Source organism: Juglans microcarpa x Juglans regia, chromosome 6S (genome assembly GCF_004785595.1).
Source record: "Juglans microcarpa x Juglans regia isolate MS1-56 chromosome 6S, Jm3101_v1.0, whole genome shotgun sequence".
Taxonomy (NCBI): Eukaryota; Viridiplantae; Streptophyta; class Magnoliopsida; order Fagales; family Juglandaceae; genus Juglans; species Juglans microcarpa x Juglans regia.
The window spans coordinates 17,279,614-17,403,249 of NC_054605.1; the positions used below are offsets into that span (position 1 = coordinate 17,279,614).

General features: G+C 35.2%; 15 protein-coding genes and 1 long non-coding RNA gene across 19 annotated transcripts; 8 read left to right on the forward strand and 8 right to left on the reverse strand.

The window, feature by feature from the left end:
- Nucleotides 1-4,778: 4,778 nt before the first annotated feature.
- On the reverse strand, nucleotides 4,779-7,783 carry LOC121237728 (GDSL esterase/lipase 7). The gene is made up of 5 exons (XM_041134587.1): nucleotides 7,385-7,783; nucleotides 6,903-7,030; nucleotides 6,194-6,433; nucleotides 5,353-5,608; nucleotides 4,779-5,257 (listed from the first exon to the last, which is right to left on the reverse strand). The coding sequence occupies exons 1-5, from the start codon at nucleotides 7,737-7,739 to the stop codon at nucleotides 5,013-5,015; spliced, it is 1,224 nt and encodes a 407-aa protein (XP_040990521.1). The 5' UTR covers nucleotides 7,740-7,783; the 3' UTR covers nucleotides 4,779-5,012.
- A 5,073-nt stretch (nucleotides 7,784-12,856) lies between these two features.
- On the forward strand, nucleotides 12,857-16,117 carry LOC121237331 (phosphatidylinositol 4-kinase gamma 2-like). 2 transcript variants are annotated; one of them, XM_041134029.1, is made up of 3 exons: nucleotides 12,857-14,235; nucleotides 14,338-14,909; nucleotides 15,506-16,117. In XM_041134029.1, the coding sequence occupies exons 1-3, from the start codon at nucleotides 13,533-13,535 to the stop codon at nucleotides 15,881-15,883; spliced, it is 1,653 nt and encodes a 550-aa protein (XP_040989963.1). In that variant the 5' UTR covers nucleotides 12,857-13,532; the 3' UTR covers nucleotides 15,884-16,117. The 2 variants fall into 2 exon arrangements, with proteins under 2 accessions (XP_040989963.1, XP_040989962.1); XM_041134028.1 differs by having other exon boundaries at nucleotides 12,861-14,909.
- Nucleotides 16,118-17,660: 1,543 nt separating this feature from the next.
- LOC121236823 lies at nucleotides 17,661-18,600 on the forward strand. The gene has a single exon (XM_041133292.1). The coding sequence runs from the start codon at nucleotides 17,863-17,865 to the stop codon at nucleotides 18,457-18,459; it is 597 nt and encodes a 198-aa protein (XP_040989226.1). The 5' UTR covers nucleotides 17,661-17,862; the 3' UTR covers nucleotides 18,460-18,600.
- Nucleotides 18,601-20,425: 1,825 nt separating this feature from the next.
- On the reverse strand, nucleotides 20,426-28,342 carry LOC121236822 (dynamin-related protein 5A). The gene is made up of 16 exons (XM_041133291.1): nucleotides 27,938-28,342; nucleotides 27,096-27,159; nucleotides 26,900-27,007; nucleotides 26,541-26,642; nucleotides 25,668-25,718; nucleotides 25,298-25,359; nucleotides 24,464-24,554; nucleotides 24,163-24,227; nucleotides 23,757-23,951; nucleotides 23,504-23,623; nucleotides 23,109-23,179; nucleotides 22,752-22,977; nucleotides 22,062-22,112; nucleotides 21,344-21,572; nucleotides 21,056-21,195; nucleotides 20,426-20,947 (listed from the first exon to the last, which is right to left on the reverse strand). Exons 1-16 carry the CDS (start codon nucleotides 28,064-28,066, stop codon nucleotides 20,819-20,821), a joined length of 1,833 nt encoding a protein of 610 aa, XP_040989225.1. The 5' UTR covers nucleotides 28,067-28,342; the 3' UTR covers nucleotides 20,426-20,818.
- Nucleotides 28,343-30,280: 1,938 nt separating this feature from the next.
- On the reverse strand, nucleotides 30,281-35,847 carry LOC121236824 (UDP-glucose 4-epimerase GEPI48). Its single transcript, XM_041133293.1, has 9 exons — nucleotides 35,293-35,847; nucleotides 34,080-34,129; nucleotides 33,487-33,622; nucleotides 32,719-32,820; nucleotides 32,291-32,518; nucleotides 31,982-32,060; nucleotides 31,453-31,535; nucleotides 30,802-30,893; nucleotides 30,281-30,601 (listed from the first exon to the last, which is right to left on the reverse strand). The coding sequence occupies exons 1-9, from the start codon at nucleotides 35,473-35,475 to the stop codon at nucleotides 30,511-30,513; spliced, it is 1,044 nt and encodes a 347-aa protein (XP_040989227.1). The 5' UTR covers nucleotides 35,476-35,847; the 3' UTR covers nucleotides 30,281-30,510.
- Nucleotides 35,848-43,632: 7,785 nt separating this feature from the next.
- LOC121236825 lies at nucleotides 43,633-47,840 on the reverse strand. 2 transcript variants are annotated; one of them, XM_041133296.1, is made up of 6 exons: nucleotides 47,645-47,840; nucleotides 46,975-47,103; nucleotides 46,697-46,786; nucleotides 46,459-46,598; nucleotides 44,596-44,644; nucleotides 43,633-44,087 (listed from the first exon to the last, which is right to left on the reverse strand). In XM_041133296.1, exons 2-6 carry the CDS (start codon nucleotides 47,101-47,103, stop codon nucleotides 43,905-43,907), a joined length of 591 nt encoding a protein of 196 aa, XP_040989230.1. In that variant the 5' UTR covers nucleotides 47,645-47,840; the 3' UTR covers nucleotides 43,633-43,904. The 2 variants fall into 2 exon arrangements, with proteins under 2 accessions (XP_040989230.1, XP_040989229.1); XM_041133295.1 differs by having other exon boundaries at nucleotides 46,975-47,159.
- A 1,330-nt stretch (nucleotides 47,841-49,170) lies between these two features.
- Nucleotides 49,171-57,827, reverse strand: LOC121236826. The gene is made up of 15 exons (XM_041133297.1): nucleotides 57,650-57,827; nucleotides 56,430-56,564; nucleotides 56,230-56,326; nucleotides 56,060-56,142; nucleotides 55,544-55,607; nucleotides 55,333-55,450; nucleotides 54,463-54,617; nucleotides 54,298-54,354; nucleotides 52,028-52,100; nucleotides 51,264-51,401; nucleotides 50,603-50,640; nucleotides 50,445-50,495; nucleotides 50,051-50,218; nucleotides 49,827-49,939; nucleotides 49,171-49,507 (listed from the first exon to the last, which is right to left on the reverse strand). The coding sequence occupies exons 2-15, from the start codon at nucleotides 56,552-56,554 to the stop codon at nucleotides 49,384-49,386; spliced, it is 1,404 nt and encodes a 467-aa protein (XP_040989231.1). The 5' UTR covers nucleotides 56,555-56,564; nucleotides 57,650-57,827; the 3' UTR covers nucleotides 49,171-49,383.
- Nucleotides 57,828-58,817: 990 nt separating this feature from the next.
- LOC121236666 (NAD(P)H-quinone oxidoreductase subunit S, chloroplastic) lies at nucleotides 58,818-59,267 on the forward strand. Its single transcript, XM_041133100.1, has one exon. The coding sequence runs from the start codon at nucleotides 58,818-58,820 to the stop codon at nucleotides 59,265-59,267; it is 450 nt and encodes a 149-aa protein (XP_040989034.1).
- Nucleotides 59,268-69,107: 9,840 nt separating this feature from the next.
- Nucleotides 69,108-69,584, forward strand: LOC121236667. The gene has a single exon (XM_041133102.1). The coding sequence runs from the start codon at nucleotides 69,108-69,110 to the stop codon at nucleotides 69,582-69,584; it is 477 nt and encodes a 158-aa protein (XP_040989036.1).
- A 2,726-nt stretch (nucleotides 69,585-72,310) lies between these two features.
- LOC121236827 lies at nucleotides 72,311-72,980 on the reverse strand. Its single transcript, XM_041133298.1, has one exon. It carries the CDS (start codon nucleotides 72,849-72,851, stop codon nucleotides 72,519-72,521), a length of 333 nt encoding a protein of 110 aa, XP_040989232.1. The 5' UTR covers nucleotides 72,852-72,980; the 3' UTR covers nucleotides 72,311-72,518.
- A 2,975-nt stretch (nucleotides 72,981-75,955) lies between these two features.
- On the reverse strand, nucleotides 75,956-79,858 carry LOC121236828 (putative E3 ubiquitin-protein ligase UBR7). The gene is given in 8 exon segments (XM_041133299.1): nucleotides 75,956-76,383; nucleotides 76,550-77,218; nucleotides 77,531-77,744; nucleotides 77,746-77,777; nucleotides 78,421-78,557; nucleotides 78,560-78,578; nucleotides 79,337-79,497; nucleotides 79,619-79,858. Coding segments are annotated over 7 exon segments (1,242 nt in total). The 5' UTR covers nucleotides 79,418-79,497; nucleotides 79,619-79,858; the 3' UTR covers nucleotides 75,956-76,293.
- A 10,103-nt stretch (nucleotides 79,859-89,961) lies between these two features.
- Nucleotides 89,962-99,125, forward strand: LOC121236829 (putative RING-H2 finger protein ATL21A). Of its 2 annotated transcripts, none has more exons than XM_041133300.1 (2): nucleotides 89,962-90,708; nucleotides 98,461-99,125. In XM_041133300.1, exons 1-2 carry the CDS (start codon nucleotides 90,006-90,008, stop codon nucleotides 98,928-98,930), a joined length of 1,173 nt encoding a protein of 390 aa, XP_040989234.1. In that variant the 5' UTR covers nucleotides 89,962-90,005; the 3' UTR covers nucleotides 98,931-99,125. The 2 variants fall into 2 exon arrangements, with proteins under 2 accessions (XP_040989234.1, XP_040989235.1); XM_041133301.1 differs by lacking the exon at nucleotides 89,962-90,708 and adding an exon at nucleotides 94,538-95,394 and having other exon boundaries at nucleotides 98,461-99,119.
- A 1,201-nt stretch (nucleotides 99,126-100,326) lies between these two features.
- On the forward strand, nucleotides 100,327-101,327 carry LOC121236830 (non-specific lipid-transfer protein-like). Its single transcript, XM_041133302.1, has 2 exons — nucleotides 100,327-100,728; nucleotides 101,111-101,327. Exons 1-2 carry the CDS (start codon nucleotides 100,376-100,378, stop codon nucleotides 101,115-101,117), a joined length of 360 nt encoding a protein of 119 aa, XP_040989236.1. The 5' UTR covers nucleotides 100,327-100,375; the 3' UTR covers nucleotides 101,118-101,327.
- Nucleotides 101,328-102,500: 1,173 nt separating this feature from the next.
- LOC121236834 (mitochondrial inner membrane protein OXA1-like) lies at nucleotides 102,501-109,606 on the forward strand. Its single transcript, XM_041133306.1, has 10 exons — nucleotides 102,501-102,610; nucleotides 103,156-103,641; nucleotides 105,333-105,423; nucleotides 105,799-105,846; nucleotides 106,431-106,489; nucleotides 106,906-106,981; nucleotides 107,081-107,212; nucleotides 108,120-108,227; nucleotides 108,744-108,798; nucleotides 109,010-109,606. Exons 2-10 carry the CDS (start codon nucleotides 103,166-103,168, stop codon nucleotides 109,267-109,269), a joined length of 1,305 nt encoding a protein of 434 aa, XP_040989240.1. The 5' UTR covers nucleotides 102,501-102,610; nucleotides 103,156-103,165; the 3' UTR covers nucleotides 109,270-109,606.
- A 3,216-nt stretch (nucleotides 109,607-112,822) lies between these two features.
- LOC121236832 (long chain acyl-CoA synthetase 4-like) lies at nucleotides 112,823-120,417 on the forward strand. The gene is given in 20 exon segments (XM_041133303.1): nucleotides 112,823-113,204; nucleotides 113,830-113,893; nucleotides 114,007-114,096; nucleotides 114,218-114,274; nucleotides 114,730-114,778; nucleotides 115,066-115,142; nucleotides 115,360-115,399; nucleotides 115,475-115,569; nucleotides 115,906-116,073; nucleotides 116,231-116,341; nucleotides 116,413-116,500; nucleotides 116,760-116,826; nucleotides 117,528-117,603; nucleotides 117,731-117,788; nucleotides 117,791-117,847; nucleotides 118,212-118,457; nucleotides 118,555-118,694; nucleotides 119,268-119,450; nucleotides 119,545-119,664; nucleotides 120,179-120,417. Coding segments are annotated over 20 exon segments (1,986 nt in total). The 5' UTR covers nucleotides 112,823-113,052; the 3' UTR covers nucleotides 120,227-120,417.
- Nucleotides 120,301-120,681, reverse strand: LOC121236835. The gene is made up of 2 exons (XR_005934818.1): nucleotides 120,585-120,681; nucleotides 120,301-120,443 (listed from the first exon to the last, which is right to left on the reverse strand). It is a non-coding gene; the product is annotated as an uncharacterized LOC121236835 (long non-coding RNA).
- Between the last annotated feature and the right edge of the window lie 2,955 nt (nucleotides 120,682-123,636).

A 123,636-nucleotide genomic window follows, 5' to 3' on the forward strand; every position in this document is an offset into this window, starting at 1 on the left:
AATAGAGTCATCCTCATCAATTAGTCTCTTCTTACTATACTGGATATCCAGGTTTGGAACAGTCGTACCTTGACCTCGAGCCCTCCTTTTCCATTTACCTCCCCCTTTCGGAGCAGATTGAGCATGTCCTCTGCCAGGCACCTTCCCTTGCAAAACACTAGATGAAGTTGGTGGTAGTAGAGTTGTTAAGTCCTCAGTTACTTACATTGCAAAGGAACTGGGCCATCCCCCCGTTTGAACCACCTCACTATGGTCTAGAACCAAGTCAGCTTCCTCTGTCTGTATTGGGCCCACAAACCCATCACGGCCCATCACCTTATCCTTATTGCTGCTAGTAACTGCATAAGCTAATGTATCTGCTTTTGAATCCTTGCTAATATCAACCACCGAGATTTGCTCAGAATAGTTACCACTCTCCCCAGATAATTGATTTACCTTATCCCTTCTTTCAAAACCCCTAACTAAACCACCCTTATCCCCTTGAAAATCTCTTGTTTTCATGGAATTGCCGCAACCACCTTCCACATCCACCTGCACCACCTCCAAACTCGTGCACTAACCACCATGTTCAGAGCTATCAATAGATCCTTCCATCGCACATCCTTCTTCTGACCATTCGCTTCCTTCCCCCCAAAACTAGATGCAGAGGATAATGGTGTTAATTTACGTCGAAATCCTCCCTCTGCACGGAGCCATGCACCATATTGCTTAATGTCATGTTCATTCTGATCAAAGCCAGAAACACCAGAGGAACACCCAGCATGATCAAGAACAATCCACCCACACCGGAAGCAAATTTTCAACAGTTTTTCATATTATAAAGAAACCCATAATTTACAACCCAGATAGTTGATGAACTTGCCACGAGCAACAGGTTTATGCAAAGGAATTTCAATTTTAACTCGTAAATATCTCCCCCATCCTATTCTATCATCCGCCACATCAACCTCTAACACCTTGCCAACAGTGGCCCCGACCTGCTCACCATACTCCCTTGTCATGCACCCCAGAGGAAGGTCATGAAACTGCACCCAAAAGACCTCACTCTCAAACTTAATCTGCCTAGGTAACAACATCCCATCATATGGACGAAGAGGAAATAACGCATTGTCAAATAGCCACAGACGTCCATTCAGAATATGTTGCTTATCAGCATGTGTAGTGAATGTCACCACATAAACATTTTTGTCAACCTCTTGAAAGACAGCCCTCTTACTAATCCTCCAGATCTTAGCCATTGAGTTCGCTATAAGATCCTTACCCACACTACGATCACTGTAAATTTTCCCAATCAAACTAAGATCACATTTTCTCTTTACGACAGCCTCCCCTCCATAAGGAACATCAAGAATCACTTCCTCCTCCAATAGGCGTAATTGCCCCCGTCGAACTTCAAGGTCTTCCATCACGTGAAGACTGGATCTGCAAAATCTAACGCTCTGCCTCACAGCAAAACTCAGAACACCACCTCTGGAATCGCCTAGGGCTATACTAGAGAGGAGAATAAAACTTTTAAAAAAAAAATCCTATTTTATAACATTATTATGCAATATATTTTACAATGTGTTTATGCATATCATTACTCTTTACAATATTAGAAACGTATTGAAGTTTGAACGTCGTAGAATATGTGGGCTGGTATTAGCTGGAGAAGAATCTACGTAGAAATAGGTTTGTGATTGATCAGTGTTAGTCTGTTGGAACTTTGATATTTTTTTTTCTTTTGAATAAAAAAACAAACCTCCATTCATAAAGAAGATAAAGAAAATAATCCAACACAGTACAATTACATGGAAACATCTATTATAACTCTAGAATGAATAAATTATGGGCAAGCATGCCACCATTGTAACGTATCTTCAATAAAGTAAGGCTCCGTTTGGTTCTCAAACTCAGCTGAGCTCAACTGAATTCAATTTAACTTTAAGCTGAATCTAACATCCAAACACCCAACTCTCAAATTATTAAACTCATCCAAACTCAAAACATTTTTACACGTGGGATCCACAATATTTTTCAACTTAAAACATCTTTATACGTGAGACTCATAACCTTTTTCAATTTTTCATAAAAAGTACTAAACTCATCTTAACATCCAAACACACTTTAAATTCAGTTTAAATGAGCCACACATAACTCTCTCCACTACTCAACTCACTACTATTCATAAAGAACTCAACTCAACTGAGTTCAGTTCAACATCCAAACGTAGCCTAAGTCGTGCAGGAAAATGGGCAGCTTAGTTCCCCTGACAACCAACATGACATACATCAAATGAGGCAAACCGAAAAAGAAGATTTTGCATTTCAGCTATCACAGACTCCTGATTAGAAAGATTAATGTCTTTAGAACGATTAGCTTCAACAATAGTTGAAGCATCCCTTTCCAACATCAGATTAGTCACACCCATATGCAAAATTAATTGTAAACCCCTTAAAGTTGCTAAAGTTTCAATATCATCTATTTCAAAAATACCATGTTCCTTACGACTTGAAGCCATCAAAACATTTCCATGATCATCACGTAGAATGACTCCAACACTAGTCGACTTAGAAGACCGAAACAACACACCATCAAAATTAAGTTTCACCATCCCTTGAGGGGGGCTTTCCAGGAGAGCAATTTTTCTTTACTTACCACCATTTGTTGATTCTTTACATTAAGATAACTCTCAACGAACGCAAGACAATTATCAATTACTTCTAAAAGAAAGCACTCAGAATCCTGGAACATCTTAAGGTTCCTATATTTCCATATACCCCCATGAAATGGTAAGGAAAATAGAACTAACTTTAGTCAAACTTCAACAAAAACCCTACTAGCTCTGAAAATCGCCCAACTTGCTTTAAATAAGATAAAAGCTCCAAATAGCCCAAATATCTTGTAAAATTGGACAGCCACAAAGAGAATGGAAACTATCTTCCACAAACAACTTAAAATGATCACAAACAGCTGATGGAATAATCCCTCTCCTCAACAAATTATGTCTTGTAGAAAGGCAATCTTTGCACGCCCTCCATCCAAAACTCTTAACTTTATTAGGCGACTTTAAGTTCAAAAAATTTCTCTATAATCCCTTATCTTCATCTGCATGAGAACTTTCAGCTACATTGGATGGAGAAAACAATTTCGAAGATGTATGATAACCTAACTTCATAGAGTAGTAACCATTTTTATTACCATTTAGGGCTATAATCAAGTCGAGCTAAGCCGATCTTTAGCTTGCCGAGCTCGGCTTGGCTCGACTCAAAATACTCGAGCTCGAGCCCAATCTCGAGATTTTTTTTATTCTTTATTTAAGCTCGACTCGATAAGCTAAACGCTTAACTCGAGCTCGTCACACAAATGAGTTCGAGTCAAGCCGAGCTCGAGCTCAAATTATTTTTTTTTATTTTTTGAATAATATTTAATAATTAATAAATTAAAAAAATAAAAAAATCTAATATTGAATTTATACAACTAACAAGTAGAACCTCTATTGAATTATAAAATTATAAAAATTTATAAATAATTAATATTTAACTAGTTGATATTTATCCAAAATAACAGTATATTATATACCTACATATATTATTAATACATACACTTAATATAATAGGATATATCTATTTCATATATGATTTTCACATACTAGTATATGAAATTATTAAATTTTATCGACTAATTATTATACAAATTATAAAATATACCTATGAAGTATATTAATTATATAGACAACTAGTTAGATTACATATTATATATTTAATTATAAAAGTGGTATGCTTATATTATTAGCTAATACATATATATATGTATGTATATACATAGGTGTATGTATATATTTATCAATATATGAATGAGTTTTAATCGAGTCAAGCTAATGAGTCGACTCGAGCATAAACGAGTGGGCCTTAATGAGCCTTAGCCGAGTCAAGTCGAGTTTTGTCGAGTATGTGTCATTTATAAATCGAGCGGGTATCTGCTTTCACGAATGAACTTTTTTTTTTTACAAGTCAAGTTCAATTTGAGTTTAACTGAGCGAGTATCGAGCGGGCGATCGAACAGACTGGTTTATTTATAGCCTTATATCGAACAGACGGGCTATCATCCACCTGTCTAGATAGCAAATGAAGGGAACAAATAGTAGCAGCCACATTTGGAGTCAAATCTGAAAAAACCAACTCCCTATTCCATAAAGATAGATCCTGCAGTAGTAAACAATCTACTGTTGAGAAAAAAATCGTTTATTGAATTAAGATTTCTTTACCCAAGAAAGTTTAAATACTCCATTGTTCAATGTGATCCATCACATCTATTTTATAATAAAAATAATTTTACAATATAATGAATCATATTAAACTATATTGTCAATATGTAAATTTTCTTATTTCTGTATAAATCAAGCATTCTCTTTAAGCTTTAAAATTCTCAAAAAAATACCAATAAAGGTTCATCATTTAATAAGATCATGTGGGAGGAAAACTCAATATAAATTTGGTAGACAAAAGCTAAAAGCGTTGCTTTTGTTTTGTGAAATCACACTTTAATCCCCTAATTATCGGATCGTTTATGATATGATTGCCTAATTATTAAAATTATCACTTAATTCCCTATTTTGAAACACAAGTCTCGATCGTTATGATCTGACCGGTAATATGGAAGAAGATAAATGCTTGCGTTCTGCTAAGTGATGACTATGAATCCATCTTAGATGAAAGCCTCGAAAAGCTGCAGTGGAAGAATATGATCACCTTGACATGCATCTTTCTTTCAATGGACCATTTTTATTCCTAGTTTCATGGGGAGATCAGACTTCGGAGATGGCATAACAATCAGTTTAATAAAAGAATGACATGTATGCATTATTATTTGCAAACTTATGCATGAAATCAATCTTACAATCCCAGTCATGTATCCTAGTGAGTTTTCTACCCTATTTGGGTCAGTCATAGATGCAGAGGCAAACCAAGCAAGAAATCATTTCAGGACCAAATGTTTGTCAAGATGTGGAGCTGTTTGCCATTCTTTGAAGCTTATGGATTGGATCCTTTTTCCTTAGAAACAACCATTTCCTCCAAGTTCATGGGATAGCACATATTTGTGTGCAGGCCATTCCAGATGTTGTCTGCAAGTATGGCATTCACTGCCTCAGTTGGGTGGAACTGGTCCCACCATATATGATTGGAAGCATCACTGCAAGCCATCTCTGATGATATGCACATGATCCAACCCCCATACTCACCTAACCCACAGCAAGCATCAGCAGTCACATTGAAACCTGAACCAAGAGTGCAATGCATTAGCATGAAATGGATAGCAGAGACAGATTTCTGGTAAGATAAGGAGATAAAAAAAACTCAGAAAATCCGTCACCATAGCGTCGATGATTCTTTATTATGTCCATGGAGCCTTCAAGCAAATCACAGAATATGATTTTGGAATCAGGAAGCTCTTCGCCGAGCTCCTCGATCATGTATCTCATGACAAAGTTGAACTCCCTAACCATGTCGTTTATCTCTTCAATGCACTCTCCATTCTCACTTCTGTACTCCCACAAGTAGTGAGGAGCACAACCAATAGGTGCCAGCCCCATGACCACCACTTTCCTGACATTCACGGTGTACAGGTTCTGTACCATAAACGTTAATATGTTAGGAAAGTTCTGAAGCCAGCAATACAAAGAAAATTAAACCCCAGTTGATCAGATAGATTCAAAGGTCAGAAACTGGTTCACAGATAGATTCAAAGCTCAGAAACTGGTTCAGGAGTGGTGAGGAAATTTTCATTCCTCTAATTTAACTTGAAAAAATTTGTGTGTACCATAATGGCTAAACATGTAAGTTGGAAAACAAAATGGATGCATGTTCTGGGACAGTTTATGGGCAAAGAAGGATATTTGCGTTGTTATAGAGTTTGCTACTATTTATGAGAATGGCTGTAACCATTGAGAGAAAGCACCAGTCACATCTGGCATTATAACCCCATAAAAACTAGTCAATTTGAAACTTGCTTGGGATCAATTATAATTGTTTATAAAGCTCAGTTTCATTTACTAAGTAATCAGCGTGGGACTTGACGCTGATGACTCTACCTTAATAACTTATCCACTCAATGTGAGTTATTCCTTTTCCCCAACGTGAGATGTCAAAAGCCATGTTGATGTCATGCAGTGGAAAATTACATGCTCGGAAAAATAATATATCAGAAAAACTACCTTGATTTGCAGCTTTATTGTAGATGCTATGAAGTGGTTGAAACTCCACGGCAGGAAGAGGTTTTGCACATTGGATACATTACGGAGATAGTAGTGTATGTAGTCATTAATTCCAATAGAAATGTAGAACACCGAATTCGAGATGAGATCATTTGCACCATGCTCGCCCATACTTAATACAAACTGCTGATAGGTGTCTGTAAACTGCTGAATTTGCTGGGTGAACGAGATGTGTAGACCCTGTTGAATAGAATTTACGATTATCAATGTCTTAAAGAATTAATACTTCAAGCATTCAAATTAATCTTTTCAGCAGGTCATCTGCAAAATCCAAGACGTGGACCTAAATCTTAGATGGAAAGGGACATTTGCTGTTTGGGTTTAGAGAAGCTACAGCAAGAATCTAGAATCTAGTTCTATTTTATTTTTCCCCATGACATGGAGAGCAACAAAAGGCTCTCCCATGCAATTTAATACATCAAAATACTTCATGAACACAAGAACCCAACGTCCCAGAATCATCAACAAGAAATGGGATGCAATTAGAGCTTTAGTTGGGTATATAAGGCTGTTCCTGAATGAATGCTTTTGCAGTTGGGAATTGGACTTTGTATGGAACAGTTTTAAGCCAATTGTTTTATTCACAACACGGTTTATATCTGTGCTGTAATTCAAGATTATCAGCAAACAGAAGTAGTGGAATGCATACCAATTCCGAACCACTTGAGAATATAACCCCAGCACCAGCAGATGCATAATTCACTCCATGGATCATATCTTCCACGCTTCCGGACTGCCCAAGATAACTTGGTACAAAGGGAAGTCCAAGACGCAAAGCTGATTAAAGAATTCGAAACAGAAAAAATCCAAATCAGAAAAATCCTGTACTCCACCCAATCTCATCAAACAAAATCGTTAAATCTTAGAATTTTAACCGTGAATGCCAAGAAAATTAAGAACAATAGGCAGAATTATAAACCGAAACCAAAATACCCGCAAGAACAAAATTCATTATCTTTTATTTCTTTATATCTTTCTCAGCAACCAAATAAAAAGACGCAGAAGGAGACATGAACAAATCAAGAAAACAGCAACATCTCGCAAGACTCGAACACAGCTTTTTACTCTCTCTTTTTTTCTCCATTTACTCGGCAACCAAAAAAAAAATTCTAAAAAAAGACCAATGACTACCAAGATAATCAACTGGGATTCTTCCATTACAGAACCGTCCAGTTGGGCGGTGCGTGTCGAAGTCTCGACCGTAAGGGAGCCGGTCAGCACGTGCAAGCGTGCTGAGGAAATTGTTGGTGCCGCAGTCGACGGAGGAGTCTCCAATGACAAATAATGCAGGGGCCAGAGGAGGGGCGCTTATTGAAGGGGTTAGAGGAATTGAAGTGGATGAAGTGGGTGAACTTGTGGAGCTGATGAAGTTGGCGGAGTTCGGCGAGAGGCCGAACAACTCATGATGGTGTTGGAAAGCTCTTGGTTGTGGGAAAATGGAGGATATGAGGATGGAGACGAGAGAAACAACGAGATTGAGGGCCATTGTTTCACATAAAAGAAAGAAAGAAAGAACGAAGGGGAGCTCTAATGGAGGTTTGGCGGGTAAAATAACGATCGGTGTTTCAAAGTGTCAAAAATACCCTTCTTAAGATCGCTTGGTCGGTTGAGCCTGCTTCAGGGCCTAATGGCCCAAGTCCAATTTAAACTTTAAAGTGGCCCACGATCCAACTTCTTCTATTATTATTATTATTATTATTATTATTTATTTAATGATAAAATATTATTTTTCAACTAAATTTTATCATTTTTAATCATACCAATCGATTTCATATAATTTAATAATAATTTATAAAAATAATTAACCAATAAAGATAAAGAGTAACAGTACTCATTTCAATGATAAAAGAGTAGTTTCATGAACATTTATTTAATAAAAAAATTAATTAATTTCTATTCAAATCTGATTGATGTAATAAACATATCAAAATTGAGCCTAATTCATACTAATTAAGTTGGATCATTTCTGATTGTGATATTTATAAAAGAATAATTATTCTCATAGATCATTATTCACTACCCTATACCTCAAGGCCCACACTCTATAAAAAAAGAAAAAATAAAAAGCTATCAGATATGAGAGTGTGAGAGTGAATAGTGATTGATGTAGAGTAAAATTCTTTATAAAATCTAGTAGGGTCTTTTTTGAAAAATAAAATACTTTCTAAAAACTAAAATATAATAAAATTCAAAGAAATCATTTTGAACAGCACAAGAGTGCTAATATCGTTCAACAAAAAAAGGGAATACCCCATTTCATAATTAATTTTTATTGATGGTTATTAGGATAGGTGCGGCTAACCGTCCATCATATTTAATTACAAAAAAGCACATACTTTGATGAGATTGAACCATGTTAATCCCACCTCCAATCAAACCACGACACGTTTGAACCATCTAGCCGACCATAACTGTTTTCCACCAACGGCCCTTAGAGTAGCTCAGTCGCGTCGTAGTCACCTACACGGTACAGTTTCCATGCAAATTTTATATATATATAGCTTTATTAGTTTCTAACATCTATTTATTATTCTTTTTTTTATTATTATTATTATTATTATTATTATTTTTAATAGTTAAAAAATAAAAAAAGTAACTATTAATAAAGTTCTATATTTTTTAAAATTTTTATTAATACTTAAAGATGTTAAAAATATACTTAAAAAAATAATAAATAAATAAAAATTTTAAATATATTATAAAATAGTAAATGAGTGATAAAAAAATAGTAAACCAATCATTATCCATGTTATAATGTGTGAAAAGTGGTTGTGGAATAGGTTGATGAATTAAATGCTGTGCATTTTTTTTTTAAAGGAATAGGGTTAATCAATAAAATATTAATTTTTTATGTGAATATCATATTTATTAATTTAAAAAAAAAATACACAGAATTTAAACATTCTATCACTGTATAAATATGATTTGTCCAAATGTTTTAAGTTTCGTTTGGTTAGACAGTTCAGATGAAATAAAATGTTTTGTTGAAAGTTAAATAAAATATTATTAGAATATTATTTTTTAATATTATTTTTATTTTAAGATTTAAAAAAATTAAATTATTTCTTATATTTTATATAAAATTTTAAAAAAATATAATAATAAGATGAAATGTATCGAAACCGAGCATATTTTGGGAGCAGCGTTCTTCTCTAATATTTTTTTACTTTCCAACATTTTAGCATGTTGTTATAGCGGCAAACTACACGTATTCAAGAATAGGATCATAAGGATTAAAGTAATGATCTCCTTTATTATAAAAGTTTTTAACTTTTATAGACTTAATTGGTCACGCTCAGTAAAGAGACACGTGTCATATCTTAGCAAAAATGATTTTATCTTTAGAGTTTGATAAACATTGTAGGGAAGGAATTATTATGAATGAAAGTTGTCCTGTTTTAAAAAAAATTAAAAAAAAAAGTAAAGAGACACGTGTCAAATGATACGTCACTAATTATGTATGATTAAATATGATAATATTTAAGATGAAAAATAGTATTGTTTTACGAGTAATACTAGATACAAGTTTCAAATAGATAAATTTTATACAAGTCTTTTATAAAATAATGGGTCTCATTAATAAATAATAATTTTTTTTTATATTTTTCTAAAGTAGAGTCATTTTTTTATAAAAATTTATATAAAATTTATTTATTTAAAATTTATACAAATCATTTCTCTTATTTTATAAGTAAACATTATAGTCCTCGACATGTATTATAGTCCTCATCGTACATATCGCTTGTCAATTGTCATATTTCGTAGCCTCGACTCTTCAAAATTTGATTACCCACCACCTTAATAGTCGGTGCACGAGGCTCACATATCGATATAGTTTGTGTGCTTCTTGTATACCTGCGACATTGTGATTGGTTTAACCCTTTTTTTTTAATCATCTCTTAGTACTTTATCCTTGAATAAAAATTAACATACACCTTTTGGTCTCTCGCCCAAAATTTACTTTCTTTATGCTCTTTACATTTACTTCTCCAACTTATAAAGAGTTAGAATGGTATAATCGGTGCTTTGATGATGAGATGAGATGAGATGAGATGAGATGAAATGAGATATTTTTAAACGGATTAAATAAAATATTATTTTTAATGTTAATATTATTTTAAAATTTAAAAAAATTAAATTTATTATTATATTTTATATAAAAATTTAAAAAATTTATAATAATGAGATAAAATGAGTTGAATTGAGATGATTTTTACATCCAAATGAGTTCTAAAAAGTCATTCTTATCCAACCCCACAAATCAATTTCAGTGCTTATATTTTGTCTACTATTTTACAATATAAGGGACAATCAACGAATTGATGGTGAGAGGTTGTTCCAACATATATGGTGAGTAATAATATGAAGAGAGATACTTCTGGAACTTGTCGAGTTTAATATATGAATATATATGAATTATGAGGCATAATTACATAAGGACCCATGGTCACGTGAATATATATATTTTTTTTCCCTTGATCACATGAAGAATCATGTTAGTGCTGTAATGACCCATAAAGCACTCCATCTTTTGTTGTACACTTTCTCATATTAACAAGTCAACACTATAACTTCTCCCCATAATGTAAACCACTAAAGGAAAACTCATAATAGAGCTTAGCTCCACACCTACTAACTCCTTTTTCATTAGGTGATGCATGATAACGTAAAGAGAAATGTTTTAGTTGTAAAAAGATTCTATAAAAATAAATTTATAAATTAATGTAGTTTGACATGATACGTTAAATTATAAAATTACTTTTATTATAAAATAAATCTGACGTATCATATGAATTCATATCAGTTTGTATATTTACTTTTGTGAGATATATTTGTGTTTGTAACACTTTTTTAATGCAAATGCATTTATCTATGTTATGGACTTCACATCTTTTGATTCCTTGTTGCTTTTTTCTCAAACCCAATCCCAGCGGCACTTTAGAAGTTAGAACCCACATTCAGTGCATGTACTCAGCTATTCCTTTGAGTAAAACCTTCTTTGTGTCCTCTTGTAATGAATAAATTAATAGTGCTAGTTGAGAACAAATATACAGGTAAACCAAGATTTGAAGACATCATTAAGCAAGTCGGTTTCAAACAATTTTACGATTCGAAAAGAAATATATAGTACAAGAAAATTACTTATTTGTGATTAGTTATTTTCAGTGAAAATGATTATTTCCTATCAAAATGAATCTATTTTTATCGTAAATAGTCATTATCGTTACAAATAATCAATCATAAATGCTTGTTTTTCTTGTAGTATATATATAATATATAATATATATAATTCACAAATCTCATTATATTTAATGGTATGGTCCATATTGAGTTTTACAAACAATATTTATTATCATAAAATCTATATATTATATTTATCTCTTTACGAATTATAGACAATATCAAGAAAAAAAAATTATAAAAAATATCAACAACGGCTTCTATTATTTTGAAAAGAGAAAGGTGTTTAAAGTAGTATCCTTATTCGAGGCAACATGAGAGCATGGGGCATGAACAGTCGAGCAAAAAGAGTGGTGATCAATGCTTTTGTAGATTTGCATTATGGATTTGGGGACCCTTTTCTGGTGCCCCCGGCGATGAAATTGGCCCTCGAACCCAACTCAAACCTTCTCTCCTTACAAGCATACAGACAAAACCGAAAGGGTTATGATTTTGAGCAGATGCTTTCTAATTTGAGCAATATGCCCACTCAATCTATTTTATAATATATATTTTAAAATGATGATATTTTTATAAAGTAATGTTATTTTTATAAAATATTTTATTAAACTATCATTTATTTTAAAATATGATTATATAATATGTTGTGAAAAATCATGTATGTTTATTATTTTTCTTTCTAATTTAAATTCAAACTATATATATATATATTACGTATATATGAACATTGTCAGCTGAATAATTTTTTAATATTTAAGTCCTCGTACACTTGTGTCGCACTTCGAAAACTAAAGTCTTATGTACTGTTTCGGACATGAACGTTGCCACAGGCCCACAACAAACAAACACAGGTTAAAAAAAAAAACAAACAGGTTCTTTTCAAGCAAAATTATGAACAGAATAAAGCTAAATTGCGTAAACGCTATACATTGAAAAAGAGTATGATTTATTGTTAAAAGATTAATTTTATTTTATATAGATCTTAAATATTATTTTTATCAAAAAAATGTGATATTTATACATTTTATAATTATAAATATCATTTATCTTATGTATAGACTTTTGAAAATGAACTAATACGAGAAATATTTTAACTACGAAAATATTTAATAAAAATAAATTTATAAAATAATATAAATTGATAAGATATATGAGATTGAAAAATTAATTTTATAATACAATAGATCTAACGTTTCAAAATCACATCAAATTATAAATTTTTATAAAATCTGTTTATAATTATAGGATTTCGCAAATAATATATATTATTAGCTGCATCATTAGATTTGGACAAATAAAGAGGGGCATTTTAGTAACTAAAAATATTGGAATAGCAGCTCCTTCCCTGAAGTTGTAAGTTACAACTTTCTCAGCACTTTCGTAGGAAACAAACCCCCGTTAAAGAAGCAATTAACGTCGTCAACGTGTCCCGGTAGTCGTTGGGTCAAAACGTCTATTAAAGTAAAGCAAACGGCTACAAAACCGCTCCCCTCTCTCTCTCTCTCTCCCCCGGAGACAAGTTTCTCGGACCAGATAACCTCTGCGAAAACCTCGCACCGATGACGCACCAATATCGAAGAATTTTAGAGAAACATTGTCAATTCATCGCCGATTAATCGGCTACCCGTTTTTCTTTTCCCATTTTAAGCACTCATTCTTCGTCCATTTCCCTTCGATTCTTTCCCTCCGGTAAGAATCCACCTTCTCACTCGAGAGATTTTGGTCCCCAAAAAGCGTCGACAAATCCCGTCATGTCCCAGAGTGAGACCCTGAATTGCAAAGCTGATGTTTTCCTCTCTTGGGGTTGGAAAATCTTTCATCTTTGAAGCCAGCCCCAGGAGCTCCAGGAATTTGGCTCCCATTCAGTTTTGGCTTCTGGGGTTTTCATCTCATACCAGTTTCCGTGTTCTCTTGTTATTTTTTGTTTTCCTTTTTTAAAAATTTTTAGAAAGCTGGGTTCTTTGATAGAAACGGCCTCGTTGGGTTTGTAAATATCGATGGATTTATGATAGGTTCGAAAACACTTTTGTAATTTCACTTTGTAAGGAAACAAGAAACAGGCCCCAAGTTTCTTGTCGGTTTTCAGGTTATCGGAACAATGTCTATTGCCGATATTGCTTTGAGTCCGATTCGCGAAGAGCTGGTGAATGCTGCCGGGCATTTTCAAAGCCGACCAGGACCTTGCTCTAGCGAATCAATCCTAATTTTCCTCACTGTCGCCGGCTCTGTGATTCCTATGCATGTGTTGGAGTCCGATTCGATAACGTCAGTGAAACTTAGAATTCAGAAATGTAAAGGGTTTGTAGTGAAGAAGCAGAAGCTAGTTTATGCAGGCAGGGAGTTGGCCCGGAACGACACTCGCATCAAGGACTATGGTGTCACCGGTGGGGATGTTCTGCATTTGGTTCTAAGGCTCTTTGATGTCCTACTCATCACTGTTAGGACCATTTGTGGGAAGGAGTTTGAGTTTCAAGTCGATAGGTATCGAAATGTCCGGTATCTCAAGCAACGTATTGGGAAGGAGAAGGGGAAAGGTTTCGTTAATCTCGAGGATCAAGAACTTTTCTTCAACGGGGAGAAGCTCGACGACCAGGTACTCATTGATGATATATGCAACGACAACGATGCAGTGATTCATTTGGTGGTTCAGAAATCTGCAAAAGTCAGGGCCAAGCATATCGAAAAGGATGTGGAAATTTCGGTTGTAGCAGCAACTGCAGGTGAGGAGAAGGAGAGCGATGACAGAGTTGGAGAAGATAAGCAGCCGGGGCATCTTCAAGTTGTAACGAGGGAGCCACCAGGTATTGATTTTTGGTTGGAACCGATCGTTGTTAATCCCAAAGCAGAATTGCCTTCATTTATTTGGGATATGATTAACTCTGCATTTGCTGGTCTGGAGAAAGGCAATCGACCAATGAGGTCCTCTGAAGGCACTGGAGGAGCTTATTTCATGCAGGATTCATTGGGTCAGGAGTATGTTTCCGTTTTTAAGCCCATTGATGAGGAGCCCATGGCAGTACACAATCCCAGGGGACTACCTGTATCATCAAATGGTGAGGGATTGAAGCGGGGAACAAAGGTAGGAGAAGGAGCATTGAGGGAAGTTGCAGCATATATATTGGATCATCCGAGGAGTGGACCTCGCTCGCTATCAGGTGAAGCGATGGGATTTGCTGGTGTACCCCCTACAACCATGGTTCGCTGCTTGCACAAAGGATTTAACCATCCGGAAGGGTATGAATGTACATCAAAGAATGTTAAGATTGGCTCGTTGCAGTTGTTCATGTCGAACGATGGAAGTTGCGAGGACATTGGTCCCGGGGCTTTCCTGGTGGATGAGGTACATAAGATCAGTGTGCTTGATATTAGAATGGCAAATACTGATAGGCATGCTGGGAACATATTGTTCCGCAAGGGGGAGGAGGGAAACAATGTGCTCATTCCAATTGATCACGGATACTGCCTGCCTGAGAATGTATGTATCTTCCCCCTTTTAGCCATTACTTTCTTATTACTTTTGAAGTTAATCTAGAATTAATAGGTTTCACCTGCAGGCTGCATGCCTTTTTCCTGTTGGTGAAATTCATGGGAATGACCATGAAGGTGGATTTCAGTGTCCGTTTCTTGTTGAAAATATATGTGCATGCTAGAGGTGGCAAAAGTAGGATTTAAGTTGAGTGCATGTATAACAACTGACTGACATAGTAACTAATTTTCGTTTCTGGGATCTTTTTGAACTTTGATTTTTCTGTTGAGTATGTTTTGACCCCATTTTACTCATACTTCCATGGGAAGCAAAAATCAAGAGCATGCACAAACTAGTATCTTTTTTCCTAAGCAGCTTTAGTTCACTTGGATTTGTTTGTAGAATGATTTTTAGGAGCTTTCTTAAATTTGAGATGCAGGTTATTAATACTGAAATAGAAAGATGTGGTACAACTGATGCATCTTCTTGTTATGTGGCAAGTGTTATTACTTGCCAGTGTGATTGACACAAACAAATAGTCATCTTGTTTCACCAAAATTGAAATTATTTAGGTTTTACTTATAAGCCCATTTGTCTCTTCGCAGTTTGAAGACTGCACGTTTGATTGGCTTTACTGGCCACAAGCTCGCAAGCCATACTCTTCTGACACCATTGAGTACATAAATTCACTAGATGCTGAGCAAGATATAGAACTACTGAAATTTCATGGATGGGATATTCCGCATCAGTGTGCCCGCACACTCTGTATATCCACCATGCTTCTGAAGAAAGGAGTGGAGAGAGGTCTCACTCCCTTTGCCATTGGAAGCATCATGTGCAGAGAAACTGTGACGAAGGAATCTGAGATAGAGGAGATTGTTCGTGAAGCAATGGATTCCTTGCTCCCTGGCATGAGCGAGGCTGCATTCTTTGAATCCGTCTCCCAGATTATGGATTCTCACCTCGACAAACTCGCAGACTAATTATCCTTTCATTTGTCAGTATATAGCTATATATGTATGTATTTATCTAATGACTGGTCCTTCTTTTGATGGACTGAATGTCATACAAAATGTGGATGGCCTATCCGTTCTGTGTAAGTCTGAAGCTTCTTTCTTTTTTTCTAACTGCTGTAAACTATTACCTGGGGTTGTATTGGGATGTTGAAAAAAAGTTCCCAGTTATGAATAAGATGTGTTCTGCATGATTGTCTGCAATGCTTTGCAGATTTGATGGGAGCTTAAAATACATTGTACAGACATGCCAACCTTTGATCTTGATTTCTACTACCAAGGGGCTGTTGTTTGGTCTTACAGAGCACTCAAGAGTCAAGTGGCCTAGGCTTATGGCTGTGGTTGTTAAATTAGGTAGCCAACCAATGTAGATGCTTTGCCCTGGAAAGTCACCTTAACTCCTCTCATCTCATCATTACAACTTTTCTAAATTTTCACATAAAATATAATAAACAATTCAACATTTTCAAATCTCAAAACAATAATAATATTAAAAAATAATATTCTAACAATATTTTATTCTACTATTCATAAATCATCTCAACTCATCTTTAAATCTAAATGGGGCCTTTAATGTCATTGAAAGAAAATGGATTCCGAGGACTGGAAGCAAATAAGATTATACAATTTGTAGCGTATATTGTGCTCAGGTTCCACTGCTTGGCGGACTGTCCTATGCACTGGATAGCTTGGAGAGGATTTGCATCTGTGCAGGCTGTGTCTGCATTTGATTTAGCAGAAGAATATCCTTGCCATATGTGTAGCCTGCATATAGTCCATTTTTTTAGCAGATTCTTTGTATTATGATAGGGTAAAGCTATAATTTTGAGTTCTTAACCAGTTTCATTTTGGCCTTGAATATGAAAGGAACTAATGTTGGTGATGCTCCTCAGGTACAGGTTGAAGAACAGCATTTTACATTAATCAATGATTCTCTCCTCAGGTACATTGTAGTGATGACAATGTCGTTTCCTCGGCATCATTGCAACTTAGCAAACTGAACTCTGACGAAGAGTTATTCACTCAAGTGATTTGTGGGCTTCGGTGCCATGCCAAGAGCTCCTGAGTCCGGACTTCCCTGCCATTTGTAATTGTTCACCAACATTCTACCACAAGCCATGCCCCTATTATTTCTTCGATTTCCAAGATAAATGCTTATTCTTCAATAAAGAGCAGGGCGACCCAGAAAGAAAATTGAAGTTGGGGAGCAAAGTTACGAAAATATTTATTTTGGGGGAGGCAAATGTTAATTTTTATAAATTTATTTCATAAAATACACCATTGGTTTTTGTTTATTTTTTATTTTTTATTTATATTTGTTAAAATTTTGAGTGCTATACAATATGGAACGGAGTATTTATAAGTTATCACAACATGTTATGACATTACAATTACTTATATAAACATTAATTTTGAATGACATGGCATCATGTGATAGGTTGAGAATACAACGCTCACCTACTCGTCTTCTGAATAATTAATTACTCACGATGATTCAGGATAAAAGGGGATTAAACTCATGATTCTAAAACCATCCATATCAGTGTCATGTCCTTAAGAATCATAATCTTTACCCACAATGTATCACTTTTTATCAAATTAAGATTTCTCTTATTCAGTAATCCAATTCTAGAGAAAGTCGGATCATATAAATTTTACAGTATTGTATGAAAACTTTTAAAACTGTATAAATTTCTCATAAATATTTAATATCGAGGCTGTGTGAATCTTTGATTCTAAGTTCTAACTGTCTGCCCCCCCAACCGTAGGCCTGAGTGTGTACATAAAAACCACTCTATAAGACAAAATTTGAAGAATCTTAATAAAATCTACGACTTTCTGGGCCTCTGCCTTATAAACAACCCCAACGCAGTGTTCAGACACACTTCCTTGGACCTTAGTCCTTCATCGACTCTCGCTCAGTTACGGATCCTAGTGCTTCGGGAGCTATGAGCAAGCCCCAGAGACCGCGCTCCGGCCGTACAAATCTTGCTTCGTGCATAGTCGCCACTATTTTCTTGATCTTTGTCGTCATCATCGTCCTCATCGTCTACTTCACTGTCTTCAAGCCCCACGACCCCAAGATCTCCGTTATCGCTGTCCAGCTCCCCTCCTTCACCCTCTCTAACTCCACCGTCAGCTTCACCTTCTCCCAGTACGTCGCCGTCCGAAACCCCAACCGGGCCGACTTCTCCCACTACGACAGCACTCTCCAGCTCCTCTACTCCGGCAGCCAGGTCGGGTTTATGTTCATCCCAGCCGGAAAGATCGAGGCCGGAAGGACCGAGTACATGACCGCCACCTTTGCCGTCCAGTCCTTCCCGTTGACGGCTCCGCAGACGGTTGGCGTCTTGGGGCCCTCGTTCCCCGGCAGCGGCGGTGGGGGAGGGATCCGGATCGGGCCCACCATGGAGATTGAGTCGCGGATGGAGATGGCGGGTCGGGTCCGAGTCCTGCATTTCTTCACGCACCACGTGGATACTAAGACTGACTGCAAAGTCGTCATTGCTGTGAGTGATGGATCCGTCTTGGGTTTCCACTGCTAACAGTACCTTCATCTTCTTCTTCTTCTTCTTTCTGTTGTAATTGTAGGATTTTTATTTTTTTGGTATTTGGGAAACCGGGTTGGTAGTATTTACGGGTCAAATTGTTTAGAAAAAAGTGTATAAAAAACTCATTTTCTGATGGAAAAACACTTGCAATTTGTGCTTTCAGCTAGTAGTAGTAGTAGGTCTTGATCTTTCAGTTTCTTTTATAAACGGTGTCAAAAATCAAAATTGAGCTATGGGGAACAGTTTTGGTGGGTAGTCTTCCAATTTGGGTGTAGTGAACAGTTTCAAAAGGCCAGTTCTAAATATCATAATTTGGTGCAGAAAGGAAGCTGCACCGAGAAGTGGGAAAGCTCTGTGCTTTCGCTTTTGCTTTTATTGGGATTAATTGGGCGGTAAGTAAAGTTAGATGCCATAATTACCAGTTTTATTAGGCTAAAGACTCGGAGACCCAGAATTTGATCTGAGTTTAGTGAGAGAGAGAGAGAGATCGCTAAAATTTCCTATGATTATAGTGAAGGTGGTGATAGTGAGGGAGGACGCCCACACAGGAGAGAGTAAAAAATACAAGGACCGGATCCCAAGTTTCCCTTGTCTTTGCCGTTTGGCCCCATCAAATTAAAAAAAAAAAAATGATAAAACTTTAACCTGGGCTCCAATTATTTATTGGCTGACTTAAGCGGGCGGCAGAGTGGCCCGCTATAGTTTAAATGTTTTTTTTTTTTTTTTTGAACATATTTAAATCTATAGTTTAAATGTGTGTTTTTTTTTTTTAACATATTTAAATATTTTTAAAAAATAAAAAAATACACTAATATATTAAAAATTACTTTTTAATCATTAAATAAAAAATAAAAACTAAAAAAAAATTAAATATACAAGTAGCGAAAATGAGTGGACAAACTAGAATTTTCCTAAACTTAATGCTGTGGTAAACGATGATATCACCACTCAGGTAAAGGAAAAGTTACTTTACTCACCAATTGTTATCGCTTTATTTGACCGTTCAGGAATTTTTTATTTTATTTTATTTTATTTTTATTTAATAATTAAAAAAATGATTTTAAGTATATTAGTATATTTTTTTATTTTTTAAAAAATATTAAAATATATTAAAAACTATAAATAAAAAAATTTAAAAAAAAAATATTTATAAAAATAATTAGCAGTCAAGTAGAGTGGTCTGGCGGCAGAGCCCGACTTTCAGGTAAAACCGTAAAACTGTAAAAGCCCCAATCATCGACCACGAAACTCACGCTGCGGTGCTGCCATCCTTGCCTTGCCTCCTCCCCCTCCCAATCTCACTTTCCTTGAACAAGGCCGCATTTTACGCGTCTTTTCTGACCATTGAATACAATGCAAGTCCATTCACGAAGAGTAGTGTCTTTTTGAATTTCGAACGTCCTGAACAATAATATTCAATAATAAATATTAATAATATTTTTAATTAAAAGAAATAAGATTTGAAGAACGCAATAGTAATAGAAATAATGATAAGGTTTCTATCATATTACTATCTATTTATTATTTTTTTTGTATTTAATTTTTTTTATTTTACTTAATTATTAAGAAAGTGAGTATTAGTAAAGTTATATATATTTTTAATTTTTTCTTAATGATTAAGGATGTTAAAAAAAATAAAAAAAAATTTGAAATGAACTTGAGTAATAAATGGATTACTATAGGGTAATCCATGGTAATAATCGTCTTAAAATTGTTGGAGAACGCGATGCAAGTCGCCCAAAGCCGTGCATGGACTATCTGCTGCTCTATTACTTCGGCGGTTGGCCTTCAGCAAGTGTGAGTCCTGCTGTCATCACACCCATTGCATATCAATTACTTAAGGGGCTCCCTTACATGTAGAGGGATCGAGATATTCCAAAATTCAAGCTCCAGCTCCTATATATGTCTATCTTCAGAACGCTAGTACAAAATTGGCTTCAAACCTCTAATTACGTTTAAATGTCGGAAAACTGCAAACTACCATTGATTTTCTCTAAAACGTTACAAGAATTTTGGAGGGAAAAAAAAAACATCTTGTGAACTAGGAGACCAGATCGACAATCAAAGATTTTCAAGAGGCTCAAAGATACTCTTAAGGATGTTTTACACAGACACATGAATTTCCAGATCGAATGCTAACACAAGCACTGAGTTAATGGAAACGGTATGGAACATATGATGCATTCCTATATAATGTTGAATTTATAGAGACAGTGAATAATTTCCCCTAGCAATCGACGACGACAATCAGCTCTTGCAAATTTCATAAACCCCCTTCTCCTCCTGTATGTACGACTAGCTCACATCTACTCATACTTCTCGTACAAAGAGAGTAGATGATGCTTGTACTGCTCTACTTGGACCATGCAACTGCATCGATTTCTGCCTGTGCAGCCCTGTACAACTCCAGCCTCTTTGCAAGAGCGGTACGTCGCTCCATGACGGCTGGGTCCTCATTTAACAACGATGACAACCGCTTGGGCTGCACATAGAATTTTAGAGTCGATAAGCATTCATCAATTGCACTCAATAAAAGATCAATTTCACCACGAAATTTGTGATAGAGACGCAAAGAGAGATCGATTCCCACCTCCATTTTACCCAAGTCAGTGAAAAAATGGTCAAGTAGGCTTCTTTTGGCCTCCCGTACTTGACAATAAACAATGGACTTCGGAATAGAGTTCCGCAAACTTGCACAGACCAGATTGACGTAAGACAAAACAGTTGTCCCTGTTTATACATGGTGCAAAGAGAATTCTCATAATCAGATTTTTTTAATGTTATTTACCACAATATCAGCCCGAGATTGTGAATGATGAATCATATAAATTGGCAAAGAGAAGAGGTAAGACGGCTAAATTTCATTAGCAAGACTCACCAATTCGCCTAAGATATGAATCATTGTATCTGTCAAAAATTGAATGCGTTGGGTTGCCACCCTTCTCAACATCTTGGGGAAGCTTCCGAAAGAAATCAACTGTCAAGTAACTACACTCCATATCAACTAGCTGAAGTGTTGCTTTTTTGCTTTCCTCCCTCATTCGGTCAAGTGATTCAATAGCTGCATTTCCAACCTCTACTCTGAGGCCTGGGTACTGCTTCAACTCCTGTGAGTCCAGCAAACTTACACTTACAAAACAGCTTCAAAACTTAAAAACCTAAAACCCAGAGAAGGGCACCTATTGTCTTTTTCACACAATCGGAAAGATATGAAGAAAACCTTTTTCTGACTTAAATTTTTTAAAAAGACCAATTGCAATTTTTTATGAGCTTGAAACCAAATGATGAAAAAATTAAAATATATTCTTGAGCTAGGTGTGGAAGCATGTATGTGAGGGTGGGTGTGCATGCATGCACATGAAGTCCTCAATTGCGGCCTGGGAAAAAGAAATTGTCAAACCTCAAATTCTAAATTGTACAATGTGCAAAAACTTAGATCAGCCGTTAACTGTTCCCATACATTTTTTTTCCAGTTAGCACTTCCGGTATTTCAAAAAAAATCATCTAGGTGGACTCATCACACAACTTTAAGAAATTAGAAACACAGAGGACAAATACGATGGAGGCAATAAAATATGGTGGGGTCAGGAACATACTAGAGTTTCACTGACAGCCTTGTGAATTAGATCTTTCAGCAAGGCATGAACCTGTAATCATGAAAAACAAAAATGACTCCTCATAACCATAACACAAGTAGCATGATTTAGCAAGGACTCGGAATTTAAATATAAAGGAATTCAAAAAGTCTATAGGTATAATACTTCAGGTAAAGTTCTGCATTATATACAAATCCACTGGGTTGGCTTTTCTTAACCCAAAAATGGGACCAAACGTCCTCTGTCACCATTCTGTTCCATCTAGATTTTATATTTCCATGCAACAGTAAATTGAACTATTGGGAGAAAATGATACACAATACACAAATGGGCAAGCCCATCTACCAAGGGTGAACGGTAACCTTTCTCTGATTGTTTTATGATAGGGTCGATACTGCGAGAAAACATTGAAAAACAGGCTTTGATAGGTGTGACAAAAACATCAAATTGGCATACATCCTAGACTGTGATTGATGGTGATACTAACAGAATCCTCAGACCATTTTTAAAGGGTCTGCATTCAGATGGATGGTTATAATAAGTGGACCAAAATGGTTTTATCTACGTGTGAATGCACAGAGGGGAAAAAAACAAACAGAAAGAAGATGCGATTATAAAAGGACATTAAACAAATGTCAAATGGAGTTTTTGGATGCTTAATGCATTCTTCTCCTAAATTTCAGTGCATACCGCATCAACAGCTGCTTCGGCAGGACCTCTGATGGTAACTATAGTAGATTCTATGAGGCGACGATATCCTTGTTCAGGAGCTATTAAATGAGGCTGGTACCCATCAGCTTCAGTTATAATCTTCCGTATATTTTCCATTGCAAGTTGTTTGTCAAACTGCAACCTTTTCAGAGCAGCAGGAAGCTGGTTATCAAAAACATTGTAAATTTTGTCACCACCAGGACGCCTGTTGACAACAATGAACAAAACAAATTAGATTTATTTTACAACGAGGATATTACACAGTGAAGCCACGCTGTGAAAAGTTTGGGGAGCTACTGTCCGTATCGAGGAATGTGATGAAAGTATAAAACTTACACGCCATCAAGATGTTCTTTGTATATTTGATCAAAAGCACGACAAATCTCCATAACCATGTACAACTTTCCCTGCATGTCATAAGCAATTACTAACTAGCAAACCTGCAGAATTAAGGATCTCCTACGAGTGAAGAGGTATAATGTCACTCCAAAAGAAAAACAACATACCATTCTCTGTTTCTCCCCCAACCCTTGTGAAAAGTACAAGAGAAAGGGATTTTTTCTTTTTTTTTTTTTGGGGGGGGGGGGGGGGGGGGGGGGGGGGGGGGGGGGGGGGGGGGGGGGGGGGGGGGGGGGGGGGGGGGGGGAGCCTTATTATTTATTTGATGTAAAAGTAGCTGCACATTTTTAAAAGACAAAAAAGCCAAACAAAGTAAAAAAGATCGAACTCACTCCAGCATCTGCAGCAATGGGCTTTCCAAGACGACTCAGCTCAGTTTCAAGTTCAGCAACTGTTTTGTTAATAAGGGACTGGATACCCGGAATTCTGGACTTGATTACAGTTTCTAAATGCTGAAATATTAACCATTTGATTATGTCATCAAATGCATTAGTAGGAAAAAAGCACGATAAATATATCAAAACTAAAGTTGCTACAATTTTTCCAAGAAAATAACTAAAAGGGAAAGAATATTGATTAGCCCACCTTTGAAAGCATCTTAGCTAGATGCTCAGAACCCATTCTATGAGCTAGGTGCTTGTATTCTGGGGTACTAGAGAAATATTCACGCTCTCTACGCCGAGCAGCAATCATGTCAACATTCTTGTTAATATCCGCTTGTGAGCGATTCACGACACCAACCCAAGGAAATTTCAGCCGATAAGATTTCCCTTCTAACATCTAAGCATCCAAAAGAAATGTGACTCAAGATACAAAAGCATTGACAGATATGATGCACATAAGCAGCACTTGGAATCCCATTCCACCAATCTTAACCAAGAAAACATTCCAGAAGATCATAACTTTATCGAACAAGCTCATCTTTTCCTTTTTAATGTAAGAATATGCCGAAACAGTACAAATCATTGTGTTATGGATCAAATCAACTTACATCCACCGCATCAGTACCCTTATCCATAAGATCAATCTTTGTCAACACTCCGAGTGTTCTCTCCCCTGCAAAATGAAAACAGTAAATAAGAACTAGAACCTCAAAAGACCCTCAGCTATTCATAATCGAGCAATCATGCTGTCAAGGTGGTCACCAATACAAAGTTCAAAGAACCATTTGTCATAGCATATGGTGATGATAACACTTGTAGCTTTGAAGGCACCCATCGGGGCATGTACGAGGTGTGGAAAACAAAAAGAAGAAAAGATGATACTGCCTAAAGAAACAATATTGAAGTTACCTGTAGGATCTACTTCCCGTGAAATTTTGATTGCATCAGATGTAGCAAGATCTTGATTGGCAGGTGAAATGGCTAGAATTATACAGTTGGGCTGCATAAAAAGCACAACAAACAAACAATAGAATAACATAGAAACTTTACTTTCACAAATCATAAAAAGGGACAGGAAAAAATTAAAAAAGAATGATTTTACTCTAAATGGTGATTAATCATTGTTCATGGAGATTTACCCAAGAATAGACAAGCAAAATACAGGAGCCAAATTGATCGACACAAGATTATTTAAATAAAGAACAAAGGGTCTACATAGAATGGGAAAGAAGTACGAAAGAAGAGAAGAGTCTCTGGTTTCCTAGAAATTGAGTATTCAAAAGAGTTGTATGCTGCACTTAGGAAGGATGAATCACTCCTGAACTAAACTCTTCGAGAAGTTAACATCTTCTGGTAAATGTGATGCTAGAAAAGTATTGGTAGGAGCGCTACACTTACATAACCGAGCTAAATAGATAAGGAAAATAAAGTACCATTTCAGTCTTAAATTTGTCTTTATTTTCCCCTATGATCAGAGATGAAGGCAAATGCAAAAGAGGAAAGAAATTTAAATCATCTGCAGCTACATATTCACAATTTTGAGGGCCTGGAAAAATCTTTTAGGCAGGTTGCTCGGACTCCACAAAGTTTGCTGGAGTCCCAAGATAATAATGAAACATAAACCTAAATATTGTTCAGAGATTAAAAAACATAAATGTAATCTAACAAATTACTTAGATTAATACTTTCAAAGATTGGTTATTTCCACAGACCAAAAAATCCAATAACTGTTACAAATATTACCTTCTCGATGTAGGAGCGAACCATATTCTCAATGTCATGCACAATACTCTCAGGTTGACCCTCTATAACACCCAGGAAAGTGTTAGATATAATACTCTAAAGTATGGACAAAACAAAATTAGGCTTGTTTGTTGCAAAGAAAGCCAAGAAAAATAAAGGAAAGTTAAAAGATTCCAACCAAAAGATGAGTCAGCCAAAGCATTCCACAAAACTCAGTTTTTCATAAGTACGAAACTAAATATGAGGCCTTGAGGGCTTCAAATTTACTCTCCTTTCATTTTCCTTGTGCGTCTCAGTAATAGAATGAAAAGTGACAGTGGAGAATGTTAGTAAATGACTCACACGAAAAATTAAGAGACATGTAACTTACCAACAGCTACTTTCGTAAGCCCAGGAAGGTCAATGAGTGTCAAGTTAACAACTGCCAAAAGAAACCAGATCATAAAAATCAAGAAATCAGAATAAATAAATAACTAAATAAAAAAGGGTATAAAACTTTCACTGTGGTGCCACTGAACATTCATTAATTAAATAAAGTTTGCTCCAGATCTTTCAATCCAACACCCCCACCCCCCCCCCCCCCCCCCCACCCCCCACCCCCCGAACCACAAAAAAAAAAGAAAGAAAAGAGGGGGTTCCAAATGCAATCTGAAGCAATGGGCATTATACTTAATGACTTGAAGATAACACAAGAATAAAACCTATGATAGACTTTGACTCAACAGAAGATATGAGTCCGCTAGGGGCAAAAGGTGTCATAAAACTCAATTTTTGCGACAAAGCAATTTTCAGTAGACATGAAATTGCATTTTGCCAAAAAACGTAAATGAAGATGATTTCTAAATAAAAACTTGCAACAATGACACTGAACAAAATAAAGATAATGGCGTCAATGGACATTTTAAGGAAACCAAAACTACAATCTTCACTCCAACATGAATTTTAAATTCAACTAACCTCATTCAGACTAGCAAGTACAATATTTTCTTAGATAACAGAGCAATATTCATTAAAAAGCCACTGGAGAGTTGTTGGCAGTTCGCACTTGGGCAAAGATGACTGACATATAACCACACACAGAAGAATGAAGATGAGCCCAAATTTTCCAATTGATGGCCCATATTTTGTATCTAGGTCTATATTAAAACCACATTAGAACAATTTTCATGAACACAAATAATACATTCATTCAGGCAGAGTCAAGCAAGAAACAACCAAAAGAAATTTGGGATCCCTATCTTACCATTAGGAGAATATATACTGAGATGAATTGGAACACTGGAGATTTGCTTGGAACGGCCAGTCTCTCGATCAGTCTCATCTTGAATCTCCTTCCGTACAGCAGCTGATCAATATGAATAATGAGAATGTGTAAAGTGAAACAATATTGTAATTAGATGCATTGCTCTCCCTTCCTCTCTCTCTCTTACTCCCCATTAGTGGTTTGTGCGCATGTGTTCTGTCTGCATATTATGATACAACATATTGTTGTGCACCAAGGACGGTGATTAATTTATCTTTTTTACAGTGGCATTCTCATCTATCAGAACCAATCCGTAAATTTAAAAACATGAATGATGTAACAGAAAATTATAAATGTACCAAAATCAGTGAATCTTTTCCTTGGAAGGTGGAGAAACTCTGCATATTCTCTGCTTCCTTCCTCACTCTTATGGAGCTGCAAGACAAGTGGGCGCCGAGTAACAATCCCTGCATATAATGTTCACCATTATTGTGCCAATATTCATGAAAATCAGAAAAACCAAGTCTATCCAAGAGCATTGATGCCATAATTTACCAGATCCACGTGGTAAAAAGTCCTTTCCAACAATGCTCTCCAACACGGACGACTTCCCTGAGCTCTGTGAGACAATAAAAGGCAGAATGAAACTATAACTTTTGCTCAGGCATCGAAATATCACGTTTAAAGTAAATGTGTTTGAAATCATTAAGATCTTTTCCTATTCATTCAAATAGCATCCTCCTAACTCATCATATTTCACGCAATACTTACAAGATGATTATCAAGTGCATAAGCTTACAGACTCAAATATAACTCATATGTTAATTTCTAAATGAGCTTAAATTACTCATTAACCATAGATTTTAAGTAATATCGAGCCGCAAACCTTACTTATGGCTCTACTGCAATATGTCAAAGGAAAGCACCAAGAATTGAGTGGTTACATAAATATTATCCTCAAATCGTTCACTATCGCCCAGACAACGACGAATACTGAAGACGGAGGACTAAAATAGATATTTAAAACTCAAAAGCCATACTGAATTGGGATCGTTATATGCCTATCATAGTTGTATTGTTCAAAACCCAACCAATAAAGGAAAATTTCTTTGTTTGATTTCCAGGTAGATATAATTAAATCTTGTTATATTAAACACGAAATTTAATTTATGCAGCTTGGTTAATAGAACAAAAGTTGCAGTAAGATCCCTGAGAAATTAAAGCACACGAACAGACTTGCGTGAACCGATATCGAATCCTTCAAAACCAATTGCCAGATAAGTACTTTTCACAAATACCTTACAGATTTGATAAACATCAGCTAAGTTCACCAGCCGAAGCTCTTTCTATAAGCAAATAAATAAAGAGGAGGAGAGAGAGGGAGATCGGGAGCTGACCTGACCACCGACAACGGCAATCGCGGGGAGGGAGTCCCATAGAGTGGGCAATGCACTGGCTTCGCCGTAGTCACCGAGAGCGGTGCAAGCTCTCTGAATTTTGTTGACCAAAGAGATCAAGTTCTCCATTCCTGATCGGACCCGAGCCTCTCACAGCGGCGTCAGATTCAGATCCACGGATCCGACGTCCAGAGAGAGAGCGGGGAGGGAGGGATCTGAGGAAATGATAAGCCGGCTCTCAGAGAGAGAGAGAGAGAGAGAGAGAGAGAGAGAGAGAGAGTTGAATGGATGTGTGCGTTTGAAGTTTAGTGAAGGAGGTTGGGCTATGAAGCGCGTATTTGAATGAGCAAGTTCAGAATTTTAGTAGTATAATAGAAGAAACGTTTGGAATTTAAAGAGACTCGGCCCCTAACTTCAAGAGAACCACTAAACCAGACGGTGACCGGGCACGAGTCAAGCCCAGCTGTTATACGCAGGGAAATACGGTCGTCTTTTGGGCGCCACACGGCCGTTGGATTTGCCACATGGACAGAACAAATTGCCGTTTGAGCAAGAGCTCACTTGGCTGCCATTACCGGATATCTACAATTATAATAGTACATGGAAATAATATTCCTTTCTTCTTCTTTTTTAATTGAAGTTATAGAGTTTATTTAACATATAATATATAAATTTTTTTACATTTTATAGTATCTGAAAAATCAAAAAATATTTTAGATTTTATAATACTAACTTTTCACAACATAATGATCAAAATGAAATTATAAAAAATAAAATAAAAATTGCAAGCCTATATTTGACACATCAACTCATCAACACATAAAAGAATTGTAGGAAGATAATATTAAGAGAAAATATATTTACAATCGTGAATTGTGTAACCGTTACGTAATCACTTTAAAAAAATGAATAAAATATGAAACTTACATGAAAAAATTAATTTTTTTAATAATAGATTCTACTCTTTTTTTAAAATGATTATGCGATATTTATACACTACACAATTATATATAAAATTATTCATATATTTATCATTTTACATGATGTACAAGTGAGCTTAATTTTTAGGTTGATAGATGTGCGCATTGAATGACTCCTATTAACATGTCTATATACTTTTCGCTCTTACCATTCATTTGGTGCCTCGCAAAAGTTGAACTACTATTTAAATGAATAAAAATGGCCCACCATCTTTCCAAGTGGGAGACGCGCAAACGGCACATTTGCCATTGCTTTGGCAATGTCAATGAAGTCCTCCAAGGAAGGCTCATAGTTAATGGATTCCAACGTTTGTCTCCACTTAAGATTTTCAAATCAGCATTTAAATGTTTTTTTTTTTTTCAAACTAGTACATCATTCATAAAATGCCTTAAGGAATCTCGTAACCAAGATTTACTATTGCAAAACTCATATTCTATTTTTCTCTATTTTCTCTTCAATCAATTCACTCTTTAGACTGTGTTTGAGTACTGAAGCGATCTCAAATAATCTGTGTTGATAAGTGAATAGTAATATTTTATAAGTCTCATTCAAATATATTTAAATGTATAAAATAAGTTGAAATATAACTAAGGTGTAAAAAGTACTCCCTGGTATGAAATCTCAGTCATTGAAGCCCAATGTGTCCAACGGTCATTACAATTCAAAATTTAAAAAATGTTCCAATCTTCTCCTAAAAACAAAGCATGAGTAATGACCCACCAGCTCCGGTTATCATAGTGGAACTTATTGTCCCATTAAAACATGAAACAGTTGTTGTTGCCGTTCTAGTCAACTATCTAAACGTCAAAAGACCCGGACCCACTCTCCAGTTTGGTCATGTTGTTGTTCCAGCATCCTGAACGAGGGGCCCCGCAGATTAAGGTGAATTTCAACTTATCTCAACTCATTACTATAATTTTTTTAAATTTTAACATAAAATATAATAAATAATTTAATTTTTTTCAAATTTTAAAATAATAATAATAATAAATAAATAATATTCTAATAATATTTTATTATCTCAACGCAACTCAACTCTGTTCAACATCTAAACACAACTTAAAACGTCAAAATGCCAATCACACACTTTGCGATGTGATATTTTCACGTAAGTTCAAGATTTATTTTAATTTTTTTTTTAAAGAGTGCGTAAACTAACACACTTCAAGACTATATAACTTATTTCCTTACTTCATAAAGTTTGTGCGAGACATACAAGTGTGATTACAATGTTATAAACTTGCACAAACCATTTAGATTACAATGTTATGGTTGCAAGCCAAGAGACTCCTTGACATGGAAAAAAAATGCTAGCTAGCCAGAACATCAGCACACCACCAATCCACAATCAAGCTGCTAACATTCAGCACAACGTTCAGGACCTAGAGTACTTCAATTATATTAGTTTAAGTGTGATTATAAACCAAGCAGAGTACTAGGTTAGTAACCTAGAATGATAATACACCACAATGATTATCAGCTTAAGAAACACCTATTCTCAGAAGGCGACATAAGCATGACACCACGGGCGACGAGTACATAACAGAATATCAATGATCGAAGACTTAAAAAGAAATATAAATGTTGTTGTTTTAGTTTGAGTCTGAAGATCCATAGCCATAAGGATTTTTGCTTGCCCAGTTCCATTGATCCCGGCACATCTCATCTATTCCATATTTTGCCCTGCAAGGACATCAAACGTAGAGGAAAAATACATTATGATACATTTTCTCACTTTTTATAACAATTTATTCCCAAAACACAAAATTTATATGTTCATAAGGTTAAATAATTGAAAGAGTGTCTAGATATCCAGAATCCTGTTAGCTAGAATTGACTGCATTATCTGTATATGAATGAATAGCTTGGAAATTAGCACTTACTTCCAATTCAATTCCTTTTCTGCTTTATCTGTTGATGCATAAACAATTTCAGCATCACCGGGGCGCCGCCCAGCCATTACTAGTGGAATTTTCTGGTAACAGTAAAACATTTAATACATCAAAGGACTAAACTGAAAACACATGTCAAGCAGAAGAAAAATAAAATGTAATCCTAGATTCTTCCAGCACATTTCAGAGAATTAACAAGGCCTACATCAAGGACCGTCCTCACAGCAAGGCCTTCTCCAATTTAAAACTTTCATAATCAAAACTTTAATGCTTAGATGGGCAAATTGCATTCATCCGGATGGGGGTTATGTTGGTATCATTCCACACTTTATATAGGAGTATTGGTATATGCAGGCAACACTCCCCCTCTCCAAATTCATAGGCCGTACATAAGGCCACACTCAGAATTAGTAAGGACGGGAATTCCACTATCAGTTGAAAACCATGAATCAGGCACCCAAATACCGTGGACACCTAACTCAATAACTCAGAAATCCCAAAGTAATAGGTGCCTCAGATGAGCTATTGATTTCGGCAAAATGAACCCCCAAGCAATTATTCTAAGGAAGAAAAAAAAAATCTGTAAAATGTATGTGAACAATTGGGGGACCGAATGCAATAGTAGAATTCCCTTTCGTTTACCTTTCCAGAAGCATTTTCAAATGCAGCAACCATCTCCAGAACTGATGTTCCCTTACCAGTTCCCAAGTTGTAAACCTCACAACCTGTGGAGACATATCACAGATCAGGTACATGTAAAACTTCAGAAGAAACTCTACTGAAGGAATGAACATAAGGTGAAGTTGAGTTCATGATTTATGATCTATTCATAAACAACTTGGCAGGTTATGACTTTTTTATACCTACTAAATATACCCCTACTACACTCAGATCGAGAGCAAGTTAACGCAGTTGGGGCGCGGGGGGGGGGGGGGGGGGGGGGGGGGGGGGGGGGGGGGGTGGGGTACAATACATTACAGAATTTCTAGACATCTGCATGCACTGCAGAAACAATTTCAAGACAAATTGGTATCTGACAATAGGAAAAATAACCGCAATAACCAAATGTTGTAATGCAACTAACAGTTTAACACAGAAAAAATATTTTGGAAAGAGTACCCAAGCACAAGATAAACATAGAAAAAAAAGATGTCAATTTCACAGCACATACCTATACTAGGTTCATCCAGCTTGCGCAGAGCAGCAATGTGCCCATCAGCTAAATCAACAACATGAATGTAGTCGCGGACCTGAAAAAAAGATGAGCACTTTCATGATGAATTTCCCATCAAGAGAACAGACAAGAAACTAAGAAGGAATATAATACATGCAGTTCTAATGGACCCGAATATTCTTCTACAACAATGCAGGATTAATACACAAAATACGTGACTTAAGGTTCATACAATACATCTAACAGATCACGAATGATAGATGCCAGGCAGTGATGAGAAAATTGACTCAAGTTAAAAGAGCATACCCCGGTACCGTCCTTAGTTGAATAGTCATTTCCAAAAACTGTCAGGGCTGGTCGCCTGCCAACAGCAACTTGCTGGACAAAGGGCATGAGGTTGTTAGGAATTCCGCGGGGATCCTCACCAATATCACCACTAGGATGTGAGCCCACTGGATTGAAGTATCTTAGTAAAATGATTTTCCATTTGGAGTCCGATTGATAGATGTCACGACAAATTTCTTCTATGAAGAGCTGAAAGATGACGTTAAACAAGGTCATTACTAAATTCTAAGTAAGAAGATACGAAGATGCTTGTCAATTGCATAAAAAGTGCATGGCCCAAGTGTTGGATAAAAGAGGGGTGAATAAAAAGAGCATGGCCCTTGGGTTGACTAGTTATCAGATGCATTTTTGGTTTGCTCTACTAAGCGCATAAAAAATGTAACACATACCTTGGTTCGCCCATATGGGTTTGCTGCAGAAAGAGGGAACTCTTCGGTACACGGGACCTCCTTTGGCCAACCATAGACAGTGGCTGAAGACGAGAACACAAGCTGAAATAATTCAAGAATATGGAATTGGTCAAGTAAAGTAAAGTGCACTGGTAATCATTTATAACATTACTTTTCGTGTAAGGAGCATTGTCATTAGGGGAATATGGGGGTAAACTTGAAAGAAAGATACCAATCACAAGAACAACATACAGCAAAATAGGAACAGCTCATAGATTTGGTCTCTGCTTAGAAGTAATGCTTCACGGTTTATTACTTTTCAACACATAGGCAGTGGATTCTGGACTCCAGTTGAATCGCACAACATAGCACTTGTTTCCAATCCCGTAGTAAAGGGTGTATTATTGTTCCACTGTTATCACAGTTAATTTTTTTCTCGTAATTATCATTTAATGATGGGCTTGAGGTTCTAATACCGGTGGAAAGAATATAAGCAGATCAGACACAGCATCTGTATCACTTCAACTGAGGTACAGGCAATAATAGAACATTGGCAGAACCAAAACAAAACTGAAGCCAACAATTTAAAGAAGAGAATCCTAACAATGAAAAGCATTCCCAGTGTTTAAAGGAGGGCACCCTAAAATAAAATGCTTTCTTTCCTGAGTACCAATATTCCTATCGAATAAGAACACGAGAACAGACAGTAGAAACCTTTGGGTTTCAGAAGACATATGACCCAATTTTATAGCAAGAAAGGCAGAATACCTTTTTGCATCCATGCGCAGCCATGACTTCCAACAAAGTAATTGTCCCGATTAAATTGTTGTTGAAATAGAGCAATGGTTTCTGCACGCTTTCACCAACAGCTTTTAGCCCAGCAAAGTGTATGACAGCATCAAATCTGCAATGAAAACAGGAAGAGAGCTCAGGGCCAGAATAATTTTAAAAGCATGAGAATCAAATTAAGAATATAATGGTACAAAATTCAATCTGCAGTTTTATTAAAATGGTTTTGAATGTACAAAGAATTGCTTTTCAGGTATGACGGTCTCTCTCGTGCCTTATCATCTGAGGTTATGTTTTTTATTTTTGGCAAAAATACTTATTCAACTATAAAGAGATTGATTGACCCTAAAGATGTTGGGAAATACTAGAATATTTTACAGCATTTGCAGAAAATGAATCGCGACAAGAGCACAAGAGATGACCATCAAAGTTCAAAGAAAAATCCACATAACAATCAGAGACCAACATGTGGAAAGGACCTATCTTCCTTAACTCCTATTGCAAAAAAAAAAAAAAAAAAGTTTAAATAAGTTGTAAAAATGGAAGTTCTATCATAGACATTAAGCACTTACTGTTTTGAAGCAAAAATTTGTTCGAGTGCTTCTTTGTCTCGGAGGTCCACCTGCGAGTGAAAACAGAAAATGAAAAGATAAATGCCAAGCCATGTGTGTTTACTCACATCAGATGTCTACCACAAAGTTCATATAATTATTATAATTTTTTACGTAAAATATAATAAATAAATAAATTTTTAAAATTATAAAATAAAAATTATATTATAATAATATTTTATTTAATTTTTAATAAAATATCTCACCTACATAACTAAACAAGATTTAGGTGATATATGACTCAATAGATAGTGATGGCACGTGTCCGAACTATTGTGTAAAGAGAGCACACATCAAACAAAATCCATTTTTTCCGCTTCCTCATTTGAAACTTCAAAATTTGAAGCCCAAGTCCCCAGACTTCTTTATAGGTCATTATGTCTTAGACAGATAGCCTTTAGACATTAGTTTTATTTTGTTTGGAACTGTGATGTTAAAAGCTTTTATGACTCTCTTGAAATTCATGATTAGGATATTTTGTCGGGTTTATCAATAAAATTGAAATATTATTTTCAGAAAAAAATTCTAATAATATGTGTTTTACTTTCTATTTTCGGCAAGTAAATAGAAGACTCGCGAACCCAAGGAAATACCCAATGACCCGACCCCTCCACCTCTTATTTATTAAGGAAGAGATGATATCTGGTCTAAAAACCATCAGCATAAGATCTAACACGATAACATATTTATCTACAAAAAAATTAATAAATAAAAAAATTTCAAAACAAAAGCCCACAAAAAGGTAAAAAGCAAAAGGAAAACATAATCAATGACTAAATCAGAACGGAACTTCACAGAAAACAAGGTGGAACTAAAAACAAATCAGAAACTCCATGGTTGTATTCTGAACAAAAAACTCAATAAAGCAATATACTTCATAGATGTACGTATATGGAATACGTATAAATATACACCAGTAACTACGTATAATGTATAAAAGACACACATCCGGTGCCTCAATCGTATGGTGTATAGATTTCTAGTACCAAAGCCTAAAAACTTTTAAAACGCATACTGCAATTAAACAGCAACCAAACCAATTCGATTCGACAAAAAAAAAAAAAAAATACAAACTTTGTATAGAGTTCACAAAATTTTCTTTTTTATAAATATATAATATATAAAAGAGAATGAAAACTCAGCAAATTGAAATAGGACGAGTTGAGCTCCGAACCTGGTGAAAGGAGAGATTGTCGCCGAAATCACCGGCGAGTCGTTTGACACGCTGGAGAGCGAAGGGGGAGGAGTTGTCGAGGTTGTCGACGACGACGGTGTTGAAGCCACCCAATAGGAGCTGGAGAACGGTGTGGCTGCCGATGTAACCGGCTCCACCGGTGACGAGGATGTTCTTGGACATGGTAATCGAAGCGTTAGGAAAAGCAACACAATAACGGCAATAATAACAAAGTTTGAAGCGACTTCTAGTTACAACTGGAACGAGAACGGGAAGAGAATGTGTACTTATAGGAATCGTAGCAGTTTTCGCCAGAGTCGTTCGTTTTTGGTAAACCGAACAAATTTAAGAAATTAAAATAATAAAGTAAGAATAAAATAGGAAACTAGATAAATGGGATGAATATTTCTTTTTTCTTTATTTTGTATATTTAAGGAACAGATTAGCCACGTGGTCCGATTCTGTCTTTTCCGGTGATATCGGCCATGGATTCGATTCTGCCAACTGTGTTAAGTGGAAGTGGACGAAAGTGTGGGTCGTTCCAGGTCGGGAACTGAATCCTTTCTGCAGATGTGCTTACCCCATTTTATAACGATGTAATTAGAGTGAAACGTTAGATATAGTTATAGAATTGCTGTTGTTTGGAAATGAAATTCATTTCAATTGATCGTTATAATTTTTTTAAATTTTAATAAAAAATATAATAAATAATTTAATTTTTTAAAATTTTAAAATAATAATAATATTAAAAAATAATATTTTAATAATATTTTATATTTCAACTCAATATCTAAACATAATTTAAGTGTTATATATTTTTTAAAAAAATATTAAGATATATATTTAAAAAATTAATTATTTTATATAAATTTATATTTATTTAATTTTAAAAAAATCATAATATTTACACATTTTATAATTATAAATATCATTTATTTATAACCAAATCCGTTCGTTTCTTTGTTTGGAGCAGGTCCATTCAGATTCGTTTTTTCGTGGATCTGGGCCTAATTTTAGGAAGAGGTTGTCAACTTGTCACGCGCTGCGGATGTCTTTTTGACTCGATTAGCGAATCAACGGGATATTCTCTTTTTTATTATTATTTTATATATATATATATATATTTTTAATTATAAATTAAGTTAATAAAAAAATACATTTTACATTCATAAATTAATAACTAATTTCCGAAGTTGTGACTTTTCTTTCGTTCATTGTACTCTTCAGTCTTTAAAATCTAACAGTTAATAATTAATTATGCTATGCAAGTTATTCTTTTTTTCTTTCCCTAAGTTACCTAATTGATCATCAAGAATAGTAGGAATTCAATTTTTTGATTAAAAAGGTACACACCTTGCATAAACTGAATAATTTATATTAGTTAACCCTTGAAATAAATGGAAATAATGATGTTAGTTTCTCTTAAAATTCTAAATTTAAACAAGTTTAAACCAATGTAAGTTTTTTATAATGAATGAAATTGGTAATTTAGTTATTATTAGATTAATACAGATAAAGTTTTCGCATTTTCACACTTCATACATTTTCTTTTTGAAAAATAGTAAAATCCGCTATTCATAATAAATCTTTTATACGTGAGTTTTAATTTTATCCATATTTTTAAAGAGATTATGCAGAACTTATACATAACATATAAATCTTCCTCTGTATCCTAATCCACTTGAGACATCGTCTATCCTAGTCGTCTAGTCATCGACGATCCTAATCCTTTTGTCCATGTTTGTCCTAATCCAAACTATCCAATGGATTATCTTTGCAAAAATTATATGAAAATAAATAAATGGATAAGAAACGTATCCTTTTCGATTGAAAGGGATGGATTTCAACTACTTCAGTCACCAATATAATAATACTTTGGTTTATTTATTTATTCTGAAAAAATAAAATGAAGGTTGGAATTTGGATTCCAAATGATATTTCCACAAAAGCATTATAAAAAGAGTACAGCGTATCTCTAGGTAAAATTCATTCTTTTATTTTTTTTAATTTATATTTTTTTAGAGTAATGATATACATACAACATATTACACAATAATATTATAAAATGATGTTATTTTTATAAGATGTCTTACAAAAATATCTCTCATTTTAAATATAATTGTGTAAAATATTGTGAAAAATGTTGTGTATAAATATTTTTCATTTTTTAACATTTCTAAACATTTTTAGAAAATATAAAAAAAAAAATCAATACACTAATAATCATTTATTTAATTAATCAGTAAATTTTTTTTTTAAAAATAAATATATAAACGATTAAAATGAGTGGACAAAACAAAGACAAATTGAATTATTCTTATAAAAAAGGCAACAAAAAGTTAAAAGTGTTTTTAATTTTTTTTGTTTTTGTCAAAGAATATATTCTTGATTTTAAAGATCGCAACAAAAATGTAAAAGAAAGATACAGGGACGAATCTTTTTATGGCAGTCCATGAATGCCGGTGCTATTGCTGTAAAAATGGGAATGTTGAATTCAATTCAGAGACAGTTCACTTCGCAATCCTTTGGGGCGGTTACATACGTGTCAAACATCCATGCAATACAACGCCGACCACCTCGACTTGAATTCAAATAAAGTCGTCTTGTCACGAGCAATCCCAAAGGTCGGTGCGTAGCTTGCGTGATACTCGTCGACTCTACGTGTTTCGGTTTGATTTGCTTATTTTTATCCTTAATAACAATAAATAAGTAGTGATAAAAATATATATATTATTTTGTAGTGTGTAAGTTCAGTGTATTTCTTTTTAAATAAATAAATAAATAAATATAAAATTTATATTAAAAATTATTTTTTTAAATAATAAGTCTTAATTTTTTTTAAATAAAATATGCGAGACTTGCATCTTCAACTAACATTACTTCAAAAAATAAGAAAGAAATTCAACTTTTTTCGGTTTGATTTGCTTACCCTGTTTTTATATATATTTATTTATTTATTCATGGAAACTTTGCATCCTCCGTTCAAAATCACTCGAGAAAAAATGGAAATAAAATATGCAATTTAAGTATATATTGATCATCCATCACGTAAAGTGCGCATTGCTTGAAACATACAGTGACATGTGAATTAAGCTGAATTAATGCTTGATCCTATTGATTTCGTTGAGATTCTCTATTTTTTATTGTCTAATAATAATGATATACACGCAACATATTATACAATATATTATATAATAATATTATAAAATGAGAGTATTTTTATAAAATGATATTATTTTTATAAGATGTTTTACAAAAATACTTCTCATTTAAAATATAATTGTGTAAAGTGTTAGTAAAAAATATTGTGTAAATTATTTTTCATTTCCTAGTGGCCTTCAAGGTTTCTTGTTTTCATTTTTCAGATTATTTTCTTCATTTTCTCCCATGTGATGTATCCAAAGATTAATGACTTGGAATAAAGAGATGGTTTATTGTTCACATAATAATGTAAACAATGATTTTTTTTTTTTAAAAAATCAGGACTGGTATACCCGGATTGAAACTCGAGTTTCAAACCTTGGCCGGAATCCGGATCGGATTGGTCTTGATCAGACCCGGACTGGAACCCTGGTGGATTTGAGTTTTTGAAACTCGAAAATCCAGGTTGTACCCGTATTGTTTTTTAATATTTAGTAAAAGCCTTTATTTTATTAAAAATATTTGTGTTCTAAAAGCTCAATTAGCAAAACACATAAAATTTCAAACCATAATTATTTTTTATTCAAGAGCCTTTTTTTTTTTTTAATTTTTTTTAAAGAAGTCAAGTTGGAACGCATAATGTGTTCTAAATACTAAATGCATAAATTCATCCATGCATGCATCAAAATACAATCCATTACGTATTACGTTATTTGGTATTTATACATTACATTACAATATACAAAATTACAATATATGAATTGCAAAATCAATAACATGTCCATCAATGATTTAATCTCCACACCAAATAACAACTTCAAGTAATTTGACTAAGAGATCCTGCAAGGCACACAGTTTTGAATAATGATTATATACAAGGATTAAGACAAATTCCACTTAATAAATTAAAGATTAAGATGAGAATGAATTCTTTTTTTTTTTCCAAATACACCCACACTAGCAAATCATTTGTAGAGTTTTTATTCAAATAGATATCCCTAAAAGCCACTTCTCTTAGCAAAATTAATAAACAAGAATATAAAATAGAGTAGTACTCAACTATCAAAAAGCTACACATTCTCTTTGTCCTCACTCGCTTAAAAATATGAATATCAAAATGCTTAATAAAGTAGTACTTGTGCTAGTACTTACTCAACTTTGTTTCATTGAAGCATGCAACAAAATCTAATTGATGCACATTCTCTTTGTTTCATTGAAGCATGCAATTTCAAACCTTTTTTTTCAAGTATTTTTATACAAACTATAGTTCAAATAGTTGGTGCAATACCATGATCCTGAAGAAATTGTTGTTGATCCCCAAAGTTGGCCTCAAAGTGGATATTTAACAAGAAAAATAAATGCATGAAGTTGAAACTTGTAATAGATATTCACATATAGAAACGTGATTAGAGGACTATTTGCTTCATCAAAGATAATGAATCAGCTTGATGGAAATATGAAGCTTTAAAAAATGTAAGTCAATGTAGATCATTCCACTTAAACAGAATTACTAGGTCAATGAACCAAAACATGCAAAGGGAATGGACCACAAGTGGATGGCTACAACTTCTAAAGTCTGAAACTAGATTGAACTTGACTTAACTCTCTAAAGTCTTTGTTTTTCCTAAAAATAATTTGGAACCCAAAGGCTCCAATTTTTTTTCCAAACTCCACCCAGAAACACAACTAATTTTTGAAAAAAAAAATCTAGAAAAATCAAAGATACAAAATTCTAAAAACCATTTATTCCAAATCATAACAAATCTTCATTTTATAATATATATATATATATATATATGTTTTTGGATATAACAGATCTAAAAAAATCTAAACAGATATAAACAAATCTTTCAAATAATAATAACCCATGACTCTAACATTTTGTAGCTAAACAGATACTCCTCAAACATTCAAACAGATCTAACTCATAAAAATACTACTAAAACATTCTCATAAGAAAAACCAAAAAAAAAAAAAAAAAAAAAAAGAGAACAAAACAGAGGGAAAGAAAGAAAATATACCCAAACGGAAATACGTTCTAATCTCTTGGATCCCAAGCTCAAGCATTTCCACCGTTCGGTATCGCAGATAGCAGAGAGAGAGATAGAGCAGATGAGACAGAGCAACACTTCCACCAAACGGAAATACATTCTAATCTCTAGGCCATTTTACTAGCAAAATAACAAAAAAAAAAAAAAAAACTAGATCTATCAAATTAATTGTATATACTTTATACCCATATTTAACAAAAAAAACCCAGATCTATCATAGAATGTCGTAGCTGCAACAGAAGAGGAAGGAAGCTAGCACATAATGTCGTAGCACAGATCTTACCTTAACAAAAGCTACACAAGCCGTAGCATTTCATCGTCATCATTCCCAAGTATCTGACGACGCGAGATAGAGAGGGTGAGAAGAGAGAGAGATCGAGGTGAGAATAAACATCAGCATATAGCATTTTCTTATCGTAATAAAACAGACCCAAATCAGAATAAAATGGACCCAGATTGCAGAGAACAAACCTTGGGTCACGAGGATGAGGTGAGTCGGCAACGACGATGATGGAGTCACAAAGATGACGAGGTTTCTTCGATCGGCACTGAGGGAGAAGGCTAGGGTTTCTTTGTCAGTACTAAGGGAGGTAGGCTATGGTTTTTTCGTCGGCATTGAGGGAGGGAGGCTAGCATTTCTTTGTCGACACAGAGAGAGGGAGGCTAGGTTTCTTTGGATTTAGTGTTTGTGTGTGTGTGAGAGAGAGAGAGAGAGACCGAGCAAGCAAGAGAGAGAGAAAGAGTACCAGAACAACGACCTAGAAGCAAAGGTCAACGGCGATAGAAATGCGACGACATCGAAGGAGATGCGGCGACAGGGTCACAATGGCGGCTAGGGACCTAGGGTTTTTGCTTCTGTTGCAGTGCAATGCGAGAAAGAGAGGAGTGAGTCGGGGAGGGCCAATCACACGTGGTTTTTTTTTTTTTTTTAAAAAGACTCGGGTATCGGGTTTAAACCCGATACCCGAGCCGTGTTGGTTCGGATTTTGCAATCCGGGTTCTGGATCCATTTTGATTCGAACCGGAACCCGAAATCTAGTTTTCCAGGTTTTGGACCGAGCCGGAAAAAAATCGGTCCCGAATGAACAGTGCTATTTAGGGGTGGGGGTTCAACCTTAGTTCTCTCATTTAGAGACCAGACCTTATACCATCTGAGCCAAAAAGACCTTGATCTGTAAACAGTGATTTAATTGTTTATGTCTTTATCCCACATACACAATCTGTGTACATATCACGACTTGTAATATAGTATATTGATTATCATATACTATCTATGATCTCAGGTCAAAGTTCAAATTACATACTAATTTACTTAAACGTTTAACTTTTAGAATTTGAAATTCATGGCAACCCACTATATCTACACTGCCCAGTGGTAGGCAATTTTATTTTTACTTCTTCATTCATCCACTTATAGTCAATGACTTAAACACCATATTCATACATAGTATCAAAATTTTTTAATGCAGTCTATAGGTTATCCCCACTTTGATTTGAACTCATGACATTCCTATAGTAATTACCAACAGTTAAAAACTCAACTATTGATCCATCCAAAAATATTAATATTGTTGGATATTAATTTAATTAATCAAGCCTTTATTAACCTTCAAGATCATAGCAGATTGCGGATATTGAGGATATTTGTTACCTGATTCCAGCCATGAGGCCATACTGTTCTATGATCACCACATAAAATGAGCATGACAGCTGCATGAGAACATAAAACCGACCAATGATTCCATATTTGCGGGAATTAAATTGAATTGAGATTAGCGTAAAAAACAAACATGCAAGGTTCTCAATGAAAATCGTGTCTCCTCTTGTACAAAGAAGAGTCATTTTGTAAAGATCGCTATATTTTGATTTTTCTTCAATTAATAATGTTGCCATTTCAAAGCAAGACATTTTAATTTTTAATGTTTTGCGCTACAGTAATACTTGTCTCTGTTCTTTTGGATTTGTCAGGACGTTCATCGTCTTGACCAGGAAGAAAGTGGCCTTCTCTTGATGGGGGGAGAACAAAAGAAAGTGTAGATCACCTTCAATGGTTATTCAGTGACAAACAAAGGGAAAGATAAGCAAAATCTTTCCCTTTGTTACATCTGGCACTGTAGAGAGCTGCTTGTTCTTCCCAACATTGTAAAGTTCCTTCACTTCACGTTTTGCATCAAAAGTAAGAGAAAGTCTGTGTTCTGTATGTCAAATTTTGAGATGAGCTTTAACTGTTGCTGTAAATTTATCAGGAGATGTTACAAATTTTAGTAAATTAATAAGTGTCAATAAAAGTTGTTTCATGAATATAGATAATATAAATACTCTTAGCCCCCAAGTTAAATCCAAGTGTCATCTCCTTCATTCCTCCTCTGCTCTCCCCTCATGCACGTGTGCTAGACTGGAAATTGAAAAAACAGTAGGAAAAGTTGAGGTTATGGAGGCGCGGGAATTGAACCCCGTGCCTCTCGCATGCGAAGCGAGCGCTCTACCATATGAGCTACACCCCCTATGTGATGGGTTGGCTCCTAGTTAAATAATGTTCTTTAAGTTTTGTTCGTTTGTATCATCTCACTCCATAAGCCAAGAAGTAAAAAATCTAAATATGGAAATCGTTAGTCATTTGGTTTATGGGACCCAAAGCAATGCCTTCAATTGTGCAATCAATCTAAAAATACAAGTAGATAAAGATCAAGGATGTAGGAAGAAATGTGCTGATTCCAAATTCCTTTCATAGTCTTTAAAAACAAACCCTCCAAGATTTGTTGAGGATATGGAATCATTGGCTTCACATCAACAGTTCTTTCTCACCAAATGGCGCCAAGGTGTAGAAATTCATTGAGGACCTACACGACGAGAAGTCGACCATAGCCTTTCTGATTCTTACGCCACTTCTTGTTTCAACAAACTCTCCTCGCAACCAAGTCTAGTTATAACTCCAATTAACACGGTTCCGACATTGATATAGCATCGTTAATCCTTTTTTTCTTTTTTTTTGGGCGGGCAAAAGTACATAGAAAAGAAAGAAAGCGAACAAGAACAAAGGCGAGAAAATGATCAGAAACAAGACGCAGAATATTTTCACGTTCTAGAAACAACAGGCTATGGCAAACCTTTCGATTTCAGTACTCGAAGGGCTAAAGGAAATAAACAATGAAATCAACGCGCAAGGATTAGCCTAAACAATCCATAATAAAGTGCCATACATTGCAAGTGAAATACAAGCGAAAGGAAATAAGGAATTACAAAAGCATCCATTGTCAACGAAAATGGCAGTAAAACAAACTTAAAAAGGAGAAAGGCCTTAGATTCGGCATTCGGCAACGGCTATTCCAACTTGTACCAATTAGGTTTGCAGTCAGACCCAGTCAACAAAACCACTACTACTCATGCCAAGACATACGTTCCAGATGGCACTAGTTCGAATTAGTTGCCCACTCTGCCTCTTGCCCATGGTGGTCTTCGTACGCCACCACCGCTGTGTTGTTCAGCATTGTTCCGCCGTGACAATATCCTCATCCTTTGCTCCTTCATGTTTGCAAACAGTGAGTCCAGAGTTTGAGACCTTTGCTTGGGCAGTGCATTTCCCTGCTGCGGCAGCAGCTGTGACTGCACACAACATATGAATCTCATCAACACGATTGATTTTGCATAGCTAGCAGTAAGACTACTAGCCACCTAGCACTCTGGTGAATGACTTACATCACCCCTCACAAAATCCAACATAGAATAGACAAGTAGAGCTACTCATTAGGCCATGTAACTTCATAAGGTCTCCAAAAAAAAAAAAAAAAACACTTCGTAAGGCCATGTAACTTCCAGAAGCCTTGCACTAGCATCCCTCTTGGTTGATAATGGTAGGTTATATTCTCTCTCTTGTTTGTTATCACGACCAACTTTCTCTCCAAATGTCATCTACTTTACAAAGAAAGTTTTTAGTAGACCATTGAAAAGAGAGAGATTACTTTTTCTTCTTTCTTTTCTTTTCTTCAGTGGTAGACCAAACATCATGCAATTTTTGATATTACAGCAACCAACGCTTGCTGATCCTACTAAACAATGTCATAAATCACTTTCAATGTGGGACTTCATCCCACACATCAACGTAAAAGAATACCTTTGCATAAGAGCCTCCATTTGCAGCTCTCCTCGGAGGAACACCATCCCTGCACCAGAAATAGAAACAATGATTGGAGAGCTTAAAACAGGACATACCATCAAGAGCTGAGTCCAACAAGGGAGATAGGTAGAGTTCAGAATGCCTGTGCCAATAGGGACTAATAATTAACCACCACCACCATTGCATTTGCGCTCACTTGGTTGAGAGTCAAGTGACTTACCATGTGGATTCTATCTATATCCCTACTAACAGAATGTCGAGACAAACCATTTCAGGAAAAAGTAGTCACTTCAAGAAAGTGAAGATCAGCACATTGCTGTATGAATTCTTTTATACCACATCCCTCTTTCCAATTACAATGCACGATCTAGAATTGAGACCTCACACTCTGGTCACGCGGAAACAAAAGAGAGACAATTACAAGACAGCAGATTTGGAAAAACCCACGGGCTCATTTTGCTTTCAGTTCAATACAGAGGCTTCGCCAAGGAAACTTTGAGTTGTATTGGAAACTTGGTGTCTGCACCACTCATGGAACTGATGAAAACTTTTGCAGAATGATGAGTATCCAATTTCACACCTAGTAAAACTAGGTTAAAACCAAACTACATTGCCAATACAGCTGCCAGCAGCTAAAGAAACTTCAAAATAAATAACAGGAGCAAAATTCTATGCTCTTTGGCATTCAGCTACCGCAGTCTCTCAGATCTCAAGCAAAGAATGTACCCGACAAAACCCGAAACAGATGAATCTGTTTTAGTTGACCAAGAACCATCCATTTCAGTTCCATCCCATGGTATACATTCAATGATAATCCGATCGTCCAGGTAGCTGGCAAGAAAGAACAAGAAAATCATAGATGACCTGCCAGTCAGATGGATTAGAAAAGGCAGACAAGTTCCGAAATGCAGAAATCTCCTGAATTAAGAGACCCTACAACTCACGGGTGTTGATCACACAGCATTATTTTCCCAATTCACATAAATTATCAGAATGTATGAACGCCAACAATGCTTCAGGGATGGAGGATCAGAGCAAATTGTACGGACCAGCACTACCTATCACGTCTCAAGAATGAACAATCTGACATATCAAGGGAAAAACACTGCATCTCACCAAGGAGCATATGGAAGAATAACCATACATATGATGATATAACTGCAACCTTCAGATAGACTGATGGAAACATAGCGACTGCTGCATTTACTAAGTGACTAGAAAACATTCAGTTTACACCGCCAGACAAGTAATTTTTTCTTATCCAGCAATGAGCCACTTAAATGCACAATTTTAGCTTGTCCAGTGTGCATATGATAGCTATCTTTGCATAACACAGTTGCATGAACTTCCACCTCACACTTGATTTCACAATTTCATTAAACCATCTCCTTTCAGTCATATCCCTGTTCATCACTTGTAGTCCACTACTTCAACAGCCAATCCCACCAACAAAACTCCAATTTCCAAAGTAGCATGGCCACCACAAACTTGACATGCACTGCTCAACCTACGATGCACTTTGGACACCACATAGACAAAGGCATGATGCAGGCCTGCTATTCAGGATTTAATGACGGAAACATTCGACACATGGAAATATTCCCAAATAGGTCAATTCCCATAGAAAGCATATCATATACAGACTTCCACAACATCATGCAGTTTGATGAACATTAACAGAAGCACAAGGCAGAAGTGATCAACATTATAGAAGAACCCAGATTTACCTGCAATAATTCCACAATTATATAATAACATTAGATGGTCAATTGTGGTTACCAGCATCAGAATTGAGGTTCAAGCCTTGTTACCCAAAACAATTAAAATTAATAATAGCTAGATAACTGTGGGATGAAATACCTTGATTTGTTCCAATTAGCCACTTTGTAGCTTCTGAAAGCTCTATTCCGAAGTGGAGCAGCTGGAGCCTTTCGTGCAACGTCAGTTGCCAAAGGAAAATGGTTCTGCTGGAAATTTGATCTTCTCTGAGCTAAGACACCCTGTTTACCATGTTTGAATTAGAAAAAGAAAGATGAGATCCCAGGTAACATAGATAAGCAAAAGTAAATACTTCAATTCAGCAGCAACTGTTGCATACCTGTCTAAGTGAGGATCTTGTGTCCATTAAACGTTTCGCCTTCATGAATTTATCTTGAGCAAGATTATTTGAAGATTTCTGACTCTTGTTCTGCATGGAAGTAGCATTCATATATTACAGGCACAAACCAAGATATATAGTAGCTTTCTTCTTCTTCTTCTTCTTTTTATTTTTTTATTTTTATTTTTTATTTTTTATTTTACAACTAAAGACATATAGCTTCAATGACTATGATATCGAGTGTAGAAGAAAAAATCTCGCCAAAACATGCGTCTTACCAGAACCCTCTGCTGCTTCTTAGGCTTAGTTTTGGTGTTTTTGGACATCTTGATAATGTCTTCTAATGCCATGTCCATTTTCTTCTCTGTAAGAGCAATTGCCTCAGTTGTAAGAGGTTTAGCCGCCATCTGACAGAGTATGCAAGTCAGTCGTGAAAGATGCGATAATCAATTAAATTAAGTAGCTGTCATTGAGCAATAACAACAATTTATAATCAACCCTAATCGTGGTAAAATAAACCAAACCAAAATCTCAAACATAAGAAAGCAGAGAAACAAAACACTCTCTTTCAAAGTTTTATTCAAAAACACTAAATTTTCTTAAAAGATACTTTTAACCATAAAGTACGTGGAAATTTCATTATATCGTTTTAATCAGCAACAGGAATCTAGATATTTTAACCAATTTCCTATTCTTATTTTCCCGAATATCTAAAACCAAGCAATATACTCGAATCTCATATTCTTTGCCCTCTTTTGAACTCTAGAGCACCTAAAACTCCACTAGAACCAAACGCACTCAGTTCGGATACGCCGAATTGAATATTCTATACGAAAGTAAGTCAAAAGGAGCATCGAGATTAAATGTTTACCGCAACGATTCCAGCAAACAAAAAATTGACACATACAAATATGATTAAAAAAATAGAAACATAAAAAACCAACTCACTGATTCAGAGAGAAAAAAGGCGACGAAAACCGTAATCAACGAAGGAGACGCAGAGCGAATTCTAGGGCTTGGGTTTCGACAGTATGCTTATCGAGAACGCGGATAACAATTTCGGAACTTCGCGAACACACAAAGGCACTAGACGGGGAGCTGCTGATTACGATACGTATGTAAAATAATCTTTTATATCTAGGTTTCGAATCTGCCCGTTGGGAGTTAACGCGTTAGCCCCACGCGAGTTTTTTAGAATGGAATGTGGTAATTGCGATAAATTTTTCTAATAGATTTTTATTATATATATATTTTTGTAATAGTTTGATTTTTTTTTCCACACATAATATAATTCTTTATACGAATTTTTTACAATCATATTAAAAAATAGAAATATTTATATAAAATGATATTACCTTTTATAAATTATTTTACTCGAATATTTTTATTTAAAATAGAGTTGTGTAAAGGATTATAAAAAATATTGTGTTTATCATTTTTCAAATAATAAATACTTATGATTTCGGTTGCACATGCTTTCAAATTTACGTTTTTAACTTAAAATAAAGAGAGAAGATTTGTTCAAACCCCATACAAGCTCTTATAAAAAAATAGACCTCATCTAAAAAAAATTGTAAAAAAAATTATTATTTATTAGTGAGACCCACATTTTTACAAAAGACTCGTATGAAACTTATCAATTTAAAACTTGTACCTAGTATTACTCTAAAATAAATGATCATAAAAAATAACCAGATAAATACTGTTAATGGTGATAGCTCAATGGTCTTTAGATCACTCCTATGTAATTTGGCATGCACTAGACATGGGTTCTAATTCTTAAGGATTAATTAAATTTCACTAATGGAGTTTGAGTTTAGGTTATGAACCAAACTCAACAACTTTCGAGGATCTAAACTCCTCCCGTCTGAATCCCAACATGTAGAGTGATACCATGGTTATGCTCAGGTATGGAGGCCATCTTTGATTGCCCCCTCCTAATGCTTATTAAGCCTTTTTTCTACAAAACTTCTCTGAACCATGTGAGTATCTCTCAAGTTCATTCCAAATTAATGACTAGCTTGAGAGGGCACCTTGTATCTCGTATTTTGCTTATTCTCCAGCTTGATGTTCAAAAACTTGTACATCAATATAATAATAACTCAGGGAGTTCTGCCCAGCTACTCGATTTGGAATAAATGAACATAAACAAGATTTTTTTTTTTTTTCCCTCAAATCAAGCTTGAACTTCTCGTAACTAAGCTCTTAATATAGTCATAATTGGTACTTCATCTTATATATTAAAAAAAAATTATTCTCATCAGCCACTATTCACCACCTCACAACCCACACCCTATAAAAAACACCCTCATATGCTATAAAAAAATCCCCCCACCCTATGAAAAAGTTGTAGGTGTGGAGTGTGAGAGTGAATAATGACTGATGCATAATAAATCTCCGATGCCATATCTTCGCAATGCACGAGGGAAAATGATGACAAAAATATTGCATCAATGCTACTTGCAACTTGCATATGAATGCATTAATATGACTACATTATTTAGTAATTTGGGTCCAACGAAAACAACATTATTGCTAAAATTTTAGATCTGCCAATTATTTTCGAAGCAAATCAATGATATCACTCACCTCAACAAAAAGCATTTTTATTCTAACAATTATGATTTAACCCCCACTCTTCATGTGGATCCTAACTCACTTGAAGAAAAGAAAGGCAAAATTCAGCATCAGTTGTCTTCATAGATCCACTTCTCTGCATTGCTAGTGTAACTAACCAACTCCTCTGACTTGAACCACAAATTGATTTCATCCTTGGCAGTCTCTGGACCATCACTCCCATGGATGATGTTTCTATATGGCAAACAACAACAGTCAGATGTTTTAATTTTATGTTCTTTCAACTTTTGATTTTGTCTTTTTTTTTTTTGGAGCAACAAATCATGACGACAAAGTAATGAACAGTGTATGCATGTGGAAAGCAAAACCAGAACTGTCACCAGGCCCACGATACATAGGTTTTGCTAAGTCAGATAATGAACCTTGTAACTTAAATCGAAATTACCTTAAAGAGACAAAAAAGATTGCAAAAGGCAAAGTAAACAATCAAGATCTGGAAGACTAAATATTGTATTTGAAGGAACCAAAAACTGTGTATCATTAAGATAAATACCTCCCAAGAACCACAGCTAGATCACCTCTGATGGTTCCAGGTTCCGACTTCTGTGGATCTGTAGCTCCAATCAGCTTTCGACCGTACTTTATCACTCCCTCTCCTTCCCACACCTGTATGGGGAATCAAAAGTTTGACTTCAGCAAGCTCAAATGTCATCGTAAGTAATTAGAGGAGTTATGGCTCTTCTTCTTTTTGATAAGTAGAGTTTTGGTTATTCTAACCATTGCAATAACAGGGCCAGAGCTAAGGAAGTCGCATAGGCCATTGAAGAAAGGTCTTTCCTTCAGATCGTGATAATGCTTCTGTGCAAAATCCTTTGAAGGAATCACTATTTTAATGGCCACGAGCTTAAACCCTTTCCTTTCAAAACGGGATATTATTTCTGAAATCTGGAAGACGTGATAAGTTTCAGATGAGATAAATATCCAGCTCCTAACTTAAAGACACACGCTCAACCCCCCTTCTCCCGGGTGGACTTGGGAGTTGGGGCAAGCACAAATAGAGTAAAAATATGGAAACTGTCATCAACAATTTCCCTTGCAAAAGGCAAAGTTCCCTTTATGTAGTCTGAACGGATCACTAAAAAATGGTGCAAGAAATCCAATGGTATCTCACCAGCCCTCTTTGAACTCCATCAGGCTTGATAGCAATGAAAGTGCGCTCTAGCTGAATAGAGAAGAATAGTAACAAAATTTGTCATTGAGCACCAGAAAAGGCAAAGGAGAATAGAGTTGGTATAACAGTGAAATAGACAAGTAATAAAATAAGAATACCTCAGCAGCATGAGCCTCCTTCTCCTGAAGCATGTAAGCTATTATAACAAAAACAAAAGGATAAGTTATAATCTTAGAAATTGGAAAACGGGAGGGAAAAAATACTCTCAACATCTTGTGACTAAAAGAATAGGTGACTTGTTATCACAAGAGATTTTCCCCTTAAATTTTCAGAGATTGACCAAATCTGCATCAGGTAGCTAATATAACAACGATATTACTGCTAACAAACTGTAGCAGTAAGATGGCACTCATGAGCACGAAGCTCAACGTATCTGACAGTGAAAAATTTTTGCTGGCATAATAGATGTGATCCAAAACCCTTGATATTTCTCTCAGGATTTTATAGAGATTATGAAGGTTGATCAGAGAAGGTACTAAATGCAGACCCTCTGCTCGTAGGTACATCTAAATCGTCATTTCCGTGTGCTTCCAAAAAATATAAGTATGAATCATCCACAAACAAAACTACCCAGATCCAATTAGAAAAGAATATGATTATTGTACCTTCAAACTAATATATACGCACTTAACACACACGTGTCATGTACACAATAACAATCTTAATATCTTATGAAGTCAAAAGGGATTATAAGCAATCGAAGTTGCACAAACTAGCTTCGAAAATTAGAAAAATATGGGCTTTTTCCTCTGTCCGGACCTGCCGCAGGAATAGCAAGGGCTCCTTGAATCCATCCTCTGGATGTATTCTCATAACCGGCCCTCCAGTAATTTGAAGCTACAAACGGTACCGTTTCTCTCAATGACACTGTAGCAGCGGCAGCTACGGTTCGCCCTTCTGCGAATACCACAACTCAGAATCGTCAAGAGTGCAATCTCGCGCACACAAACGAGCAAAATTATACTAATAGCATCTCAAAGAGGTGAAGTCAACGTGCTTCAAGGAATTCAAAAAATCCAAAGACAGGAAAAAAACAAAATTATAATCACTGGGCTTGTGCTGGTTTTTCCTTCTTCATTTTTGGCTAAGAGACAACTTATTTCAAGGAAATCAGCTTCAGGATTTTAAGTTTTATCCACCAACTAGGTCTATTTTTCTTGAATATACTTGGGCTATGCCTACTTCAATATTAATGAAATATCTTCTTACAAAAAAAAGAAAAAGAAAAAAAGTTTTATCCACCAAAGAAAGTGGTTCAGCACATTCAGGAAAAATTTACCTTCAACGACTTTCTTAGAAAACATTTTTGGCGGACATACTTTCCGTCCAAACAAACAGATTACCGATTCGCAGATCGGCAAGTTCGTTCCAAAATTGTTGGGAAAACCAAACAACTCAATAAAATACTTGGCGACAAAACTAAACGAAAGGAAAGAAGAAGAAGAAGAAGAGAAAGAAAGGAAAGGGTTTCGTACGAAGGGAATATCCATTGCAAATGCGAAATGAAAGCTAATAAATTTTACCAGAGAAGAGACGAGAGCCTTTGGAGGCAGCAGAGAGGAGCGACCTGGAGGCTCTGGAAGCCGAACGGAAGATCTGAGAGGACATTGTTCGAATGATTGGAAGCGTTGGGAGCTGTGCGACGAGTTGAGTGCAAAGTGCGATCACTGCAATGCTTAAAAAGCACGGACGAATGACTCAGAGAGAGAGAGAGAGAGAGAGAGAGAGCAGAAAACAGAGACAGACGCCGACGGAGCTTGGGTTTCCTTTTTAGTGGCCAGGTCCCCCCCCCCCCACCAAAAGTCCGAAATCGTGCTTGAAAGTTTTACTTGCCGACGTTGCCGTTCAGATTTTTATTTATTGTTTTCAACTTTAAAGTTTAATACCATGCATTTTAAATAATTTATATATATTTATAATTTAAATGAATAATCACAATATGTTGAAGCAGTAAATATAATTAAAAATAATAAAATTTAAAAGGAAAAACAACACTTTTCATGCATGCATCATGCTAGTATAATATCATTCCCCATTTCTTCTTTCAATTTTTTCATATTCCTTTAAATAATAGCAATAACTTAGAAACTCAGCTACTCTTGCTATTTACTACAAATGTGACTTCCTGGCAATTTGCATACATAAAGCACCTACTCCTTGTTTTTTAACTAATTGAGTAATATTTGAATCGCATATTTTATTTGAAAAAAATGAAATCAGTTAGTGTTTTTTTATATAAATTTTATATTTATTTCATTTTTAAAAAAAAATACATGAGACTTGTACAACTTACTTAAAACTGTTTAAATTATATTCCAACTAAAAACCTGTTTTTAGATTATCTTAAAAAAAAAAAAAAAAAAAAAAAACAAGAAGGAAAGAGTGCTGCAGAAGAAACAATAGAGAGATTGATTGTGCTTTCGACATGGTCATTTTTGCCATAAAAATGGTTGCAATATATTAACCGTGAATAATTTTATTTTGTTATCTCATTTTGTCTATTTATTTTGACTGTTTATGTATTTAATTTTTGTTTAATTTTTTTTACTTATTGATTAATGAAATGATTATTAGTGTAATGATATATATTTTTATTTTTAAAAATATTAAAAGATATTAAAAAATAAAAAAAGATGAATTTTGCTTAGGCGGCTGCTGGCATTACTCATTACCCATTCTGTTTGCAGAATCTCGTCAAATTATCTAAAAATAAATGAAGAAGATTTCAATCAACACCTTGGCGATGACCAATTGAGATTTACTACTTTTGAAAGCGCGGTACCTGAAACGAAAAAGCATTATGCCGAGAATCTGTGCAAGTTACGCAAGAAAATAGAAAGCTTGGACTAGTCGACTGGGTAAGAAACTTTTGCTCTCCAAAGTTGAATTGAGAAGCCAGCTCGGAAACATGAAAGACGGATACAGTTTCCTTTGCAGATATATCAAGAAACTTTTACCCAGGAAAAAGCTACAACGTGCCTGTTAAGCTTGAGATAAACTTTAATTCATAATTTTTATAACGATTCTCTTGTTGTTTCAGCTCTGCAAAGTCTCTCTCATTTGCCATTTGAAGTGTTATAATCCCAAAGATTTTACAGAAGTAAACTTACAAACGGATGTAATTTCATACTATACATATAAAAATAACTTTACAATCTAATGTATCACATCAAATCATATTAATTTGTGAATTTACTTTTATGAAATCTTTTTTATGATTATCCGCCATTTTACTCCCCAAGGAGAAGAAATATACACTTTGGTCACAAGCAAGAGGATTTGGAAGTTCTCTTTGTATGTAATACATACACTAATACAAAGATGCAGTTCCACTTTATTGCATAAGGCTTGTCATACTTCACAGCTCTCTCAACCCACAGAATCATTCACTCGTAATTGTTTGAGGCAAGGAAAGAGTTGGAACGTGAAGATTATACAAGAACTTTTCGGGAATAATTGTAACAATAAGCAAATACAGACAGTTTGTGCTATTCAAAATAAGTTTCCAATGCATGTTTAGTACACAAGACCTTTACAGTTGCAAGATCAAAAGTCCCGGTGAAAGGTTAATGCAGTTATGAATCTCTAGTACTACTGAAACAGAAGTGTCAGAACTTAGAAAAAATAAAATGTCTGTTATTGAAATGGAATGTATCTAATGTACAGAGTAGTAGTCAATAAATTTTGCGACATTGCATCCACATAATTCAAGGTATAAATTTAATTTCTATCTATGTACAACTTACTGGTTGAACTGAGTAATTGATGTTAAATCTGACTAGCCATTGGGAGCTGTTGTATCAGAACCCAATTTACAGTCAGTTTGTAGTACTGACAACCAAGATTCCACCTGAAAAAAGAGAGGGGAAATAAATTCAAATTTAAGGAAGAATGACTATAGGAAGACTTGACGTACCCGAACAGAAAATTACCATACTCATCAAATTACTTGACATACCTGAATCTTGGAAATACTTGAGCACTCATATCTCAGTTCTTGACGAGTTAGCATAAAAAAGGCATAACGTGTCTCCTCATCTTCTCGCGTAAAGCTTGGAAGGGGACCTACTTCAACAATGTCGGATAGAAGGGTGGAATCTTGAGGGCTCAGATCTGCATATGTGTTCCTAAGCTCATTAAGCAAGCAAATCATATGTTTTTCTGGATATCACACTGATTTAGTCTTGCATTTAATTCCGAGCTCATTGACATTTTTTTAACGAAATTTATTACTTTCTAAAAAAAATCAAATGCAGACTCCAAATTGATGTTCCAGGAAAGGCTATTCACTGCTTAGCTCAAAATCTATCAGATTATATCTTATCTGATAATCCTAACAATCTAATAAATGGAACTTCGTTTTACTTTCAAACTAAGACAAAGCAGTAAATTAAAGTAAAATTTATAGCAGTAGACAATACCATTAGTTATAGCCATCAAAATCAGTGGTGCAACTAGGAGCTTAAGAAATGAGTATTTATAGGCTTATTTGGGTGGGGCAACTTATGACAAATAGTTATAACAGCAACAACAACAACATTTTTCTGACCAAAGAAGGCTTTCAATGGTAATATGTTGTATTTACAGCATTGAGATTTTCCAATACTACAGTAAATTACTGGTTGTCTCACCCCTGGGACACATGTAAATTTTACAAAGTCAACGGACAAGAAGTATACTGTCTGGCAAAACAGGACACTAGAGAAACCTGGATGCTCATGGCAATACAATAAAGGATGACCAGTTTTCAAGAAAGCGAAAAGTCAGACTCTAAAAAAAATAAAACGGAAAGTCAAGAGAAAGAAATTACCACTAACAATTCAACTACCTGTAGACAATAAATAGAAGAATATACATGGTCCGTGAAGGACAACAAAGCGAGGAAGCCAATCATCAACGTCAGTATCATCTAAAGGGGGAGGTTCTCCTGGTAGAGCTGTCCACCTCTGTTAGATAAAAATAATAGAAAACTATTAGATTGTAAGATGCAACAAATAAACAGTATGAACAAATGCAAAGTAAGAGGAAATAATTATTACAGTTCGAATGAACAAATAACCAGACAGGCGAGCAGACAGCAAAATTTCATCAACATGTTCCAACCTGCATATGTTAGAAAAATTTTAGTGTGAATACAAAGAAAACAGAAACTAACCCAAAATAAATGCAATACTAATGTCTATTTCGCTATTAAAAGTCAACAGTGAGAAACGAAAATTAGTAAGGAAAAAATTCACCTGTTATAGAAGTTGTTACCCCTACATTAATGTTACTCAAAGTTCAAAATTAAAGAGCCAAGCATGTCAGATCAGAACTTTAACTTTAGGTTGTTTCAACTTACGAGTTACAGAGTACGGAACAATCAACTAGCAAACTAAATTACATTCTATGATATAATCAACTCATATAAATTTTATTTTCTTGGCAAGATTAGAACCTAAAGACCTACCCTACCCACTAGTTTACCTAAACTAGGTCAAGTGGCAACAAATATAATTATTTCTCAGCATAAAGGCAGAAGATAGTTCCAAACTCAAGTATCAAGTCTTCCTTACTGAGCTTTCAAGTGACTTTCCCTCTCCTCTAAATCAGCGAGTTCTGATCTAAGTGATTCTACTTCAGCAGCAGATAGCTCAACCTGAAATCAGAAAATTTGCAGTGGTCAGGTAACATGGATAATTTCACCTATAGCAATTGTCAACTACTAAAGAGGTATTACATCAACCTTTTTCTGACTATCACTGCTAGAGCCCCATGGCAACCCTTGTACAGGAAACAAGTTCAACATGAATGCAGCACTCCTTCGAGTCCAGTTACGATACCTATATAATACCAGATAAGGAAGACTAAATGATACTACATTGAAAGTTCCAAACAATTTGTTTAGTTTCTAATAATATTTTCCCCAAAAAGAAAATGAAATACCTAAAAGAATTATCCGATGGTGGTTGTGAAACAGATGAACTTCTGTTTTGATGAGAACCCAAGCTGGTTGTTGAGGCATTAAAGTGATTCAGGATAACCTTTATCTTCCCAAGACTAACATCCATGAAACTTCAACTTAACATTTCAGAAGACAGAATCATTAACTTCAAATCAACATATGAAAATGACCACCACACCATTTGTTACGCTTTCTGAGAAAAGTACATATAATTATTTGGAGGTATGCTGTTCAAAAAGAATAAACTGATGTGAGATGAAACAATTTCAACCAGCACAAGGCATGATAACGATTCTACGCATGTGGTTGTCAGTTAAAAGTAAATGCGATTAAAATCTAATGGGGGATGACTCAGCAAACATTAAATTTAATCATAAATAGGAGTTAGACACTCTTGAGAGAGTGCTGTAGATGTGTCTAAACGAACACACATAGAACAAGAACATACAGGTCATCAATGAGCTACAAGAAGTTATTGTAGCTAATCCATGAAGTCAGATCATGAGAGATGGCAAATATAGCTAATTTTTACAAGTAAAATCTAGCTACTTAATTTATTCTTTCCACGAAATCATACCTCTGAACTTATAAAAAATGCTACACTCCAAAGTTCCATCAAATAGACAAAGGAGATTCTATAATCTCACCCTAATGCAGAAGTCCAGTTGTTCGCTTGATGCAGAGAAGTCCAGTTGTTCGCTTAGGTATTATAGACTTGGACAAATAACACTTCCGGGAGATAAAACTCAAATCAACTCTAGAAAGCCTCATCCTAACTCCTTTGTGCATAACTTACAATAACCCTTATCGAGAGTATACTATGAATCCATCTCCAGCTAAATATTTTTTTGCATAACTTATGATGACCACAACCCCTCCATGAACCTAATAGTTTATCTTCAAAAAGATCATCCAAGCCTTCAACACATTACACCAAAGGAACCCATAATTCCCCATGATCGCTAATTACAAACCAAAATATAAGTGTAAAGGACTTAATACGAGTAAAAATTAGAACCCATAAAAACTAGAATAATCAATCTCGTGATTCTTAACTTATATCTCAACATCAATGAAAAAAGCTAAAAAATACCTAAATAAGATCTATTCAAAGGCACAAGCTTACAAGGCCAGAGAAGATTGATCTAATGATAGCCGATGAAACTATAGTCGATGAAGAAATCGAAGAGCTTATACATACCACACATAAGCTGCAGAAAAAATGAAGATTTACTTCCAACGACAATAAAAAGATAATGACTTTAAAGGAGAAACTTGTAACAGTAGAAAAGTTAAGGGGCAAACGGAGGTGTTTCCCTTCACGACAAGCCTTTGATTTGACCCAGAAATAGGAAGCGTAGTTCTATACTTCTATCGTATCATCATCGTATGACTGTTCCGTAGTAGAGCACGGGTCCTTAAAACCAAAAAGACCCTTTTACCCCCATTATGTGGCAGCGGATGAATGGTTGGATGGCGAATATATGCATATGGAAATGGAATCGTGGATTTCGTAATGATTCTTATGAAGGATTTTAAATACAAAAGTATTTAATAAGTATTTTAATATTCTTTCCATCCATCTCATGTTTTAAAATTTGTATGAAATTTTTGTTTGGCTTGGTAGATATTATTTAAATATAAAAAATAATTCAATTTTTTAAAATTTTAAAAGAAAAATTATATTAAAAAATTATATTCTAATAATATTTTTTTAACTTTCAACTTTTATCTCATCTCATTTGTGTAACCAAACGAGTTAAGAAAATTTGTTTTATAAGTCTTAAGTATTGTTTGGATAATGGATTGAGATGAAAGTTGAAAGCTGAATAAAATATTGTTAGAATATTTTTTTTAATATTATTATTGTTTTGAGATTTAAAAAAGTTGAATTATTTATTATTTTTGTGTAGAAATTTAAAAAATTTATAATGATAATATTAGATAAGATGAAATATTTTTACTATCCAAGCGTGTCTATACATAAATTTAGTATAGCTCTTTTATTATTAAAAAAAAATAATAATTTTTTTAATAGGACCCACTTTTTATAAAAGGCCTACACAAAATCTCTACACTTAAAATCTGTAACTAGCGTTGCTCTTTTTATCTATAAATTAGTTACTATAAAGAGATGATATTGACGTAATTACGCATCAATATTTTGGATTAATATTGATTATCTTTGATCCCAGAAATAACATAACGTAAATTGTCTCTGAAATGTATAAAAAGAAAAGATGTATTCTATAATTTTCTTTTCTAACTATAGTATAGAATTAACTACCAATGCCCTATGTGGTCAGAATTGAAATAAGAGTCTTGTCTTTTTAACTTTCTTCTTTCTGGTAGGCTGCCACAGAACAACCATGGCTCCTTCCATCATTCCCCTGAGCATTCCATGCTCTCCTCTTAAATCCCATTTTCTAGGGGGAAACCGCTTCTCCCATCATCTTCACAAACCCCGTTTAACAATTCATAAACAGCCATCAACCCAACACCTAACAACATGCGCCAAATTTGATCTATTCCAAATCATGGGAGGCAGAGGACTCTGCAACGGAGAAAAGGGTCTTCAACAGGAGCTAAAGAGAGACATTGAAGAACAAGCATCCGCAGCCGCTGCTGCTGCAAAGCATGAAAAATCAGGTAATATTGATGCGATATCAACAATGGATCATAGTTTTCCAGAAAACGCTTTTGAAAAGGAGCTGATGGGGCTAACTGGGGGATTTCCTGGTGGTGAAAAAGGTCTGAAAACATTCATAGAAAGAAATCCACTCTCGATGCCTGGTATGATTTCCACTGAAGAACCCTAAGTCTGATATCGATCCTCGAACCCCTCTTTGAGAAAAAGGATTCACAATGATTCATCATTTTCATATCTGTTGCATGCATGCCAATTGTGCAGTTTTTACAGCTTAAGGCAGCGTAAGTTCGTCTGTAAAAACTTTGTTTCAACAATATTGAAATAAAACCAATTACTCAGAGAGAGTATCTCAAGCACAGCTTCTATACTCGTAACTATTTATGTATGCCCTGTCCTTGAAATTGTCAAGTTGGGATGTTTTTCCGTCAAAACCATCAGAGTACTGCAAGAATCTGTAGATCAAAATGAACTTCAGAATGTTAGAGGCACTGTATTCCTGGAATTCGAGTTATATTGATGTGTTGTGGCGGTGCATATTTATACACTTTACAAAGGAATCAAATCTGTTACAAAGGTATCAAAAATAATGAATAACAAAAAATATAAACTTATTCTAGAATATTCGAAAACTAGTGTAAATCAGAAGGGATTGGGCTAATTCATCCCTCGAGTCCAGTGGGATGTCAATAACAGTGAGATTCGTTCTAAAATTAACAAATTTGTCTGAAACCAATGGCTTAGTAAATGCATTAGCCAACTGATCCTTGGAGCTACAGAAGGAAACTTTTAGAGTGTTTATTGTAACTCTATCGCGTACAAAATGGTAAGTTGATGTCCATGTGTTTTGTTCTGGAATGGTAGACTGGATTTGCTTAGAGGTATATTGCCCCGATGTTGTCGCACCATAATATGGGTGGCTGAGATAGGAAGATGCCAAGTTCACATAGCATTGTTTGCAACCAAATCAGCTCAGCAGTTGTAGATGCAAAAGACTTGTACTCTGCTTCGATGTTGGACCTTGCAACTATCCTCCATTTCTTAGAATTCCATGAAATGAGATATTAACCGAGAAAAACACATAATCCACCAGTAGAATGTTTGTCATCTAGATAGCTTGCCCAATTAGCATTTGTGTAGGGTTGGAGGGTGAGATTCGAAGAAGATTTAAAGAACAGTCCATCATTAAGTGTGGATTTGAGGTACCGAATGATCCTTTTAACAGTGGACCAATAAGCAACTTAGGACAATGCATAAATTGACATATTCTGTTTACAGCAAAGATTATGTCAGGCCTAGTTAAGAACAGGTATTATAATCCACCTATAAAGCAAATTACAATCATCAAATTCAGGGGCATCAAACTGGGCAGCTTGAGAGAAGCTGCAGAGCAAGATTGAAATGTTTAGTATATCATGTCCAAGTTCCATGTACCACCACAAATGTGTAAAAACAAAAACACTACAATCCAAAAGAGAAAAAACCTAAAGATTAAATTATTAGTTTCCAACTAGTAAAATGGATAACGAGGCGATTCATCCACTGAAACAAATCAAGCTGATCATGTAATCACACAAGCATCTCCAAGAACGTCCTAGTTAAGCAAGCGTGTCTTCGTTTGATAACTAAACTTTTCTCAACTTATATTACAATTTTTTTTAAATTCTAACACAAAATATAATTAAAAATTCAACTCTTTCAAATTCAAAAATAATAATAATAATAATATTAAAAAATAATATTCTAATAATATTTTATTATTTAAACTCAACTCAACTCAATTCAATATTAAAAAACAGCCTTCGATGCTGCACGCAAAACGAATTTTTCTTTTGAGAAATGATGCATTTGTTATGAAATTTTTTTTTTTAAATGATAAATCTAAAACCTATATAAAATAAATAAATAAATTATTTTATTTAAAAGAAGTAATGAGACTTGCCTAAAACTATTACTAATCTTTTCTTTTTACCCAAAATGATAAACTTCGATGCCTCGTCACTTGAACAAAACAGTAGTTATTTTCTAGGTTGATCTCTAGCTTCCTAGACGTCATGCCAGCAACTAGATTATTAAGACGGGGTACTAATTAGGTAGCACAGTTCGTTGCATGAGAAGGTAGAGGATTAATAAATCAGTACTAAATGTTAAAAACTGCAGCCAAAAGAAGGAGGATGCTGAGGCGATCTTGATAAATCAGTAATTAACAACCACCTCTATCAAATCATGAACGTTTTATTTGTAGGATTTATTATTATTAAATTATAATTAACTAGACATTAAACTCTTCATTGGTCATGCTGGTATTGGTAGGTGTAATTATTAAGTGGTCTTAAAAATTAGACACACACATATATATATATATGGTCCTTGAATTCTATTTTATAATGTTATATTATCCGATGGTTATATATATGACATATGATGATAAAATGAGAATAATATCTCGTCGTCGTCGTCGAGACTAATTAATAATTAATGATATTTAGAGTAGATTAAGTTAGGTTCTCAACGTTTGTGAATATTTCGGATTCTATCTATGTCATAGGAAAATCAGGTTCTGTTAATTTTATCACTTAAATGATTCAAACAAGGTCTTCCGTAGTTCTCGGATCAGCAATAAATTTTCCATGCAAGGATATTCGAGGGTATTGGCTGGATTGCTCTAAATCCCTAACTCTGTAACTTAAATTCAATGATAAGTATTTTGATACATGAGAACATATTACTTTCAAAGTATGTTTGTAACTTAAATTCTATGATATGTTAACTTTCCTCCTTTTTCCATCTATTCACTTTGTCTATCAAGGTAATTATCTTTTCTAAGTTTATTTAATTTGTTTCCTTCAAGACTGAAAAAGAAAGATCAATCTACAATTTTTTCAGCAACTCTCTCGAGACACGTGTAGCAACAAGAAAACTCACAAATCGCAAATTGTTAGGAGGATAGTGCCGGTTTTGTAAAAATCACCGCACGTGGTCCTCACATGCCACCCTTTCCACCAGCTTTTCTCAACATACGCGCTAGATAACTGAAATTGCCACTATCAGATCTTTCAGTTCTAACTTTTGTGGTTGAAAAGAGATAGGCGTGTTGTCTTTATGCGCAGTCACATATTTTGAAGTCTACTAGAGTTAGTTCAAACTGTAATTCATCTTTTTTCGCATCTATCTTACTGCTTCTCTTATTGTTTAGTTAAAAAAAAAAAAGTTCATCTCTTGGACGTTTGTCTATAGAGGTTGAGTTATCTCTTTCTATGAAGGATGTGGTTGAGTCTTTGTTTAGGTAGAGTGTTGTCTCTTGGACATTTGTCTGTAGAGAATATCAACAGTAGTGAAGACCAGACCAGTCATAAAAAGAAATAATGTATTGGTGAAACTCCAATTAATGCACTAATTGGTTTATGAGGTAATAGTTGATTTAAAGATATTCCTGCATGTATTCGGTCATGGATATAAGTTTATCTGATGAATTAATGATGACAATTTTCCTTTAAATAAAAAAGTTTAAAATTGACGGTTTGGAAATCTTGGTATGGCAGGATGCGGAGGTATCTTGAGAAATAGACGGTGAATTGGTATTTGCCTTCTCTCTCCATTTGGGACAAACTCCAACCCAAAACAAATATGGCCTCTTATTTTGCTTGCATCTAGAGTTCTTGGGTGTAATTTTTGAAACTGATTCAGCAATCATTATTTAATGGTTTCTTAATTTCACTTCTCTACCTTGACAGTTTTATAACATTTGGGATAACATTTTTTCTTTTTGTTAAGTTTTATCTTTTTTAATTCATACAACATTCATACAGAGAGAGTAATTTTGTTTCTGATCATCTTGCAAAAGAATGGGCAGTAGGTCATGTTTTGACCACTTATTCTTTGGTTATGCAATTGTCATCATCAGCTTTGGGAGAGTATGGGATGGATGCTTTAAGATTACCTCAATTTAGGCACTGCCATTACATGATTATAGTTTTCGACTTTGTTCTTTTGAAGTGTAGATTTTGGTTGTAATTAGCACAATATAGATATAATATTTCTTAAAAGTTTGGTTTTGAATTTTTATAATCTCCAAATTTTTATGGTAAAAGAAAATCATTTTCCAAAAGTGAAGGATATAAATAAAATTAGACTACCGTCCATCTTTTTTGAAAAAAAAAAAACACGTTCAGTGAATTTCTACTTCTTCTTCTTCTTTTTTTATTTAAATAATTTCCTTCTTTCCTTGATATTTCCCGATTCTTGCCTTGCACAATTCATGTGATACTTTTCATGATTTCATCCCTGAATTTAGGTCCTCAGACATAGCATCTCATGAAGTACTAATTGCAAAATTGGCTCTATGTAGGGTCAGACAGAAACCAATACAACAACACGAGTTGGCTTAGTACTTTGTCTTCTCGAGACTAAAGGTCAATGTCTGCCCTTTCTGCTGAGTTTCGCGTTTGCCTCCTTAAGCCGAGGCTTCTTTGTCTGTGACTTCCCTTCGGTGGCCGGCAACAAGTCTGAAGTCTTTGCCTTTTGTTTTTTTTAGTTTGTGCTGTACTGTTGTCTTTCTCGTCTGTTAAATTAAATTACAACAAAAAGAAAGCCCCTACTCTGACTTGACTCGAACACACATGAAACATAATTTCTAGGCGACAGAAGCAGCTTAATTTTTTCGGGATGTTCAGGCGCCCTATAATACACGATGAGTTGAAGTCGTCAAAATGTATGAATTTCAGTATCGAGAATCTCGTGATCATGATGTTGACAGTCTTAGAACCAACTCAAATATATATATATATATATATATATATATGTATGTGTGTTGAATTTCAGGTCAAAACGCGCAATTAGATAATAGATTTATGAGATCATTGGTTAAATATTACCTAATTTAATCCTTTCATTTTCCGGGAGACCAAGTTAAGAAAATGATGGGAACAGTACCAAGTCATGAGGTCAAAGTCATCATGAGTAAACCATCGTCACTCGTGAGCAAATTAATGAGAAGGAAAACCGTGTTTACGTATACATGCATAATAAATTATCTCTCATTTGCATGTAATTAAAAAATATCAATACATAGTTATTTTATTATAAAATAGATCTAACATATTATATGAAATTGTATCAGTTTATAAATTTATTTTGTGTAATCTTTTTATGACTGTATTACTTTTATTCTATTAAATGATTGTCACGTAAAGATATATTTTATATAGCTTCCCAGCCATTCCTAATTTGTATCTTGTATTTTAATTCAATGGAAGTTTATTCATATAAAGTAAAATAATGTCTTTGCATGCCCTGAAACATTGGGGACCGGGGTTCATACTTGCCCTATCAAATCCAGATCATGTTTGGAAGTAGTTTTCATCTCATTCTATTTTATATTTTTTCATCACATTTTATCTTATTTTATTTTATTTCATTCTTAAATACCACTCAAATACATATATTTTTAAAACTAATAGTTATAATTTTTCTAAACTTTCAAACAAAAAATAAAAAATAATTTTCAACCATTTCAAATAATTCTAAAACAAAAATTATATTAAAAATTTATATTCTAACAATATTTATATTCAACTTTTTTCCATTCTTTTCCAAAATTTTCTCACTCCCAAACATACCTTATGTTAAAAGGTGTACATTTTTCTCTTGTCCAGTGGAACAAAACAAACCGCTAGGAAATGTTGCACACGATCATGCATGGGTTGACGTCTTCAAAATGTGGCAATATCAGTTTGGCAAATTTCCTAATGATATTGACAGCACTACGTACATTGACTTGATCAAGGTCTTAGACATAATCCAAGTAAAAGCGCGTAGTTGATTAAACGGTTGAGACGTATCAATTTATAATCGGCCTTAAGGCAGAATCCAGGTAAAAGCGCGTAGTTGACGAAGGTCTTTGACAGAGAATTCAGGATAATCTTATAATATTTCGCCACGTATCGCATCAATTTATATTAATCTGTAAATTTTTTTTTTTATATAAATTTTATGTGTAAATCAAATATATATATATATTTTTATATATTATAGTTGCAACGTATTATCACTACCCAATATTTTTATAATAAAATTTATAGAGAATTTTTAGCTTTTTCATAAAGAAAAATTATACTCATCATTCTCACATCACCCACCATACATAATTTTTTTATTTTTAATTTTTTTCCCTTACCAAATGTGTGGTGTATAGATTATAAGTAACAAAATTCAATTAATTTAGTAAGAAAAAAATTAAAAATAATAAATTAAGTATGGTGTGTGATATATGGGGATGATAGTAGAAAAATTCTTACATAAACTATTAGAATTTGTAGGAAGAAGACAACATAAAAAACTATCGGAGTTTAAGTTAGGACATGTTAGAGTGTATGTGGAGATTGGTTTTGGAGCTGAAAAATGTGTTTGCTTGATATGCGCTCGACATGCGCTCGAGCGAAGCTCAATCTGTAAGTTCGCTCGAGTCTTGCTCGACATTAAGTTCGAGCGAGACACAAACTCTAGTGTTTTCTTGAATCCCGCTCGACACCCGGGTTGATCCAAATATTGATTTGGTTGTTCGCTCAAGGCGCGCTCGACACGTCGCTCAAGCGAAGAATGCAGATTTTGCCAATTATGATTTTCAACATCGTTTACTATATATTTGTTATATTTGACTTGTATTGCATGACTTTCAGCGTATTTTGAGAGAGAACAATTGTCAAGTGAGTGTATATTGTGTGAGAGAGCAAAAAGTCCTAAAGAATGTGAGTTGAGATTGAGTAATTGTTATCTCCTCTGTTAATAAACTTTCTGCAACTCTATGAAAGTAGACAATTTACTGATCCACGTATATTATGCATCGTAAATTGGTATCAGAGCTAGGTTGGATCTGAATGAGAGCGATGACTGAAGATAAAGTAAAAGTATCCAGGATCAAGAAGTTCGACGGCACTAATTTTGGGTACTGGAAGATAAAGATCAAGAACTATTTTTATAGGAAGAGGCTCCATCTTCCACTATTGGGAAAGAAGCTGGAGAGCATGGATGATACTGAGTGGACCCTGTTAGATCAGCAGGTTCTGGGGATTGTTTGGCTAACCTTGTCCAGAACAGTGGCACACAATGTCAACAAAGAGAGAACTGCGATAGATCTCATGGTGACTTTGTCAGGTATATATGAAAAGTCGTTGGTGAGCAATAAAATACACTTGATGAAGAAATTATTCAATCTGAAGATATTGGAAGGTATGTCTGCAGCCTAACACTTGAATGAATTCGATACGATCACAAATCAACTGTTTTCTATATAAATTGAGTTTGATGATGAGATTAGAGTGTTGATTTTGTTGGAATCGTTGACAAATAGTTGAGAGGCCATGAGGATGGCTATGAGTAGTTTAGCCAGCAAGACGAAACTGAACTACGACGACATACGTGACATAGTCCTTGCTAAAGAGGTACGTAGCAGAGACTCGAGTGAGTTCTCGAGTTCAAGATCAGCTCTGAATGTTGACAATTGGGGCAAAGAACATGACTGGTTAAGCTCCAAGAGCAAGGGGAAGAGCAAGACGAGATCTGGGCAACAGATCACGTGCTGGAGTTGTGGCAAGCCGGGCCCCATCAAGAGAAATCGCAGGAATCAAGAAAGTGTTGAGGATGATGCTGTGAATGTAGTGGCAGAATAAATACATGATGCTTTACTTTTTACAGTACACAGTTTGATTAATGATTGGGTGTTGAATTCATGGGCTTCGTTTCATAGTACCTCACATCGAGAGATCATGTAGAATTATGTTGTTGGTGATTTTGAAAAGATATATGTGACTGATGAAGAGGCATTGGATGTAATGAGAGTTGGTGATGTGCACATCACACTGGGGCACGTGGACTTTACAGCAAGTCAAATACGTTCCAGATTTAAAGAAAAATTTGATCTCTGTGGGACAGCTTGATGACAACGGTTTTACAGTAGCGTTCTCTGAAGGGGCTTAGAAGATCACTAAGGGTACACTGGTCTTAGCGCATAGTAAAAGATCTAACTCTTTGTATTTAACATCAGTGTCTAATAATGTGTAGGGAAATATAAGAGTGTAAAAAGGCAGAATTGATCGCGCGAAACATGTGAGGAAGCCAAAGGGAGTCAGGTTTGTCGTTTCTCATGAAAGCCTGAGAAAGTTAGCCAAGGTTGTCAAGATCGATTAGAGACCGGATACTCCTAGTGCAGTGAAAGTTATGAGTCGCCCTGTCGATGTGCTGACTAAGGGCAATGTATGTGAAAAACTGAAATTGAGCTTGACTTTAGTGCATCTTTTGGCTTGAAGACGGGATCTGTAAGCTGTAGAGATGACAAGGTTTGGCTGGAAATAGTGACTGGCATGTGGAGACCCAGTCTCCAAGTGAGAGATTGTTGGGGTGTATGTGGAGACTTGTTTTGGAGCTGAAAAATGTGTTTGCTTAATGTGTGATCGACGTGCGCTTGAATGAAGCTCAACCTGTGAGTTCACTCGATGTGCGCTCGAACGAAGCTTAACCCGTGAGTTCTCTCGAGTCTCGCTCTACAGTGAGCTCGAGCTAGACACAAACCCTAGTGTTCGCTCGACACTTCATTCGAGCCAATAAGGAGTTGTTTGTTCGCTTGAGGTGCGCTTGAGCGAAGAATGCAGATTTTACCAATTAGGGTCTCCAATGCCATTTGTTATATATTTGTCATATTTGACTTGTGTTACACGACTTTTATATATTTTGAGAGAGAACAATTGTCAAGTGAGTGCATATTGTGTGAAAGAGCAAAAAGTCCTAAAAAATATGAGTTAAGATTGAGTTATTATAATCTCCTCTGTTAATAAAATTTTTATAGCTCTGTAGACGTAGGCTTTGTCAAACTATATATATTATGCGTCATATACTTGATCTTGCTATCTTTTACTTTATTTGCCATCGTTAATATTTATGTTTTATACAATATTTCACAACAAGCCACTCCTCTTGCTGGCCTGTCATTTGAGGTTGCACAAACCTCGTACTGAAAAATGCAAATTCGAATGAGTCTTCTACCTTTCCAAAAGGCTGAGTCTTAGGTCAGTCTTTTTGTTGTTTCAGGGACACCATACCTTGCACACGACCATCATTCTGATTCCACATTTATTCTTTTTTTAAAAAAGAATCAATTTTTTGGATAAAAAAAAAAAACTGAAATAATATACTCTTACGATGTCTTATATATACTATTATCTGTTGGAAAACAATTTGTATATTTTTAGTATGTGCAAATTTTATAGTCTCTTTGAAAAAGAGGTTGAATCTAAATATGAAAAATCATAATTTTCATAATTTTTTAAGATGAAATTTATTTATTTATTTATTTTTAAATAGATTACAAAAGATTTATTACGTTTAGATAGTGAGATGATTTTAAATAATTTATTAATAATAGTAAAAAAAATAATAAAAAAATGATAAAATACTGTATAGTAGTAAAAAATAGATATAACGTAATGATAAAATATTAAATAATAATAGAGTGATCTCAACCTTAGATTAGTTTGGTTTGGTAGATGAGATAAGAGTTTTTAAACTCTCATATAAAATATAATAAATAATTTAATTTTTTAAATCTCAAAATAAAAAATTATATTATAATAATATTTTATTTAATTTTTATCTATTTCATCTAATCTAATCTGCATAATTAAACTAGATCTAATAAAACTTTGACGATCAACCATTGATCAGTGCTGTAGTGATTTTGAACACTTTCTCTACGCCGTACACCCCACGCCCAGGGCTGGGGGCCACCATTCACCCCTCGCGAACAAACATCAGATTGTGACCTGACCAGATAACACAACATTTTTTTCCCGACCACTTGCAACAATTTCCCCATATAAATTCGCCATATCCATCTTCATTCTCCGTAGCACTGCCTCCTTTTACTAATTCCTCTTATCACAACCCTATACATACACCAACTCACATCCTCTCTCTCTCTCTCTCTCTCTCTGTCTCTCTCTTCTTGCCCTGATCTCTAAGCATGTGGAACTCCACTCTCACCTGCTTCGAAGAACTCTCACTTCAAGTGTTAAAACCATGGAAATCCAGCGTTAACGCAAAAACCATATACAGAGATGAGTTAGACAAGAAGGCGTCAAGAAAGAAGCCAGGGAAGAGTTGCAGAGATCGTAGTACTGTTGCAGATTCAAAAGTTCCATTGCTTCCAGGAGATCAAGATGGGAAGGATTCTGAAAGACGAGGAGGCCGCCATGGCAGCAGTAGTACTAGTACTCATGTTGACAAAAAAGGGGTGATTAGAGTAAAAGTCAGGATGACAAAGGAGGAAGCAGCTCGACTTTTATCCAGGTGCAGAGATGGAGGGTTACTTGAATTCAAAGACGTAGCGACTGAGCTTGTTCAAATACCAAAAAATCGTGTTCGTGTTGTGTCCCTTGACACCATCGGCCTTGATCCAGTGCTTAAGAGCATTCCGGAAGAAACTGATGATGAGAATTAAATACAAGTAGTATCTTATCAATACCCATTTTTGTGGTTTTAATGTATTCGCAATTCTTTTGGAAGAACTACATAGAAACTTTCTTTTTCCTTTTTCGTTTTCGTTTTCGTTTTTCTTTTTTTTTTTCTTTTTTTTTTTGGCACGAGTGAATACAGATCCCAAAAGCGTAGGAGGATGGAACAGTACGATATCCAGTCCCAATAGATATTGGGCATAAGCCTTACCCAAATTAACGTGTTTAAAGTGGAAAAAGATGAATAGTACTATTCGTGTGCTTAATTAATCCATTCCCTTTTCACCTTGTCCTCTCTCCGTTTTGATTGGGGGTTACTCTGCCATGGATTATATGAATTGAATTGAGTTGTAAATAATAATATTTTATAAATTTTATTAAGATGAGTTTAATTTTTTTAAATTGAGATGTATTTAATTTTTATATTAAAATGTATAAAATAAATTAAGATGTGTATAACTTTTTTATGAAAAATTAAAAAAAAATGTATGTTATTAATAATTGATTTAAGATCAGTTAAAGTTAAGTTGATGTTCTAAACACAATTAATTGGTGGAGCCTCTAAATAATGGTCATGTTTTCTTCCACTAAACACATACGGCCTTGATCCCCATTGTGATATGAAAGGCTTGTCAAGGATACAATCACGGCAGTATGAGGGACAAAAAGACAGTTGAAGCCGATTGTAGGAGGAATTTAACCACTCATGACCTCATGACCTTTTAATGATTATCAGCGTGATTGCATGTCTTACTGACCGATTGACGTCCCTGATCTCCTATTCCAGTCAAAACAGATTACAGATTTATGTTTTGGGTTTTTCCTTATATTTTTTGATAAATTGTTGCTCATTTATACTTGGGCCTAGCTGATGGGTTAACTTAACAGCATTCCCATCCGATTGCTTAAAAGCATCATTTTCTCTCAATTATAGGGTTTATATTTGGAGTTTTTTTCAAATACATGCTACATCCGATTTTTCATTTTAAGGAAAATGTTTAGGTTATAAACAGTGGCTCTCTGTATTTGGGAAGCTATTCATCTCATAAATCACTTTTTATATATATTTTATAGGGACTAGTTAAAGATGTAGAAATAAAATAGTAGAAATAATAATAAAGAAAGAATAAAAAAAAATTAATAGAATAGAGAAATGATAGAGAATTGGATGTAAAAGGTTTTTTAAAGATGAGTAAAATTTAGGAGAAAATTATATACACAATTGTTTTAAAAAAGAGTGTGACCTATTATTAAAAAAATTAATTTTTTCATGTAGATCTGTATTTATTTATTTTTTTCAAAAAAATTATGCAATGTATGCACATTCTACAACTGCAAATATCATTTTCTTAACAAACTATAGTACTTCAATGCCCCGCATATTGCGGGATTATTAATTTTACTGACAACTGATCATGTTGACTCTCGATAGGCTCCTAATTTTTTAAGTGTGCGGCACATGAAAACGATCTTTCTGTATGTTTTTCTTCTTCTTTTTTCCCCTATGTGAGCAAGAACCTACTCTTGTCCTTATTACGTGCTAAATCAGGTTGACAAATTGCATATCATACTAGAAGAAGAGTCGGAATTAATTAGAAAAATCATTACCACCCAAAAATCTCAAATTATATATGCCGTATAAAAGAGAAGTAACGATGAAAAAAAAAAGTTTAATATGCAAGATGTAGTCTTGGGATATACTAAAAAAACTTCAATATGCTAGAATAGTCAGTACGGCCATGCATCTCACCTCACATGCAATTTCAAGCTTCAATTTCATAATTAGTATATTAGACTAATATTAGATACAGTCTTAATATATACAAATCTCACGCAATTTCTTAGAAAATAAATAGAATCCATAATGAAAAAAACAGAATGCTTTATGTAAGTCTCAAGCGTGATCTTTTTTTTTTTTTTTCAAAAAGATTGTGCGGGATTTGCATACACTATATAAACTGTACAACTCATTTTTAATATATTAAACCCCACATTTCAAAAGTATTAGGGCAATTTTCTGCTTAGAATTAGTTAGCCATGGTTAGTATTGTCAGATTCATGGAGGGTGGCATGCGTTATTTTCAATAGATTCATGGAAATGCGCCATAATTTACGTATGTAGACTTTCAGTTTGGGTCAATTTTGCTTTCTAACAATTAATTGGTTGTAGCATCATGATCAGTTGGAGGAATTCATGTGGAACTCGATCCCAATGATAACGAGTAATATCCGAGATTAAGTATAGGAAGGTAGTGAATGAGATCTGAAATTACATGAAAATGAGAAATTATCACTATTATTATAAAAAAATTACTTGCTTGCTACCAGTTATTTTTTATAAAATAAGTTTATTCTCTTTGCAAATAACTCGTCATAAATGTTCGTTTTTCTTATAATACTTTTGCGATCGATGATATCTACTCATAATTAATCTTGACTATTACTTTTGAAGTAAAAGTCCAAATGTAGTTGGAGAAACGCATATACATGATTTACTGGTACTATCTATCAAGGTAGTTGGTTCTCATGAGAATGCAACTGATTCCATACCTGAAAGCACTGCACATTTGAATATTCCATAGAATGAGTATCAATATATTGTGTATATTGAAGGCATCAGATCAATTTCCTGATTATTAAAACAACTAAACATTTTATATGCACATTCATACTAATTTCCTACACGCATTTTTTGAGAGGAAGGAAGATCAAAGAGAATGGGGAACTAAATTCGAACATGAAGAAAAAGAGATCATCTCGGTTAAGGTACTCAAAACATCCATGTCAACCACTATATATATGTATGTCCTCTAGCTAAGAAGAAAATTTAATTACAAGTTTGGATCATAACCCACATCAAACTGAAGGAGGGAAAGAAGAAACAAAGGCTGAAATAATATATTTGAACAAAACGGCCTTGATCATGATCTGTCCATCTCAAGCAATTCAGGGCTCTCCATGATACTTTCCAAAGAAGGCTTCCATCCCTCAACTCTTGATCCTGATCTTCCTCTTTCAATCTCAATGAAAACATCTTCCATGGCCAGCTTCTTTCCTTCTTTATCATTCAGCTGTAGAATGAACCACTCCAGCTCTTCCTTTGTCAGCACAATCTTAACCCTTATGGCACCTTTCCCAAAATTACTTTCCTGCACAAACCCACTTGCTCTCTCTCTCTCATATTCCTCCTGCTGCTGCTGCTGCATTTCCTCTGCTTGTAGCCTCTGCGTGCATGTCTTCATGCAGTTTCCCATAATTTTGGATCTAATTCGTCCAGAATACCGTTCTGGGATCCTGAAAACCACTCTAGCTAACAGAAAAGCTTGTTTTTTTTTTGACGTTTCAACTAATGTATATAAGATGGGAGATACGAGATAGAGTAGGGGAAAGCAAACATATATATATTTATAGTGCTAAAATATTACTACCACCACTACTACGTACGTCTATTAATAACATATAGCAATAATAACTTGAAAATCATTAGCTTTGTTTCATTCATGTGTGACAAAACGCGTCCCCTATGTTTTAGTGATAGTGTCCATGTGTGCCACCCTAGCTAAGACAAATTAATTTAGGTCATGACATGACACCAAAATGTCTCCCATGCCTGCCCTCAAAGTCACAGCTACTACTACGTACGTTGATAACTTTAAACGACATCAAAAAAAGGATTTACTTGTAGACTTTAAGAGGAAAAAAAATCAAAAGGCAGACTAAAGTATGTATATCTGGCTGCATCCAAATATATCCTCATGAATGTCAAATTTTCCTTTAGACTAATTCCCTCTCATTTTGTTGGGTGACAGATAAAAGTTCAAAAGTAAGCAGAGGAAAATTAAGCAAAGCAAGCTTATACTTTACATATTCCCTAGAAAAAAAATCACTTTTCTACACTTTTTTCTTATACTTGTGTCTTTCTTCGGCCCCTCCATGATCTAGAGTTTGACGAGTTCGTCTTGACTGGTTCCCCTTTAGGAGGATCTTATTGCATATTATACTAGCTAGAATTACAACCAGCTAGACTAGAATCTAGCTAGAAATTATACTCAGGGAGCCAAATTTCATTGTAGTAGTTTTTTGAAGGGTCACAATTATTATAGAAAAAGAAAAAGTCTAGAAAAAACATCTTTCTTGACAAGGTCCCCCCTGCGCCCAAACTTCCTCATATCATGATTACCTCTATAGTCGAGTACCCCCAAACGGTAAACAGGCCCGATCTATTTTTCTTGATCATCTGACCTCTCGATGAATGATCAGACAGTACCTCTTGTGTTTTCAGAGTTTTTTTTTTTTTTTTTTTTGGCTAAGTAAACTTGATCAACTATATTTTGCCAGAAAACAATTTTACATGATGGAGGATCAGTTACTTCATCCCATTTAATTACATGGTTAGGGATCATTTTAACACCATGCAGCTAGCCATACAGATCTTCTTTCACTGCCCATTGTGGAACAGCATGAACTTGCGCGCCCATTCGCTTCTCTTGTGTCTTCAGTTAAGTTTATAACAGAACTTAACATAGCTAGTGCGCGCAAGACAGAGCATGGAATCGATGTTATTATGACGACAAATGATGATTCTGTGCACAAAAAGATTAAGAAGATAAAGCCGAAATTGTAAGGTTGTAAAAGTGACCAACAGACGAATATTGGTACAAAAACAAATATTGATCACAGTAATCAATAATATCATGTTGCTTTTAAATAATAATAAAAATAAAAATAAAACTATATCGCCCTCAAAGATCGGTGGAACTCGACAATCTTCCAAGTTTAGGTAGGAAAAAGACTAGTTTTTATTAAAATTTTCAACCTCGAAACTGGTGGAATGCATGGACACAGAAACTTTTCCATTTTCAATGGCAGCAACAACCTACTCTTGTCCTTACTTGTTAAAGGAAGTTTAAAAGGTAGTTGATTAGTCGACGGTTCCATTTCACATTGAGAGGGTTCTGGGTCCAAATTAGGAAATCGGAACCTTGGATTTAGCGAACCCTACAACATTATTTTATTTTTTATTTTGTATTTGTATTAAAATATTTTTATTGATGAGTAATGTTACATGCAGTCATGGAGTACATAGGCATCACGCAATCAATTTGAAAAAGAATAAGATTTACTATTAAAAAGAAATAATTTTTTTATATGTATCCCATATTTATTCATTTTTTTAAAATGATTACGCGACGTTTGTGCACTTTATGACTACAAATATCATTTCTCTTTACTAATTCCATCAAAGCCTTAACATTTTAAAGTTTAGCATTGTAGAAGTTTTTCAAATTTAATTAGAACATTCTTAATGGCTTCTTTATCCTATCCTTTAAAATACATTACCAAAATCTATTTTTTCTATTTTATATACTGACTTTTACAATACGTCATACATCAACTTATCTGTTTTTTCTTTATATCATTTAAATATTATACTTTTTAATTTTTTTTATTTATTTCAAATATTATATTCTCCACACAGCATATATTTCAAATATTTCTCTTTACATCATATATTTGCAATATTTGCAATATTTCTTTATGTACAATGTAATATTTTAGATTACTTAAAAAAAGAGTAAAACAATAAAATAAAAAAATACCTGCCTTTATTATTAACAATATCAAAATTTCTGCATGCATACAAGTTGAAAGGACTATAAACGGAGTGCTAGAGAGTATATGAGAGATAATAGAGTAGGGTCTATGCAAAAGTGATAAAATGGTTAAAATGAAAAAAAGATAAAAAGGAAAGACGATGTAATGAGAGAGAAATAATAAAAAATTGTTTAGAGGAATGAATAGTTACCCTTACATGTACTCATGTAGAAGATTTACTGTAACTGAATGTAAAATAGAAATAAAATAGATGATCTAATGGAAAAAAATTTTAATCATCTTTCTTTATATTTCAAAGAAAGTGTATTTTGCAAGAGCCATTAGGAGTGCTCTAGATGGATAATATTGGAGAAGATTTTCAGACTAATAATTTCCTCGGTATAAATTTAACTAATGTTTTCTTATTCAGTATTTGGTCTGGCCAATTTAAGCACATATATAGATTATATTCATCGAGTATATGCTTTACCAGGAGAAATCATTTCTTCAGTATAACATCGGCCAGCATGGTATGGAAAGACAAAGAAGGAAGAAATGTCCCATATTAATCATGTAGATCCCACAAGATTCCTCACTGGTCAGGAAGCACTATCAAGACCTGTAACGTCCCGTAAATGTAATTTCCAGGTAACCATGGGAATCTCAAATCAAACAGAAAGCACAAGTAATGACAAGAAAACCAAGAGCTAGGCTTTGCAATAAGCACAGTAAATTATATCTTCCATGTCGAATATGGGACGTGTTTATGTAAGTACGGTTTCCATAACATACTTCTGCCAGTGGCTAGGACCCAAGGATCAGACGTTCATGTGAATTGCAGCACATCACTGTACAAAAGGATCCACTCGTCTCTAGAACAGAGCATCTAGAGCAGTTCACAAGAAACTGCCCAATTACATTTTGAAGTTCATAAACAAATAATTTTACACGTCAGAGCAGTTAACGATGGTAGCAGTATTCTAACTTAGAACGGCCTAAAAGCCATGTCGTGCATGTATTCTGAACCTGGAAGGCTCTATGGTCAACTGGGAAGTTTAAGGTTCACGTGCATGCAACTGCAGTAAAACTCCAACAAAAAACTCACTCTATGCGGCGGCGCTTCTATGCAAGATTCTCAAACACCTGGTGGACATCAGCAGCTGTGATTGATTTTGATGAGTCAAATGACTCCTGAAAAGGAAAGAGAAGGAAAAGATAAATAAAAATGCAGATCATGTGAGCGCAGTACCTTAAAAAAATAAAACAGCCAGAAGGCCAACTTCCATGCCTTCCCTTTCCCCAGTCTGCTTTATAAAACAGTACATAGGCCATTAAGAAGTCACAATCAAGAGCATACCAGGAAACCACGAATCTCATCCTTCATATCAGCTATGCCACTTAGAATCTCCATTTTCTGTATATGACCAAGTTTATCAAATAAACTTAGCTCCGCGCCCTCCTGTTGCAGCAACTTCTCTTTCCTCTTCTGTGTTGCCATTTTCTCGTACTCTACAATTGAGTCCTCCTTGTCCAGCAGAAAAGCAATACACTTCTGTTTGTAAACAACCAGGCACTTTTCACATCTGCAAAGGACATCACGCCAGTTTTTTGAAAGAAAAAGTGGTCTACCGTCTAAATCAGGAGAAGCAGCCTCCAGGTTAACTCCAAGAACACAAGCGGGATGTGTACTGGCATCTTTTACACATTGATTTGAAACCACCTTCTTCTGAGAATCTTCTCCAAGAGACAAACCGTTCACATTAGATGCAGACTCAGAATTAGCGTTAGAATGATCTATTTTAGGATTATTATGAGCATCAACATCATTCCCTACTTTTCCAGATCCACAAGCTGCAGATGTATCTTCTATTACATTCTTATGCTTATCGGCATCAAGGGTAACATCACACTGTCTCCCTGCTGCCCATATGGACTGAGGATATAGTCCCAGAAACAAAAAACTGGTTGAGCAGGTCCTACATATAAAATCCTCATACAGAGGTTCACTTTCCTCATCTCCTGGAACCTGTAGTATGGCAGAAAGATAGGTGAAGAACCAAGCAATTGCGATTAGATGAAAATTACTTTTGAGGGATATTTTTTTGTTTTTTGGGTGTAACAGATGTTTGGATGGAGCTCAGAATTTATTTCACCAAAAAAGGTGAGAAGTTTTGAAAAATTTACGGTTGCCAATAAAGGCCAAGGCCTTGTATTATACTATTATTATAGCAATGTATAGTATCCTCACCATGCAAACATGGCGTGATGCATTAAACATAATAAGAACAAAGAAAAAGGGGGGAAACTTGAGAGCCATTGTGAAGGTACCGCTAACGACCTCATTAGAAGTCTCAAGACCAAAATGCTCCTCACGAAACCAGTCCTCACAAAAGCAGCACTGTATCATCTCTACTGGCTCTTCAACATCAGGATCAGGCCTACCACAAGTGCAATATGAGCCTCTGAAGTTATGATTATACATATTCTCAGCATTCTCTATATCCTTATTTGGAAAAAGCTTGCAGAAGAAATCCCCAAATTTTGAATTTCCACCTAAAGTTTCTCTTGGTCCACAGCTCCACAGTCTGGTTCAAGTAGAAAAATCAGTCATACTCAGTTAACATTAATATTAAAAATTCAGACAATAAGCATGATGGAGACATGAGTTCCTAGCACGACAGATATAATTTCCATGAACCATCTGACAACCTGATAGAATGCTGAATTTGGAATCCACCATAGCAACCATTCCAAACTAAGAACAACCATAGTTTCGATTAAAGTTAAAAAATGACCCCTTTTAATACAAAATCCCATGTATGCAAAAAAAAGAAATGGGGGTTCGAACATATGTCGGAAAACCACCATGCTTCTTAAAAAACAAGAAAGCAGTTACATTAGATCCCCTAAAGGACTGTGTAAGACTCTAGTTCGAATGAAATGCAAACTACAGCTCACATCATGGAGATAGAAACATCTACACTTTTAGAAAGAATAGAAAAGTAAAAAGAATTGATCCCTCTACACACATGCATTAAATCTATCATTTTGCTTGGCTATTAAATCATTATACTCCCATTCACAATAAAAATTGTTCACACAACTCAGTTCATTAAAAAAAAAAAAAAAAAAGTTCATGTAAGTAAGCAATCAGTACCAACTAGTTAGGAGTTTATCATTTACTCAAAAGTTAAGTCCTCCACGCTGAAAAGATTGTAGTCGGAATACCTCGTGACAATCATGGCAAGACAAGGAGCAAGCTGTGCAAACTCCGGCATTTCCCTCTGGGGTACAAGTCAGACATGAAAACACTGCCTGTCTCTTTATATAACCATTGGTATAAGTACATTCATTGCCTTCATCAGCCCCAAAACCAGGTCTGCTTCCTATGTGTCACAAATTAGAGACATACAAATAACCCATTAGCTTAAGCACAAAAAAATGTACAAGTACAAAACATTAATAATGTCAATAAAACGCCAACAATATTTTAGAATATAAGGGGAGGGTGACTGGAACAGAAGATGGACAATGGAAAAATAATTGCAACTTACAACAGAACTGAGACCCAGTGTGATTTAGTTATAGATTTATACATATTGAGCTAAAATGAGATAAACATATTAAGGAAAACAAACTGAAACTACTTCACATGGCCAAAGTGTGTGTGTGTGTGTGTGTGTGTGTGTGTGTCTATATATATATATATGTTTCAAACATTGTCTCTTATAATGCCAAGGCATCAATGCAATCTACATTTGAAACAAACAAGAAGATGAACCTGAAAAGGGTAGGAACGCTGACATCCCCATGAGGCATGGTCGGAAATTATAGATTCTACCCTATTGGTTTAAAAGGCCCTAGTGTAATGAATTTTGTCAACCTTCGATATTTGCGTGAATACAAAAAAAAAAAATTAAGGTTCTTATAGAAGATCTCAACCAATGCACAACAACTTGAATGGTATGTTTTCTTAGGTGAAATTGACCATCACAAACTTGATGCAAACCTAAAACAAAACAAAATATATGCAATTCAGAATCCTAAATTAATATCTTTTTGTCAGTTCTATAGCAACCAAACGAGTATATCAATACACTGGGTAAAAAAAAAACGCCAAATTATATATAAGAAAGAAGCAGACCAGCTCTTGTTCCTCCACTCCTTTAAGGTAATCTCGGATCGAAACAGTTTGCTCGGGTTCATCTTCAAACGCATCCGCCATTTTCCCACCAAACTATATAACCTTAGGCAGAATCCGCTACCCGTTGGTGAACAATTATTACGCTCCGTACCTGAGATTCACTGAGAACAAAAAGAACCAATACTGATGAAAGAAATTGTCGACAATGGGAAGTTTTGGGTGCTCTAGAAAAGGAAACCCTAGATTGGACGAAAAGGAAAGAGAAATTTCGAAGAAACGAACCTGACGCTGCGGCTAAGATATTTCTAGGGCAATCACAGGTGGATGGGATTGAAGAAGGGGAAAGCGTTTCAGGCAGAGAAAGAGGGGGGTCAAAGAAGCGTTAAGGTTTAATTGTGACAGGGACTCTTCACTATAGGGACATTTTCCCGCCATATCGAGACCCCTGCAGTTCTGGCCTGGGAGCTTGCCGATTCTAATGAGTTGCTGCGATTCACAAAATCGAATGCGTATAATCCGTTCCCTCCAAATGCGAACGGTTTTTTCTTTTTGAAAAAATAGAATAGATATGAAAATTATATGAAAAAAATTTAATTTTTTAATAATATATCTCTTTTTTTTTTAAGTGATTGTACGACACTTACTTACGTTACAACTATATATAATATTACTCTTTTTAAATATGCTGAAATTATCAAATAAATTTTCAATTTTCATAATTATTGACTTGATTTAGCATGTTCCTACTCGAAATTATGCGCATGATTGAGCTCACTAAGGCTTCGTTGGGAAACATAATTAATCTCAACTCATTTCAACTCATCATTACAATTTTTTTAAATTTCAGCACAAAATATAATAAACAATTCAACTTTTTCAAATCTCAAAACAATAATAATAATAAATAATATTCTAATAATATTTTATTAACTCAACTCACTTCAATATTCAAACGCACCCTAAGTTTTTTTTTTTTTTTTTGGGGGCAGCTCACATGTTGTTTATGTGAGAAATGCAATTCTTTATTTTTAATTATGTTATTTTTAATCATATTGTTTTGGACGTGTTTCACATGCGCAGCTGGATCTCCTCGAACAATCAAGGGTTAGCTTCATTTCTGCACAAGTTCAATTTAGAGATGGCTCAGGAGTGGTCTGGAGACCCTTCGATGCCTAAGTCAGTTTTTTCTAAGGAGTTTTTACCTTAGTATGTACCTGGCAGTCCGCTTTTATACAAGGTATAGGGAAGCAACTTGCACGCATCATCAAGGGCAATCCCATCACCTTCATACTCCAACCATCGAAAGCATTTAATGTGACGTAGCGTACCAGAAAAAAGTAATTAATGCGGCATTTACAGATACGTCGATGACCTTTCGGCCCGTGTCGGCGGCACCTGCATTTTCCCTTCTCAGGACATGGGTGATGGTTGCTTCTCCCACACGTCCTCCAATAACCGTAACTCTTGAGTGCCTAGGGCGTGCTTGGAGCATTTAATGCGACATAGAGTACCAGATAATGGTAATTAATGCGGCGTGGGTCTCTGACTGATATGTTGGCAATCTCTAGGTCTGTGTCGACGATGCTTGGCTTTGTCAACTCTTGTCGGAACTTCATCATATTTCCTCGATCCCTGTTTTCACCAATTCAAGAGTCTCTTGGAAGGGTTGAATGGATCTCTAGGCTGTGAGACGGGCTTCTTATTTCTTGTTAGATTTAGCGTACCGGGTTGAGGGGGTGGGTTATCCATTCCACATATAACTTAAAATGTCAAGTTTGGACTGTCTTATTATTAACCCACAATTTATTAAAATAAAATAATGCAAGAGATAGATCATAGGTTGTGCAAGTGTCATGCACTCTTTTTGAAAAAATGTGAGGTATACTATTAAAAAATTATTTTTTTGTGAATCTCATATTTATTCAATTTTTTCAAAAGAAGTACACAATGCTTATGTACTCTATGACTGTAAATATCATTTCTCTCTAAAATATATCACATTAATGTGAGTAATTAACAGCATTGCTGATCACATATGAGTTTGTCATGATTTTTAGTCTGTAAATGTTCTTCAAAGAATTATCTCCAAATTAACATAGGTTTTTTAGGCAAGCTTCTCCGACGTATATAGGCTAGCTACATGCTACGTTTGGATGTTAAGATGAGTTGAATTAAGTTATGAATATTAATATTTTGTGGGTCTCATTGAGATGATATTTAACTTTTTTAGATTGAAATGATTTTAATTTTTTAGATTAAAATATATGAAATAGGTTGGGACAAATTTAATTTTTTTATGAAAAGTTAGAAATGTAGTGAGTCTCCATCAATAATTAATTTGAAATGAGTTAAGTTTGATTCAACAATCAAACATAACCTAAATCACACTGCTAGGACTAGCTTGTTGCAACGGACCTAGAATAGAACCATAACCAAAGACTTCGTTTGGTGAGATCCAATGATGCCCTACCCAAGCCCAATGACAGCGTGCACCTTGCTTCACATCCATGACCAATCACTTTCTCACCATATATTTCCCTTGCTAGTTAAAATGCATAGACGAGTGGCTAAATAGCGAATGTGACCCAATGGCCAATCTCCATTTCACCATTTTTCCTTGCTGAAGACATTGTTTGTCACTCTATACGTATGGGAGAATTAATAATTGTAAGGCGAAACACATGATCAAGGGAGTTTTATATATTGAAACTCAAGTATCACAACACAAGTACTCAATTGTTGTTGACAATAAATGAAAGACAAGTTAGGCCAAGAACTTAAACATATTTATAATTAATTAAGAGTAGTGCTACATATACTTATAGTTTTATTACAAGACTTATTTGGTTAGCTTTCTTTTGAAATTCAAATTTTATGATTTTCAGTCTATCAATAACTGACATGAAGAGAAATAAGTTTTCTGTAAGTTTTTCTTAAGTATATTTAGTATTTTCCATTATTATTATTATTATTATTTGATAAACAATGCTTAACTATTTTATTCCTCAAAAAGATATTACATCATTGCATCATGCCAAATGACTGGGGAAACAAAATCTGAGAAAGAGTCCCACCAAATCACTAGATCATCTACATGCCATGAATGTCGTGCCAAACAATGGGCTACAGTATTGGCCATTCGGCCTCTATGGTGTATTGTAACTTTTGGAAATCTTAAAACCAATCTCCTTATCTCCTGAATCAAGCTCCCCGATATAGACATAGATTCTTGCTCTTTGTTTAGCTCTTGAACTACCAACATGAAATCACATTCAACTTGAAGATCATCAATACCCAAAGGAAGACAAATCTAAAGCCCCCTCAACACAGCCAATAGTTCAATCTCCATAGGATCATTGACCTCATGTTCTGGTTTGCTTGATGTGAAGATCACCTTGCCACCCTCATCTCGAAGAACCATACTTGCACCTGATCTACAATGATCATGGAAGATAGCACCATCTATGTTCAATTTCAATACACCCGAAGGTGGGGGCTTCTAGTTTGTGTCCTCTTTTCTGCTCGTCTACTGCAGACATAAACTCATTGTATCTTGTCAATGCATAGTCCAAGGCTTCTTTTGGATTTAAGCTCTTATTCTCATAAAGAAACTGATTTCTTCTATACCACATGCCCCAAGCACATAGGAATAGCTTCCCAAATTCACCTTGTTGATTCCTTCTGATCAAGTGAGCCATAATCTGCAGAAAATCAATCTAAACTTGAAACTCTTGCAAAAAACTAAGTTGTGCCTGCAGAACTTCTTTGAAACTTGAGCAGTATAGTAGAGCATGATTAATGTGCTCCTCTTCCACCTTACACCATCTGCATTTGGCATCACCCACCACCTTTTTTGCTTGAAATTTTTCAGAGTTGGTAGCCCATTCTTACACACCCTCCAAGAAAGATCTTTATTTTGTTAGAAACTTTCATCTCCCAAATCTTCCTCCACCATCTCCTTTGCTCCTCTCTATATGAAACCTCACCGAGCTGCCTTTCTTCACCCAAGGACATGAATAGTCTGTAAGCACTCATGATACTAAACTGTCCATTAGAGTCTTGGTCCCACACCATGTTGTCAGGTCAGCTATCAGCAGGTAACATTATGTTCAGAACCTCATAAGCTTCTCTTTGAGGTAAGATTATTCGTACCTTCTCCAAATTCCACCATCTTGTGTGTTCATCTATCAGGCTGCAACTATCCAGTTCAATTGGGTTTGAGCAATAGAATCTGAAATTGGGATTAACCTATGCTTTGGCAACCAATAGTCAGACCATATATTAATGGTTTTTCCATCTCTTACCCTCCATCTGCACCCTTGTAACAGCAAACTCTTTGCTTCCCAAATACCTCTCCACACATAAGAAGGAGCTGCTCCTAGCTTGAAATCTTTAAAATTCGAAGAGGGGAAATACTTAGCCTTGAAAAGCCTATGAAGCAGTGAGTCCTCCTCTTTAAGAATCCTCCATCCCTGCTTTGCTAAGAGTGCTAAGTTGAAAGTTTTCAAGTCTTTAAACCCCATACCACCATTTACCTTTGATTCACACATTTTCCTCCAGCTAACCCACCTAATTTTATTCTCCTCTCTCTTTTGTCTCCACCCAAAATTTGATAATCAGGCTTTCCAATTCAATGCATAGAGAGGAAGGAAGTTTAAAGCAACTCATTGTGTATATGGGAATAAACATGGCTACAGCCTTGATAAGTACCTCTTTCCTCCCTTGAGATAGAATCTTCTCCTTCCACTCTTGAAGTTTCTGCTATACCTTATTTTTAAGCTGAGAAAAAATTTGATATTTCCCTCTACCCACCATGGAAGGGAGCCCCAGATACTTGTCATAATTTTGGTATTATATCACTCCCCACAACTGCATGATCTTTGCTTGTTGATTAGGAATGACATTTTTGCTGAATACCATGGAAGTCTTTTCCTTATTCACCTTCTACCCAGAGGCCTTTTCATAGATATTTAGTAGATGCATTATATTCAAGTTAGTTTGTAAGGTAGCCTTGCAAAACAATACACTGTCATCTGCAAACATTAAATGATTAAAAGTAGGAGCATTCCTGGAGATCTGAATCCCCTCTAATGCCCCATTCATCTCAGCTTGCTTTAGTAGAGAAATAAGGCACTCAGTGCACAAAAAGAATAAGTAAGGGGAGATAGGATCTCCTTGCCTTACACCTATAGTAGGATAAATTGGACCTTGGGCTCCCCATTTACCAATATTGAGAAGGAAACAGATTGCACACAATGCATAACCAAACCAGCTCCAAATCTCATTTTCTGCATCACTATTTCGAGGAAACTCCACTCTATACGATCATAAGCTTTGCTCATATCAAGTTTGATGGACATGAAGCCCTTCTTTCCTTGCCTCTTCCTTCAAATAAAATGGACTATGTAACACCCCGTATTTTAGTGTATTTTTACTGAAGGAATTATTTTTATGTGATCAAAATTTATTCTCTTATTTTAAAATTGGTTGGATTTTTAGTGAGTTTATTTCTATGATTTTAATTTGGTGAAAATTATTTTTATGTGCTTTCTTAATATTTATTTATTGTTATGCATTTAAATTGCTTTTAATATTTAAATTAATTACCGTGGGATTTTAATTATTTCAATTTGACTTTACCATTACGTTTAAATTATTTTATTTAACTTGTGGTTTTAAAATCTTTTCCGTTGGATCATTTTTGTGACCCAAGTTATGAGGATTGGACCTCATTTCTTTTTCCCTCTTTTTCTTTCCTCTCCTTTTCTTTTCCTCCCTTTTTTCTTTTTCTCCTTATTTTCTTTCGGTTTTCTCCTCTCCCGCGCGATCTCTCTCTCTCCTCTCCTCCGCCCGTTTCCAACGTCCCCTCCCAGCGCCGCCGTCCGTCGACGGTGGTCGACACCGCCCGGTCCCTTGCGTTCCCTTGCCGCCGGCCGTCCTACCCCACCAATATCACCTCCGTTCGTGCCGCCGTTAACCCCCACGAAGCCCACGAAACCCACGAAGCCGCGGCACACTTTCCGCCGTTGCGCCGCCGTCGCACCGCCATTGGCCACCATCTTCCTACCAATTCATCCCCGACCTCTTGGCAACCCATTGGACCCAACCCCAGCTCCGATCCGTCACCGGTGAAGCCCCACCAAGTCCATTTCCGATTTATGCATTTTTGGCCTAAAACCACCCCTTGCGCCGCCACTCACGGCAAACCACCACCACCATTGGCTTCACCGACCTCCCTAGGCCCTACCCTATCAATCTTGGGTCTTCGTTTGTCCTCGTTGAAAAGTTGGTATTTGTGACCCACGGCCACAGTGTATTTTACACTGTGGTGTTGCTCAAACGTCGCATTTTTCAACTTCGTGATCCTCAGAAAATTATTATATTGCACTGTAAGTATTTCTCCAAAGAACTTTCATAATTTAAATGTATTTTTGCACTAACCCATTTCACTGTATTTTTGGCATGCCGGACTGAGTCCGAGGAGTTCGGGGGTCGGATGGATTTGTGATTGGAGTTGTTTGGTTGGATTTGATTGGATTGGTAATTGTTAGTTTGGATATTGTGTTGGTACATGTGCATTTCATCATTTCATGCATGATCATGTTTGTAAAAGAAAACTGGGTTTTCGTGTATTGCATTCATGTTCATGTGCTTTGAAAAGCTATGATTTTATGTGATAATATTTTTGGTGCGTGTGTATCACGACCCCAAGCCAAGATGGGGCATTAACTCGGTGGAGCTCCTCTGGTTACTCGGGAGCGGAATATACTGAGTAACGTCCCCTGGATTGTCGCCGAGCGACAATGGGATCGGACGAGATGGTCTCGTGCCGACTCTGTGGTCCTTCTGCTGGCGGGGACTAGAGGATGTCTGGCCACGTACGCGCTGGGCGCGGAACTGGGCATCGCTCATTGCGTAGTGTGGGTGCTTGGCCATGTACGCGCTGGGCGCGGAACTGAGCACCGCTACGAAGCCAGGACGTGCGGATGGTCCATAGGGGAGGCCATGGTGCATATGGAAATAATGCATGGTGCATTTGGAATTAATGCACTATTTTCTGGGAAAATAGTGCGAGTTGAATTTTGGGTAAATCATTTTCTGGGAAAATGTTTTACGGATATTTTGGGCCAAAATGGGATTTTGGTGTGTGTTGAAAAATTATCATTTTCGGGAAAAATGATGTTTGTGGAAAATGCATATTTTTCATGTGCATGCATGTTAGTTGCATTTAATGCATTTTATATTACGTTGTTGTTTTGGGTTATACTTACCTGCGATACCATTTTGTGGTAACGCAGATTTTGATGCTGATGAGGAGGAGGAGGGCGAGCCTGAGGAGACGACTCCGCCTGAGGAGTGATTTGGGATCACTCGTTTGTTTATTTCAAAACTATTGTAAATTATTCTATGGATTACTGTATAACTGTTATTTAAATCTTTACTGATGTTTGATTATAAATAAATTCTGGTACTTAGTTGACTATCCGCTGCGTTATTTTATTTGTACACTGTTGCATGTACACACACTGGCACTTCGTTGGGATGTGTGACCGTGTTGTCACCATCCTGACGTCTCGATCCCTGTGTATTTATATAAGGGGGATTGGGGGCGCCACAGACTAGTTCAAAAGCTATTAGGACATTACCCGAGATTAACGTCCCTGGTACAAAAGCACACTGTGAAGATGAAATCAAGTTGGGTAAAATACCCTTCAGTCTGTTTGCAATCACCTTTGACACCAACTTGTACATGACATTACAATGGCTAATAAGCCTAAAGTCAAACACTAGTTCGGCCTTATTCTTTTTGGGAATAAATGTGACAAAAGTATGGTTCAACATGGAAGAGAAATTACCAGAATTGAGGGCATGTAAAACAACATGAGTAACATCTCTACCCATAATATGCCAAAATTTTTTATAAAATAAAAGGGTCATACCATCAGGGCCAATGGTCTTTGTAGGGTTCATTTCCTTAAGAGCAACTTCCACTTCTGCTGCAACAAATGGCATGTCAAGCTTCTGTCTCATATCATCAGTAGATTCTCCAAGAAATCACCACTACCCCTCTTAGTAGATGTTATAAAAAGGTCTTGAAAAATAATTAAGAATCACTGCATCTCTTGCTTCATCCACTCGCCAAGTCCCATTAGAGTCCCTAACACCCTTAATTATAATTTTTTCTTTTCTCTCTGAAGCCTTGTGATGGAAAAATCTGGTGTTTTATCCCCTTCAGTTAACCACACCACTCTCGACCTTTGTCTCCACATAATTTCACCCATTTCCAACCACTTATGCACCTCTAATCTAGCATCCTTGATAGCCTCACGATTAAGACCCCTAGGATTTGCAGCTTGTACCATTTGGAGTTTCTTCTTTGCCTTTTTTAGATTTTTCTGCATATGCCCAAAATTGTTTTTGTTCCACCTCTCTAGCTTTTCACCACACATACTAATATGTTTCATCACCACCTCCATTATTCTTTCTCCAGCACTGTCCACCCAAGCAATCTTAATAACCTCTTGACAACTATTATCCTCCATTCACATTACCTCAAAAAGACATGGTCTCCTCCCTCTCCTCTGGACCCTATCAGATTGCAACTATATTTTCCATTAATTAATGACTCATTTGTAGTATGACTCATTCCATTTTTGGATGTTAGTCCCCTTACTTACAAAGTATTGATAGTCAATGTGAATGACAATTAATTAATGAGTTATATAAGGTATTAGGATTTCCTACAAATTTGTAATTCATAAATTTTTTATAATTCAAAGAGATAGACGCAATATGCAGACTTGACTGCATTAAATGCTAAGGTTTACATTGTTTACTGATAGCATTTATTACAACAGGATCTGTCCACCGCTCTCCAAATTGTAAAAAGTGTTTAGATAAAAAAAAAAAAATATATAGGTATAATAATAATAATAATAATAGGTACTTAATTTGGTATGGCATTCTTCGATCCTTCACCTGCAATTGTGGCAGAATTCCATGTTGGGATCTTTACCCAAGTGCTTCCAACATCCAAGTTTTGATTGCCCAGTCTTTCCCTAGAATATGCAGAAAGATCAGAAAATATACAACAATGGTTTTCTTCCCATTGCTTATGACTATTGTTAGAGATTTCCAACGGAATAAATTATAGTGTATGCTCTATCTTTCATTGGTTCGATCGAATATATATTTTAAACTTAATTAATAAAACAACTATTATTGACTTTTACAATATTTCAAATGACAAGACAATTTAATCGAATTATTCAGATAAATTTTCTCAAGCTAACTTTGGAGGAAACCTTTGTTTGTTTTTTAATCCAACTAAAATATATAATGACACGCCATTTAAGTTGACCAGGCAAACACGACTCATTGCAATAATGGGTCTGAATTGTTCTTTAATTTGTCCATTTCAGAGAATTAGTCGATGTTTGTATGTTAAATGGAGTAGGAAAGAATCATTCAAACACCACTACAAAAATATATATATATATATTTGAGACAGATTATTTGTGACGAAAATAATTATTTGAGATAAAAATAAACTCATTTTAACAGAAAATAATCATTTTTACAAAAAATAAATGGCAACAAATAAACAGTTTTCCTTTAGTAACATACGACGTGTTTTTTTTTTTTAATAAGTAATATTTATTTTCCTCCTTATTTTTTTTTCCCACCCATTTAAGCACCATGCCACCATATCATACTTCAATTTGCAATTTTTGAGGGACATTCGAGCACTTTGAATGCGTAAGCAAGTTGATTTAGTAACAATTATTAATTCAAGAGCTGGTATCCGTTTAATCACAAGGAGACTTCGGACAAAATACGACGGAAACTTCTGGCAGTTAAGATTTAAATTTAATTTCTTTATTTTGATATTACGTGAAATCATCAATTATTTTAAAAGTTAAATAAATGGAAAGTGGCCGTAGATTTAATTACTTGTCTATACATGTCACGCCGTTTACATGAAAAACAACTTTATTCTTCATCTTTAATTTTATTATTTTTAGTAACATCAATCACTATAATTAACATGATATATTTTAAATAATATAAATTAATCACAATAATTGAAATTAAAATAATATATTTTTTTTTTACTCGAATTGACTTCTTTGCGAGGATTGAATTACTGATTAACATCACTGATCTCGTCGTTTAGTATTTTCCGGTTTCATAAGCGTTGAAGAAATCTCTATATTTTTCTAAAAAGGAAAAATTAGGAAGGGTCCATAAAATTTAAACAAAAAACTAAACTAATTATTTTATTTTATTAAAGGGCACAGACTATTAATTACGCTACCAATATTATATTTTAAGTTTTTCTATTCATCATTTCTATACATCATATTTTTTTCTTCTTTTTTAAATTAATTAATTTAGATAAGAGAAAAAAAATTATATATAATGTATAATATAAAGATTGAAGATCATAAATAGAATTTTTCTTGTACCCTCGAGCACACGTCGGAGGGCACATCTTCGCCTATCTCGATCGTTATTTTTTTTGAAATTTCAGCTCTAGAGAGATTATATTTATATAGCCCCTCTGACTTTGGACACTCTCCATCCCATTAATATTTAATTCCCATGTAGCTTTGTTGCCTAGCCCCCCGCCCAAAAGCAGAGTATTTCGCACCTCTCACTCGCACCAATGGCTGCCTTCCAAGTCTTCTTCTCCATCTTCTTCTTCTGCTTCTTCTTCCTTCCTCAAATAGCATCAAGTGCCACCATCTGCAAACCTTCATCTTGTGATGGCATCCAAAACCCGCCGGTGAAGTTTCCTTTCCGACTGATAGGCTCTCAAGACGAAGCCTGTGGCTATGATCCGGGGTTCGATCTGTCATGCAACAACCAAAACCAAACAATTCTCACCCTCCCTTCCTCTGGCGACTTCGTCGTCGTAAACATCGCATACTCGGAGCAGTGGGTGTACATCGGCGACCCGGAACAGTGCATTTTCAAACGGTTCTTGCACAACTTTAGTCTCTCGGGCTCTCCTTTCCTGTTGGGCCAATATCCTCCTTATGATCTTCACCAGAACTCCACCTTCTACAACTGCTCGTCCAACGTAACGAATATGCACTTTGGATATTGGCCCATCGATTGCCTTGGCAGCGATGACTCTAAAGTTTTTCTCACGCGTACTGGTTACGATGATGATTCGCCGCCACCGGCTTCGTGTCGGGCGATAGGGACCGCTTTGGTTCCCATGTTGCGCACGGATAATTCAGTGTTGATCAGGTGGGGGGAACCCAATTGTCAAGGATGTGAAGAGAGCGGCGGAGATTGTGCGCGCCAGAATGCTACGAGTCTCGAAGTCGGATGCTTTAATGTCCCGAGCAGCAGCCAAACTGGTACGTTTATAATTGCTTCGTCAAAAATTGTTTTTGCCATGGAAATGAGTAAATACGCTTTGAAAAAATATTTTTCATTAACCTTTTTTAACCATTATTCATCCACAATCTCTCCGTCTTATATCAAATAATAAATAAATTTCGTATAAATCTTTTATAAAAATATGTGTCTCACTCAAAAAATAAAAGTTTTATTTACATTTATTTATGATGAGATTCATTTTTTTACAATGAAATTATGCAGACCTTGTCTATTAATACTTATATAAATTATTTATCAATAATTAATATATATATAATAATAATTTTTTAAAATGTCACATCTACATTAATTTGGTAAAAAAATATGGAGAGGCTTGATCGACATATATCAACATTAACTTGGTGAAGTCAAAATAACAGTAGGAAAGGGGAATCCGAGATCAGGTCAGGACCTCAGGTGGCTAGCTAGCTGTGTTTCATTCTACTGCAGGCCATTTGGGTGTGGATGGCAGATCGCTTTCTTCCACGTCGACCATGTAACAAGTCACAGTTAACAACACGACCACACATGTTGACGGAATTAAATCATGGTTATAGTTGATTAAGTGGACGATGATCGCTTTCTTTGATTAAGAATTGTGAACGAGTCTAAACACTTCACTTACGACTTGAACACACGAGAATTGAGATGGAGATATGGGCGGAGAGATCATCTTTTTTTTTTTTTTTGAAATAAAACCTCAATATTTCATTGATAGAAGTTCAGAATTACAATTTCTATCTCTAACCAAATCATTTACAATAAATTATGGCATCTCTTCTATCAAAATTGATTTTTCTTTAAAAGTAAAAAGTAATTGCCAATCAGGCATTATATGAAAAAAAAAAATTAATATCTTCAACTATAGAACCCACCACAGACAGCTCCTCAACTTCCCTTTAGACTGCCATGATCATAGACTTTGCATCACCTTCAAAGATAGCATTATGAATGTTAAGTTCACTACACAGTTCTAGAACCATCCTCAAAGCATAACTCTCTGCCACCATAGGGTGTTCAACATGGTTCTTTTGATCACATACAGCAACTAGAGCTTCATCTTCCTCATCCCTGATAATGATTCTCACTCCTATTCTTCTACCCTTTACATCCAATGAAGCATCTCAATTTATCTTCACTAAGCCTGGGATTGGTTTTTCCCATTTCAACAAACCCCTTCCACCACCTTGGCCCATGTTTCACTTGCCTTCTGCATTAGAGCTTTGGGACAAACTACATTCATTTCAAACACAAACAAGTTTATTTTCATCCACTGTCTTCTGTATAACGCTGCCACAAGTTCTAGTTGTTCCTTACTTTGCTTGTTCATCAGCTTCTCCCACAACAACATGAAGTCGGCTTCCTTTCTATTCCATTTTTGAACCCCACATCTTGTTTATGCTCATATATCATTAGTTGCTAGACACTCCCAAAGAACATACATAATGATTTCATATTCTACAGAACAGATTGGGTAGGATTTTTTTGTCACTGTCTTTCTTCTAAACAAATTCTCCTTAGTTGGTAGTAAGTTGTTTCCAGTCTTCCATAGGAACATTTTTGCTACACTAGGCACTGTAAGATCTCAAATATTACTCCACCTTTCATCCATAAACTCCTCCCTTGAAATTTCACCATTGATTCTTTTTAATCTATCTAACTGCAGGAAGTATGCACTGCCAACAGAGAAATCACCTTTTTTGGAAGTTCCTTCCATTCCCCATTCTGCCTGTCAATCAGTTCTTTAACTTTTGTCTTAACCTGCAAAATAGAAATTAGTGACTGTATAGAAAAGATGAGGGAGTAGGTAATCACTTCTCACCCCATATTTTTATCTTGCTGCCATCACCCATTCTCCACCTTATACCATCCTTCACCAATTCCCTAGCATGCCATACGCTCCTCCAAATCAATGAGGGTTGATAACTCAGTTTTGCATCTAAGAAACTTGATTGTCGATAGTATTTCTCTTTAAAAACTACAGCAACTAAAGATATAGGATTTCTAATCAACCTCCATCATTGCTTAGTTAAGAGAGCCATGTTGAAAGATTCCAGAATCCTCCATTTCTTTTCTGCTCCCCCATCTTTTCTCATTTCCTCCAACAGATACTACTTTCTCCCTGTTGTTTACCCCACCAGAATCTTGATAAAAGCATATTAATCTCAAGGCAAAGCTTTTTAGGAAGTTTAAATATTGAAATAGTATAGGTTGGAGTGGCTTGGATAACTGATTTAATCAATATTAAAATTATTTTCCCAACTTGAAATTTTCTACCAAATTTTCTCCTTTAAAATTCTGAAAGTATTGGATTTTGATCTTACCACAAGGGTAGGGAGGCCCAGGTACTTCTCATAACTACCACAGGCTATAGAGTTACCAGCTTCCACTATCACCTTTCTATCTCCTTCTCTAGTGTTGCTGCTGAAGAACACTGATGCCTTCTCGTTATTCAGGAATTGCCCCGAGGCTTTCTCATACTTTTTTAACACCTCTTGAAGCCTATACCACTATTCTATCTTAGCACTTCTAAAGAGAATGCAGTCACCTACAAATAGCAAGTGATTAAAGCTATTACCCCTTCTAACCACTTGCACTCCCCTTGTTAGCTAGCTGTTGGTTTTCATAAAAGTTCAGAAGAGTACTCAAACATTTAGCACAAATAATGAAGAGATAAGGTGACAAACGGTCACCCTGTCTCAGGCCCATTTTAGGCCATAATTTATAACCATGAAGACCATTTATGAGTACTGAAAAGGATACAAACTTCACACATCCCATTATCAACTCCACCCATTTCTCATTGAAGCCTAGTCTCTTCATCACAGCCTCCATGAAGACGAGAGATAATCTAATTAGTTGATAGATTAAGGTTCCGTTTAGATGCTAAAATTATTTTATATCATGTAGTGAAATAGCTTGTGAATAATTAGTAAAATAGTATGAGAATATCTAATAATAATTGTGTTTTAAATAGAACCTAAATAGACCATATAGTTTGTGGGAGAGATCATCTGGGCACTTATCTCGTTGTTGCAATTCTTTAAGTAGGATATCCCTTTCTTCACAAACCATGACTATTTATGAGTCATTTGGATAGTGAGTTGAGATGAGTTGAGATAAAAGTTAAATAAAATATGATTAGAATATTTTTTAATATTCATTATTGTTTTAAGAGTTAAAAAAATTCAATTAATTATTATATTTTGTATGAAAATTTAAAAAATTTATAATAATGAGATGAGATTAAACACTTTTATTATTCAAACAGTTCGTCATCACAAATTGCCTAGTTCTACACAATTGCCGTGAGGATAAGAGCATGGTTCAATCAGTTTGTAAATAAACTATTTATTGTGGTTATAAAAATAATTAAGATATAATAGTAGATTTACTTATCTATATCCTTTAACACTGTTTACAAGAAGAATAACTTCATCTTTAATTTAATCATCTTTAATAACACCAATCACAATAGGTAATATGATATCTTTTAAATAATATAAGTTAATCACAATAATTGAAAATAAAAATAAATTTTTTTTTTTTTTTTACTCGAATTGACTTCTTGGCAAGGATTCACTCAACGTTGCTGATCTCATCGTTTGGTATTTTCCGCTTTCATACTCGTTGAAGGGTTAAAATAGCTATATTTCTCTAAGGAAAAATCGGGAAGAGTCCACAAAATTCAAACAAAAACAAATAAAATATTTTATATTTTCTAGTCTTGATTTATGCTAATTGATGTAATGGGCACAGACTATTAATTGCGCTACCAATATTATACCCTCGAGTCCACATTGGAGGCCACAAATTTGTCGATCTCGATCGTTATTGTAAGGATTTCAGCACTACTGAAAGTACAGCCCCGCTTGACTTTGGAGACTCTCCGTCCCATTAATTCCCATGTAGCTTTGTTGCCTATCCCCCCGCCCAAAAGCAGAGTATTTCGGACCTCTCACTCACACGAATGGCTGCCTTCCAAACCTTCTTCTCCATCTTCTTCTTCTGCTTCTTCTTCCTTCCTCAAATAGCATCAAGTGCCACCATCTGCAAACCTTCATCTTGCGATGGCATCCAAAACCCACCGGTGAAGTTTCCTTTCCGACTGAAAGGTTCTCAAGACGAAGCGTGTGGCTATGATCCGTGGTTCGATCTCTCATGCAACGACCAAGACCAAATAATTCTCACTCTCCCTTTCTCCGGCCACTTCGTCGTCGTAGACATCAAATACTCGGTGCAGTGGCTGTATATCGTCGACCCGGAACAGTGCATTTACAACCGGTTCTTGCACAACTTTAGTCTCTCGGGCTCTCCTTTCGAGTTCCATCATCCTCCTTATCTTCATCAGAACTCCACCTTCTACAACTGCTCGTCCAAAGTGAAGAAGACGCATGGATATCGGCCCATCGATTGTCTTGGCAGCGATGACTATAAAGTCTTGATGGCGCGTATTGGTCACGATGATGATTCGCCACCACCGGCGTCGTGCCGGGAGATAGGGACGGCTGTGGTTCCTATTTTGCAAATGGATGATTCGCTGTTGATCAGGTGGGGTGAGCCCAGTTGTCAAAGCTGTGAAGAGAGCGGCGGAGACTGTGCGCGCCTGAATGCTACGAGTCCCGAAGTCGGATGTTATAATGTCCAGAGCAACAGCCAAACTGGTACGTTTAATTGCTTCGTCAAAAAATGTTTTTGCCAGGTAAATGGCTAAATACCGTTTAAAAAAAGAAAAAATCTATTTGAAACCGGCCAGGAGAACTGCGGGGCACCACATCCCACGTGGCCGGTTGTTTTAGGAAGAAAAAAAATGTCATTTTAAAAGATGAAAAACTAGTATATGCACATCCTGCTTTCACTTTTTCACAATCCTTGCAACCATATATTCCTAGAGCCTTTCTCTTCACTGCAAACTTCCCAAAGAACTCAAAGAACTCGCAAAGTATTTACTATGTTGACTAACTTCCATTTTTTTAATCTGTTTCCTTAGACTAGCACCATATCGAGTGCCATACTTACCAGCAATACTGGCCTTCTTGGTTCTCTTGGTCATTTTGGGTAGGTGTTTTAGCCTGCTTTCATGAAGCAGATATCCCCATTAGGGAAGATGGTTGTAATTAAATCCATGCCATACTTGAAATTAACAGTCCATCACTAATATATTTTGATTAAACTGAACCTCCCCCAAGAAAAAAAATTCGGTGGCAGCCATCTTTGAAATGCTTTGCAGTTAGATGCTCTGAAAAAAATTTCCTGCTGATGGTACCTCGCTTTAGTCATGCAGTCAGATGGTGGTTAGGGTGTTTTTCAGTCACTCGAAATGCTCTGCAGCAATTGATTTGAGCATTTTTCAGTAACTCAAAATGCTCTAAAAAATGGGTTTGGGCGACAAGGAGGTGCTCCTTTCTTTCACTCTGCATAAATACGACGCTTGGAGGGGTACTTTGGGCATTTCCAAACCTCTTCTCTGTCCACATAAAACGCCATTTTGGGAACAACTTGCTCTTGGATTTTTTTTGCTTTCTCTTGACTTTCTTCTTCCTTGGCTACGCAGTTCCTCTCTCTTCCTTGGCTACATTTCACTCAGTCCACCGATGCTTTCTCTCGATTTTATTTTTTTAATTTTTGTTAAGTGCTGACGTGGTAGCTGGTTGCACTCGATTCTGTAGGGACGGTTGTATGTAGCAATATTGTTAAAAAAAATCTTATTTCTTAATGCTTAAAAATAACACAACAGGTCAAAAGGGGAGAAAAAATTATTATCGGCCTGATGTGACGATTCAGGCCTTAATCGATCTGGATTGTAGGCCTCGGCAGTGATCCGATGCAACTATATGGTATCCGTGCGTACATACATGATAGTGAACAGAAAATAAATGTAAAAAAAATAAAGAGGGAGAGACACTGGTTTGGCATAATGCCTACGTCCACAGGTTATTTAGGGTAGGGTTGAAAACCGACGTATTGTGTTCGGTTTCAATCCAACACTGATGCCACACTGACAATGGCTAAAGAGCTTCAAAACCGATCGAGCAGGGGGGAGAAAACCAACGTATTCAATGTCGGCGTGAGTCAGAGCGGTTCGTCAGTCTGACCTCGACATCGTTGTGAAGGAGGAGGCGAGCAGCAGTATGTGAAGTTGCAATTGCAAAGGGAAGAAGAAGACAAGGGAAAAAGAATAAAAATGAGAGTTTATTAAAATTAAGTCAAACGGCGCTGTTTCACGTAATTTTTTTTTTTATAGAACTTATAACTAAAACGATGTCGTTTCACTTACTTAAGTGAACCGATGTCGTTTTATATACGTATAATATATATATATATATATATATATAATCGGCTGGTTCCACGGTTTAGGTTTGGCTTAGACCGAAACCGAACCGGCCAGCATCAATTTACTTAATTTTATACCGTCAGTCGATCGGTTATCTGCCTATTTCGATCGATTCCCAACTACAACGACCGATCCGCGTCAGCGACAGTCGGTCCCATTGGTTTCTGTTGTGCCCTAATTTGGGAGGAAGAGAATCTACTATAATATGTTTGTTTTACATTCTCTCATAGTCTCTCATCATCAATATACAATAGAGATCAGAGATCTATCTTCTGGGAGAGGTGCTATCGCTGGAGTCCTTATCGTAAGGTTGAAGAAGCTGAAACCGTAGTCTAGCCAAAAAGTCATTTGGAAGAAGCCCCCTGAAGTGGTCTGATCTCTTTCCTTGCGTTCATTTGCACCTAAAACTATTTGAACGTTAGATATGGAGAGCATACCACATGCCCAAACATTTATCAATTGAGACAATTCCTAGGAAGTTATAAATACACTATTTATTGTGGTTATAAAAATAATTAAGATATAAATGAGTTGATACAGACATTCACATCAAGTTTAGTGTATTATTGACATATTTACAAATATTATTTTTTTCACGAGAAATTAGACCTGAATATTTTAGACGGTCGTAGACAAGGGCCGGCAGTGGGTGTCGATATTCTCTAAGGTCCAAGTAGACGAGCAATGCAGCAAGTGACATATAAAAATCGGCTGGAGGTTGACTACAAAATTTCCAACTTGAAACGTCAAACCTTCGGGCCCCCAGACATAAGTTTGACTGTTGGGCAGAGGAGATTATTGTAGTTTAGAATTCTCAGTGAAGCTGTAATAATGCCAGCTCTTAAACATATCCGCCATAAAACAATAACATTAACATGGGTTAAACAAAATTTTAATAATTTTTTTTTTTTACTGATGTCATTTTTTTGTGGAGCTTTGTTATTGGGGTCATCTCAAACTTACCGTTGAGATGATCCTCTTAATGTGGCACTACCATCAACCATGTCATTTGGTTTGTTAAAAAAATAAAAAATATATTTAAAATAAAAGGGCATTTGAAAATATAAAAAGAGAGACTGAAACACTAAGATCTCTCTACTACTTTTGTATTTGTGTTTTGTTTATTTTTTCATAAATCACGTGGCATCACACGGTAGTGCTACATCAAGAAAGTCATTTGAACTAAACAGTAAATTTCAGATGACTAAATAGTATTATTCTTTTTTGTGTTTTGATTGAAATAAAAGTTTAATCCCATTAGTCATTTAATTTTTTATAATAATAAAATACTATATTTTTTATTATTTGTTTATTTTTTATCCAATTTTTTCAATGGTTATATGGTGTAGATTTACGGATCATGTTTTGTAAATATAATGATTGTATCCTCTTATAGGTCTTCCAAGAAGTGCAAAGTACGGGATAGCCGTGGGTGTTGGTGTGCCCGGAATATTGTGTGTGATTGGGCTCATGGGTTACCTATGTGGGCTTGTGAGGGCACATAGTCGAAGTAGACGCCCCTCTAACACAGAAATCTCCAACTCAATTAATCCGCAACGAATCGTTTTTGCAACCGGACTTGATGGGCCCACAATAGAATCATATCCCAAGACTTTGCTCGGTGAGAGCCGGCGATTACCAAAGCCCAATGACAACACTTGCCCCATTTGCCTGTCGGAGTACCTGCCCAAGGAAGAACTAAGAACTATACCGGAGTGCAATCACTATTTCCATGTTAATTGCATAGATGCTTGGCTAAAAATGAACGCAACCTGCCCTCTTTGCCGGAAGTTGCCCGATCATGCGTCGGCTCTAATTACCCCTTCGTCATCGTCTTTGTCCTCGACGTCTTTATTAGAAGTATGAAACTGTTTATCATGTTGTCATTGTATATAATTTGTTTGAGTTAAGTTGAGGGATTGATTGCTTTGCTTCATGAGTTATAAAAAGGTGGTTGTTTATATTTGTTTGATGAATAAATATGTCGGTTTTTTATATGACAGAAGAAGTAGGAGACAGTACGGCATCGATCGTTTAAATAAATAGAATCATGGACTTTTGATTGTCTCCAATTTGGGTGTGTTGAAGTAGCTAGAATTCTTGTCTTATGAAAGTCTATACACAAGGCTAGCATTCATTACAACTTTATTAAGAATATAATATAAATAAGTATTTTGCGTATTGGACTTATTTATTGAAGTGGAGTATGTCCCATACCGCCTGAGAGAAAGTATTAAAAATATAATATAAATAATTAATTGCCATTTTTTATAATTTTTAGAGTCAATAGTGCATGGCTCACTTTTTCTCTGTTACATAAAGCTCCAACTCCATCATGTGATGAAAAGCTATAATATATTTTAATATATATAAAGACCCTTAAACATTCAAACATTTTTTTAATCTTTTTATTTTTTAGGGAAAATTTGGCCGATTTACTGGCCGAATACGAGAGAAGGACGGGGAAACACAAAGATGCATTGATAAGAGATCCAGAATGCAACCACTTATTCCATGCATGCTCACTGCATGGATTCAATTAGGCTCGCATGCATTGAACGCCATGCAGTGTCCTCTGTGTTTTATCATGGAGGTGTGATCAGTAAATTTTTTGTTGCCGAGATTTGAGAATTAATGTCAAGGGTTAAATATTATGTACATAGTATGTACATCCTCCTTCTTCAAGTTTCAGGTACTCTTATTGGGTTTTGTTTAAATGCCCTAAAATTTCATCAATTTGGCAACAATGATATAAAGTATGAAAAATTATATTTTCAAACCAGTGTGTAGATCAACGCACGCATAGTAAAGTATTTGATTATGAAAATAAATTTTAAATTTTATAAATAAAATCTTACTATTTAAGTGATGTGAACAATATACTCTGTACTAGTTTGATAATAAAATAAATAAGCAACAGGTAACAAATAATTGACTAATTGGGGTTTATTTTTTTTATTTTCCCTATCCTTTAAATAAAAAAGCCGATAGATTTTTCTTATTGTTTTTATTTATTTATTTTTTGAAGAAAGTAGGTGCACATGCATGAATTTTAATTTTGACGAAGCTCGTAATTAATAGGTATAAAGCATGCGTGATCCAGTGACTGTAACAAACCCATGTCGTGAAAATCATGATCTTTCGGCGACGGAAATCCTTACTCTATGGACAACAAAAAGATCGATGCATGCAAGCTAGAATATGTAAGCCTATATAAATCACTTATCCCTTCACAACATTCATCAAAATTACCAAAGCAACTTGGTTCAAAATATTCTCACCTATAACATTTTAAAAGTCCAGTCCAAACCATGAGTCATTATCAGCTAGCTTGCTTCCTAGCAGTTGTTCTCTTACTGGTTTCAGGGTCATCCATGGCTGCACCCTCATGCCAAAACATTCTACGTGAAATGCGCCCCTGCGTTCCTTACCTGAGGAGACATCATCATCAGCCATCCCATGCTTGCTGTAATGGTGTCAGGTACGTCGGCAGGTACTTCAACAGCAACCGATATCGGAGGGCTGCATGTGAGTGCTTCACGACCTCATCATCATTATCATTATTCGGGCGGGTCCAGACTTCGGCCATCACTTCTCTCCACGGGAGCTGTGATGTCTCCATAAGAATGCCGCACGCCTCTCGTGGCCGCCTTGAATGTTCCAGGTAATTCTTTCGATTCGTGTTCATACATGCATACATACATGATATACATATATATATATATATTAACAAGAAGTGTTCTATAATATCATAAAAATAAATTCGATAACATGAGTTCATATAATACGTACGATTTATTTTATAATAAATATAATTTTACAATCTAACATACTACATTAAGCTACGTTAGATTTGTAGACTAGCTAATTACTTTTATAAAATCTTTCTGTACTAAAAATATTTCTTAATATTAAATTTTATTTTTTATAAATCGGTGAGTGAAGATATTATTTGTTATAAAATCGGTTGTAATAAGTTAAATGCCAATATTTCTGTTTAAAGATCAGGAAAATAAGTTCATATTTTGACATCTGATCATATGCAGGTTTTGATGAGAGGAGAAGAGAAGTACGACCATTGAATAAACTGATCTGGCTCGAGTTCAGCAAGATGGGCCTTTATGTCTGTGTTCTTAAAATAAGATGAGAGTGTGAAATGTAAAAGCGACGCCGTTATGTTATGCTATATATGTTATGTACGAATCAAGGATTCGGTTGAATAGACTGCATGCAACTTGCTGTCCAGTACTCCTTGTTTTGCTGTCCCATATTTGCCAAATGCGACCCTTATCATCTAAAATCACCTTGTTCATTCGGCTTTGAGTAAGAGAAATAATATTTATAATTAAAGAGTTATAAGCGCCACGTCTTTTTTTAAATGGATAAATCTATAATTCATATGAAAGATAATTTTTTTAATAGTGAATCTTATTTTTTTAGAGGAAGTGTTTAAACTTACTTTTTGAGTAAAGTTAGATACAGTTTTAAGATTTGTAAGTCTCGTACATTACCTTTATAAATAAGTGAGATTCATCATTAAAAAATAATTTTTTTATATAGACATCATATTTACTCACTTTTTTCAAATGAAATGCGTGAATATTGCACATTCTAACGTTGCAAATATCATTTTTCTTTGATTTTATATACAAATGCGAGAGAGTTTTTCCTCCCAAAGTGAAGAATAAACCAAGAAAGAAATGTATTTTAAATTTTAATTACTATTTCCAAATTAAATGATTGAGACGTATTTAATTTGTAAGATCCACGTTACTGATATGCTATGATTTAATTTGTAAAATAAATTTTAATTTTATAAATAAAATTTTAACGCATCAATATTGTAAATGGTGTATCATATACACTAACTTATAAGTAAAATATAAGTTACTATTATATCCACGAATAAATTATATAAAAATAATTTCACAAATTAACATAACTTCATCTGATTCATTAGATATATTTTATAATAAAAATAACTTTATAACTTGACGAACCACATCAAGTCATGTCAGTTTGTAAAATTATTTTTGTATAATCACTTTGTAGTTAAAGTATTTCTCAAAATATAAATAAAAGTGTTATAGATATAAATAGATTTTATAAAATTGAATTCGTAAATTGAATTGGTTTTATGTGATCTATTAAATTTATTTTATAATAAAAATAATTTTATAATCAAATGTATCAAAATAAGTCAAATTAATTTATGAATTTATTTTTATATAATTATTTTATCTTAAGTATTTCTCAAACGTAGAACTACTCGACAGTAGAAGCTAGCGAATCGACTTGCTGGTCGAGTATTGGTTCGAGATGGTGCGGACGTGTCAGCTACGATTAGGCTTGAAGCGTAGACTGGCCCGTGCTGGAGCGGTCTGGAATGAAATGGGCCGATCTGGACTCGGCTTGACGGATCAGGGTAAATACGATCAGGTCCAAATTCCTCGTGGTAGCTCTTTTCCGAAACTCTTCTGGGGTTCTTGGACAGTGTCCCTAAAACTCTTTTAGCTTCCTCTTCTGCCGAAGGTGGTTTCGTAAAGGTGAGCTATCCTCCATATCTTCCAATCTGCAGTAGTCTCTGCTCCTGAATTGCAGATTCGAACTCAAAGATTCGGTATTTGATTCGTGTTTCAAAGCATTTATTTGGCTTAGAATGGATATTGGATCGTTACTGTGATTAAGATTATGGCGAGTTTAGTGGCATTGAATTGATTTCACGTTTGTTTTTTTGGCGGTAAACTTTGTAGACAATCGTGGTTATTTAGTTTGTAGGTTAAATTTTAGCTATGCTGACCAGTCGATGCTGTTAGGGTTTTGCTAGGGTTTAAGAATTTTGATCCGTCTTCTCGTTGTTAGACATTCTTCTCTGCTTTATTAAAAACCGAACATTTTTAGTGTTGACGTTTTGCTGGGGGTTTAAAGTATTTTGATCTGTCCCCGTCCAATCTTTGTAGACTTATTCTCTCGAGCTTAATAGCCGGATACAATGTAATTTGTTATGCGTTCTTTAATGTTTTATCAAATTGAGTCTATTTCCTTTTCCTCATGATATTCTCAGACGATTAGTATTGACGTTTACTTTCAGAATATCACCAATGGCTTATATGCGTAGTCTCTCTACAAGAGCGACACTTATTGCACGAAGATGCCAGCCATCTTTTTGTTATGTTTTCCATGATGATGATCGAAAACGATGCAAGATTGACGATGATTTTTCTTACCAAAGACCTGATAATTTTTCCCTGATGAGGTCATTTGGAAGTAGCAGCTTCAACAAGTCAGGTGGTTTAGGTGGCTTTCTCCCAGATACAGGATGCTCCCACATGTTTCTTCAGCCGAGCTTCGGCCCCACATTTTGCAGGTATATGTCAACTACAGTTGGTGATGGGTCAGACAAAATTGAAATAATGAGTGATGTCCCTGGGGTTTTCACGGATACAACCATACAAGCTGTGGTTTCCCAGGTCCCGGCAGTGAACGAAGTTGCCATCGCTGCTGCTGATTCTTTCTTGCCTATCCAGGTCCTGCAGTACTTTATAGATGGTGTACATTCATTTACCGGCTTGAACTGGTGAGGACCCATTTGTAATTTCCTGTTCTTTGCTTTTCTTTTTTCTTGTTTTAAATTTTAGAATGACATATTTTGTAGCACTATGGTGACCGCTAGTGGATGCTCAGACATCAGATATTGTGGAACGTTGTTTGCTTTTAAGAATTTTTTTTTTTTTTATAAGTAAAAATATTGTATATATCAAAAGGAGAAACCAAGTACACTGAATGTATACAAGAAAACACCTTGGCCAAAATGACCCAACAAGCCCCTAATTCCCCAAAAAGCTCATAAAAAAACCAACCCAAAGTACATCAGACCTAACTCCAATCCTTGTTTCCCGTATAACTAAAACTCTACCCGAACACCAACTCCAACACCTTGATTCCCGTATTCACAATACCCTCCCTTTAGACTTCCCTCTAGTTGAACTACCACTCTTAGCGTCGTAGTTGATTGTCGAAAAGAGACGCTGTAACTCCCTGCTTTTCTTGAAGCTTAATTTGGTTTCAAGTGTGCGGCTTGCCTCGATCGCAGTAATTAGTTTGTTAAATTGGTCTTCACATCCACCATGTGAAATTCCCACGAAATGCTAAATCTCGTTAACTTTAGGCAGAATCCAATCCGCTATTGGAGAAAGAGAGACTAGGGGAGTCACAATATCCCCATCAACCTGCACTCCCGACTCTAGACATTCCTCTACACAAGGCACCAATACCAAACCCATTGGTTCTCCAGTAACTCCATTGGTTCTCTCCAATGGTATCGGAGTCCCCATTGGAGATTCTGGGGTGACAACAAGTCCCTTTACCTCTGGAGTGATAGCGGATCCTACATCTCCTTCAGACCTCGGCAGCACACCTTTTTCCTTCAACTCTGACGAGGGAGCCATAGTTTCTTCAGGGACCAAGGGTGCAATACCGACTATCGATCTATCCTGTGTTACACGAGGCGAATGACATTCCATTACTGATGTCTCTACGCCAATACCCGATGTAGACCCCATTTTAAGAAAATGCTTCAAGAATTATCACCGATAAAAAAAAAATGCTTCAAGAATTATCAACTGTTAAAAAAGAGATGATGCGCTGAGAACCAGAAATGAATGAATCACCATGAAATACCTTAAATTCTGACATTCGAAGACAGAAATTTTTACCTATCAATTCTTTAGTTTCAAGACTCCAAATTTAGTAAGGCGCATGCAAGGAGATGGTGGGTGAGCTTAGAACCATATCGCCAAAAAAAATCTATGCCTGGATATCAACACAGAGTAGTCCAGGATTTCTTAAAAAACCTCTTTAAGTCCAGGATGTTGAAATGGAATGTAACGTTTCCTTTCTTTTTTCTTGTTTGGTGCTTTCTCCTGTGTACACTAGGTGTGCTAGGGTTGCACTCATTTGTGCTTTATGATGAAATTGACCTATCCAAAAAACTCCCCTTGAGATTTCTGGAACCACTCTCCAAAGTGGCATCTTTTATTGTTGCCATTAATATTGTCACAGAAGTTTACCGTTCCAATACTAGGTTTTCCGTTACTGCAAATAATTTATTACCATTATATGTTTAGAGGAAAATGGATGAACGATGTGCTTTCTCGCCCATTTTTTTTTTTTTAGTTTTCACTACCATCAAAGTTTTGAGGCCATTCAATGTTACAAATAGAAGCACTTTTTACTGTATTTTTATATCATTTTTTTACCTTCTTTCAGGTGGGCTTGCATAGCTTTGACAACTCTTTTGATTCGAGGAGCGACACTTCCACTTTTGATAAATCAACTAAAAGCTACTGCAAAACTCACTGTATGTGGCAACTTGTTAGTTACTGCAACTTGATTTTTCTAATTGAATTATATCATTGTCTTATGTGCTTGTTGACGATCTTATGCGCTCGTACCTATTCTCTGTTTAAGAAATTTTCCATCGATGTATAAATAGTCTTTGCTAACTCTTACGGGCGGTGCCATTACACATTCATTGCTGACTTATCACTTCCACAAAGTACTTTCTTCATATCTTTTCGTAGTGTTTGTGGAGAATCTATCGTCTGTGCCGCAAAACTACATTAATCTATACAGTAATATTAAGCAGCAAATTTTTGTCAGACTCACATGGCATACATCTGTTTATTTTTATCTAGTGGTAATGCATCCTTTATGTTTCATGTATGTTCTGCAGCTATTAAGGCCACGCATGGAGGAATTAAAGCAGCGGATGGAGGATAAGGTATTCTGTGTGATTATTATTTGTGTCAGGGTATCACTTTGTAAATCCCTGACCACCTGCAGTAGTTCTGTTGGTACAAATTACCCACGAGTCTAGTGTTACTTACCTAGGGCAAGGTGCATGCTATTGCTCATTAATCAGATTTTTATATTTCACTAGTAAGTTGTTGAAGGATCAACTTGCTAGCACGTGCTTAGGATCCACGAATATCATGAGTAGTTAGCTCAGGTTTCATATTAGATAAAGCTACCAAGGATGTAGAATGCTACTTGAAATCAGCTTCTCATTTGTCACCCACCTTAGGTAGCAGACTCCACACTTGAATATATCTATAACGTGCTTGAAAAGTCATTTAATTCTGGGTTTATCTGTGTTCCGAGAAATATTTAGTTATGTTCTTGAAATAGTGAAGGTCCGTCAAGATCTCCTTGTGCCGATATATACTCTTTGTGATAGACCTATATCCATTGTGGATGTGAATGCATGACGAAAGTAGATGCTTATTAAAATGACAGGTCCTACCGATCTCAAAAAAAAAAAAAAAAAAGACGTCCTAGCATATGAATGTTCATCTTTCTTTTCAGGGTATGGAGCCCATGGCTGTGGCTGAAGGTCAACAACAAATGCGGAAGCTTTTTAAGGAGTAAGCTACTTTTCCATGATCTCTAAGAGAAAAGTTGTTGGTGTTCATAGTTTTGTAACTTTTTTTTAATTTAATCCCACAAAAAATTGTGTTGCTGATAGAGATTAATAGTTGATGTGAAAAAAAGCATGAATGAGCCCCATATGCTGTGATTGTCATATCAATTGCTTTGCAGTGTGTAGTGCAATCTCCTTGTTTAATCTGCCTTAAGGGAATTGTTAGGTGGTTTCAAGGCCATGAAGAAACTATTGAATATGCTATTTTATGTTAATACAAAAGTGCATTTTGTTTATAGACTCAAGTATGAAACCTTATGTGCCATATTCTCTTTTGAAATACAAGCTTGTATCTTTCTGCTAACCTTGATTAAACGACTCCCCAATGTGACGTCAGTTTTCCTGACATCTTCATCCCAGATACGGTGTTAGCCCATTTACTCCCTTGAAGGGACTCTTTATACAAGGTCCTGTGTTCTTCAGTTTTTTCCTTGCGGTAAGATCATTTTCTTTGTTCACACTATCCTGCTTATGCTAATTGTTTGGTTTTATATTTTGTCTCTAGATATGTCCCTGATTACATTTTCTTTGGCAGATTTCAAATATGGCAGAAAAAGTTCCATCATTCAAAGGTGGCGGAGCCTACTGGTTTGTTGATCTCACAACTCCAGATACATTATACATTTTGCCCGTTTTGACAGCACTGACATTCCTAGTAACTGTGGAGGTAGGTACCTGTTTTATGTTTTAATTTATTTAATATTTTTGTACTTTCTGTTTAGATAGGGACCGTGATGAATTTGACTTGAGTATTTATGGCCTTCATATCATTAGGGTGAATGAAGTCCCCTTTATTCTAAGTTGACTACCTAATTGTTGGGGTGTATGTGGAGATTGATTTTGGATTGAAAATCGAGAAACAGAGTGTTTGCTTTATGTGTGCTCGACGTGCGCTCGAGTGAAGTTCGCTCGACGTGTGCTCGACAGTGGGCTCGAGCGAAGCTCAACCAGTGGGTTCGCTCGAGTCCCGCACTACAGTAAGCTAGAGCGAGACACAAACCCTAGTGTTTGCTCAACTCCTGCTTGACACCCCGCTCAAGCCAATGTTGATTTGGCTATTCACTCGAGGTGCGCTCGACACGCCGCTCGAGCGAAGAATGCTAATTTTGCCAATTAGGGTTTCCAGTTTCCAGAGTCGTTTGCTATATATTTGTCATATTTGACTTGTGTTAGACGACTTTCAGTATATTTTGAGAGATAACAATTGTCTAGTGAATACATATTGTGTGAGAGAGCAAAAAGCCCTAAAGAGTGTGGGTTGAGATTGAGTTATTGTAATCTCCTCTGGTTAATAAGATTTCTGCAACTAACGTAGGCAATTTGCCGAACCACATATATTGTGCGTCGTGTGCTTGATTGTGATTGCTTTTACTTTATTTGCCATCGTTGGTGTGGGTTTTGCACAACATTTCACAACACTAATTACTTCACTTTTAACTTGTAGAGGTTGTATCATTATTCTTGTTCTACCTTTTCTTTTGCTGTTTTTTATCTCCTTTTCTCCTTCATTTTTTTTCGAGAGGGAGGGATTCCTGAACTAATTTGAAGTTCAACTCATTTTGTGTTTTCCGAAGTGCAACATGCAAGACGGTTTGCAAGGAAATCCTATTGGCAGCACCATGAAAAATGTTTCAAGGGGCCTTGCTGTTCTTGCAGTTCCATTAACCATGAGTTTTCCGAAGGTAATACAACATTTAGTTGCTTTGGAGACATTGTAGTAAAGGAATTTTTTCGTGAATGCTGCTACATGCACGGAGTAAATCACGGAATGGTGCATGGATATGTGCAATAAACGTTACTGTTCACGCCACAGTATCATGAACAGTCAAAACTTTGCACATATCCATGCACCATTCAATGATTCATCCTGTACACATATCATTTCCATCTTTTTGTTCACTTCTAACAGAAGCACTGATGTTGCAATTAATGATTGCCCTATAATGGTTGCACCCATAAAATTGGGTGTGTAATTTAGTGTTGATGGAGTCATAAGCGACTACATGAGGTGTCAGTTTACTTTATTAATTTTTCAGTGTTTGTGGTGTCATCTAAATGGTAATAGAGAGTCATAAGTGTTGATGTATTTTCCCTTTTTCTTGCTTTGATGGCTGTTTCACTTTTAATGACATAGGAGGATATAATTTGCTTTATGGCTTGAAGTCGAGCTGATGATACTTGTTTTTATAACACTGCAGGCTATATTTTGTTACTGGGTTACATCCAATTTGTTTTCGCTCACGTATGGACTGGGTGAGTCTTTTTTAGTTTCTAGTTTAAGTTCAGCTTCATTTTTACCTTTTCTGTCCAGGAAAGTGCAAAGCTTCTTCAGCATTATGCAGGAATATGCATTGATTTCAGCTGTAGAAGTCTGGAAGTTGAATAAAGAACTTTGATACCCATTTTATGAAATTTTCTGTTCACTTTTCTTAAATGAAGTGGCTGTGTTTTTTGAACTTTCCAGTACTTAAATCTCCTGGGGTAAAGAAGTTCTTAGGTATTCCTGAAATACCTTTGGCGCAGCCGACTACTGCCCCTCAACCTGCCTTCTCCGCTTTTTCAGCTCTGCAACGTTCTACAGTTGTCAAACAGGAACCTACCCCAGTGCTTCCTGAGTCAGTGAAGCGTTCAGATCAAACAACTTCTTCATCTTCAGTTATCAGTCAAAGGCTTAGAAGTTTAGAGAAGCAAGTAAAGGGGAGAAAGAAAAACAAGAAGAGGTAAGAAAAAAATATCCATAGTCAGATTTCAAACCAAGATTATAACTAACGAGAGTTGACTGCTGTTAAAACCGGTGTAATATTCTTTGAAATGGTTACTCTATATTTATTGTTTTTGGATAAAGGGTTAACGGAGGCGGAGCCCTATAAAGGAGGGGTTATTGAATAAGATAGATTGCAGCTCAAGTTTTTGTAAATTTTGCTAAATCAGTTGGGAATTTTGTTCTAGGATCTGTGTTTTCGGTGATGGCAGTATCTGTTATCTGCATAGGTTCAGGATTCCTTCCTGAGTTCACATTTTTTTTTTAATATATAAATACCTCACTTGTTGTGGACGAAAACCGTGTTTACAAATATTCATTAAGGGTTACATCTCGACCAAAATTACGAAGATATGGTAGGTTTATTTTGTCTAGTTTGTTTACTCCTTGCGCTTTACATCGATATACATCTATATCATGTAAAAAGCTGTCCTAGATTTTACATCTATATCATGTAAAAAGCAGTCCCACTTACATCCATTGTAATTTAGATTTAACTTGAGTGGCTTCTTTTTCAGTTTCAACCGTAGGTAGAAGAAAAACAAAATCCTCAAGGTTGTTTTGACTTTTGAGAAACTCCTCCACCATGTCCAACACTGTTACAGATTAAAATTTGAGTTTTTTTTTTTTTTTCTTTTTGCACCAAAGAACTAAAATTAGAAGCAGATTTTGTTTCTGCAATTCCAAAATTAGCCCCAAAATCTTACTGAGCTGACAAAAATGAGCTCACTCGACCTTCTAATTTGATTGTGCTCCCGCATATACATTTGACTTTTTAGAAATGATCATCAAATAAACAAAATTAATCACTTTCCGCCTCTAGTATAATCTAATTTCAACAAGCTCTCAGATTTTGTTTCGCATGAGATATTTTCGATAAGTAATACTAAGTATAAGTTTCAAATAGGTAAATCTAGATTTTTTGTAAAATAAGTCCTACTAAAAGATAATTTTTTTTTTTTAATATATTTTTTCATAGTGGAATCAACTTTTTTATAAAATGATTGTGCCGAATTTGGACAAATTATTAGTCATTTTTTATTTTGGTTTTGGCTATTTTCCGTGTTTCATACAAATAAAAATCTGTATTTTACCCCCATTTTCAAGATAGATAACTTGCAGTCAAATTTCTTTTAGAATTTTCGTCGAAAGAGGGATAGACACATTGTATGGCGTTGTATAAACTATAAAGTCTCTCTGGTTTTGTTGCTGATTCAGAGCTGTGAGGCTACTACTTGGACGGCCGTGGCCACTTTCCACGCCAGACAGATTTTCAGCTTTAGTTCTGTCAGGCTTGAAGATCCGATCTTTGCACATTCATCTTTGTATCTCCCCCCCCGCGGGAAAAAATTAAAACTCTCTGATTCTAACGCCTCTGTATCAACATTATTTGCCAACCAAGAAGAAAAAAAACGTAATTTGTATTGATTTCTCTGTACTGTTCTTTGACTTCGTTTCTCGTACTTTTTTTTGTAGGAATTAGAAACACAGGCCTAACCTACATACAACAACAACAACCACCGCCAGCTAAAATGGTTTATAATGTGATGCCAATTAATTTATAATTGAAGGGGTGCAAAGAAAATCCAAATTAATGGTCATTAAAAAGGGCGGTCCAAAACTCGGGAGGATTTGTGGTTATGGCAGACCTATATTTGCCAACTACTCGTACAGAAAATTTAATACATACTGTATAGCGTACAAACAAGCTCCATGATAGTGTACTTTTTTAGAGTCTGGACGGCCGCCAAGTTTGAAACCTTTTGACACCATTTTTAGATTTTCCTGCCTCTGGGATTCGTCTGTGGATTCGATCTGTTGAGATAAAAATTGAAAATAAAATAAAATCTTTTTATAAAATATTTTTTTAATATTATTTTTATTATAAAATTAAGCAAAATTAAATTTTTTATTTTATTTTATGTTAAAATTTTAAAAAATTATAATGATCATATGAAATGAGAAATTTTAAAAAAACAAACGAACCAGAATAATAATGCTACTTTTAAAGATACCGTGTGTCATGAATTATGATTTTACAATAAAATATTATTTTTAAGTTTAAAGAAATTATATTTGTAATATTAGAATGCACATGTTTTGTGCAATTTATTTTTTTTTTTTTAAATATTAAATATGAGATTTATATGAAAAAAAAATTATACATTTTAAAATTATATTTAATATTTGGTATAACGTCGGAATTAATTGATGATAATTAAATATGGCATGTTGTTACACGTGGCAATTGATATCTATCGATTAGAAGTGTTTTGATGATGACTATTTTATGTCAACCCACCACCCATCTCGTGCCCAACTTGCACTATTATTTATAGATTTGCTTTAGAGTTTTCACAATTTTTTTGTAAGACAAGTTGTTTGAATGAGTCCTAGCAGTGGCAACGTACGTGGAAGGGAACCAGCAATGACGTGTCAATCAATTGAAAAACCCTACCAGAATTAAGAAGATTTCAATCTTACGTAAGAAAGATGGTCTAACATTGTTAATTATCAAACCATATACATATTTAATTCTTTGGTAAAGACCATATCTATATACTTAATTAAAAATGATATTTGGAAATATTTTAAAAACACAAGTCATCAAATGTTGAAGCATCATGCTCGTAATATTTAATTAAAACTAATATGATAAAATATTGTTTTTTTTTTTTTTATGTTTCCCGAGTATTACAGTCAAAATAATTATAAAAAAATTATTTCATAATTTTATTTAAAATTCAATGATAAAATTAAGATTACTTTAAATTTAAAAATGATATTTGGAAATATTTTAAAAACGCACGTCATCAAATGTTGAAGCATCATGCTCGTAATATTTAATTAAAACAAATATGATAAAATATTGATATTTTTTTTTTATGTTTCCCGAGTATTACAGTCAAAATAATTATAAAAAAATTATTTTTATAATTTTATTTAAAACTCAATGATAAAATTAAGATTACTTTAAATAAAATGATAATTATATAAATAGAATATAATGTGAAATAGTTGTACACGTATCGTTAATAAATAAAAAAAATCTTATTATTAATTACTATTCACTATCTCACATCTCACACCTTATAAAAAATACCTACACCATGAAAAAAAGATAAGGGCTATAAGAGTGAATAGTAGTTAATATTTAGTTGTTTAGATTCAGAGATAAGTTGAGATGGGTTGAAATGATTTGTATAAGAATTTAAAAAAATTGTAATGATGAGATGAGATGAATTAAGATGAATTGAAGTGGATTTTAAATTCAAACGAACACATCTCTTAGTAGTTTAGCCAACCCTATTCGATCAGGAATCAAAATTAGATTCGATCAGTCGGCGAGGAGAAATTATTGAGAACGAATCAAGATTTTCCAATCTGTCTAGATTTGAAATTCAACACTGCGGTTGACCAAACCCAAACCACCCCCGCAATCTCACCGGACTCTCTCTCTCTCTCTCTCTCTCTCTCTCTCTCTCTCCAGCTTTCATATAAAGTCGAGAAAATAAAATTAAAAAAGAATAAAGAAGTCATATTTACCAATTTTGCCACTCCAGTCACGAACAGAAACAGCCATCTCACTCTTTTACTATTGCGCTGTCTCTCTACGTGTGTGCGTGTGTTTATATATATATATATATATATGAATAGATAGCTAGGACATACATGCACATTCCTTAGAGATACAGAGGGTGGAGCGATCGATTTGTCGCTTCGAAGGGAGAGCGAGAGAGTTGAGAATGGCGCAGAATAGGTTTATAGTTGAGGTTGAGAAGGCCAAGGAGGCCAAGGATGGGAGGCCATCGATGGGAAAGGTTTACCGCAGCGTTTTTGCCAAGGATGGATTTCCGCCTCCTATTGAAGGAATGCATAGTTGCTGGGATGTGTTCCGGTACTTATTCATTTAGAATTTTGTTTGGTTGCTGAGAAAAAAAAAAGGTCCCGGGAAAAGAAATGGAGAAGACTTTTTTTTCTATATTTTGCTTTTTATGATTTCAAAGTAAGAAAGAAAGAAAAGCTGACTGCATGTGTTTGTTTTGTTTGGATTTTAGCGAGTACGAATCTAAAAATAAACAACTTGCTTAAAATTTGTTCTTGAGGATTTCAAGTGCATAGATGACGAATTTTATTATTTTTGTGACGGTGGAATTAAGGATTTCAGTGACTTTATGTTGTAACCGAACCGGGTCATGCTGCTAGATTTTATTTATAAGAGATTTTTTAAGAACCATGCTAAAATGAGTTTCTTTTTTATTTTTATTTTTTGTGCATGTGATTTAGCACTTGTGATTATTTTGTCCAAAGTTCTTTATTTTAATGAATAATTCTTGGTTTTGCTTCTTTCAAAATCTTGCTTAACTGTGCCTGTTTATTGTCTTAGAACTTACTTTTTTTTTTATTCTGCTGTACCATAAGATACTACAATAACTGTTTTTAATGATGAAAAATGGATAGAGTGATGAATTTATCTTTAGAGAAATGATTGTTTCTCGAATCTTTTTGCGTACTTGTTACAGCATGACTGTCGAGAGATGTCCGGATAATCCGATGCTTGGTCGTCGTGAGATTTTAAATGGGAAGGTAAATGAATCTCTGTACAGTTTGTGCCTCTGATTTTCTGTCGATTGACTTTGATGTTCTATAACTTGTTTTGACTTTGAACTAAATCTTCATATTGTGCTATGTCTTTGCAGCCTGGTAAATACGAGTGGCAAACTTATAAAGAAGTATATGAATTGGTAATTAAAGTGGGAAATGCTATGCGAAGTTGTGGTTTTGGGGAAGTAAGTCTGTATTCTATTATCTATTATACGAAAGATGCTTTTCCACCCAATACTTGCTTGAAATATCATCATAAGCAATTTTTGTGTCCGACGCTTACCTTTATCTATTGCTGGATTGTAGGGAGCAAAATGTGGCATTTATGGTGTAAATTCTCCAGAATGGATTATAAGCATGGAGGTGCATCTATTTTTTCTTTGATTTTTCCCTGATGTCAGTAACGAAGAAGGTGTATCTTGTAATAATTACCAAATTAAAATGGAAAAGCTTGGGGTGGAGTCCACTCTCCTATGTTGTTCAATAATTGCTCACAGTTTATGGCCCTAAACAAAATTAAATTTTCCCTTTTGTTTCAGTCCCCAATGATATTGGTTTTTGCTTAAAAGTTTATCTTATGATTTACCTTTTTTCTTCAATTTCATTTTGTTGCTAAAGTTTTTGGTTGAAGTCCCCTCTAATCTTCGTTCGGTTTTTAACTGTTATAAAACATGGACAAAACTTGAAGTTTTAACATCTGGTGTTTATACAGATTAATGATGCTCTCTGCTGCTTAGTTGTCATGGTCTTTAGTTTCTCCTAGAAACAGTGCGTTTTTTCTCTGGAAAATTTTGATTAACACTGAAAAACTAATGCAGGCCTGCAATGCTCATGGACTCTATTGTGTTCCTTTATATGATACTCTAGGTATGGCATATTCACTACAATAGCATGGTTCCTAGATTACTTATAATATATTGGTATTGTTTTTCGTTAACATCCAATTAATTAAAACCAAAATACAGACCCATCTACTCTCTTGGTACTGAGGTTTTTTATAGCTTGAAAATATGACATAGTCTGTTATATATAAGACATTCAACTTCTTTCCAAAACTCAACCATTTATATGCATTGACCTTAAACCTTAAATCTTAAGCATCTTGTGAAATGTAATGTTTATTGCTGTTTGATCTGTTCTGGTTCGCTGGTTAGGTGCTGGTGCTGTCGAATTTGTTATACGCCATGCAGAGGTTTCAATTGCTTTTGCTGAAGAGAAAAAAATCTCTGAGGTACAATTATTATGTGTTTACATTTGTGTTTCCAACTAAAGTGCAGTTGTGGGTGCATTTTAGAAAGATACCGTTATAGTCACTCCACACTTGTTACTGGAAGAGGTCACCTTTCAGTCAATGAGTGCTATGAAGAGAATAGTTGTCGGCCTTCTGGTAGTTTTTACCATTTTCATGGGACGGTTCTTTCTTATTAACTTATGCTTTGCCCTTTCAGGTGTTGAAAACCTTGCCTAACACAACAGAGTTCCTCAAAAGTAAGTTAGACTTGTCTTTTGGATTCCTTTGTTTATGCATACACAGATAAGAAGTATACACATTTTATTTTGCAGCACTTGTGAGCTTTGGCAAGGTCACCCCTGAACAAAGGGAGGAAGTTGAGAAGTTTGGGTTGACAATATATTCATGGGATGAATTTTTGCAACTGGTAGGATATTTAATGCTTTTCTTTATAGTGTGTTATAAATTTGTTATCGTTTTGAATGTTGATACAAGCAAATGGGCACTTTTTCTTGTATCATGTTGAATATATTCCTTATATTATCATATACATTAGAAAATATCCTATGGCTGCTGGGGAAAATATGAATTTTTGGCATGTACTATGAATAGTTTGGTTATACATCTTTCTATATATTTTTGAAATGTGTCATGGTTTACTTTTTTTTCTAACAGTCATTCATGAACCAGCAGATAATTATACATGTTATTTGTTTATAGTTATTGGTTCTGATACAAGATTTTGTTTGCCTCTTATTCATAGGGTGATGGAAAACAGTTTGATCTTCCACTGAAGAAGAAAAGTGATGTGTGTACTATAATGTATACTAGTGGAACTACTGGTGATCCCAAGGGTGTAATGATATCCAATGATAGCATCATTGCTCTTTTAGCTGGGGTGAAGCGCCTACTCGAGAGTGTTAATGAACAAGTGATTTCCTATTCATTTGAACTTATTATTTATGGAAACATGAACCAGCCTCAATCCACTAAAAATGGAGAGTATAATTCCATTTGTTCCTGACATAAGACACTGGCGCATATGGCCATTTAATTTAATATCTTTTTTTTTTTTTTTCTTTTTATAGTTGGAAGTAAAGGACGTATATCTGTCATATCTTCCTCTTGCGCATATCTTTGACCGGGTGATTGAGGAGCTATTTATTTTACATGGTGCCTCAATAGGGTTCTGGCGTGGGGTGAGTATGATTATAAATTTATCTCACCTAGTGAATGCTCAATATCATAACTGCTTATTTTATTTCTGCAGGATGTCAAACTTTTGATTGAGGACATCGGGGAGCTAAAACCAACTATTTTCTGTGCTGTCCCACGCGTGTTAGATAGAATATACTCTGGTAAACCTCCTTTTGGGGCTGAATATATAACGAGTTTTATTATTTGTTATTTTCTTATGTGTTGAAACTAATCAGAAGAATATTGACATTCCAACAAGGAAAATGCCCTTCTGTCATGTGCATCATTTTAGTGGAGCACTGAATTGCCCTCTTTAACTTTTTTATTTTTATTTTCATGCCATTTTACTGTGAAATTAATGCATGAGAAATTTTTCATCTCCAACTGTTAATGAATTATACTCGACCTGCTTATTTTCAGGTTTAAATCAGAAGATTTCCTCGGGGAGCTTCTTGAAAAAGACGCTGTTCAATTTTGCATATTCACAGTGAGTTCTACCCAAAGTCTTTAATTTTCATGTGCAAAATAAGCAAATGTGAGGTCTTTGGAAGTGACTGTTTATTCAGATGTACATTAGGCTCCATTGCACCCTTCAGTCCTTTAGCGCGGAGGACTTCTTTTCATCTACCGTTGAGATTACTTAAGATCAAGAAAAATACGGTAGACCTGTGCTCTTGAATAGAAATAACAATTTTTGTAGTAAACCGTTTGGTGTAAACCGTTTAGAAATAACAAGAAATAAAAATTTTTGTAGAAATAACACTTGGGCTCCCTTTGAAGTATAATTGTAACATTAAGGCCCCGTTTGGTTATGCAATTCAGATGGGATGAGATATTTTGAATAGTAATGAAATTTTTTAGTTAAGATGAGATGAAATAGTTTGTAAAAAAAAAGTGTTTGGATAGTGAAATGAGAGGAGATAGTTTTTAATTTTTGGGATTTGAAAAAGGTGTAGGTCCCACTGTTGATTAGAGAGCCGAAAAGTGCACTGTTCACTGTCAGTTGTCACTGTTTATTCACTGTTCGTGGTATAAATTCACAATTGATGTTGAGATTCTTCACCAATACCATCACCTTGTGTATCTGACTTTAAGACTTTGTTGAGCTTGGCTTTGTATTCAATGTTGTTAATTCCCAGTGTCTCGTAACCTGATCATAACCCTTTTCTATTGTTTTGACTGCTGTAGCAAGTTTCATAACATGAAGAATGGGAGTAAACATGATCAGGCATCTCCAATTTGTGACAAAATTGTCTTTAGTCAGGTTATGGAAATGCACATTCTATGCGTTCTCGTCTCCCCTAGTGCCCCCCTCCAGACGTTTTTAACACCGACTGTACCTACATCCTGGTTACTTTCTGAATCTCATTGGGTTTTTTGTGCTTCCTCAGGTGAAGCAAGGGTTGGGGGGTAGAGTTCGCCTTATTCTGTCTGGAGCAGCACCTCTTGCCCCCACGTAGAAACTTTCCTGCGAGTGGTGACATGTGCTCATGTTATACAAGGATACGGTATGCCAATCTTCAGAAGTTAATGTTTACTAGATGCCTTATTTTCCTTGTGGGCTTGCATTGATGCCCATGTTGCTATTTCACGATGAGCATGGATAATTATATGAGTCGGGCTACTCTGCCGTCCAAAGTAGCCTGCTCAATCTGACTGCTTGGCCAAATTCACTATTTTATTTTTTTTCAATTTTTTTATTCATATTTTTTAATCATTTTAAAACATTTTTAAAAAATATAAAAAAATATCAATACACTAATAATCACTTCTTTAAAAAAAATTAAAATACATAAGGTGTCAAAATGAGTGGGAAAATGAGTGGGCAAAGTAGCATTTTTCTAATTATATTCTGTATCAATACTAATGTAGGTCTGACAGAAACTTGTGCGGGGACATTTGTCTCACTGCCCAATGAACTGCCAATGCTTGGTACAGTAGGCCCTCCTGTACCCAATGTGGATGTGTGCCTAGAGTCTGTTCCTGAAATGGGATATGATGCCCTTTCAAGTACACCACGAGGAGAAGTATGTGTAAGAGGAAAAACATTGTTTTCAGGGTACTACAAGCGTGAGGACCTCACCAAGGAGGTCATGGTTGATGGGTGGTTCCATACAGGTTTTCCCATCTCATGCTTTCCTTTTAGATTTAACTTTTATCGTCACTTATCATTAACTTTTAGATTTAGCCTTGCTGATGATGATCTTGGCCTCAGGTGATATTGGTGAGTGGCAACCAGATGGAAGCTTGAAAATCATTGACCGCAAGAAGAATATATTTAAGCTTTCTCAAGGAGAATATGTTGCTGTCGAAAACTTGGAGAACATATATGGTCTTGTTACTGCTATTGATTCGGTAGGCCTTTGAGCAAACAAACTGGGTCTCGTTTTGCAGGATGCATACCCTTCTGTTTTCCTTTGCTTTGGTTGCTTGTATGTAACATGGATACTTCTACACATGCTGTGACAGCATCATCATTGCTGTGGTACCTATAAAAATAAAAGCATCATTATTGCTGTGGCCCTTCCACACCTGCACAAAAATTGTTCTAATCATGAAGAACTTGAAGTTTAGTAGTTTAGTTCACAAATATGATGCTGAGTTTTACGTATGATGACCGTATTCATGCAACATTGAACCACATCAGACATAGATGTCTACCTACTAGATCTCTCTCTTTTTACCTGCACAGAAGTATGGTATGATACTTGCAGGCTCCCTATGGTCACCTCTTCTGGTGAAGACCAGAAGAAGTGATAATCATTCTTGTAGCAACATAGTTGTATGGTTATTCTTTCCTCATGAAGGATATATGATTTCAAAGTTTAAGTAAAACTGCACATTGAATGGTTCAGTTTATTATCCAGCTTCGATCTGCCTAGTGAAATCTATCTTAGTTTGACACTGTTATTACCCTTCCAATTTTAGATATGGGTCTATGGAAACAGCTTCGAGTCCTCCCTTGTGGCTGTTGTGAACCCTGGCAAGGAAGCACTCGAACGATGGGCCAAAGAAAATGGCATCACTGGGGATTTCAATTCTGTCTGTGAAAATCCCGTGGCAAAAGAATACATTCTTGGGGAGCTCACAAAGATTGCTAAAGAGAAAAAGGTTTGCTGCTTACTTTCTTTGACATTCGTCCAATGAGTAAACTTCTGACTTGCAATGACTAAGCTCTTTCTGATCTTAACTTCTGCTCTTCCAGTTGAAAGGTTTTGAGGTTATTAGAGCTGTTCACCTTGATCCTGAACCATTTGACATGGAACGGGACCTTATAACTCCAACCTATAAGAAGAAGAGGCCTCAGTTGCAGAAATATTATCAGGTCTCTTCTCTCTCTCTCTCCCCCCCTCCCCCAAAATACATCTCACTTGAGGAATATTCCCATTATCATGATCTATTTTACATCGAGCAGCAAAAGAATGATCTATCTTATGTATACACAATTAAAAGTATTAGACACAGGCTGTGGTATAGGTCTATCCCAGATGCAGCCCTTCCTATGCAGTAAACCCATTAAACCAGGTCTTGATGTGTTGATGACACAGCTATCTGTATGTCCTATGGCTTTACAAGGGGAAGGCTGAAATTGCTGTCATTGCCACATTGACTGTTCAACTGGAAAATCGGAAGTTCGGCACATGTATGATAGCTATTAATCAATCAGCAAGTCAGCATGATGCCATCTAGAAACCAAATATTAGGAGTGCTATTCATTTTTTCCCACTTTGGTCGTGGCCTTTGGACTTTAGACTTGCCATTATACCCAGAGTCTTGGCTGTACCAAAGAAAAAGATCCTTGGTTATGAAATTGCTGACGTGATCTTTTCATTGCACAGAATGCCATCGACAACATGTACAAGAGCGCAAACAAGCCCCGAGCATGAAGGGAATTTTACTTCTGGAGCCAGAATTTATTTTATCCCATTTAGCAATAGCAATGCATTGTCCAGTTCTTTTATTCTTGTGACTGTGTATAGCTCTTTTCCATAAACCAGCTGATGACTCTAAATTAAAATGTGTGACCATAGGGAAAAGACAAACATGCTCAAAAAATGAATTTAATGTTCTCAATTAATCTCTTAGTATTCTTACAGTAATTGCCTCTTTTTTTTTTCCTTTAAAAAAAAAAAAAAATTGGGAGAGGGTGGTTTCGTATTCTAAACCTCCATTTTGGAGGCTGGAGGTTATGTCAATCAGGTCACATGCCTTTGGCGTCGCCTCTTTCTTGAGCCTTACCTGCACCTCGATACATCAAAGTTATAGCCAAAATATGAACGGTTAGATACCATGGAACATGTGAGGAGAATTTTGTGCAAGGTACATGGGCAACAATTCTATGATCATGTTGTTCAGCTTGTGTCCTCTTTTCCTGTACTGCTAGGAGGTATTCAAAGGGAGGAATCTCAGAAAGTATCTCATTGAATTAACAAAAAATAAATAATAAAAAAATAGAAAAAAAAAAGGTTATCTGTCTAAGAAATTGGTCTTCACCAATCTTTACTAGTCTTTGATCAAGGAAATGTTTACTTTCAAGTTTCACCAGTACCAAGTCGTTGGTAGGGCTCTGCCAACTGAAGCTTATGAGCACCCAAAGATTTTACCGCATGAAGCTCTGGGCCACGAACGAGGTTCGCGCCAAGTGGAAGTTCTGGTATTTTTCTGAGGAAGTTAAAGAAGGTCAAGAAGAGCAATAGGCAAATGCTTGCTATCAATGAGATTTTTAAAAAGAACTCTACCAAGATTAAGAACTATGGTATCTGGTTTTTTGGTTGTGAACTACTTCAATGATCTGTTTTTTATTGTTCGTGTTCTTGTATTACAAGTTTACAACCCATTCAATTTTTCTTTTTCTATTTTTTTTCTTTAAAAAAAAAAAAAGCCTGTGTCCATAGCCATCCCCTTCATCTTCCCATTTTTCCGAACAGTTATTCCCCTTCATCTTCCCATTTTCCCTTCGTCTTCCCCACCATTATTTCTTCTTCAACTTTCTTTCGGTACTAAATTTTGCTTCAAATCATTCATTAAATACCTTGCTCAGAATTCCAACTTACACTAACATTCTTCCAATCACTTCATCTTCGAACTAGTACAAAGTAATGCTTGACCCAAACAACACAAAACCCAAATATTAAAATAATACAATACACTACAAATATCCAGTAGAGACTGCAACACCAAGAAAAAAAGGGTTCAATATCATTTATATTTATAGAGATTTCATCATTTCCAGTGCTCTATAGATTTTTATTTCACTTGTTCTTGCTTTGTGGGTTATCCTTTCTTTATTTGAGATCTACGAGGCGTGAGCAATGGACAATGGCAAATTCTGAGAACCAAAAAGAAGAAAAAGTAGGATCGTACATTTTCTCACCATCCAAACAACAATATATTTTCTTAACATCCAAACAAAAATAAATTTTCATAGCATCCAAATAGAAACGACATTTTCTCAGCATCTAAACGACACATTTAAAGGTAACAAAATAATCAAAAAACATAGATAAACATCAGGGTTGAGAAATCTGTGTGGATGAGATGGTATTCTTGCAGCGGGTTTCCTTTCTTCAGCTTTTCTATTGTTGCCCTTGTCTATCCCATGTGAACGAGTGTAGATTAAATTTAGTATAATTTTTGAGGTGGCAGTATGTGAGTGGAGGGCTGTTATTTGGGAAAAAGTAGACCGACTGCTTAGAGTATTGGCAATAGACTAGCCAAATGTCAATGCAAGTCTAAACTTTAGCTAGATGTGAGAAAAAGCCTCCATATTGGACTAGCTAATGGTCTAAAGCTTAAAACTTGATGAATAGTAAATCTTAAGTCCTCTCCAAACATGACTAGCTACTATTCACAATGGAAAGTAATATTTAATTATTTCATCACTTCCCTCTTTCTTTGAATGGTTAAACATGCATGGCATGTATATTATTTCTACTAATTGATAGAGTAGACACATTATTTTTACAAAATATGAAGATCTAAGAAATATATAAATTGTATTTACAAAAAATAAAAATAAAAAAAAAATAAAAAATATTATATTATATTATTATTTTAACTTTATAATGGCTAGTCCAATATGGACTCACTTAGTCAAAAATTAATATTATAGTCAAAAATTAAGATTCTAACTAAATTTTAGACTTGACAATAGCTAGAGCATTACCAATGCTCTTAGAAGTGGTTCTCTTTACTTTTACTTTCTTTCTGCCTGAGGAAAGGACACTGTGTTCTGTTAAAAGGGCTGTATAACTCGGGTTTCCATTTTTGCATGCCGTTTTTGTTTTTGTATGGACAGAAAAGGTTAAGTTGCGGCTATGCTTTATTGCAAGACACGTGGATGTTAAAATATTGAGTTTTGTTACTCATTACTTCTACATATCATATATTATATATTTTTTTAATTTTTTTGTTTTATTTTTATTAAATTGATTGAATTTTTCTATTCATTATTTATACACTATATATTTGATAAGAAAAAAAAATGTGATATGTGATGTGTGAAAATGATAATAGAATTTGTCTAAAATCTTAGATCCCTTTCCTGCTGCTTCGAGAAAAAGAAAAGAATAATACCACTTTCCTTGCTGTTCACTGAGGGGACCTGATGGACGGCTTTGAGATAGGGTATTGATAGAATACTATCATTTTATTATCTATTTACTACTTATAATGCATTTAAAATTTTTTTATTTTTTTTTATCATTTTTTAAAGTATTTTTTGACATCTTTAATCATTAATAAAAAATTAAAAAAAATCAAATATAAAAAAAATAATAAATAGATAGTAAGATAAATAGACAGTCAGAGGTAGTAACCGTATTATTGTCATTGTCATTTGCTCAAATATCCAAAACGGCAAAAAACCCTGCTACCGTTTAGATGACAAATGAACGGGCTATAAATGACGTTTTTCTGTCTTTTTCATTGAATTACCCACCACTGAGATATTGGTGCTCTGTCCTTTGACTGGACGATATGATCAGTGACGTTTACAAATTATAAAATTATCGGCAGAAAATTTTGTGGAATTTAGACGACCAGAATAAATGGGGGAAAGAAAAATGATACTCTCCGTGACAGTTGAGTCCGATTGGTAAGGTAAATTTATTATTATTATTATTATACTTAATAATTAAAGAAATATTTTTTAATTATACTGTAAATTATTTAAAATATATATATTTAAGCATATAAAAAAATGAATGAAAAAAAATAAAAAATTGCCCTTATCAGGACCAGTCTCGGGCTACACGGTGGGTGTAGCACTGCTCGGGGGGGGGGGGTGGTGGAAAAG

What these genes read in the sequence shown, in the direction of transcription:
- LOC121236824 (XM_041133293.1), bottom strand. Translation starts at nt 35,475, where the DNA reads ATGTCCAAGAACATCCTCGTCACCGGTGGAGCCGGTTACATCGGCAGC. An exon ending in ACCCATATGGGCGAACCAAG is followed by an intron (nt 32,519 to 32,718) that starts GTATGTGTTACA and finishes GTCATCTTTCAG; the next exon opens with CTCTTCATAGAAGAAATTTG. An exon ending in GAAAAGGAATTGAATTGGAA is followed by an intron (nt 30,602 to 30,801) that starts GTAAGTGCTAAT and finishes ATGTCCTTGCAG; the next exon opens with GGCAAAATATGGAATAGATG.
- LOC121236667 (XM_041133102.1), top strand. Translation starts at nt 69,108, where the DNA reads ATGTGGAACTCCACTCTCACCTGCTTCGAAGAACTCTCACTTCAAGTG.
- LOC121237331 (XM_041134028.1), top strand. Translation starts at nt 13,533, where the DNA reads ATGTCTATTGCCGATATTGCTTTGAGTCCGATTCGCGAAGAGCTGGTG. An exon ending in GATACTGCCTGCCTGAGAAT is followed by an intron (nt 14,910 to 15,505) that starts GTATGTATCTTC and finishes GTCTCTTCGCAG; the next exon opens with TTTGAAGACTGCACGTTTGA.
- LOC121236827 (XM_041133298.1), bottom strand. Translation starts at nt 72,851, where the DNA reads ATGGGAAACTGCATGAAGACATGCACGCAGAGGCTACAAGCAGAGGAA.
- LOC121236825 (XM_041133296.1), bottom strand. Translation starts at nt 47,103, where the DNA reads ATGGCGGCTAAACCTCTTACAACTGAGGCAATTGCTCTTACAGAGAAG. An exon ending in AGAAGCAGCAGAGGGTTCTG is followed by an intron (nt 46,787 to 46,974) that starts GTAAGACGCATG and finishes ACTTCCATGCAG; the next exon opens with AACAAGAGTCAGAAATCTTC. An exon ending in ATGGAGGCTCTTATGCAAAG is followed by an intron (nt 44,088 to 44,595) that starts GTATTCTTTTAC and finishes TGTTGTGTGCAG; the next exon opens with TCACAGCTGCTGCCGCAGCA.
- LOC121236829 (XM_041133300.1), top strand. Translation starts at nt 90,006, where the DNA reads ATGGCTGCCTTCCAAGTCTTCTTCTCCATCTTCTTCTTCTGCTTCTTC. An exon ending in CCCGAGCAGCAGCCAAACTG is followed by an intron (nt 90,709 to 98,460) that starts GTACGTTTATAA and finishes ATCCTCTTATAG; the next exon opens with GTCTTCCAAGAAGTGCAAAG.
- LOC121236666 (XM_041133100.1), top strand. Translation starts at nt 58,818, where the DNA reads ATGGCTCCTTCCATCATTCCCCTGAGCATTCCATGCTCTCCTCTTAAA.
- LOC121236834 (XM_041133306.1), top strand. Translation starts at nt 103,166, where the DNA reads ATGGCTTATATGCGTAGTCTCTCTACAAGAGCGACACTTATTGCACGA. An exon ending in ATGCGGAAGCTTTTTAAGGA is followed by an intron (nt 106,490 to 106,905) that starts GTAAGCTACTTT and finishes TCTTCATCCCAG; the next exon opens with ATACGGTGTTAGCCCATTTA. An exon ending in CATTCCTAGTAACTGTGGAG is followed by an intron (nt 107,213 to 108,119) that starts GTAGGTACCTGT and finishes TGTTTTCCGAAG; the next exon opens with TGCAACATGCAAGACGGTTT.
- LOC121236826 (XM_041133297.1), bottom strand. Translation starts at nt 56,554, where the DNA reads ATGGATGTTAGTCTTGGGAAGATAAAGGTTATCCTGAATCACTTTAAT. An exon ending in GAAAGTCACTTGAAAGCTCA is followed by an intron (nt 55,608 to 56,059) that starts GTAAGGAAGACT and finishes TAACATATGCAG; the next exon opens with GTTGGAACATGTTGATGAAA. An exon ending in ATGGAGTTCAAAGAGGGCTG is followed by an intron (nt 50,219 to 50,444) that starts GTGAGATACCAT and finishes CACGTCTTCCAG; the next exon opens with ATTTCAGAAATAATATCCCG.
- LOC121236822 (XM_041133291.1), bottom strand. Translation starts at nt 28,066, where the DNA reads ATGGAGAACTTGATCTCTTTGGTCAACAAAATTCAGAGAGCTTGCACC. An exon ending in TTCGCTCCTACATCGAGAAG is followed by an intron (nt 24,555 to 25,297) that starts GTAATATTTGTA and finishes CTTTTTATGCAG; the next exon opens with CCCAACTGTATAATTCTAGC. An exon ending in TAGCTAAGATGCTTTCAAAG is followed by an intron (nt 23,624 to 23,756) that starts GTGGGCTAATCA and finishes TTAATATTTCAG; the next exon opens with CATTTAGAAACTGTAATCAA.
- LOC121236823 (XM_041133292.1), top strand. Translation starts at nt 17,863, where the DNA reads ATGAGCAAGCCCCAGAGACCGCGCTCCGGCCGTACAAATCTTGCTTCG.
- LOC121236830 (XM_041133302.1), top strand. Translation starts at nt 100,376, where the DNA reads ATGAGTCATTATCAGCTAGCTTGCTTCCTAGCAGTTGTTCTCTTACTG.
- LOC121237728 (XM_041134587.1), bottom strand. Translation starts at nt 7,739, where the DNA reads ATGGCCCTCAATCTCGTTGTTTCTCTCGTCTCCATCCTCATATCCTCC. An exon ending in TCTCAAGTGGTTCGGAATTG is followed by an intron (nt 6,434 to 6,902) that starts GTATGCATTCCA and finishes TCTATTCAACAG; the next exon opens with GGTCTACACATCTCGTTCAC. An exon ending in AAAGAATCATCGACGCTATG is followed by an intron (nt 5,258 to 5,352) that starts GTGACGGATTTT and finishes CTCTTGGTTCAG; the next exon opens with GTTTCAATGTGACTGCTGAT.